Source organism: Pleuronectes platessa, chromosome 12 (genome assembly GCF_947347685.1).
Source record: "Pleuronectes platessa chromosome 12, fPlePla1.1, whole genome shotgun sequence".
Classification (NCBI taxonomy): domain Eukaryota; kingdom Metazoa; phylum Chordata; class Actinopteri; order Pleuronectiformes; family Pleuronectidae; genus Pleuronectes; species Pleuronectes platessa.
In genome coordinates this window covers 18,730,022-18,848,146 of record NC_070637.1, presented here as the reverse complement: position 1 = coordinate 18,848,146, position 118,125 = coordinate 18,730,022, and the positions used below count along the sequence as shown (strand labels likewise).

Genomic DNA, 118,125 nt, shown 5'->3' with positions numbered 1-118,125 from the left:
GAAAACTAATATGTACGTTCGCTCACAGCATTAAAGTGATATTTGAAAAGTAGGCTTGTGGATATATAAACCATCTATTTGATTGGTTTAATGTTTCTTCACTGAACACTTGGCACACAATGGGACAACAGTGGTTTATAATATACTGTATCATAAAGTGAGCTGGGAACAGATCTCACATTTGACTCTGAGCAGGTGCTAACAGCGAGTTAGCTCCGTACCTGAGAATAAACCGACACGTGGTAAAGAACTATCTGAACAATCAATTAGTCCATCAACTGAAAAGAAATCGGCTGCTAGTCTGACAATGGATTAATTGTTTTAGTCGTTTGTTTTTTCAAGTTTCTTTGGTTTGAACTTTCTCCTCTTGGCCATTGGTGATTTTCTCTGGACATGCCTCCCTCCTCCTCCAGGCCAAAGACCTGCAGTTATAATTTCAATAACCATGTAATTGCTCATAAGAGTGAGAGTGAATGCTTGTTTGTCTCAGTACATCAGCCATGATGTGATAAAACCTGTCCGGGGTGAGCTCTGGTTCCAACTCCCCCACAGTAATGGATACACTAATGTAAAAAGTCTTCACATTCTCAGATCCCAGTTTCTCAATTCGTAAACCAGTTAACTCAGTGTCTTTGGTTTTGGACCTTTGAAGACACCAGGTGAATTCTGGGAAGTTGAAATTTACATATTTTGATACTTCAGACACTGGATGATTAAATGTAAACATGACAAAAAAGTCAGTTATCCATCCAAAAATAAATGTTATATAAAAAAATACATTTTTATTTTCTCAGTGTTGGTTGCGCTGATCCAGGGTGTAAATATGACTCTATTGCAAACAGCCATGCAGTTTAGTTTAATACTCACAGAGCTGAGAGTGGATCTTCTAACAACAAGCTAGAAATATAATACAAAATACAATGTTTTCTTTTTGCTTAACTTAATTTCTCTACGGTTGTATGTGTGTGTCCTCTTCGTGTTTTAAGGTCAGAGGTGTTTCCTGTGGCTTCACTCCTCCTCAGTCAGAGTCTAAATTGGTGGAGCTGATCCCTAATCAGGACTAGAGGACAACTTGACCTGGTGCTTTGATTGAGGACATTACTGCAACGTAACAAGATCAAAGCAGGGAGGTGGATGAGCTTCAGCTTTTGTAATGACCACTGTTGTTCGACAGGGGGCAGTGTTCAACAACCAGCCTGCTCTGGCCAGAGGAGACCTGAGGGATGAAGTCACAGGACACCACAGTAAATCATACACTAAGTCATTAAGATGCTTTCCTTGAGTTTTCATAAACTAAGAATCATTGTTTATGAGTTGCTGCTTATTTAGAATCAGGCCGCTCAGTTTTATTGTTGTTTTCTCATTTGTCTTCATACGTTATTTGTTGGATTTATGCTCGATTGTGATTTATGTTCATAATTTTCAATATAAGAATCCTGCAGATGATCAGGATCCTTGTATCTCTTTCAAGCTGCCCCAAAATTGCACAACTCATCAGTGGCCTAACAGATGTCAGATTTCTTTCATTCAACAAGACCTCATCACAGATTCTGGACGTGAATGTGCAGAATCTGTAGGTGCAGATTTTGGGGCCTTCTGGTTTCCGTGTCTAGTTTGACCAACCAGGTTTGAGCAGGCTTTGTTTGGTTGCCCACAGGTAAACAGGTGGAGAGAAAAGGAAGCAAATATCTATCGCCTTTCAGCTTTTTAATTTATCTGCATTCAGATGTAGAGAGCTGTTCATAGAGATTAAACAACATCGTAGCCAGGATCTAAAACACCCCAAAAAGTATTACTATGTGATTTGTGATAAAAGAAACTTGTCAGTTTGTCGATTGGCTCAGAAATGTTTCCCTGGGTAAAAAGTGAAATTGTCAAATATCGCCCTGTTTCGCAATAAATCTGGGATTCGCTCCATAATTGAAAAGGTTCTTTAAACCTTCAAATCTCCATATCGCATCCTTCTACTGAGTTTCGTGGAAATCTGTTGAGTAGTTTTTGCGTAATCCTGCTAACATACAAACAAACAAACAACACACCAACTGCAAAGGGGAAAAACATAGCAAACAAACACCTCATTATTTATCAAACACTGACTAACACTTTTATCCTTATGAGCCCTTGTTTATCACAACATGCTTAGTTTTAAGAAGTTTCTCTCAAAGCAAAGTGAGAATGAAATGAAAACCACTTGTTATAAACAGTCATAAAGGCAGTTTTTATTTGGATCTGACTCAATCGATCAAATCTCTCAGTTTAAATGATTTTCCTCAAACATCCCCCCCCCCCCTCCCCTCCCCGCTCCCCCCGTGAACGAGGGAACGGCCTCAAAGTCCTTCTTCTATCGCTGTGCTTGTAAAAAGAACATAAAAAAGAAATGAGGACTGACTTACAGTATTTACACTTTACAATGGCTTTTAAACATGTTACACTTATGCAAATGAACACAGTACAGATTTACAAATGGCATAAACATTTAACGACCAACTGACACGGCACTCACAAATAGTTTTTCCAACAGAGAGCAGTTCCTCCGACCGTTCGAGACACATACACGTCCAAAACAAGAGAAAAAAAGCATTTACACTTTTAATAGACAAATGGAAGGCAGGTATGCATTATCCAAAGTGAACACTGACACAGTGGGGGGGGGGATCTTTAACAGCCGACATCTCTCCTTGGTAAAACAGGAAGTCAACAACAGACAAAAACAAAAGAAATCAAGGAAAGTGCCAAAACTCAAAAGTGCAACGGCGACCTCTGAATCTTAAGAGCGATGCTGCGGACGCATGAATCATCAAAGATCAGGACTAACGCAGCCGTACAGAATTCAAACGGAGTGTTGGGAAGGCAAAAGAAAGAGAGAGAGAGAGAGAGAGCCGGGACGGACGTTAAGCTTCTCGTTGGACTCGGTCGAGGGAAGTTCTTGGAGAGCTTGCGGCGCTGAAGTCATCCAACTTGGCTCGCAGGTAAAAACAAACTGAACACGGAGTTAACGTTGAATGATTTGGTGTTGGTGTAATTCTCTGGAACACAATCAGTCAGTGGAATGTGTTGAGGCTCTGCAGCGTGTGCCAGGATCAGGAGAACGTGTCCAGCGTCCAACACGTGCAGAGCGTCGCATGCGTGTGAAGAGCTTTTCCCGCAAGACTGAACTTATAAGGAAATAAAGGAGAATGAGCGTGAGGCGGTAAAATGAGCTGATCCTAATATAAAAAATAAAGTCCAAGGCTTTAGATGATGATGATAAAGTTGCTCCTAGAAAACTGTTTGTTATATTTAATGCAAGGGGATAAAAAAAAGAAAAAGAGACGATTAAAATCTATTCTTTAGCACCACGGTGGCATGGATATAAAAGATGGTTTTAAAAGAGTGAATAAATGACACTGCTCCACGGGCCACAAGCGACACTAACTACTTGCTGAGTTGTGCTCCATGTCCCTTTATCCTCATTGAAATCCAACACCGACACTTCTTTCTATTATTCAAGCAATTTCACTGGTTATAAAAAACATCATATATTTCAGCATTTCATTCGAGTAAAACAAAAAGTATAAAAATCACCAATGAATCCAAAAGAAATATCCTAAACCACACCATGTTTTCTCACCTTTTCCTCGGGGGGTGAGGAGAGAGAGAGTCGCTCTTTGTGCACAAAATGGTGATTCTGAAGTTAAATAGTTAAATAGATAAATAGTTCATTGGTACCTGAGCGAGGACAACAAAGCACCTGTTAGAGGCGTAGCACCGAGGTGGGACGTTCGGCCCATTTTCCTTAGAGACTCCGGGACACGTCCGAATGTCCAAAACGTCCAAACAGAGTCTCAGTGATTAGTGCAAATCGAGAAAAGTCTCCACGTGAGGAGAGTTGATCCACTCGTCCCCGGGACGTCCGGAGCTCAGCAGTCCCTCTGGGTCTTTGGTGGTCTGTAGGGCAACAGCGGCAACGGTCTGCAACACAAACACATCATGAACAACTGGTTCCCCATCACCGACAGAATCACATGCTCCATTTTGAATTGGGTTTGAATTTCCCATCACTCGACTAAACTTTAAGTACCTGGACTACATCTATGTTTTTAGTGGGTTAACATTAGTGTTATTTAGGGCTAGGCTAAATCAGGCCTAGTTTAAGTTAGAGTAAGTTAGGTTAAAGGTTAGTTAGGTTCAGAGAAGGTTATTTTGTTGGGTGTGAAACCTGCTGCAGATGAATTTGGGGCAATAAAGAAAACCTTGAACCTTCGAGGTGTCTGAAATAAAACATTCACAGTGCTTGATGCAAAATGTATTTTTCCCTAATCTGATTTTAATATTTTGATTTCATCTTTGCTTTAAAAGTCACAATCTAGCGTTTTTGTAACACTTCCAACACACAACTCTGATTGATAACAAGAGGCTGCAGCAGAACAAGGTTAAATACGGAGAGATATTAAATTCAGGTCTTGTTCCCGTTATGAAGAGCAGTGTGATAAATACAACTTTATTATCATCCTTAAACACGAGTGGATTATTACAGAGGGAATCACTGCACATGAGCCAATATTCAGATGTCGAGGAGGTTTTTATTCGGAACGTTTAAACTCGAATTACTGCAACACCAACCAGTCAAGTCTCCCAGTTGAGTTAAAGTGTTGAATCATGGCCATAGAAATGTTTTGTTGTAGAAAATAAGGACTCCACAGTAAAGTTGACATTTAACCTTTTAGAGGAAATGAAGCTGCACCTAACATTTATGTAATGGCCACAAAAGTCTGGATGACAAAACGCCATCACTTTAACCAGCAGAGGAAGAGTAATGATGTGTAGCTGTTGTGCGTTTCCCCACTGTCATGGTGCACTGACCTGCTGGGTAAAGGGATGGTCGGTGGAGGCCTGGGCACGGTGGGGATTGGTATGGGGCGGGGTCCGGTGCGCGGGATGTGCACCCCCACACTGTGACCCAGCCGGGAGCTCCTCCCCAGTGGGTCTGCAGGGAGAGGTTTCTGAGGTGGGCGGGGCTTCTCGTAGTCCTGCAGAAGAGGAAAGAACACAAACCTCAGAAGCACATTCATCTTATCTCCAGACACATGAACAGAAACCTGAGTCACCTCCCGTCTCCCTTTGAATATGGATTGGCTGTATAGACTTTATCAGGAGACATGAGCAGACACGTTTCACTAGAGGGCACTGTGTTATCAGCAGCTTCTCTGAAGTCCCACTGCTAAGATGAGACGAAGCCCAAACCTCCTCCTCCTCCTCCTCCTCCTCCTCCTCCTCCTCCTCCTCCTCCTCCTCCTCCTCCTCTTAACCATGTCTGTGGCGCCGCTGTGTGAGTGCAGGAGGTTATCTGGACGTGGTGCCATCATGTGTTACTAATCTACAGCGAGGAGGCAAGGCAGTGATAAACATCTGCTACCAGGAGGCTGGCTACTGTCACAGACACACACACACACACACACATACATGAATTATCTACCCACACCCACCCTGACCGCACACAGGGGAATACATGGACAAACTGAAAGTCGTATTCACACAGAGGGAAAATAAAGTTTCCCACATCATGGTTGGGTAAAACTTGAAGGTTTAAAGATTAGTGGTCGTAGCCAAGTTGGGACTTCACCTCCAAAAGGTTCGGTTGTCCTCACTCTAGTCGAGGTTTAGGGACAGAGGATCCCATACCTTGTATTAATTGCCCTAAAGGCTGATCGTGGATGGAATACAGGCTATAATATGATTGAAATTCGATTTGAGTGATTGATTGATTATATTACAGCATTAATGTTCTTTAAACATGTTTTCAGTATGTGTAAAAACATGATTCAGGTCCCCTAGTTCTGCACTCACATTCTGAATCCCCAGAAAAAACCTTCTTGTGTATTCCAACCCGAGCTGAGCCCTATGATTTCCTCGATTACCGGCACATGCAGTGTAAAACCAAAATGACTGAACCAGACCTGAACCCAAATATCTCAGACCTGGGTTTCCTCACTCAAATGTGAAACACATCCAAATGGATACAACCTGAGACGTAACATATTTCATCATCATATCACACCACACTATAGTTCATGCCTCCGGTAAAACAACAATTCATTAGTGTCACATCATATTTTTCCTCTGCAGAGACAAAATATTAGTTTTTTTAGGGACACAACATTTGCAGAACTCCGTGAATACAACAGCCTGGAGCTTTTCCGACCCAGTGAGAAACACGAGAGGCCCCACGGAGGTTAAAACGCTTTATTAAGAGCGAGCGCAGCAGGTTTGTCTCGGTTCAAATCTGCATCACAGTCCCGCGAGGAAACTGCTCGAACTTGTTGGGTAATAAAACGTACACAGTGGGAGATTCCTATGATCCCATTAGAGGAATGTGTGTGAATAATAAACTATATCACAGACACTTCCACATACAGTTTGTCACCCACTGCGATATTCAAGCAGACATTCACCCCCTGATAAACTCCTAAGTGTGGAAGCCGGTTCAGTTTCAGCCAGTTGCTCCTTCTCCAGGAAACAGACAAAATCGGGCTGATTGGAGGGAGTGGAAATGAAGACGCAAACTGGCAGATGCAGCCACTCGAGTGCAGGAATATTCGGGGACCCATGTGCATTCTAATGCCGCTCTGGGCAGAAAACCTCACAGTGTAACTGGAGTCATGGTGGTGCTCACGTCTTAATTCAAAATGAAGGATTGTGGCGTCCTCGGCGGCTTGAGAAAGATCTATGAGCTGTGGGCGAACGCGAGCACCTTCAGAACCCACCGGGGGGGGGGGGAGCTGAAAAATGCGCTGACGTCTGGCCGAAAAAACAAAGCTATTTTTTTTCTGAGTTCCTGAAGATATTACATTTTCGTTGAGGCATGGTTTTCACTCTGCAGCGACGCCCCAGTCGGCTGTGGTGTCGCACCTGACCCGGGTTACAGCTTGTTTGCATCACACTGGTTTGACTCCACTGGTATTTGATCCGCGTGTTGTTCCTGCAGCCGAGCGAAAAATAATAACAAGCAGATGTGTTGGTGAAAATTCACAGCTCGCAAACACTGTTTTCTTGTCATGCACGGCCCATTTGTAATAAAAGCATGGAGAGGCTTTTTTCTCCTGCAAACCCCTTGACATTAATGGGGTGCCGTCTGCATGCCAGTGGAAACATGGCTTGTATAATGGGATGTATGGGTACAGACAGCAGGGGATTGTGTCAAGTATTACAATGAGGCTGTAATACGCTCTCTCTTTAAGGGATGATGTCCTCTGCGTCCTTGCCGGCTGTTATCAAATCTCAACAGAATCCTCTCGTCTGTTTCTGACATAGATGAGACGTCTCTACCTGCTCCATCTGTTTCATTACAGCCAAATGAGCTGGTGAATATCAGCAGGTTTCATTGTTGTGACAGGTGAGGGAGAGAGCAGCGTTTACACAAGGCAGGCAGTGGCCTTTCAGCTGAAGAGCATCGGAGGCCGGCGATGTGGTGGACGCCACAAAACCGGACATGATGCCAGTTGTTTCTGCTGAAGAAGAATTCATATTGTTTATCTATAGCAACACAACGTAACGCTTACTGAGCAACAGCGCCCTCTGCAGCCACACGAGGGGAATGATTCTGTTCGGCTCTGTCCGAGAAACTGAACGGCAACACAACCGAATGGCTTCCTGAACCACAGGAGCTGCTGCTGTATAAAAACACATCAAAATCAGTATATGAAGAATTCGGAATAAATATATATATATATATTTTAAGTTTCCTGGCTGAATATTCTTTTTGCAGAGCTTTTTTACTGATCTACAGCTGGGCATTGCTCTGCTGGGCCTGATCTGACAATTGAAGCTGCGGCTATAAGTCAGTTCCACACTTTTCCCAGGAGATCTTATCACCAGAGTCAGATCGAGAACAGACGTTCAGGCTGAGGAGAGGGAATGAAAGAGGAAACATCCTCTACTCCGAGTCAATGAACCTTCAAACTGATTTTTAAGGCATATTGTTGTTTCAGGTAAATCAAAATTTTGTAATGTTAAAATACTATAATACATGAGGAAGTTATGCATTTCAAATTCAACTGAAGTACAACACATGATTGATATGATTATTGAGGAAAAGAAAAAAAGGAAAAAGTTGGCAAGCATACTTTTAGTAACTTAGCTTTTTGTGAAATACTGAATTATTTGACTTTAACTTCTGATCATGTATTCAAATTAACCTATTTTAGAATTTTAAAGGTCTCATTAACATCTCAAATGTGACATGGATGGTCCAACTAATCACAAGTTTCTAAGCAATAAGCAATAACTGCTGGGAACGCCCGGTTTAATCTTTGACTATGTATTTTATAAGCTTAAGTAAATGTAGGTGAATGAAAAGTAATGAGATGTAAAGTAGTATAAAGTTACAGGAAATGGAAATAATCAAGTAAATTTTTGAATACCTCAAAGTGACTGAGTACTTTAATTCCCACCACCACTGCTGCTGCTGTTCACCTAATTGACGAAACGTATAAAAACTGTATCTCAACATGATTCCCTCTCCCTCACGCTCTGGCATCACATCTGGGATAACGTTCTTCCGTTTATCCAGCAAAGTGTCATTTCATAAAGCTTTTTTTTTATCCAAAAGCAGAAAACATTTGCCAATTACCGAGAGTGAACGACCAGCAGAGCTCCGCTTGCCGTGCTGGTACGTGAACGGATCAGGATTTGGATCGGCCACCGGAGCCGACAGATGGATTTACTATCTCCACTGCATCCAACGCTGCTGGCTCAGCACAGAGCGGCTCCTTACTCAGGAGTTAAGTCACGGGACGGGGAGGGGGATTCAACTTTACTGTCGATATGTGGGCAAGCGAGCCGACCGCAGTGCAGAGAGGCAGCGAGTTCTGGTATCCAGCACTTTGCTACAAGCATACAGGTGCCTGCACAGGTTTTAGACCATTAACTACAATTTGCATATATTCTACATTACTGTGCAACCTTTTTAAAAGTGCCTGGATTCTCTGATTGATTCCCCAACCTCTATTCCATCTCATTGGTTTTTGTTAATTTCATTACGGTCCAAAAAGTCTTAACTTTTACTGAGTTTGTTCGGAGATGATCCATCACAGTGAGCTCTTTCTTTTTATTGTTAAAGGTTCTTAAGTCTCAGGTGGAAGAGGAACAGGGACTTATTTTAAAACTCTTCATCTGTGTTTCAAACCAAATTCTGACATCTGGGAAAGTACTGAGTCCACTTTATTATCTTGCAACATTCTTATTTGTGTATTGTTTATCTCGTCTGTCTGATTCTCTCCTCGACCTTGGAAAACAGCAGTTGATAAAATCAGAACTTGTTTTGACAGCGACTGTTTCCAAGGTCATGAGTGAAGTTTTACTCTTAAAACCAACATGGAGGAAGAGTCGTTAATTACGGAGAAAACTTCCTCTGCTGACAAGTAAAGTAGCCCAGGATTCCAAAGCTTTTTTCACAGTGTCCTTGAATGCATCACCAATGATCTATATAACTTACAAAATGTTCACTGTGGCCTGTTCTGTGCAGGTTCAAGATAAATTCCTGACCAAGTAAAAGCAACAAACATTATGAATTATTGAGTCAACATGTCTTGATATTGATATGAGATATTGTGGCTGCAGGATTATTTCCCCTCCAAGCATCTGTCAACGTTTTCCCAAACAAACCTGGTCGGCTCTGTAGGACGGCTGCTGGCGAGGCAGGCTGAGGAACGGCGGCACCCGAGGTGGCGAGAGGGCCGTGTGGGGGGGCAGGACCCGGTGGAGGACCGGCAGAGGGGGCAGGGTGGGCTGGCCCACGCTCAGGGACACCGGCATGGGCTGGCTGATGTGCAGCGGCTGGTAGAGGGGCAGCCTGCGCAGGCTGTGGGAGTGGAAGTTGTGCGGAGGGAGAAGCGGCTCCGAGCTCAGGAGAGACGCCTGGAGGAAGGAGGAGAGGATTTTCAGTGATTCTGCGAGTGACGTGTCGTCTGTTCTGTCAGTGCTGCGTTTAGTGAGGAGGTTTCGACTTGTCACAGCAGGAGAAGCTCAGGTATCAAGAAGAACATTAGTGATGGCTGTGATCTATGGAAGCGTCCCAGGAAGTCAATAAAGGCAGTAAACTGTAGCAGCCAAATGGAATTCAGCCGTCATTCATTTCATTATTTACACCCGAGCGTTTTCCTGCTGCGACATGTGGAAATGTCCTGTGTGACTTTTCAAACTCTCTTCTCCTCCTCTCTCAACAGGATGATCCTGTTTCCCCTCGAATGAAGTCGAGAGTCACAGGAGAGGAACGGAAACAAAAATGAAGATTTTCACTGTAACTTTAGTTCAGATACAACAGCTACTGGTGGTCTTAAACCCCGTCTCCTCCATGTTAGTGGATGGGATATGGATAGGCCTCAAAAGTATTTTCCAGAACGTTTTGTTAATTATTATTTCTTGTGTCTGTCAGCAGGATTACTGTAAGAACATAGAACCGATTTCCAGGACATTTTTAGGAGGGGTGGGATTTGACCATTGGAGGAACCCGATACATTTTGGAGAAGATCCCGAAAAACGGGCAGATCCAGGAATCCATTTTGACTCTCTGTACTGTAATGTTGCAAGTCAGGGAGTGAACCTTGGCTGAGATATGCATTCTCTGAGGTCTAGTTTAAATTTACAGATGTTCTGCTCAGGTCCAGATCAACATTTAACGAGTAAATGGCTCTATAAATCTCTTGATAAAACAATAAACAATAATAAACAAAAAACATGATCTTGAAAATAATAACTACTTGAGGCTATAGGATCACTGAAAAGCTGGAACCTGAGATATTGCAAGAAAAACTCAAATTCCACTTCACACACAAAGCTCTGCCTAGTGTGAGACAGCTGATGTCAGACTCAGTCATAAAACTGGAAAACAGCATAATGAGAAATGACGTTATGAAAATGTGAGGAGCCAGATTCTGACCACATGTCCTGAGCAGCTGTTCACTCTCCACCCCAGAACAAACCAATAACACCTAAAATGGCCACAAACGGTTTGGCTGCCATATTACACAGACACACACAGACACACACAGACACACACACATGCACAGGACACTACTTAAGAAACTAATTTGTGACATTTAATATTACCTTTGTACACAGTTTCTGCAGTTACAGGCCAGTAAAACACAAATTAAGACACAGACACACACAGACACACACTTGTGCATGTAAACGCTTGTGGCTTTAGTTTGTCACACACATGCACATTACGGTTAATCTCCCTCTGTGCTTATCATTTCCAACAAACAAATCAAAACCCATTTTCCTCCTGTGACTGAATCAATCAACTCCGCTCCGTCCTCGTGAAAAAAGAAATCGCTTTATCTCAAACAAATATCAAACTGGCTCAAATAACAACATCACGCTTCTCATTCATCCGAGCAATCTCCCAATTACGATTTTCTCTGCGGCTCCTGTCGACAATAGAACGGTAATTAATATTTTCTTTCTTCTGGAGATAAAGTCGGGCTGAATCAATCTCCTGCTGCGCCGTCATCTGGCTTTGTCAACCCTAAACCCGGGCTTGACTGCAGGTGAGTGAGAGTATTATTAAAAAAGAAATCAAATCACGGCCTGTGACAGAGGAGAGCTCGCACACACACACACACACACACACACACACACACACACACACACACACACACACACACACACACACACACACAAACACACACACACACACACACACACACACTTATAGTAAATCTACAGTGGGTGTTTATGTATATATATAATGTACAGTATAAGCCACACACAGTCGTATATGTCAGGTTGTTTGATGGGTGCAGTGACAGACGGGCTGTGGAGAGCGACTCACTTTATAAACGCTGGCTCCACAGGGCTTGGCTGGAGGTTTGCGTTGAGGCGTGGGTCGGTACACGGACTGAGTCCTGATGGGGCTGGTCGGCCTGGTGGACTCCACGGATCTGGGAGAACAGCAGAAGAACTTAAAGGCCCTGAAAACAAAGTTATTCTGAAAAAATACGACTAAACGGATTTCCACGAAACTTGATCCAACGGGACCTGAGCCAAGACAGAACCCATTAAACGTTGGCGTGGATCCGGACAAAGTGACAGATCCAAGATTCTTTTTCGATTTAATTGAAAATAGCAAGATAGGGCGTTTTTTTTCTGGGACGTTTTCTACTTATTTCCATAATGCAATGAAAATGAATGGATCCACAGAGTGCCATTAGGAATGTGCGGTTAAATGTGAACACACTTTTGGATGGTTTGACCTCGGCTCACTTCACTTCACATTATTCTGACTATCTGACTGTTACACTCATCATAAATGTATTTCTTCACTTATGAAATCCGACCTTGAACCTGTGTCTAAATCAATTTGGGTGAGGGAGGGAGTGGGATCAGGTTCCACAACGTTTTTTTTATTAAGTACTTGTCTGTAATTTCCTATTAATTTCTGTAATTTAGTATAATTATGAGGAAATATGGGGAAACATTAATTTCCTTGAAAGTAAAAATCGTCTTTAACGTGAGCAAATCTTAAATCTTGGGCTGAATTATAAGTTCTCCTGTGTCACAGTGACCCACTGTGCACTAATTAAAAATCTCACTGGTTACAGGAACAGTTCATTTATTATTAATGAACTGAAAGTGTATCAGTAGAACAGTCTCCATGTTCCAGATAATTACTGCCACATCATATAGTTCTTTCCTGGGATTGTCCTGGAAATGATTAAAAGAATATGAGGAAACTAAGCATCTGGATTTATTTGCACCTGGATCAGAAAGTGCACTTTAATTCATAAGCTGCATTTTTGGCCGATGAGAAATTGTTGCAGTTTATCTAATTTTCGAGGAAATCAAAATCAGTTTTCTACCCAGAGAAGCTTTTCCTTTTCAGGCCAAACGTTCTGAACAGCGAACCAGGTGCATCCAAGGTGAAAGCTGATAAAAACATTTACTACCTGACTCATGTCTGTAAAAATATTAAACTGGAGGGAAACCAGGAAGTGTTGTCATCAAAATGAATGAGTCACATCTTTAAAATGAAGCCAGGATTTCACAGGATGAGAAATCTCATGAAAGCCAAAAATCAGACCCGACTGCTCCTCTGCTGTGTTTCACCTGAGTTTCTCCAAGGTGCTCTTCTTGTTGGCGAAGAGGAGTCGCAGCAGAGTCTTCCTCTTCACGAAGATGATGGCGGTGGCGACCAGGAGGCTGACCAGGGTGACCAGGATTGCCACGGTCACGACCACGCTGTCGGCTGATGCCATATATGACAACACGCACATTAATACACACACACGCACATCTACAGAACGATGACAGGACACAATGCAGAGGGCGTTACAGCGACGCCACGTCACACAGTTCGTTATCCACATTTTCATTTGACACATTCCTCTTCTTCACTCTAACGACTAAAACCATCACCTCCACCAAGGATCTAATGTTGTCACCTCTGTGTGTTTGTTGGTTTGACAGTAAGATAACACAAAAACTGCTGCACTGGATTTCCATGAAACTGGTGAAGGGATGGGAATAGAGCAATAATAAATCCCAGGAATAGTTTTTGGATCTCGATGAATAAAATCCGGCCTATTCAGTGGAAGGATATCTATCACCGTGTGTAATTTGGTGGAGCTTAAATTAATTAAAGGGGACTATTGAGCCTTGGTGGAGGTTTACACTCGACTGAGCGTCGCTCTAGTTTATGGTACTCCAGACTCTGCAGTGTAATGTTTTACTGTTGTAAGCAGTTTCTCTCAGACTCTACGTGTGACAGTAGAAGTGAAATCGACCTCAGTACCTGCCACTCTCATCGGGCCGCTGTCCATGCTGCCGCCGAAACCGCCTTTCTCACAGAGCGGAGGAGCCCAGTGAGCCTCACAGTGGCAGTTCTTCTTGTTGTTGCACACCTGCACACAAGTTTGTTGTACAGTTCATCACATGCTGCACAGCAAACACAGATAAACACCTTCCTCTGCATTAAACAGGATCAGAAGGCATTTGATTTACTGACAGAAAGAAAACAGAATTAAATGCTGCACTGCACGCTACTGGCAGGTTTTATATGGAAGAGTATCAGGATCAGGCATAAGGATAAAATGACAAGGGAGTTTCTTTTGCATTTCTTTTTCATTAATTTATATGACTTGCAAAACCTGTGCATGCGTTTGTGCACACTAGTGCAAATGTGTGTGATAATAGATGGGAGCGTCCAGCCCGATAGAGCCTGCGGTTCCCAGTGAAGACGTTTGGATCCAGGAGGATTCCCTGGCGAGGCAACGTGCTCCAGCTGTCAGTCAAAGGGGAGGACGGGGGAAGCAGTGAGGTGCAGAGGGAGTTGTGAGGCTGCGGGGGGGATTTTCATTGAGCACAGATGTACAGTCAAGTGTCCTCCCCGCCTCCAGGCCATGGACATGTCTTCTCAGCGGGTGACGGGGTTAAGTGGCACTCAGCGGCTCAGGGGGAGGTTTGATTTTGGGGAGTTTGATGTGTGTATGAAGTGAAATGTGGTCCTCTGATACGAGACGGACAAACCATGGTGCAAATATAATCTGTTAATTAAAAATGTTATCTTCTGTAGATTTAACGCTCAAGATAAAGAAATTGAATCTAATATCGTTCTCATATTTATGAAATTATGTTAAATTGATGCACAATGATCCGGTTCCACCCTCTAACAAAAGATCACACTTCACATTCTGCTCTGATTATTTCTTGAAGAGGTTTTAGTTTGTATGTGTGAATACGTATTGAAAAGCTAAAGCCTTGTAAACACCTTCTTAATAAGCAACCAATGTGGATACCGATGTACCAGAGCACAGTCAATAGCTGCCCAGCAAGATAAACTCCCACAGTGAAATCAGTACCTTCCTCTTCTCCAGTCTGGTCTCGTAGCGCGCGTGGTGTTGGAGAAAATGTCAGACTAATCGATTTGGCAGATATTTCTGCAGGAGGGAAGATGCAGCTCAAGTCCACTCGCTTCCCAGGAAACTGTTTCTCTTTAACTCAAATCCTCTCACACACTTACATGATTTTTCTCTACTGTAAGCAGCTACAACCCTTTGTACAAGGTTGAGGATCATGCCTTTGTTTTCTTGCTGTACATATTCTCTACACGTTAAATGGGTGTAATTGACGGTGGAGATCAGAGGTTGCTGCAAACTGAAGTAGCCTCTGGCGAGTGTTTGATTCTCCAAACTAAACAACAAAGTAAATAAAACATAAAAGTAGCGCGTGCTGAATTATTGAGGATAGAGAAAGGTAAACCTTTCATGGTGGGAAGTGTTATATTCTTTTACTGTTATAGAAGCACGATTGGGGTTTCCCCCCCTGCAGTGCTGCTCTGTATCTCTCTCTCTCTGTACTGTGAAAAGATGTCAGTCAACTCTTCAGTTGACCCTGAATGATGATGTGAAACGGGATTGATTTAACATCAGCAGGATGATGAGGAGTGATGGTACAGAGCAGGGGCAGCTGCCACCACTCACACGGCCGCGCTGTAAATTTCCCACTTACTCTGCGACTGGTCTCAATTAAAGGGCAGTAAAATTAAGAGAAGGTCTTTACTGTGCTCAGCTGGTCAAAGTGACTTCACAGATAAAAACACAGTTTCCCCGGCTGTGGGGCGTAAATCACCAGTGAACAGGGAGCCGCTGGGCGCTCTGCACTCACCCCACGTCCGTTGCACTTGCCCGAGCACTCGTGCACGCCGAAGACGCTGACGTTCTGACACTGCCGGTTCAGGCACACCTGTGAGAGGAATCAACAGTCATCATTCAACAGGTGAACACAAACAGGAAGTGGTACAGTTCTATGGCACAGCTGGAGGTTAGCTGTCTGGCATGTGCACTGTTTCAGTGTCTGTGCCACTGCACCATTCCACGTGCACAGTTGATGTCTGCTTCACATTATCTCAACGTTGCAATTTGCTTGTATATTACATTCATTGCCTGGTTGATATGAACCTAACAAATAACTTTGATTTTACAGAATAAAGGTAGAAAAGATTTATGTTAACATTTAATTTATCTATTTTTATATACAAATTTGAAAGTTCCATTTATATATATATAGCCCCAAGTGGATTTCTTAATCATAAAGGTTTGATAATAACATCTTAGGAATCATTGCAAATAAAAATTAAAAAACATAATAATATATATTAAAATATATACATGTACATAAATATACAGACGTATATCAGCCAATATATCAGTATCTTTACAGTATCAGTACTTTTTGTACTCCATAAAATCGCAATCAGCATCTCCAAAATATCAGGATCAGTCAGGCTCAATTTTAATAGAAAATACATAGATTCATGAGCAATAAACAAGTAAATTTGATAAGTAAAGTACGACGTACATGACTTCAGACTGAAACAACTGCAGTGATGTTTGATGGACGTGTACATCAAACTGTTTCTGCTGCAGCAGAACTGAGCACAGACCTTGTGACCTCAGCCAGAGCTCACTTAAAAGAAAAGGTCCTGATGTGTGCTGGGTGGCATATGGAAGGAGAGAAGCTGAGAGGGACCTAATGAAATAACCAGTCGCCATAAGGGTCTTTCCGGCATTAAGAAAGATTTGCAGCGCACGTATGGATCACTGGATTCACTCAGGAGGTAATTTCATTAGGCTTCTCTGTAGGAACGGCTTGTGTCCTGGCTCTGTGCTGCACCAGTCTGCTGCTCAGTGTCTGACGGAAGATTATTAAAGGTTCATATGGTTGTCAGTGTTTTGGGATGTTTAAAGAACAAATAACGTGTCTGCATCCTATGGTTACAGAGCAGTAAACAACAAACTCACCTCTAAAATCTGAAAATGTTAATATTTCCTTGACAGATAAAACGCCAATATTTATTTTTAAATAACTAAATAGCAATGATTTTTAAGATGTTGTTCTCAAACTCTATATAGGCTTGATATTAACAGTTAATTGTATTATAAATAAAACCTCTAATACAGCCAAATATATAAAACTTGAATAAAATATATATTTTAACGTATTCACGTCATTAAACATAAACGTAGATACGTACATACCCGTATTTCTGTGATAAGCATATAACATGATATACAGATTACTCACCATGCCGTCTCCACACTTTGTCCCAGCCAGGACCAGTCCAGGGTCCGGCATGTCGTCCCCCAGGTACACGTGAGTCCCTCGACACAGGATCCGTCCTCCTTCTTGCAGCGGGATGTTGGTCTCGATGGAAACCGCGTTGGTTCCGATCACCGGCCGATTGGCTCCTCCCTGACACTGGATCTTACCGCACTTTGCATCCCTGCATTCAACACACAAGAAAACATTGAAAAACACACAGTAGAGCACTTTATGCAAAATGCCTAAATGAAAAACGACCGATAAATGACAAAGATAAGTAACTGTAGGGAAAGATGAAGAGTACGGCAGCGTTTCAATCCTCCGGTCATTAAAGCAATTACATCAATTAACAAAGAGCTTGATTACAGAATTCACCCATAGGGAGAAAATCCTTAGAACAATTAGCCGACAAGAATAGCACGAAATGATCCATGAATAGTTTCTTACGCTCTAATTAGCTACTATCTCGCTCAAATTACATTTTCCACCCGTGTAAACTTTTGTTTGAAGACCACATGTGAGATTCCACCACGTAATGATGATTGCTAATGACGCCACTTCAGCTAATCAGTTGTGTTTTGCTCAGTAATTTCTCTGAACCTCCAACTGCATCGGTGCAGCTGCAGTGTCGCACCTCGCGTCACATTTGGCGAAGGAGCCCTTGGAGTCCTTCCCGCAGTTCCCGTAAGGATCCCCCGCCGAGTTGACTCGCTGGAAGCAGATCCCAGGGGCCGGCTTAGCACCTGCACACGAACACAAACAAGGAAACACACAACCATCAAGCAAAGGATACAATAAATAACAGTGACGACAATTTACACGGTCCCACTTATGAGTAGCTGTGGATGTACCTGGTCCCCACAGGGTGATGCACTGCTGCTCATGAGTCTGGCAGATACCATTGTAGCAGTAGCCCTCTACGTTGTGGCAGGCGTGTCCGTCGTGCAGGTACACGTTGGCCGGGCAGTGAGGGTTGGCTCCGGTGCAGAACTCAGGCAGGTCACAGGAGTTGCTGGAGTCTCGACACTGGGTGCCAGCCTGCTTGAGCTGGACACACACACACAGTTCAGCGGCGTTGAGCGACAAAGGAGTTAAAGTAATTTTAAAAAAGACTTTAGGGGAAGATAGATATCAGTTGACTGGCTTTTAATTTGTGTTTACTCAAATCCTTGATGTTAAATGTTTTGCTGGATGTTCCTCCTTAAATCACTTTTATCACTTTGCAAAGAAGAATTTTCAAATGTGGATTTTCCTTGTTAAACAAAAGTGGTAGGATAAAATAATTTCCTCATATTTGCTAAAACTGTCACAGTAATCTGACAGTGGAACATGAGGAAGATAACCTTGGAGAAAAGTCTGGCTCCTCTGGCTCCCCCTACAGGTCATAGTGTCATTCGGAAGAATCCAATGCTACCATTACTAACGTAACCTTGTTTTCAATTAGAACCTTTACTGGTGGTAAATGTCATTTTATTGGATTTGCAAAGTTGCTGAAAATGTAGCTGTGAAATGCGCAGCCTGCTCCAGGGGGAGGGGCTAAGGAGATAGTTTTGGAGAATGAAATGGAGACATCCAGGCAAATTTTCAGTAATTATACACATACAGCAAAGAAACATTTACAGCATGAGGTTCTAGCTTCAGTGGAATATATTCTCTCACGCTGCAAAGTCAAACATGTCTGCCCTGAACATTAGAGCTGAAACATTTTAAGGACGCGAGTGAACTCAATGTGTTTAATCATCTTCAACAGAAAAGACATCTGAGTAGATAAAGGATTTCCACATCAGAGCTAAAACTGCTGATAACTCGATAAAAAACTTAAGGCAATCCAACTTTCCCTCAATTGAAACCTGGCTTTTGAGATAATACATAAAAAGTTTGAATGGACGGACCTGAAAAAGTAAATGAGACACGAGGACACACTATTATGAGTTTCTTAATGAATCAGAAAGTTTCAGGCCTTGTACGTGAGTTTAATGCTGAAAAACCTCCATCGCTCAAGAAAAAAGGTTTAAAGATACAATTTATTGGATGGAATTATTTTCCAGTTATCAAAGGTATGTAAGTGCATTCAAATTGGGAAAAAGAAGATCCAAAAGCTGAAGGACAATGTACGAGTCAGACCTGCATGAAAAGTCTTACCTGGCAGTCGTCGCAGCATTGTCCGTGGGCGCACACGGCGTCTCCCTTCAGGGTGCACGTGGTGGCGTTGCAGCATGGGTTCATGCATTCCTGGGACAAGGGAAGGAAAACAAATCAGTGAACAACATGTGGTCCTGATCAGCGCTCAGAAGATTCTCTGCCAGTTGGTCCCGGTCAGATCGAGACCTCCGGGTCGAGGGGGGGGCACACTTCCTGTCCGAGGCTTCCCGACGTACTTCCCGCTGACCTGAAGACCTCTGAGCGGAGACAAGTCAACTGAAGCTCATGTGTTCTGGATTTAGGAGTTCTCCAGACCTCTGCACTTCTGACCCCAGCAGGGTCAAGGAAGTGGCAGCCGGGAGGCAGACGGAGCGGATGCAGGAGCATTTCAAGGGACTTCCCCAACAGAAGGGACCCGGGGGCCAACATGAGTCCAAACCACATCATTCAACAATTATTTCACTTTCAAAAATATAAACAGAGTGCATACTCATAATTAACAGTTAAGTAGTAAACTTTAAGTGCAAAGTTTTACCACCATCACAGGCACCACACATATTTAAGGTATTTTAGACTTTAGCCAAAAGCTTTTTGCAGAAAGATAGCAGCCTGGGGCATCGTTAGGGGTTTTCAGACTGACTGTTCTCCATCAGAGAATTTAAGGGGGTCCTCATAAACTTGTCACTGCTATGACTAATGTAATGAACTGTTCTCAGGGGCCCCCTCTCACCTCAAATTGCTTCCTTTGCCTACCCTGTGAGGACAGACCTGAGCGAACGATAAGAATCAAGGGTGACAGGTGGAAGTGTGTGTGTGTGTGTGTGAAAGTTAAAATCTCTGATATGATGTGGAGAGATTTGGCAGCGAATATTAGAGAATAAGGGAGCAGGTCTGAAAGGCCTTAAGAGGAGAAGATTGGAGCCACTTCACCACAACGACAAGATCATCTGGCTGCTGGCACGAATCGACAGGAGCCCGGAGGACACGTAAAGAGACGACACAATGGGAATGAGGCTGTAAAAGACTTCTGAGAGGTGTTGAGATGTTTTTAATTTGAAGCCAAAACCACATCGGCTTTGTTTCCCAGGGAAGTGTCACACATTGCATCATGGAAAAAAAATTAACTCCCAGCTTCATTTATCTTGCTCTCGCCCGCGTGGCTCTAAGGTGAAGACAGAACGTGTTCAAGTGTGGGAACTGGAGGACGCAGGATAGCTGGATTGTCTAATTCTCAGTTGACGTGTGGTTTTATGAGTCTGGCTGTTTACCTCTCGGCCCTGACGTAAGCGTATTGTTTGGAGAGGAGAGAAAAGGTTGCTTTCATCTCTCTGTCTAAGTGGGCCGGCAGATCAAAGGAGCAAACCCTCTGTGGTGACGCTACAGAGGTTATGGGGGGGCAGGCTGGCAGGGATGGACCTGGCAGATGTAATTTATGCAGCCTGCTCGTTTGTGTTCAAAAACACAATAAATGCACTAAAAACTACCTTGATTTGCCTCTAAAATTATGGAGCTGGTGGCCATGATAGTTTTAAATAATCAAACATATTGTTGAGTGAGTCACGTTTAAAGAGTTTGTTAATTACACCTTAATTACAAAGATATAAGAGTAGAAAATAAACAGAAACAAGGCTCCAGGTAATCGGTCGTGAGGTCTGACTCAGATCACTGGTTTCTATCAGGATCTGGTTTCCTGCTGGTGAACACAACTTTTATCAAACCTTTTCTCTGACTTGTTCATTCAGTTGGTTGAGGCTAATTAAGGATGATGCTGAACCTCGTTGTCAAACATTCAAATAACAATCCTCATCCATGTCAGGTCACATCTATAACGGCTAAAATGTAACTTTCCGTTGTCGTGATTTAAGGACTCATTATGATCCAGTATATTTCCTAGTCAAGGATTATTTGTCAGGGAAAAGAAAAATCTAGAACTGAGAGAAGACATCACATCGCTTTTTAGAAGAAAAAATAATAACTGCCTCGTGGTTGTCACTGCTAAGTTGCTGGAAATATGCTCAGGATCTCTCCTTGTGTTTCTGAGTTACTGGTGTCACGTCATCATTTTATAAAGTTTGTTTGCTAATGAATCATAATAAACACTTTTCCCGAGTTATGTCCAGAAGCGTGTTTTGTGATGTCACGGTGACATTTGACCTTTGACCAGTCTAATCAGTCTAATCAGATTATAGCAAATTCCTTCAAAGCATTCCGGACACATCAGGGTCATGAAAAGGATGAATGGACGTTTAAACAAATGTGTGTTCAACTTAAACAATGAAGCCTCAGACCACACATGTCCATAGCTTTAAACTAATCGCATTAATAACTTAAATTTATAGATGTCATGTTCTACTATAAGATAGCTTGTCAAAAATAAGGTGCAATATTCACTTTGTTCGACCAGCTCTTGTGTTTTCACTTTTTGTATTATTTGATATATTAAGCATTGGCTTTACCTCTGGCTCCCCGCAGTCACACTCCTCTCCCTCCTCCACGTAGCCGTTGCCACACTTCTGTCCGCCGTAGAGAACCTTGACCTCCGGCATGTTGTACAAACACATCCCCACGCCCTTCTCCAGACTGGCAGCGAGGTCCTTCTTACTGCATGTGCTGAACACGGTGGGGAAGGGATACCTGCAAAGTGCATGGGAGAACAAGGTTTACTCAAATGAAAACATGAGTGAGACATAATGTTAAAGATTAAAAAAATTTGCCCAAGACACCAAAAACTTACAAATACTACGTTGGGGTTGTGGGCCTCCTGCAACCAGTGCAGTTTCAGTCTAGATACATATTTTTGCACTTATATGAGGTCACAATCAATTCATCTTTGGACTACAGGTCAAATTTCAAGTATTTACCTGAAGGCAGACTTTAGGAATTCTGTTCAAGAGGCAAAAACAAAACATGTGAGCTGTGATCATGACCTATGACCTTGACCTTTGACCCCCCACATTTAATCACTCGATCTACAGGTCTATCGAATGATTATTTGTGCTTTGTGGGGTCCCCTCAAGGTTGAACTTTGACCGTTGACAACCAAAAATGTAATCTTTTCATCCATGAGTCCAACTTAGTGTTTGCATTACATTTGAAAAAAGCCGTCAAGGTGTTCTTGAGATAATGTGTCGACAAGAATGAGACAGACGGACAGAAAACCCCAAATCATGATGCCTCCTGTTGCTGCTGTCGCTGGTGAGGAGATGTAAAAACCCTCCTGTGTGATTTAAGTGTTCAGAAACCTACATGATGTGAGAATGAGTGGCTTCAATCATTCTGCTGCCCCACAACACAGACTCATACAAGAGGCTTTTCACACAGACCCAATAGTCTTACAACATTCTATGAGCTCCAGTTCAAGAGACTTTCAATCCTACTCAAAACATAAAGTAACCATTTGTACAAAGAAACATTTTCTCTCATTTTCAAAAGGCATATTCTGCTTATAGAGCAACTTATAGAAGGAAAGAGTGTGTGAAGAGGGGTATGATGGATGTGGATGACTCGTGTGTGTGTGTGTGTGTGTGTGTGTCTACTTGAAACCAGGATAAAATAGCAAGCCCGAAACCACATAATTTATACTGCATTAATTTAACTGTGTGGTATCTCTTACCTGAAGTGCTGACTAATGTCTAATTTAGTGAGGAGGGAAATTGGATTTCGTATTGAAAACGAGAAAAATGTTGAGGATGAAACTGTGATGTGCCAATAACAGCTGTGAAGCCCGGGGGAACGTCCTCCCGCTAGAGTGAGTCACTGTGAGACGCAGAACCAAGGACCAGAAATAAATATGAAGAGAGAGAGAGATGCAGAGCGAAAATAAAAATAACAGGGGGACGTGTAGGAGATATATACACTGTAGTGACAGAAACAGACAATGAGACAAAAGGGATGGAACAACATCCAAGAAATGTGATCATGGAATGTATAAAAAAATGGAAGCTTGCAGAAGGGTGGCCCCCGGCGCCAAAATGACCACGTAGAAGCAAAAAAGAGACATACAAATTACCACAATGAGACGCAAACAGACTAAAGAGATAAAAAGACAAATGGCAGAAACCTGGCTGTTTAACCAGTGTTAAGGTCAGAGGGGAGGATCACGGCCCCAATCAGTGACATATGTGATCAATCTTGTTCCTTTATCAGAGGGTTTGTCTGTGTTGTCTCATAATCTGTCCATGACTTTATATTTGTAGTTTCAAATAGCCGCTATTTACTGATAAAAGGTAATATTAGAACAGCTAAAGCTGCTTATTTGGCCTTCATTTATTACTGGATAAACAAATGTAGTGTAGTTTATGAATAAATCTAGATCCATGACTTTAAAAGTGAGTCTATAAGCATTTTTTGGAAAATAAACCTTTTCTTTAAATGTTCTGCAGTCAGGCTTTGCTGTTTGAGAAGTTTCTACACCTGCCTCTGTTCTTACCCTCCTGTTAAGCCCGTGTCTGCTTCAACCTCTCCAAACACACTGATACAAACACAAACCACGGGTCATACAGTACTTAACTACACAGGATGGCAACGAAACCGACCCTCGACCTCGTGCTCTGTGGCAGCTAAGAAACAGAATCACTCAGGGACTCAACATAGCCAGGCTTCGTGGTGTAACGTGAGTCTCTCACAGAGACATGTAGGGACACAATGGAGCTTCAAACGAGGAAGTGGGGTAAACGGGGAGCAGCGGCTGGCAGAGAGCAGCGGCAGACATGGCACAGAGACAGGCAGCTGGCATCAGATGCTTGAAGAGCTCGACTTCAGACAGAAACATGTTGCACACATACTTCTGCAGCGATAGACCGACTGGGGTCTTCAAATGCAACAGGGCGTGGAGACTTTCTGCAGCGCCTGGGGCTTGACAAGGCAGATCTGTGAAAATTCAGCATGACACAGAATATGTTTGTGGAGGCTGGCTTTGGACAGAGGTGTGTGTGAGTCTGTGTGTGTGTTTGTGTGTGTGTGTGTCGATGGCTTCAGGGGGATTTGGCTGCTGCATCTGCATGGACATTTCACTGCAGTTAGTTGACTATAGTGAAGCTCCTCCTGAGGGGACTTGAGATAAATAATGGCGGAGGCACTCAATGGGAAAGAAATCAGATTTTTTGTCCAAAAAATAAAAGGAACACAGCTTTCCCAAGGAGACAGAGAAAAACATCCCTTTATGATTGTCGCCCTTGGGTGAAACAGCCTCGTCCACTTCACTCACGACTGTCCACTTTTGAGTGCTGGCTGCTTTTGTCTCTCACGAACCAAAAGGCAATCTGTCTGACCCTGTCTGTCCCATAATCCACTTGTTTGCCCCCCCCACATCATAACTCACAAATACACAGTCAGAGGAAATGGCTTTGCAGCCCCATGCTTGTGGATCTTGCAACAAATCAAAGATCGAAAGTCAGTACAGATCAGACAATGACGCAGAGCAGACCAAGCCCCTTGTAAATAACATGGACTGCTACTGACAACAGAGTACAGGCCTGCGTCAGGATCTGCACGAGAGGGAGGAGCGTGCACGAGGCATCAATAAAGTCTGTTCTCAACAAAACATGTCATTATTGGTAAAAGATTGGGCAGTTGTCTGTTTAAATAACTGAGTTGCTAAGTAGCAGCCAACATCTCTCCAGGTCACAGGTGCTCTCTACACTGACTTATCTCACATTTAAGTTTGATCCATGTCCCATCCACTAACATGGAGGAGGCCGGGTTTATGACCTATACCGCGAACGGCCACCAGTTGGCGATTGAAATGCTTTGTCTTTACATTTGTAAGAAATTTAATGGATTAAAGTCGAACAACCGTGTTCACAGCAGCAGGAGAAGAAGCAGGTTTTTACAATTCACCTATAAAAACACACAAATCTGCATTGAATAATGTAGGAAAAGTTCCAACGTGCCGATCCCAGTCAGCAACGGATCCACGTCTGAGGTGTGTATTATCACAGCTGAGACCATGCGGCGCCTCTGCTGTCCAGGAAATTAGTTGAGTGGAGCATGTAAGTTTCCCTAGATAATATTAGCTTAAAGCCCTGCACCCTCTCCAGTAGGGCTGAACGATTTGAGAAAATAATCTAATTGCGATTTTTTTCCCAAATATTGCGATTGCGATTTTTTTATTTTATCTTTTCCCCCCAAAAAAACCCATAATGAATGATTTAAATATGACCAACACAATATTAGATACATTTACTGTACAATATTCTTTCCCACATTTAACTTACAGAAACAAGAACAACAAATCAGTGTGCATTTAAGTAATTTAATCAAAGTCATTGTAAGTATAAACACAAGGCATGCACTTTTTATAACCTGTGTGCAAAATTTACCGTCTTGAGAAAAACATTTTTTAAATTATAGTCTTACTGCTCCCAAGTCAGTAACATTTCCAGTGTTGGGAAGGATACTATATTCTATATACGTATTCTGAATACTTGGATTACTTATACATTGAATTGTATTTTATAAGTGTTGGAATGCAGCGTTGTTATAGTCAGTGGAGCAGCAGCAGTTTAAGCTCTGTGTCCGCGGATGCGGCGGGCCAGCTGGATGCGCTGGAAGGGCAGCTTGCGGATCAGCAGCTCCGTAGATTCCCGTTCATGTCCGGGTGGTTGTGCAGCGGTATGGAGGCGCCGGGCCTCAGCAGGAACATCCCCATGCTGAACACCAGCGTCTCGCAGATGTGCATGTAGGTGACCGGGGGGCTCTGGAGCCCCGCCGCCCCGGAGCACGGCTTGCTTTTCCGGGGAGCGATTTTCAGGTCCGCCGCCCGCACCGCGGTCAGCAGCAGGATGAGCTCGCTCTGTGAGTCCGCCATGTCGGCCGAAGACTTTAGGACCCTGTAGGTGATGCAGGCTTGCTTTGCTATCTTCTTGATCAGAGGAGTTTTGTGGTCCCGCGGCATTCTTGCGTCGGGTGAGGAGAGCATCCCAGTGGCCTACTCTCTTTCGCACGTTTTAATCGCTCACGTTGCGATTAGAAAATCGCGTTTTATCATATCGCGATTTTATCGCAAATGCAATTAATCGTTCAGCCCTAATTACCGCCATCTACTGGATCTCAATCTTTCTGCATTGAGGTTCTTTGATCTTTATAAAAAAGTGCAGGCAAGGTTTAGGAAATTATGACGGATCATTTTCTGTCCTTTAGAGCTCTTTGATCTGTTTGTCGTCTTTGTATGCTTTGATCTTTGTTGCTGCTGAATTCTTTGAAATATTACTTTATAAAGGCTTGGGAGAGGAAGTAGATACACTTTGGTGTTGTTTGCAAGCCGAAAACTTGGTACCAGTCTATTATCACCAGGAACTAACCGACATCCGATGCCAGTCCATCATAACATGGATCTACGCTCCAACCTGGGACCAGTCTATTATTACCAGGATCAAGCCGACAACCAGGGACCAGTCTATTATCACCAGGATCAAGCCGACAACCAGGTACCAATCCATCATAACATGGATCACCTCGATCAAGGCGGTGGTCACCAGCGACCAGTCTATTATCACCAGGATCAAGCCGACAACCTGGGACCAGTCTATTATCAGCAGGATCAAGCCGACAACCTGGGACTAGTCTATTATCAGCAGGATCAAACCGACAACCTGGGACCGGTCTCTTATCACCTGGATCAAGGCGGTGGTCACCTGGGACCAGTCTATTATCACCAATATCAAGCCGACAACCTGGGACCAGTCTATTATCACCAGGATCAAGCCGACAACCTGGGACCAGTCTATTATCACTCGGATCAAGCCGACAACCTGGGACCAGTCTATTATTACCAGGATCAAGCCGACAACCAGGGACCAGTCTATTATCAGCAGGATCAAGCCGACAACCTGGGACCAGTCTATTATTACCTGGATCAAGCCAACAACCTGGGACCGGTCTATTATCATCCGGATCAAGCCGACAACCTGGGACCAGTCTATTATCACCCGGATCAAGCCGACAACCAGGGATCAGTCTATTATCACCCGGATCAAGCCGGCAACCAGGGATCAGTCTATTATCACCTGGATCAAGCCGACAACCTGGGACCAGTCTATCAACAGCAGGATCAAGCCGACAACCAGGGATCAGTCTATTATCACCTGGATCAAGCCGACAACCTGGGACCAGTCTATCAACAGCAGGATCAAGCCGACAACCTGGGACCAGTCTATCAACAGCAGGATCAAGCCGACAACCTGGGACCAGTCTATTATCACCCGGATCAAGCCGACAACCTGGGACCAGTCTCTTATCACCTGGATCAAGGCGGTGGTCACCAGGGACCAGTCTATTATCACCAGGATCAAGCCGACAACCTGGGACCAGTCTATTATCACCCGGATCAAGCCGACAACCTGGGACCAGTCTCTTATCACCTGGATCAAGGCGGTGGTCACCAGGGACCAGTCTATTATCACCCGGATGAAGCCGACAACACGGGACCAGTCTATTATAACCCAGATCAAGCCGACAACCCGGGACCAGTCTATTATCACCCGGATCAAGCAGACAACCTGGGACCAGTCTATTATAACCTGGATCAAACAGACAACCCGGGACCAATCTATTATCACCCGGATCAAGCAGACAACCTGGGACCAGTCTATTATAACCTGTATCAAACAGACAACCCGGGACGAATCTATTATCACCCGGATCAAGCAGACAACCTGGGACCAGTCTATTATAACCTGGATCCAACAGACAACCCGGGACCAATCTATTATCACCCGGATCAAGCAGACAACCTGGGACCAGTCTATTATAACCTGGATCAAACAGACAACCCGGGACCAATCTATTATCACCTGGATCAAGCCGACAACCTGGGACCAGTCTATCAACAGCAGGATCAAGCCGACAACCTGGGACCAGTATATCATCAGCAGAATCAAGCCGACAACCTGGGACCAGTCTGTTATCACCTGGATCAAGCCGACAACCCGGGACCAGTCCATTATAACCCCGGAGCCAACGTCCATTGCCACAGTTTCTCTTAGATTACTGTTTCAATTTATATTTTTGTAAAGATTATATATAATAAAATGTTTAATAATGTTATTATGTACATTTGTCTGTCTTATTAACATATTGTAATGGTACAAAGTCTAGAAATGATCTTGGCTCAGCAATATTTTTTCAATTTTTCCCACAATAGAGATTTTATCAAGTAGAGGAGAGCGGAGTAATGTGAGACATTTTTTACATTTGCTCCCCTCTAGGCGAGCTAAAATGACATATCGGTAAAATTTACACATTTCCCATTAATTCAGGATGTTTCCTAACAATGGAAATGATCAGGATGTCTTCAGCAGAAAGGGCAGTGAAGATATGATTGTTTTTAAAAAAAGTGGTCTTGTGTCTCACTTTACCCCAGCATAGGGGTAAAGTGAGAAAGACCAGAAAAATCAAGGGGGTAAAGTGATCCACTTACTTTTTCCACTTTCAAACTATCATAACAACACATGTTATAATAGTTCAAATCCTGACAGCTAGATTGACAACCACACATTCCAAAACTAATATCGGACTAGTAACAGAATCATGGGGATTGGTCAATTAAGCACATTTATAATTATTATGATTAATGTGATCTCTTGCACACCCTAGCTTACCTGCACATTGTTTCTCTGTCCAATTGCCAGGAACAGGGATATTGTTTTTCCCTGCGTATTAAAATGCCAGTTCACGGCACTTAACTGGAGCAAGGCCATGGAACTGGTCAGCTAGTTGTTTCGAGTGTTTGGCAAGCTCCTCCTCCATCTCATCTGTGAATATTCACTATACCTCAGCTACTGCACCCCAGGCTACTGATTTTACTTTCCCTCTCTCTTTCTTTTTATGAATCTTTTGAGGGTTGTCTTATCAATATTTCTATCCCTTACAGCTTTTCTTAAGGATTTCTTTCCTTGCATGACCTCAGCGGCTGCACTCTCCATCTCTGCGAGGGATGTTTGGCCCCAGGTTGTATTCCTGGTAGGGCTGAACGATTTGAGAAAACAATCTAATTGCGATTTTTTTCCCAAATATTGCGATTGCGATTTAATATGCGATTTTTTTATTTTATCTTTTTCCCCCCAAAAAAACCATAATGAACGATTTAAATATGACCAACACAATATTAGATACATTTACTGTACAATATTCTTTCCCACATTTAACTTACAGAAACAAGAACAACAAATCAGTGTGCATTTAAGTAATTTAATCAAAGTCATTGTAAGTATAAACACAAGGCATGCACTTTTTATAACCTGTATGCAAAATTTACCGTCTTGAGAAAAACATTTTTTAAATTATAGTCTTACTGCTCCCAAGTCAGTAACATTTCCAGTGTTGGGAAGGATACTATATTCTATATACGTATTCTGAATACTTGGATTACTTCCACATTGAATTGTATTTTATAAGTGTTGGAATGCAGCGTTGTTATAGTCAGTGGAGCAGCAGCAGTTTAAGCTCTGTGTCCGCGGATGCGGCGGGCCAGCTGGATGCGCTGGAAGGGCAGCTTGCGGATCAGCAGCTCCGTAGATTCCCGTTCATGTCCGGGTGGTCGTGCAGGAGGCGCCGGGCCTCAGCAGGAACATCCCCATGCTGAACACCTCCGTCTCGCAGATGTGCATGTAGGTGACCGGGGGGCTCTGGAGCCCCGCCGCACGGCTTGCTTTTCCGGGGAGCGATTTTCAGGTCCGCCGCCCGCACCGCGGTCAGCAGCAGGATGAGCTCGCTCTGTGAGTCCGCCACGTCGGCCGAAGACTTTAGGACCCTGTAGGTGATGCAGGCTTGCTTTGCTATCTTCTTGATCAGAGGAGTTTTGTGGTCCCAGTGCCCTACTCTCTTTCGCACGTTTTAATCGCGCACGTTGCGATTAGAAAATCACGTTTTATCATATCGGGATTTTATCGCGAATGCAATTAATCGTTCAGCCCTACTCTCCAGGTGTACTCGGGAAATGATTCAGTGCAACAGTTACATAAAATCGAATTAGGCAGCCCCCGTTTTTGGCTATTGCTGCCATTTAAAGGCTAATGTGTCTTTCACATTCGGAGAAAAACAGTGTTAAAGATCGAAATCGAATCAGTGTCACTCGGTCGCGTTCATTTGTGACACACTGACAGGGGCTCACTGACAGGGATTCATTGACAGGGGCTCACTGACAGCAGACTCACTTAGCTAAAAAAAATAACAGATATCTATAATTGGCCACATCAGATCTAAACAAAATCCAGAAGAACATTTTTCATTCATTGAATATTTGAGGGACAGGATAAACAGATATTCACTCATCCCTTGTTTCCTGTCTGTTGACTTTCAGAGAGGTGGTGCATGCTTCACTAGGTTTCACCATCTGCTCTCTCAGCCAACTGTTTCCATGCGTTCTCACAGCAAATGTAGTTGAGGATAGGAAAACTTTTTCAGGGGGTGTTGAATAAAGCAGAAGTCCATGAAGAGTAAAAAAGTTAAAGAAAAGAACAACTCACGGCATCACAGGAAACATTTGCCATCTCCTCTACTACATTTGACCTTCTCTGTTGGAACCATGGACTGTATTTAAAGATGGACGACATGACAGCTTCCTTTAAGTGAAGCCAAATTGTCTCAATCGCCGCCTCATGGCTGGCTGCAGTAAAGGTCATAAACCTTGCCTCCTCCATGTTAGTGGATAGGACATAAACCAAACTACAAAGTCAAAGTCAAATAGGTTTTTCTCTCTTTCTGTCATTTTGGGTCATTGTTATCACAGTGTTCATGTTTCTGATAAGCTTGGTTTTTAATTAGTTAATTGATGCTCTAAACGAGGTAAAACGTCAAGATTGACAACTGAGATTGACTCGCAATTGGCGTGTACTGGTTAGCGTGGCTCAATCCCCCGATCGATACTGCACAGACTCTGGCTCCAAATGCACAAGATGGCAGCTTTCGTATCTCATATATTTTAGCTTCATTTCTGCAATAGTGAGAGGATGTGGAGACGCGTCGCCATTCTTTATATACATCTATGGTTGGAACATACCACGTGGTCAGGTATAAAGAGATTGACCTGTTCTTTCTAGTCTAAACTGAGCAGATGAAATACAACACAACATGACAAACAGATACAAATCTGATCATACAACTACACAGCTACACAAACTAGACAAGGCCTTACATTAACGTTTTAAAGGTTTTAGTGTTGTGTCTCCACAAAACTGAGGGACACACAAGAGATAAGAAAAATTGGAAAAGGTTGAAATATCCTTGAGTTTGTCTCGAGTTAAAGTGAAGCTCCAGACACTGAAACACTGAATTCTACCTTTCTCCAAACAGCACTCAGAACTAATTATTGATTCTTTTAATAATCCGTTTTACATGTGCGCACTTCAGGCAATGCATGTAAGTGGACTGTATATACTTCACATTATGCAAATGCCCTATACGACCCACCTACCTCATGTATAGGAGCAACCTGTACATTAATAATCTATATTTGTTCCAGCATCTTTGCACTCTGCACCAGTGTCCTCTGATCACTATTCCATCCTTTCTGCATAGCAGGTAAATGTTTATCTTCCACCCTCGCTCAGGTAATTGCACATAGAAGTTATGTTTATTTTGTTTGCTTATTTTGTATACTGCTTTTTGCTGTATGTCTATTTGTGTAAGCACAAAGGAGAATAACGCAGATTCTGATTCTGAACTGCTGAAAACATCATACAACTTTACATTTTTATTTTCCCCGGCAGGGTTGTGCTCTTACTGTTGAATAAAATGGGGTTTTTGGGTAAAATCAGTGGAGTGCACTTTTTTACTTTAACTAATGTTGGAGAGCAGGGTCTTGGCAGCTTTTAGTCACTCATAAAATGATCTTGTTTTGTTCAGCCCTCAGCTCTCACTGACAGAGATACAGTCTGCTGTGCACCGGGCAGCTTTTCCTGGATCTGAAGTCATATCTGCAGCGCAGATGATTCCTGTCAGTTCAATCATCTCAGCATGTGAGGCCGGTGGGCTCGGGGGGAGGAAGCGTCACTCTGGATGGAGACTTAGTCAGCGGAGACACTGGCCACATGAGGGCTAAGATGGTCTCTCTCTCTCTACACCGGGACTCAGACCGACGTCAGACTGTCTGTGCTGCTCTCCGAGCCGCCCCGTGGACTGACGTGCATTTAGTTTGAGCTGAGCCGGAGCGACACGTCTGACCTTTCAGTAAATGTTATGCTGCAACACTGGCAGGATCCTATGGTGATTAAATATCGGGAAGGAAAAAGCAAAACACTAAATTTACAGAAAAAACATTTACCCAATAGCGACCCGACTATCTCTCTTCCCCGCATTATGATATTTTGCAGCGACTCACCTAACTTGCACTGTCATATAGCAAGAAAATAACGAGAGCCACAGGCTGGTCGCACTTTCTGGAGCATTCACCTCTTGGCCTCGATGTCCTGCCACAGCTTCCCGGTTTCTCAAACAGACACAGGAAAGCACTTTTGAGCTTTCTCCCCACGTTCATGTGATGCAACTCTTGGCTCAACTTCTACAAGACGACCCCACTTTAAAATGTCCACCGTCTCTCTCCTTCCCCTCATTGTTGTGGCACAAATCTCCGTCTTATGGCTCATAACATGTCCATGAATAATTATGTCTTTGTCATCCTTCCCTTGTTTGTCTCTCACTCTCACCTCTACCTCTCTTTGTGTTACAAACGAGAGGGGATAAGACCACGGCTCCCTCAGTCCGCATGTCTGTCTATCCAGGCATAGAGCTCCCTCTCTGCGGATTCCTCTTTGTGCCCTGGCCCTGATTGCAGCTGGCAGCGTCACTGATAATCACGTCATTTAGATGCAGCCTGTCCTCTCCTCCATTAGCAAGTCAGGCTAAGAGGATCCAAAACACAGAGTAAAACGAGCCAGGCTGCTTCACAACGATGTGTTTAATATTCTGAAGGCAACTGGGCTGAGGGTCAAAGGAGGTTTGCTAATATGAATAAAAAGAGAATAACCTTGTGTATATTCATAATTTTCACCTTTCAAGCTGGATCAGAAACTCTGGCAGGTTATTTACCATGACAGACTTTACGCTACGAGCTAAACAACACTGTCTAGAGGAAAACATGAGCACAGACATCAGTGTGATATCAACTACCGAAAATGGAAGAAACGATCTTTGAGAAAAATGTATCTGACTATTTAGTTCGGCCCACAACCAGATTTTATGATCTACATTGCAGCCACTTTTTTGGGAGCTGTTGTGTCGTCCATCTTTGTTTTCAGTCTATGGTCTAGACCTGTGATTCCCGACCGCAAGGTCATGGGTGGGGATCGCCACAATGTGATATCATGATTTATTAATATATTGACGGGTTGCAACTCAAAAAAGAGTAGAGCCTCACTTGTCTAGAACACAATATTAATCTCTCACCTCTGGCATCAAACAGGAAATCCATTTACAAGAACATTATTACAACTTTAAATTAGATTTTGGATTTTTTAAGCCTCTCAAATGCAGTTGTGAATAAGCTGTAAACACATGATGGGGAACGCCTTAGCAACAAACAAAAACAGCTCATTTACACATCAAGCAGCTAAATTAGCATTTCGTCAATTTTGTGGCCACCTGATGAACGTTATCCAATATTCTCTCACACATCTCCTGAGGGAAATATCTGGCTCTTTAACAGCTAAATGTTCACCAGCAGTAGGTAGTGAACAGCGGGTTTATCAGAGATGAAAACAGCTGCTTGTTGCATCTGGAAAAACAAACAGGATGAGAACCACGCTGTAAAGCTGCTGGACGTAAAACCAAAACAATGAGCTGGAAGACACTAAAGCCCAATGCCTGATAATTCAGTAGGACCAGACTGTTATTTTAATTAAGCTTGACTTTTACCTTCATGCAATTAATCCTTTAATACGAAACATAGTGATAGAGGCAGCTTTAAATGTAAAGTAGTTTAATAAAAGCCGTTGTTGTAAGTGCAGTTGGATTGTTGCACAGCGGCTGACTTTTCCTAACGCCTTATGGATTTTCCTTTACACTTTTCCTGACATGACATTTTCCACCGGGATCCAAGAATAGGGTTTCTGAAATTGTTTCTGATTCAACATCAATTAGAAATAAACCCCAATGACCTGCAATGCTGTTGTATTGGACTGTACTGGACTGTTCTATGTATTATTTGTTAACATGTTATCTTATTGTCTTTCTTTGTTGTTTGTTTCAGGAACATTTCAACCAATCATTTAACTTCATTAAAATTCTACCTTCGTCTTCACTGGGTTCAAAGTTGCAGACAATGATTAATGCCCAATTAAAAATATTAATAGTTAAATTGAAAAATATTGATATTCAGAGTCTTTGTATCAACAGAACAATTGCAAGACAAAATGTCACGGCACCGCAGTGTATGGATTTATCCTGCAACCTTTACTGAGCAAACACAGGAGCCAGTTTCACGACGAAAGGTCAGCGATGACCTCACGCAACTGTTAATCTGACTAATCTCATAATTATGCAGCAGACGGAGCCGGAGAGAGGGATCTAATAATGCTGCGACTCATTCAGGTCCGTTCTGATCAGATCAGTCATTCGTCCTCACTCTCTGCCTGACATCAGCACCTTTATCTCTGGCCACTGGCGTCACATTAGTTCACTGGCTGCATGTTTAAAAGCACCACTGAATAAATCCAGTGGTGCTCTGCTCCGCATGCATTATGGATTTCTTTTATTTCTTTGAAATAAATGATGTGGTATGAGAACAGCAGGATGAGCTCACTGTTGCCAATGGCTGTGCAAACAAACACAGTTTACGACCCTCCCACCCCTGTGACCTCATCTTATTTATTTCTACACTAAAAAGGGTATTTAAGTTTTGCTGGAACACGACCGGAACAGGTTACAAGTGTTTTTCGCAGATTTTATTATTATATTAGCACAGATCATATACTGTGTAGCTTTTATCAGTTGACCCCTTAGACTGTTTATAAAGATGGACGACATAACTTCCAAACAGCTTCCAAAACGAAAGTCAGAATTGTGACTACCCCTGGTGGCTGGCTGCAGTACGTGTCATAAACTCTGCCTCCTCCATGTTGGCAGATGGGACATGGACCAATATAAATATATGTCAATATATCATTTCCATCTATTTCAGTTGTCTAATTTTACTCTTTCAACTAAATTTCTTTTTTTATACAGATCCTTTTTGATTCTTATACCTTTTTGACTCACTTGACCTCTTTTATTTGGTTCTTTTTAATCTTTTATTTGAAAACTAAATTGTTTTGAGTTGTGCCTTTTGACGGAGAACTGAAGGATTTTAATTGTGTCTCTGTGTGGCAGCACCTTGAATCTACCTCTGTGTATAAAAGGGGCTTTATAAATAAAACTGCCTTGCCTTGATGTTCGGGGGTTGGAATCCTACAACTATCCAGTTTATCCAGTGATTGTAGTGTTCAACACAAACATCCATAAACAATCGTAACATGAATTACATTTTTCATTTTGCTGTCACTTGAGTTGCTTAAGATGTGGCCACCAACAGTCACATGCTCTGTCTCTGTGTGCGGCTGTGGGGTTTTGTTGAACAGGTGTTTTTAATACACACGTGGGAGAGTTTCTGATTCCCACCTCCTGACAGCCATGATCACAGCAGAACCCCGCTGACGTTGTGGGTTTGCTCAACGACTGATTCCCTCCAAATGGAAAAAGCCTCCACCACCATCTCATAAACACTGGCTGGAGGCTGTGATGACACATTTCAAACTCAAACATGTTCTACGAGCATAGAGCAAGTTTTATGAGCTGTGGCGACCTTTTCTTTTCTCAAAATTGGACAAATCCCCATTAACATGCATGGTTAAGCCCTCATTGATGTGATTATGTGTGTGGGAAAGATGTCGACCGGGGTTGATGTGTGGTGGTGCTGATGTGTGTGTGTGTGGTGGGTGTGTCTGTGTGAGCTGTTTCCTTTTCGATTGTTTGCATTTTGAAAACCCAATAAATGATTTCTAAAACCATCACGACTGTGTCTTTCAACCTTTTTCCTCTCTCTTCTTCCTCTCGCTCTTCTTCAGAGCGTTGTGGAATTTACCCCGAACACATTCATCTGCGGCTTGAGGGACTCACCATCAGACAAACCCGACTGGCACCGGACCAAGGGTGAAATCTGGTATTGCGCTCTGGGTTCGCCTTATCTGCTCGCTGTTTACCAACAGTCACAGAGTCCATCACACGCAGCAGCACCGTTATCTCAGCGACCCAGGCAACACGAGCAGAATACCAGAGCAGATGCTTTAGTCGCAGGCCAATGTCTGTGTGTGTGTGTGTGTGTGTGTGTGTGTGTGTGTGTGTGTGTGTGTGTGTGTGTGTGTGTGTGTGTTTCTTCTTTTAAACAATAACAAGTAAACAATGGAGCAACGTGTAACAGATGAAAATGATCAGAACTGTGCAGCTGGTTGCACTTGATTAATCTTTCTTTTGGCTGTTCAGGCACAGAAGAAGTCAAACATTTATTCCTAAACAATTTAATCCTGTAGCTGCGTGAAACAAGACTTTTAAAGGGTAATTGTTTAGTGGCTGTAAATTAAGGTGCACACAAGATATAACAATCATTAAAATGTCTAAAAGCAACTAATCCTATGATGATGACTTGTGTACTTACATTGTCCAAAATGTAACAATGATATAATCCAGAGAAATCCACAATTGTAATTAAGGTAACGGGACATTTCATTTGATCGCATTTTTTATTGTAAATAATTATAATTATAACTTCCTGTGCGAACCAAGTATGACAAAGGATATAAAACCAAGTTAGCCAGTTGGCTGTTCTTCTTTCCACAGTTTGTGTTGTTCACTTGTAATGGATCATGACTGTTCATCACCGTTATCTGCGTAATGTGACCTGACTCGTGGGCAACGCTGGTGAAGACCACATTCTTTATTGTGCTTTAACCATGAAGCTTGAAAGTTTAAGAAAAAGAAATAAATTGGATCCTCACCCTGTGGAGGGAGTCATGATGCAGCCTCCTCGATCCATAGTCATCCTGCAGCCACAGCCGCGCTCCGGGGTGTCGTGGTTCATGCCAAAATTATGTCCCAGCTCGTGTGCCAAAGTCACGGCTGCACCCAGTGGGTTCTCAGAGTGATCCTGCAGGGGGGGGGAAAGGGCACCATAGAACTTGAGAGAACGCCAGCTATGTATAATCTTGTATATTGCAATTTAGAAACTGCAGATCCCCAGGACAGACCTGTGACTGTCTGAACCCCCCTCCTCATCCCTCCCTCCATTTCTCATTCTCCTCATGGACGCCTGGATTCATCTGACCTTCTATTTCCTCTGCAGACCCACTCGTACAAAGCAGACACTGCAGACAGTTCCATAAACCCACCAGTGTGTGACTCGCTACAGCTTTGACTGGAAACACAACTGGCCCCAACGAGACAGAGACTGAAAATTACGAGAGGTGGAAGTTTCAGTGTCACCTTGTTTTGTGCAGACATGTTGAGCAGGAGACAAAGACGTCTCAGACATGAAGTCAGTGTTGTACGTATGAATACCAAGTGAAACTGGACAAGAGATGACGAGATGGACGTCACAATATCATTTTATGTGTGATTTCATTTGGAGCCTTTGAGAGACGTATCTGTTCCTGTTTTCAGACAAAATTAGGTGCCTGAAATGGAAATGTTTATTTAGCAGAATCAACAGAAAACATGTGTGTATATGTTTTTATTACTTAACATGAACAAAAACGATTATTTTCTAAATTCATGTTCTCTCTCTATATATATACTTTATTGTATGATCCCTTTTATTACTCATTTATTAACTGTAGGACAAGGACTATTTTTGATATTTGGGGAACGTGTTTATTTGTTCTCTGAGAGATACCAAACTCATGCGTGTGAATTGAGCTTGTGACTAATTCCATCTGACTAAGCTTAGCATAAAGAATAGAAACATCAGTCTAGTTCAGCATAAAGGTTATAAAATCCACCTACTGGCAACTCTTCCAGTGTTAATTCTAAAATGTCAAACTATTCCTGATATCAGACATTTTTGCCGAGCTGTGAATCTGAGAATAGACTCAGCAAACGTCTGTCTGAATGTATTACTTTTGCTGGAATTATAATTCAATGAAGATAAAAGTAAATGTCAACGTCTCTACAAGTCCACACAAAGAAGCCTGGTTTCATGTAACTCTGCTGTAGGTTGCAGAGGAACAGAGAGAAGCCTGAAATCACACAGAACAAACCAGTCGTGTAATAAAGCGCGGTCGAGAAAGAGAAACGCAAAAAAGCTAATGGCATGAAAGTAACTTATGGAGTTAAACTTATTGATACAGAATGACCCCCATTAACAAAATAAAACAAATCAAATGAGCTTATAAGTAACGATGTGCATATTTCAGCGTTTTAAAGCTCCCGTCTCCAGTGAAAGAGGCCCCCTACATGGGGACTGTACATGTCTGACATGTGACCTTTAACTGTTCTCTGCCATGTACATGAGAAAATCACATGCTTCTTTTGAAGGGCGAGGTCATATGTCAGAGTTGAGGGCAAGCTGAGCTATTTTCCGCTCTGATTACAGGGCAGCGTCGTAACAGAGGGGATGAGAAAACCTTCATCTGGCTCCGTCACATATCTCAGCGGGCGTCTCTGCGTGTGCCAGTGTGTGTGTCTGTACGTGTGTGTGTGTGTGTGCGTGTGTGTGTGCGAGTGCGTTTAATTCACAGTTAAGAGCTTCCTCACAAAAGAAGTGTAATGCAGCGGTCAGCAGAAATGGATGAGGCTCTTATGGAGGCCACAGTAATTACTTTGAAGCAGATATGAGCCGTTGTTGTGATGGGGAGAATTTGATGGTGTTGGTTAACAACCAAGCAATGCCCTGATAATCTTTTTGTGATTCCATTTCTAGGATATAAACAGTTTGCGGTCATAGCTTGAACCTAAGAATCCCCATATAAACACCCATGTGATTTTACTTATAATAAACAACATAATGACGCATGAGCTGCGAGAACATGTGGCTCGGATAAAGATCTCGTGGCTGATTAGCGCACGGTGGTGAAAGGTTTGAGAAATGGCTCATCTCATCTGGCCGCCCTCTGACTGGTTACACGGGCTCTTTAATCTCGGGCCAAATCATCTGCCATCTGTTAAGTAACGGGGACAACAAACATCTGGAGAAGCCCCCTTCCACGGCCAGCAGCAAAACATATCAATTAATGTGGGGGGGCTGTACACATCTGGGTCGGGACCTAATGGCACAGGGCAGATAACCGCTTTGTGATTTGGCATAGATGTCAAGTGCCACAGCAGGGAGGGGAGCCAGACTGGCAGGTAATTCACTATGTGGAATCATTCAATGTACAGAGACAGGAGGGGGGGGATGCACAGCTGTGTGTAAAAAAATCATTTTGATTCCAGAGATTCCAGACATCATATATTATGAGACTTCAAATGACCCTACAAGGGCCTGTGTGTGTATCTGCACTACAAAGCCTTCTGACAGAATATCTCTGCATATTCCTTTGAGTGCTCAGGTGTTTGATGAGGTCACAGATGTGGAGGGAGATCCAGTACAAACATCATTACGTTTAAAAACACGACTTCCTGCCAGACCTGTCTGTAACGGCCCCTTTTCAGCAAACAACACACACCTCCTCTGTGTAAATCACGTCTGGATTGTGTTAGCATGCTGAATCTGAACAATGCGCACGCTGATACAATCAGGCAGCACAGAGGAAGAGGAGGGTGGAGGCAGGGTGGAGGCAGCGAGCGGGTTTAATACTCACCATGACAATGCCTCCAGACTGCTCGGCCGTGCACATGCTCATAATGGGGGCCATGCCGATGGTGGTGCCCTGGAAGTAAACGCCGCTGCCGGGGACAGAGGACACATGTTACAAGAGGAATCTTCAATTTCATACTGTGTTTCTTCAGTCTAAAAAAAATAAGATAAAATTAAACTATCAATTTAGAAATAGTATTTTCTGGAATTATCCACTAATTATAAACAAGGAGGGATCCAATAATTCCAAAACAAATAAATCCCTGTTTATTTAGAATTTAGATTTTATTTTGAAATACTGTTTGAATATTTTCAAAAATGTATTTGTTTATATCTTTATATTGTTTCAATACAATGGAGCTATGGCGATATTGCCACTGCTATATTTGCTGTGTGTGGTGTAAACATGTGATTGTCCATTTTTTTAACATGGACCCCAGGAAGAGCAGCCCTGTCCATGGTGACAATTACATGGGATCCATATAAACAATAAGTTGACATCAGCCATGCAGTGAAAATGTATTTACAGAAACAAGACGTTCAAATCTCCGTGCGCTGATTTACACACAGCAGTAAAATTAATGGGAGACAATGGCTGAGTGGGTAGGAAATCAATGTATGAAAAATCCATGTCGTCCTCTGGAAAACGGTTTCGCACTAATGCAAATTATAAGGGACTTTGGAGCTGATGTGCTGAGACGTGTACAAGTGCCTGGGAGGCCCTTGAAGGATTTGTGTTCATTTAACAATACAAACAGCTGCTGGTTCCTGCTCCCAAGCATTCTGTTAAAGTAAATGTCCACCTTATGAGCTGAGCGTTGTCGTGTGGCTTCTGGGGCAGCAGCTTGACTTTCCTCCAGTCGAGGAACTCGTGCAGGGTGTTGAAGGGGTCCTGGGTGACGGGGCATTTATCAGAGTCACTCCACACCTCCAGGCCCACCAGGGCCACCCGGATGTTCAGGGCTCTGTAGAACTGAAGGGGAGCATATTGGTTGAAATCAAATCTCTTTTCCTAACCACTATTCCTTGACCTCGATGTTAAACATCATGAGGTCAGAGGAAGATGATAAGGTCAATCCTGCTGGCTTCTTTTAAGGACACATAAGCCTTTTCAATTTTGCCAATTTTGTGGATGTAAAATTTAAAGAGACTGTGGTTAAAGGGATGAGATGTGAGGGTTTCCATCAGGTTTGTCACAAGAATCAAACAGGTGCATGATGGTTTCTATATTTATGCCAGTCTGCACTGCTTCAAGTGTTGCTGCCGTGTTGAAGTTCTTTTCTTCAGCATTTAGAGAATTCAAACAGCTCATTTCTTGCTGCTGAGACACTTCCAGGTAATTTCCCTGCATTAGGAATCCTCCTGAGGGAAAAATGACAATTTGACCACAGCCTCAGGGAGAATAAAAAGGTCAGGGGATTTATGGAGCTTAGATTACATGAATGATCAAAAGACTTTCAAACACTCGGAGAAACTGTCGCAACCTTTTACCTTTGGCTGCTCATTTCACTGAATTACATTACATTTCATTATGGAAATTTCAAATTCCCCCCAGTGTGCATCAGTGAGATCTGTCTCTTTTCATGTGTTTCACATAATGGGAGCATGTCTTTTCCATGTCTCTGACCATGCTTCCCTCAAATAAATCCATCTGTTCCTACTGGATCTCCCCGCGATAGATCTCTGGCAGAGGTTTTAGACAGACTCAAAGCAGCTGCTTTAGTAGGACGTTAATATATCAGTCATCCCATTAATCTCTGCTGCCAGCAATATTTCTATTTTTAAAAGAAGTGATTTATTCCCCGCCGTGCACTGGGGAGAGGATGTTTTACCTTGTCCACGTAATTGGCAATCTCTGCCAGTCTCTGTTTCACCTTGTCCACGTCCTTCCCCTGTTTCTGAAACTGCAAACAAAATGACATGGAATCAGAGGGAGAAAGAGGAACATTCTCACCTACAGTCGTTTTGCATGAATACAGAAATGATTACAGCCATTTTCAGAACTAAAGGAAAACCCACTAAACCAGACGTAAAGGCAGTGTTTTGTATGAATGACACGCTCAGAATGTGCACAGGCAAAATGCTTTAGTGTGTGGTAGGCAGGTTGTCATGCTGTGACCATCTGGATCTGGGAAAAAATCTCCTCGTGTTGGAGCGACGAATGGCACGGCCCCAGGGAGCAGGTATATTGGCAGATCTGAGAGCTGTGGATCAAAACTGCCATCCATTTGGCCAACCATTTCCACCCCACTGTGCATGCACCTGCGAGGGTTCTGGACCTGAAGCCTGAGCCTGACATCATGTTTGAGCCCCAATTCTCTGTCATTTCCTCTCCTTTCTATACAGGTCGGTGGCCGGAGGAAACCCTACCATGAGAATCGTCAGCGCTTACAGGAGACTCCTCTGCATCCACGCGGCATCTTCCTGTTTCCTGTCTGCTCCGCTGGGGAATCGCTCAGCTCTTCCTGTCGAGTCGGAGCCGCTGCCACCAGACCACACCACTCGCTGCACACTGACCTAATTCTGCAGCCCCAGTGGGACCTGCTCTACTGCTACTACAGCTTACCCTCCTCTTTTTTCTCCTGCTGTATGAAGGGTTGCTAAGGTTTTCAGTGTGTTGCTGCTGTGGGACAAACAGTTTTTCATGAATGGAAGGAAGGCAGGTACATTACCTCTCTGTTGTCTGCAACAATGATCAGCTCCACGTACTTTGTTGTCTTCTGAGCGTGTCTTTTATGCTGAAGTGAAACACAGATGCTGGAGTTAGAACTGTGCTGCTGTTTGTACTTTTTTCCACTTGATATTCCCACATGTCAATCTACACAAATAAATATCATAGACACACAACTGACATACAAATATAAACCTTAAGATTAACCATAAATGGTATATACACACACAGGGCCTTGTAAGGTCAAAAAAATATCCACCTTTTGGGAAGTTGTCTTATTCGCCATTTTTTTATTTATAAAATCTTATATCTGTACGGTAAATATAGTAATAGTGATAATATTGTTATTTTTTATCATTATTACATTTTAATTTATTTGTATCACAATTTTCAAAATAAAGTTAGAAAGTGCTTTACAAGATTGAACAGGATAACATAAATTTATTGCAATTACAATTTAAGAAATTATCAAATTAACGATGAGATAATTATTGACACTTGAAAAAATCCCCAAATCCCAGACAGGGGTCATTAAGTACAGGAACCTTCACATCCTAACGCAAATGGAGTTTTTAATGCCTGGACATAGGGGCAGATGGATCCTGCACCTGCTCAACGCAATCTCGGCCAAACCTCCTGCACGGCCCCTCAACGTCGGGCTCTGAGTGCAGAGAGAGCGAGAGTCAAGCTCGAGGCAACACCCTGAGGGACCGGGGCCAAACGGCTCTGCTCGCCAGGTTGTGGATCTTTGGTCAACAGCCCATTCATCTTTTCAGAATCGTTTGACAAATAAATACCACAAAAATACGCTCATGTTGATAGAAATAATACCCAATGACTCTGATGCAAGACGTGTCATAAAGACAACGTGGATCCTGTCTCACCCTCGTGTGGAAGGACTGGAAGGGGCTCTTGATGTGGTTTTCAGGAGCCACAGACGACATGTTGAAGCCGTGGCCGCAGGCTCCCGGGGTGAGTCGGAGTTCTTCCACTCGGTAGATGAAGTGGGATCCGTCACTTTGGCCAGACGCCGGCTCAATGATGAATGTCTTGTTTTCAAGTGCGATGAAGCCTCTGCAGACACAGCAGCGAAGGTTTTAAAACAAAGCGAATCCAATCTCTCAGATGCAGAATTTGATTGACTACATCTCTCTCTAATGGAATATGTGACAGCTGAGATGGCCCTGAACGCACTCTGACTGAGGCCAGGTGAAACTTTCAACATTTTTCTTCAATTTGGCTTCAACAGCTTCTATACGCTGCAAAAACTCAACTCTAAGTTAAATAATAAAGATTATCGATTGTTTCTGTAATTTGAAGAAATACCCAAACTGAAAACATAATTATAATTATGACAAAGAATTAAAAAAAAGCTGAGTTAGGATAAGCTAAGAAAAACTGCGCTAAGCTAAGCTAAAATATGACAAGATAGTGGTATGAAGATATGAAGATGGTAAAAATAGAATATGTCAACATGCAATATATTTTATTGTGTTTATATATATAAACACAATAAAATATCAAAAATTTAATTGACATTGACAACAGAATGGTATAGTGTAAACGGGGGGGCACATTCGAAGAGTGAAAATAAGTATTACAGAGTTTAAGTCAAGTCTAACCTAAGTTTTTGTGGCTTACTGGGAGAAGCAATGGTTTATACAATTTGATAAGCAGATAAAAAATACCTTGTCAGTGGCAAAGTAAGCAAATTGCCTCACTGTCAGTTATTTCATCTATCTTGAGTTTCACTTTTTGCAGTGTAAACACCCGCCTCCTCACAAGTAGTCACAAATACGTTCAGCATTATTACACACATCATCTTCCCTTATGTGTACTTGCGAAATTACCACATCTCCAATTTCAGAGTCAATGACTTGAATCTTCTTTGTCATTAACAGTCGTTGCATCGATGAGAGATCATCATGAAGAACTAAACGTCTTCATTTTTATGAAAATAATCCCTCACTGTTTAATGAAGCAGAAGACAACTCTGTGTACATCGAGTCTTGGCTGATGCCCAATTCTAAACCCTCTCAGCTGTGCTTGGTCATTAGCACCAGTGAGATGCCTATTACTGTCAAAACGGGAGCGGATATTTACTGGATGCCTCTGTGGACAGAAGACAATGAGGTGTGACATTTTCTATTCTGTAGTCACACAATAACTTACTGACAGCGCGCTTAAGGGGTCTGGAGAGTTATTTGCTCCTGTGTAGAGCGACTTAAGCAAATATAAACATCGCTGTGGCAAATAGCACCTAAAGGTCAGCGATGAGATGCTGCTTGAATACAAAACACTGGCGATGTTTCTTACCGAAGGCCCGAGCAGGTGCTGAGGGTGACGTCGGAGTTCGGGTGGGCCTGCACCTCCCCGTGGTAGTAGCAGTTATTCTGGAAATGGAAATGTTTCATGCAAAGAAAAAGATTGAGCCACTGCATGATTTCATTTCAAACTTATTTTTAAAGACGTTTGTCCCGTTTGCTGAGGCTGTAGTTTTATCTATGATTAAATAAATAAATACTTAAACTGCAGTTTGCAAAGAAAAAGGCTATTTCTGTACCCATTTATTTCTACATGTATTAATATTTCATTAATCAATCTCTACATGTTATTATTTTTTGGTTTTAAAGTAAACAATAACACAATAACTTCCCAAATTTGGGATCAATAAAGTACATCTATCTTTCTGTCTATCTGAAATGCATCAAACCTACAGACACCCCTGTCTCCTGTTTACGTTTTATTTAAGACTTGACGGACAGATTGAGGTATTTTAGGTCACAAAGTATCCTTCACTGATTCGTCAGGCTTCTACCTCCTGACCCCCGTCCGGAAGACAACTACCAGTGTCATGGATAATCAATTACAAACACTAGTGACCCTGTTGACTTTGCTAACAACTGTTGTTGATACAATGATACAACTGCTGACAAGCTTTTACTCAAGCAAACTGTCATGTGATGTATGGACAGAGATTGTTTGAGTTTGGAAATGCTGTTTTCAAACGAGAACGTAAAGATGAAGCCTGAAGCCAAACCGGTTTTATCGATGTGATCATTGGATCTGCAACTTTTTCTTGGGTTTTCCGCTTAACGGGAGGTTAACAGCATTTTTCATTGAAAAGTTTCTGTACTTTTTTCTTTAATGTAGGCATTTAATGAATTATTTATGTACTTATTTATACAGGACCTGATAAAAGAGCAAAAACAGGTCAAGATACAGTAGCAGTGAGCTGATGTAGATTGACGCTCCTTTAAATCAGCATGCTCTGTAGAGCAGAGTTCTCTCTTCTTCCCCCAATGAACAAACAGGACTTTTAAAATGAATGCAGCCGACACAGTTTAGGGGAGAAGCAGGGAAACCGAAACTGATGAGAGGTGACAGTAATATGGTAATTGTTTTTCCTTCACCATTAAAGGGAACAGGGTAAAGTCAGACTTCTGAAACACAGAGGGAAGCCCTGAAACGACTCCTGTCGGAAATACAGAGCTGCATTTACTGTCGGGCAGCACTCAGTCCTCCTAAATCAACCGTCATTAGTCCGATATTTCTCATTCCTGATATTTAACCGAGGGAGGAAATACTTCTCTATTTAAAGCTAATTCTGTGGCGAGAACAGAACGAGGTACTGAGCCAGGTGGCGATGGAATTAAGATTCATAACATTATGGGTATAAATAGCGCGGCTGTGAAAGGCTCTGTTCTTAGGCTACGGTTGACCTAGATTAGTTCACCTTTCATAAAAAGAAAACAGCAGGCAGTGAAAGTGATTGGTTTTCTCAGTTACACTCAGTGTGGCCGACACTTTTATAGAAGTCAAATGGTTTAAAAAGAGAAATAGAAAGATTAGCTGAAGCTGCAATCAGCAGAACAAGGAATAACTCTTGGTTTATGACCATGAACATGTAGTTCTCCCTTTTTATTTTCATCGTCAAGGTTAGAAATACAATAATGTTCAACATTATCAGATTTTTTTATTTCAAAAGTATTGCATGGTTGTGTATCAACTGTTCCAACTCTTCAGTTAAGCTATATCATTTCTACTTTTACTTAAATTTCGCTAAACTCATTTTTTCGAGACTCATCAGAAAGAACCATTCAGTTTTCGCTTCAACTTTCTTTAACATTGTGAGAATTGCAAGCTTTTTTTTATTTTACAATTTCCCATGCATGGATAATCTAATTTGCATGTTTAAAGATATTTATTTGATTGTTCTGAATGTGTGAGGTTCATTGTGATTGGAGGTGTGTGCTCTTAATCTCAAAATCATTTCATCAACACTGATTGTTTTGTCTTATCAGATAATTCATCAAGTTTATTTACAGTACCGGTCTGTCGCACATGACTGTTTGCTGATTTCACATGTACTGAAAGTGAGCAGCTGTGTGAAGCTTATCTAAGACGATACAGTTGATCTACATGACAGCATAATGCAGTGCTTGTAACAGACTCCCACTTAACGGGAGAGAGAGAAACACTGTTCCCATATACTGTAGTTTTGCAGGAAACAGACAAAACCAAGCTTTTCTCCTTCCGAGCTGTAAGAGTTACCTGACAAACTGTAGCTGCTCAGTTTAACAGTGATTGTTAACAGGAGACTGTGAGCCATGATATAAACCAGTGATAGCTTTTTCAAAGTCACACATCCCAGGTTTGTGTATCCACACGGTATTGTTATCCCTGGGGCTACTGAAGTGTCTACCTGACACTAAACCCTGTGTCTACCTGAGTTCAACTAAAGACACCTCCATCGTAGGAGGAAAAATCGATTTGTGTTTATGACTTCTGATTTCTGCAATCGAGCCTTGATGAGTAATAGAAATTCAAAATGAACATTAGTCTTCATTTTGATTTTTGTGGGAGCAGGTTCGTTGGTTGAAAAGGGACATATAGATTAACAAAAGAATAGATAAGCCATCTAGGGGATTCCATTATAAAATCCTAATGGAACTATTGGCTTAAAAACAGCAGCCGTAGAACACAGCTTATCAACAAATAGGCCACAGGATAGCTGTCCCGCTCAGCGACAGCCAGAGGCTTTCAAATATACACTGGGTCAAACAAAGAATAAAAACTATATGAAAGCACTCAGAAGAGCACATTTTTATTTGGATCTGCACCAAATTGAACAAACTCATAAACATCAATCCCCTGAACAGATAACATTTTTTTTTTAAACGCTATATTTCCACAGGGTCGAGAAAGTGAAAAAAGAAACATCCTTAAAATGGCCCCGATCCAGGTCTACACAATGGGTCATGACCCACCCCTCAACAATATATCATGGAAATTGATTGAGTAGTTTTGCATTATAATATTTTATAGGTAAAAAACCGACAAACATAACTTCAGAGGCAAAGATTTTAAATTTAAAACAACAACCCACTAGCTCATTTTACATACTTACCCTTTTTTTATGAATTCATTAGATTCAGTGTAGATTAGCATATATAACACTGAACCCTACATAAGTAAATAAACAGAGATGAAATAATTAAAAAGGGTCCATTATGCAGGGCAACCTGCAGACAATCACTGCACGTCAACCTCACCATAAATATCAAAAGCACTCCCGTGCCACCGTACCGTGAAGTTGTGAGCACCAGTGACTGCACTTCCATCGTCTCGGTAATGTGTCTCCGTGTAATGGCTCGCAAAAAGACCCCTGAGAGGAGAACAAAAAAAAGACAGAAGAAGAAGAAGACACATGAAACACTCAGGTACTTTTATCACAGCTGTGATTCCAACAAAAAAGAAAACTTGAACCTTAGTTGACTTTTCACATTCATCCTGTGTTGATGATAATAAAAAACGCTTCAGTATTTTGGGGCTTATTTTTATTTCATAAATGTATTAGGTAATTTGTACGTGTCCTTGAATTCCCTGGCATTGAGCACGACTAGAATCCCTGCTGAGGTAATTATTTTGTGCATTGGTGTCTGCGCATATGTGTGTGTGTATTTTTGCACACATATTAAACTGCATGTTAGTGTTTTGTGTGTCTGTGTGCGTGTGACTGTATTCCTCCTCGAGCCACTAACAGATGGACACAGTGAGTCCCACCCCAAGCATTGGTAAATGAGCAGTAGGAACACCCATCTTTTTGCAGATGCATAATCACACTGACATCAGACGGGATGATCTCAGGATGTGTGCGAATGTGTGTGAATGCATGCGTGTGTGTGTGTGTGTGTGTGTGTGTGTGTGCATGCGTGTGAATGCATGCGTGTGAAAAAGAGGGCCACAGAGAGTGCAAGAGAGAGGGAGGAGGCTTAGCGAGAAGGTAACACAGAGTGCAAGAAGAAGAAAAGTGACAGTTTACTTCAACAGCTCCGTCTGTGACAAGTCTCAAGTTTTTTGTCCCAAATACGTCGACTCACAGCACCGTGGACAAAGCAAACTGATCACCTCGGGCTATATTGTTGAGCTGACTTCTTTTTGTGTTCACAAGAGGAGATTGACAGCGATTTAAAAAAAACTGGAACACGATGTCAGTCCAAAATGCGAAGGGAATCCTTCATATCTCACAATGCTGCAGTGTCCCACACAGCATAGACAGACCAATAAAACAGAATCTGAGTCTTTAGCATGAAGCCAATATGGTGCATTTTTTATATACGTTATATATCTCATCTTTTATGTCTTAAGTGGACATTAATTTTTTATGATGTGTTAAAAAAAAAGAGGCATCAATCCTCTGTAGCCCGGGCCTGAGCACGTTTAACTTCATTAAATACTTATTATCTCTTTAACGTGCCTTAGCATGCCATTAGCACGCTCTAAACCCAAATCTGATAATCCAGCAGCCTGTAATCACTTTAAAGAGGCCGGTGTGTCTCATTAAAAATGGATGACACATCAGAGGAGAGTGTGCGCCTGATAAAAAATAAAAAGAATCTCAATCTTTACGTCTTCAAACTTAACAGATGCAGCGTTTAAAAGGTGATAAACAGCCACTACAGATACAGATGTTTTTGGCGAAAAATAAAAAACCAAAAGGCTCCAATAAAAAAAGATGCATTTGTAGTAAAGATGGGATTTATGTCGTGTGAGTGGTAATTCCCTGCGAAAGCCCCCGTGCTACACTTTAGTGGCACGTTTGGGAAAGCCAGCTTAGGGCGGCGAGCGCGGCCCCTGATGCCGCGACGCTGCCGTGGTAAAGCCGTGGGTTTTACACGCTGGAATCTGCCGGTAATCAACTCCTTGGCAAGAGCACACAGAGTTTATTTAGGCCACGGATGTTCACTGTGTGTCTGAGGAGAGTCTCGTCCGCCCTCGCCGGTTGCCTTTCAGCTCTGTGCTGCGGGGTTGTGTATCTCATGCATCTGAAAATGACCCCGATGATGATCAGCAGCGCAGAACGGGAAAAATAAATCGAAGCTGTCGGAGCCGCAACAACCTTTTCAATGTCCTCGGCGTGTGCGTACTCGCAATGAAAGTTACGAATTTGACTATTTTTGCTGCCAGGATGTGGTCGGGCTCCTTTTGAGTGACACTAATGAAGGAGAGCGACAAAGCGGTTTCCTTCTGAATACCCTCATTTCTTTCAAGTGATTACAAACTCTTTTCTTAACTAAATCCACTACCTCCATCCCCCATTTCTGTCAAGAGGAACAAAACGAAATGAACTGCAATTTAGATGGAAATTGGGCGGATGAGAATTAGTGTGAAAACGGCTGCGGTTCAGTGTGAATTGTTCAAGTGGTGCATTGAATTTTCCTCAGCTACGTTATAAAAGGCAGGTGGGTGGTAATTTTCCAATGGAGCAGAAACGCGGAGCTTCTGACGGGTGTTTTTTTTTAACAAAGGCCTCAACTCAACAAGTGGAACATGATGGCGACGGCCTGAAACCGTCAATTACAACTCCAACCGTAGAATAAGCTGATTATCCTTCTTTTTGCATTTTTCTTTATCAAACATGCATGAATCTCCTTTAATTGCTCGAGTAAATACCAATTGATTCAGTGCTCCTATGTGTGTTACGCTTCATTACACACAGTCCAACGTCTAACTGATGATTCACAAAGCTAATCGTCGCACAGGTTAATGGTGATGAACGAGGTGTTCTACGATAGCACCTGGTTGAGCCATAAAATTTGTCCCAAAAATGAATCTAACCATCATTTTTTATTCACCATTATACAATCTGCTTTTCAGTTAATGAGATTTTTCTGACTATTAATTTGCGGAATTAATTACTGTTGAACCCAAAAGCCAGAAGAAGAGTTTTCACACTATAGAGGCGAGTGTGTTGTCCATGCTTTACACTCCTGATAAGTAGGAGTAAATGGTAAATGGTAAATGGTTTTGTATTTATATAGAGCTTTCCTAGTCTTGATTACCACTCCAAGCGCTTTACAGTACAGTGTTACATTCACCCATTCACACACACATTCATACAGTGCATCTATTCGCAGCATTTTGATATTCTAGGGGGGGCCATTCAGGGTTCAGCATCTAGCCCAGGGACACTTCGGCATGCAGATGGGTCAGACTGGGGATCGAACTGCAGACCTTCAGGTTGGAGGACGACCACTCTACCCCTCAGCCACAGTAAGAGTTACAAGTGGGTAAAGACGTTCAAGTGCTTCGAAATCAAAGACGCTCACATATTATTTTTTTCTCGGAACATTCATCATATTATTGCATTGACATTTTTTTTTCATTTCTTAAATTGATTACTGACATATACCTCATCCTCTACAACAATAAATGAATGTCAGGCAGGGATATGACTGGGACGCAGGGACAATACAGACAAGGACACGGCAGAGAAACTCGTAACATCGGACCCCACAAAAATCCTACCTCTTCTTTTTCTTTACCCGGTATACGACTCTCTGTCATATCTGAAATTATGGCCGAGAGAACGATTCCCGCTTTTGCACCGCGCTCACGTTTTTTTATGAGTTTTGTTTGAAATAGAACAAATCAAACCTGGCAGCCACAGACTCGCTGCACGACAGCATAATCAATGTAGCCGAAGCTCGACGTGTCACAGGCTGTTTACATGAATCGCTGTTTTTAATATCGTCTTTTTCTCATGCATCCGGAGAGTGCGATGTTCTGTGCAAATTTAAAGCGCCAGGCCTCATTTACATATACGCGGCTCCATGCCTCATGTAATAATTTGCCATTATACAAAGCCCCTTGAGCAGGAAACCGTTTGAGAGAAATGTGGCTCCTCTCCGAGTCTTTCTGCTTCCTTTGAAGACTGCTAACTTCAGTGATTTCTTTTAATCCCCTCTGCCCCACAAGCCTAACCCTAAGCCTTCCTATAGCTGCTGCTTATATACTACTGTACGCCCGAGTCGGAAGAGAGCGGACGACTACAGAACAAGGAAGAGAGACGAAGAAGAGAAGAGGAACTAAAGAGGTGTGGTTAACAAGTCTAATTCTATTTCCACATACGGCTGCGTCCCAAATTGATTTACATAGAGCTCAGTGTCCCTTCAGCTTAGGCTTGGCTGTGGCGAGTGCACTGGAGCGTACAACAACCAGGGAGAGACGCAGACGAGGGAAATGAAAAAATCCCCTCAACTGCAAAAATAAAGGAGTGTTCTCCTTCACTTCTCTGGCTTCATAAAAGATGAATCATGTGCATTAAAACTTCTCTAGACAACAAGCACAACACTGAAGCTCGCCGACGTGAATTTGTTCTTTACAGGAGTCAACTTAACGCCACTAAACATATATCAGCGTGGCCTGTTTCGAGTTTTATCCGTAACAAATGTTCAGCTGAGTTGTCTTACTGAAATGCTGGCATGCTAGAAGTGGAGCTAGCAGCTTTGAAAGACTGTTGCCGTGTTCAATTCGGGGGCTGCCTACTTTATGATCCAATGGGGACAGCCAACAGCAGTGTGACTAGGCTGTCTCCATTGGATCCTTCCCCAAACACATGAAACGCTATGACTATAGATTAAGATACATTTATTTATCCCAAACACATGCACAGACATACTCATGCAATTGTAGGGAAATTTAACCTCTGCTTTTAACCCATCTGGTGCAGGACACACAGAGCAGTGAGCGACCATGTACAGCGCCCAGGGAGCAGATGATGGGGGAGTAAGGTGCCTTGCTCAGGGGCACTAGACAGGGTAGGGAGAATCCTCTTGGATTTTTGGACAGTTTGTCTTTTTGTTTTTTCTCCGTGGAGTCGAACCAGAGACGAACCAGAGACCTTTTCTGCCCACTAGTCCACCGCCTCTCCGTATCTATAGTGGCACTTGATGTCAGGGGATCATCAAACTCATCAAATCCTCTGGAGGCATGAATGTTTTGTGCTAATCCACGTGTAAAGATTCTTCAGTTTGGAGTGGATCGACCGATTGACCAAGCGTCCAAGTCTCAAAAGTCCCATTATCGAAAGAGCAGAGTTTCCCAACATAAACGCCCCAGCAGGCAGCAGACCGATATCAAACAAGCAGCCTGATGGGCCAAAGCCTATTTAAATATTGGCTGACAAAAGTAAAGATGAAGCCCCTTAATGAGTTTGAATTGCTCTTTGCTTAGTTTGAAGTCACAGAGACAGCAGCTTGTTTCTTTTTTTTTAATCATTCTGCAGTGAGTTCACAAAGGATGCAAATCTTAAGACAGAGTTCTGGTCAAGTGTGTGGAAAACCAATAAAGACGACTGATTTCTACAGATTGAAGACGCAGAGAGCGATGAGTGTACTTGTGCGCCAATGACTCAGACCAACGAGAATTCAAAACCCAGAGCGAACTAGCTACAGTGATGAGTAAGTAGTGCTACAACTTGGGCCCACTTCATTCTAGATATTCAGTTCAGATACAAATGATAAAAAACCTTTTGCCAAGCAATCACCAAGAGAGTACACTCAATCAAACAACATCCTCTGTGTGATGTGGAGCCGGAGGCGGCTGAAGTCATCACATCAGTAAAAAAATAAAAAAAATAAAAAATGCAAAGGGAAACAAGGCTCGCTACACGGGAAAGCGAAGATGAATGATGCATGATGGGATAGTGACACAGTGCTCTTCATTCATGGTGAAATACAAACGCCTTATAATATATTCAAAGGACATTTTCCCTGTTTGATCTACATCACTGGCCATAAGATTTCTTTCATGCCTGCTTGACTTGTTGAAGAATGTGAGCTCCGTGGAGCACAAGTGAGAGAAAGTAATAAGTTGAGATGATAGCAAGTGACAGTGAGGTCAAGTGATTCTTCTCCTGGGGGGGGGGGGGGGGGGGGGGGGGGGGGCAGGACGCTGGTGATGAACAGATTCTGTTGTCACATAGAAAGCACATATATATTACAGGAGACATTGTGATGATGCTGATGCACAGCAGGTACCTGCTGTATATTGGAGTGAACCACTCTCCTGATCACGTTGCAGCACTGCAGTGAAAGGTGACTGTATTACTGTGTATGATAAATGCTCTGAGATAAGTGTAAGGTATCTGTAGCCTTACAGTCTGCATCGTCACTCTCTCTCCTCTCGATGTTCCGTCTCTTTCTGCCAAATATTCTCACAAAACATCTCCAAAGGGCTCTATTTTCTTGGATAGCATGGCAACAGTAATCATATCTTTTATGCTTCTAGATATTTCTTCTTTTGCCCATCCACTGCTTTTTATTGCCACCGCCTTTTTAACAGCAAAGAGTCTTACAAAGTCTTGAGAGGCCGCAGGTGCAAATCAAATTAAAAATGCTGTTAATGTCATGCCCAGAAACCTTTTTTATGATTTTAATGAGAGCACATGTACACCAGGTTGGATGTGAAACATTGCAACCTGCACTGTGGCTTTTTTTTTTTTCAGTTGTGAACTAACACAGCCAGCAGCAGTAAAGTAATGCAGCGTAGCTAAAGAAAGAACTGCTTCATAGCTGCTGGCCTCAACGTCCGGAATATTTAACTCCCCGAAACGATTCTGACACTCAACATATTTTTCCTCATAACTGTACAAAGAGCGTGATGTCATATTCCCTGCGCACCCTTTAAAGGGAATAGTTTGTCAAATCCGTGGGAGAGAAAAATGCGCTCATACACGGCAGAATAAGAGAAAAGGGAGCAGTGTGTGTGTGTGTGTGTGTGTGTGTGTGTGTGTGTTTGTGTGTGTGTGTGTGTGTGTGTGTGTGTGTGTGTGTGTGTGTCTACAGACAAATCGTACGATTTCTCTGTGGGCACAGTGAGCTGCTACACTGCAGACTTTACCTAGTCCATCTTACACAGAATTAGCTGCTGGTGCTAGTAACCCCACACATATTGCACTACAGAGGCTGTTTGCTGTAATTAACGCTGTAAGCTCTTACAACTAAACATTAGCCTTTGTGAAATATGTGGGTGAAGGGAGTGTTTGAATTCATTACTACCCCAGAGAAAGGAGAGCACAATGTTTCTGGGCACCAAATTATGTTAAAAACTGAAAATACCTGAAGGCAACGGCACCACCGCTGACAAACAGTGACATCTAAACTCTTTAGGTTATTCGAAAAATAGGCTCTCGATAAAAGAGCGCTGAATAGATGCCTGATTAATTTATTGTTGTAACTGATGCAAACAGTTATGAACTGTACAATAAGAAAAACTGGTTTCAAGCATATCACTGCAGTTCATAGCTGATTATCAATGCTATCCCATAAATATGGACACTTTCCTGCTAGATCCAAACCAAAAAGACACATTTAAATATCCCATAAATAAGGAAATAAATGAGTTTGTAACATAAATGTTATGAAGCCACTAGAAAGTAAAATATAATCAAAAAAAATTATAAATCTTCTAAAATCAATCACTTCAGACAAAATACTTGACAATATCATTCAGTCAATTGTATCTTTGATCGTATTTTCGCGAAGGTTGATTATCTGAGAGCGTAGAATAAAAATATCCTTATGTAATCCTGATAAGAATATATGGAAAACAAGTGGGTGCTATACCTTCACATCTCATCATTAAAAGTTTGTGAGAAAGAAGTATTCAAAACAACCTCTGGAAAAAGTTTCTGCCGGCCCAGCACCGAGATGAGCGAATTTTTTTTCCTTATTCTTTTGCTGCTCCTATATTCCCATCCATGACAAGCTGCACCGGAACTAATGAGTGACTAGGGATCTTCAAGGGAGGTGGTGTATTATTATTCATTGAAAGAGAGTAAACAAATGCATAAATGTTAATGTCAGAGGGTTCCTATCTGTCCAATTAATCTATGGTGGCTCCCCTGGGCAGCCTCATTGTTCAGCTATACTTTCTTTGTCTTGAGGGGAAATATGCAATTAAGAGCTGAGCAGAAACAAATATTAAAGTTTTTTTTTTTTTCATAATTTTCCTCCCTTTTATGTCCTCATCTTTCCCCGCTACTTTCTTATACTAAAAAAATATGAAATAACTGGTGCGTATCAATATGAATCATCCCCTTCTCCCCCACACTCGCGCCCTATCCCTGCCATCAGCGCAGTCGTTCCTTTTTCTGAAATCCTAAAAGTCAACAGACTCACAGTTTAACTTGGAAAAACTTCAAGCAGCGCGGCGCACTTGTGCTGCATAAGACAGCTGCTTTAATAAAACACTTCGTCTCTCCACTGACTGCACACGTCCCCGACCATCAGCTGTCGACAGTCCCTGGACCCGTGAAGCATCCCTCCCTTCCTCCTAAAAAAAGCCTCACATCATTAAACCCACTCTTAACACTTTCATGGATGCTGCGCTGATTTCCCAATGAGATAATAGCATATAATCTGTCATTCTCCGCCCCATTACCCTGCGAACATGGCGGAGACGGAAACTTTCACTTGGCACTGATGTATCATTTTAACATAAGGATCGGGGTGAACAATCTGTCACTGGTTGTGATGCTATGTCACATGAATCATTATGGCTTGTGGGTATTGAGCAGGAGACGTCAATTATTGGACAGGCTACGGGTGGTAAACCAGCAAAGGGCCTTAAAGTTGAACAGAGCAGACTGAAATGACCCTTCAGACTCAGTTTAACCATATGAAGACACATTTGTTGATAAAAAATATGTCCGATGAATGTAATTCTTGTAAATTTCCTGTTTCTGTAACATATTTATCATTTTCAGTACACATTCATCTGCTTCCCTGCAAATTTGTTTCTCAAACAAATCTGAGACGGAAAGTGTTGCCGTATTTTCTGTGTACAGTCTCCTCTGACTTCTGTGTTTATACAACCAGCCTGTGGATGAATGGTGCTGTTGTCCCCGTGTTGTCAAGTTCAACGCAGCAAAAACTTCCCCTCTTCCCTTATCGGTGATGTCAAGCGACGCACTTCCTCTCTACCTTGTTTTCTGCGGCACATCTGGATTTATGTGAACAAACACTTCCTTCCTCTTTCTGGTGTGTGCATACTCGTTATTTTAGTTTTTCTAAACAAAACCTTGTCCTAATGACTTGTCCAAAGCTTAACAATAGGTTAAAATTAGGGTAAGGCATGAATTAGTTATGGATAAGTTTAGGGATAAGGATTTTGATAGGCTGAAAGTCAAATCTATTGTCCTAGCAACAGTGCAAACAGACAAGAGGTCCTCATTGGGACGAAAACCTGGTCCTACTGAATGTGGTAAAAGATAGGGTTAGGCATGAATCGGTCACGATTACGGTTGGGTTTGAGGTTTTGGTTAGGCTGTCAACAATGAATGGAAGTCAATGCAAAGTCCTGATAAGGATGGGATAGGACCTTTGTGTATGTGTGTGTCCTCCTTGCAGAACTGTGAAGGGCAGCTTTGTAGGCACCGTTATGCAAGCAAGTTGACCTTTTAATTATGTCAAGTTGAAACACATATGTTATTTCAGTGAGACAAGCTGTCATCTTACTGGATCTGAAACATACACGATAACGTCAATATAAAAATTCTGCCGAACCAGTGGTTTTACTTCAAGAGCATCAGCAGCAATTTTAATAATCCCCATAATCTGGATCTTCCATCCCGGGCAGATGGCATGGTGAGTGATATTGCCGGCAGTAACCATATCAGATAAACCAAACAGCTGCGGAGCTGCAGTGTCTCAGGTAGAATCGCCCTTATTCCTCATGGGCCCCATACAAAAGACCCATTCTGTGCGCTATGCTGAGATACTGAGGAGAATGTGAATCACACACAAAGCAATTTCTAGTTTGACAAGGATTTCTCATTAAAGCTTTTATATCAAGCTTTTATGGCCAAGGGTTTTGAGAGCAGCAAAGAGGTTCTGTCTGAAACATAATTATAACACAGTGTTCTGCAGGGCTGATTCCATGGCCAGGGAACTGTAATTTGGTGACAAATCGTACACTAATGGCCATTTCCTATCATAGACAAATGCATGGAAGTGCATTATATTGCACACAGGCATTATATTTTCTTGAGTAATCTATTTGCGTGCAGCAAAGTAATGTCATCACTCATGCATGACAATCGACACAGGATGTGTTTTCTGCTGATGCAGACAAATGATGCCCAGGATAAATATGGATATTATGGCTAATCAACATCTGTAGGCCCATTACACGCTATCAAGAACTCCAACGCAGGTAATAAATTTCCCTTTCACCTACACTGAGGTAATAGTTCACTCCAGCTGACACCGTACTGAGTACATCACAGATTGTAATTTATAATAGTATAACGGTTTTTGAACGAGGCTGCAGATGCATCGCCTCTGCGCTCCTCCCCTCCGTGCATCTGGAGGCTCTCACTCTCTGTAAGGTGCTCAGAAAAATTAAACACAAACTGCTCACAGGCTCTTAATAGTTCTTCTTGCCTGCACCGTGACAGGTGACTCACCCTACAAACAATATACTGTATGTAACTGTGAAAGCAGCAGAAAATGGGAGATTTTCCCCTTTGTTCCTTTGCATGAATGAGAAATGAACACCTACCGAGAGAGAGAGAGAGAGAGAGAGAGAGAGAGAGAGAGAGAGAGAGAGAGAGAGGTGCGCACAGCAACACAAAACACAACCTGACCACATCGGTTAGGTGCTGCGACAACACCCTCCCCAACCTCTCTATCGCTGCAGGCCCCTGAAAATAGGTCTGTAGTGGGGAACAAAACAGATGATGCCATATGCTGACATCCGGCATTAACTGGAACGCATCTAATTCTGGAAAGCTATTCCTCAAAATCCTTGCGTTTATCTGTTGTGAACCAAATTCACCTTTGGTTGGCTTTGTTGTTATAAACATATCATAATAAAAAAGGTTGTTACAGCTACATAAATATCTGAAACAACAGACTTACCCTGACAAAGCAGTGGTCTTTATCCAGATCAAACTGAACGCTGCAGACTAATTTTCATTTACAATAGTATAATATTTGTCGACAAACACATGAACCTTGGTTCAGACCACTGTTCTTATATCAGGTGTGAAAACCCAGTAAACAAAAAAAAACCTGGCTTTGCACTGATCTTTCCAAGAGATCTTTAATTCTGAAAATATCTATCACACTTTTATTATAATGATGGAGGAAGAACATTAATGGACCTAAGATATTGGGGCAATTGAAGAGGAAAAAAACAAAGGTTACAAGACTAAAGAGCAAGCTTGGTTCTGATGCTTGGCACGTTTCCCACCGGTCAAAAAACTACCACTCTAATCTTTTCCCATAGCAACACCTAAGACTGCCCTCTCTTTCTCTTTTCATTCTAAGTGTCCTTCAAGATCAGGCCAACTTTCCCAAGGGTGCCCAGCATTACCCACAAACTCTTTGGCCGACTAATTAAGATAGCAGGGGGCGAAATGTGATTAGTCTGTGCTCTTTGCTCAAGAAAACCGCAACTACAATGTCATGAGTGAAAATAGGTAAAATTCACGGCCTGATCAATACTCAAACAGACAAAATGTGTGTTTTGGGAGAGTTAGAACTGCACATGCATGAAAAGGACACTAAAAGCAGATCTGGCTGCTAAAGTATTTTGTGTCTCAACTTGAAATGGCCAAAATCTACAGCAGCAGGTAAAGGACTTGAAGTCGCTGCAGTTAACCTCTATGAAAATCTAGGTTTATGGTGGTGGGAGGATTTATGTCAGATACCACTGAGACGATAAAATATGATCCATGGACGATTTGAGCGATAGGTCCATGTGTTTGAAGGATTATCAGACACCAGAGTCCTGCACAATGGTTTAGAAAACTATGAAGTACTTTACAATACCGGAAAATTGTCACAGCATTTTATCCTTGGCTGCGAAAATTGCTGAGTAAAGGATGAAAATGCAGAGCTCAGGTTACAAATGACTCTGTGTTGAACTTTGGCCAAGGCAGTGCCAAGAATTGCATTGTAGCGAAAGGTGAGTGAGGTAAATTGTATTTGCTGGATGGACTTTTTTATTCTTGTCTTTTTTTGTAGCAGACAGATAGATGAAAAATACTCTTAACACGGGAAAGATAGAGCTTAGCACAAAGTCTGCAAATAAGGAAACGCAATCCTGGTACTGTCTAATGGGATTCACAGGAATCAATACACACAATAGATGCCAACTAGTTCTGATTTAATCTACATAAAAAAAAATGTTTAGATGCACAGTGACCTTGACCTTTGACAGATGAAATCAAACCAGTTAATGTGTGAGTCCAACTGAAAGGAGAAATTCCCTAAAGGCAGACTTGAAATATCAAGTTCAAACGGCCCAGAATCATTTTGTGTGAGGCCAAAGTGTCGGGACCTTTGACCACACGAATCGAATCAAGTCGAGTCAAAGTGAACGTGCGTCTTAAAAACGAAGAAATTCCATTCCAACATATTCTGGTGCAGCCTTCAAGGACAATTTAGGATTCAATATCTTCCCCAAGGACACTTCAGCATGATGACAGGAGGAGCCAAAGACTGACCCAATGACCTTCTGATTAGTGGTTGACCCGCTCTACCTCCTGTGCCACAGTTACCTGAACCCATTTCTTCTGTCTGAACACAACCTGAGTTACATAATCTTCCTGGGCTGGACATCAGTTTTCTCTGCTACACTGCATCAAATCAAGAGAATAATCGGCATACGTGATAAAGTGCAGTGAAACACCTAATTGAAACCCTTTGCTTGAACAGGACTGTGGTTTAACCTTTTAATAAAGCAAGGATTTATTGTGACAACAAATGTAGAGCGTTAAGAAGGAAGGAAGAAACAGCAATGATATGAGGGGGGGAAGAAACATGCAGACAGAGAAGAAGCGACAGCGAGAGAGAATGACAACAAATTGATCACAGACGTGGGAAGAGGAAGTGGGACTGGTGGTACAGCTGGTGTTAGATGCCGTAAGAGTATAAGTGTCAAAAGTGCCTAGCCACGGAGTTTGCTGCAGCATTCATTGAGTTCATGACCTCCTGCAGTTCATCTGGTCAGCACAGCTTTATTTAGACAGCATGAAAACCCATCATTACTGACTGGTTACTCATAAAAGTTTGTTTCCCAACACGGATTAGGCATCTTCAGTTGACAGCCAAACAAGCTGTAGCAGCTCAATTCTTTCCCACGTAAATATGCTGCTGAAAAACAGAGCCACATACAGTCCAACTTATCTCAAACACTTGACAGATCCAATTAAAATCTAAAGGAAACCTGGGATCTCTCTTTGTCTGGTCGGAAACGCTGCTGACTGAACGGACTTGGTGATATTACACCTCCTCTGTGGAGCCACACACTGAGCATTGTCAGCTGTGTTATTGAAATAAGGTGCATCTTCTTCCCTATAGAAAGCACACTGTGTTGTGTTTTCTTGTTTCTTTGGGGATTTCTATTATGAAAAAAACCTAACGCTGTTGTTTAGAGGCGGCCATGTGTTTCACAGTGGCTCTTTCCTCTTTTCTTTCCTGTCACAGAAGAATGAAAGGAAATCTTCTCCCAGGGAAACGCACCGTCTTGCTCAGAGAGCTTGTTACAGTACGAGCACATCCAGCTCTTTTGTGTTTCAAGGAGAAAAGCTGCAAAAATGAAATTTTAATCAAAGCAGAATACTTGAATAGGACTGAAGTGGCTCATGATGACAATATATGTAAGCCTTAAATAAATCTATATTCTGACCCTTAGCACAGGTCACCCTGGACACACTGCCTGCACTCTGTATATGTGGTGGTCACAAACCATCTGGTAAGACCTATTATAGGCCATTTTGTGATTGTATTGTAATCAAACAGCCCTTGACTGCTGGGACGTACAGGTTTTAAATGCACCAAAGAGGTGTTGAGGACTGATTGAGATCCAATCAAACCAACCACCTGCAGAGGTGACTGCATTGAACACACAACACGTGTATCAAATGTCAACGAGTGTAAGGCAATTGCACAGATAATGCAACACTTTGTGGAAATAACAAAATCACACAGCAGCTTGCAGCCAGTAACCGGTCCACACACCAGGTAGTCCTTTCCTCTGTCCTCATTGCGGCTTTTACTTTCTCCTGTTCTTCTTTTCTGTATTATTTTAGTTGTTGGTTATTTTCATAGACCCATGCAAACAAGGGGAGGATGTACTGTGAGCTTGATAGAACAATCAGATCTTCACCAGGTGTAAATGTTATCAGGTTAAAATCATATCATGGATACCGATAGCTTTAAATGCCAGATGCACATGGGGTCTTGGTTTTCATTTCAGTGGATATATCACCAGGTTAGAGTGGCCACACAGCCTACGTGAGAGGCCTCATGTTCATTCCTCCTCGCTGCACTACATAAAACTAATGCTTTTCACCACAGCTTCAAGGTGACATGTTTCATATAAGTACTTTGATTTGTTCAAGCAGAACTGCATTTCTTTTGACAGAAAAACTAACAGATTCATCATGAAGGCAAACTTTAGAATAATCCCAAATTTTTCACAACTAAAAGACCTGACTCCTTTTAAACTGAACTACACACCATTATTATATTCTAGTATTTCTAGTATAAGTAGGGCCCGAGCACTGACAGGCACTGACAGACAGTGAGGCCCTATTGTAATTGTAGTTTATAGTTGGTACTTTCAAGGGTTGAGCAATCCTGGTTATTATTATATTTTTTTTTTCAGGCAAATTAATTAGCTTTTTGTAATTATACATTTTTGGGGGTTTTTAATTTCTTTTTATCTATTTTTATTTACCTCGTTTTATTTTATTTTATTTACCATGTTATATCAAATCATACATAAATAATAGATATTAGCCAGTGTGACCAAAGTGTTCATTAAAAGGTATTTACAGTATGAATTTAAACGGCATTGGGCTTTAAAAATCTGATATACAGAAAACTGGGTCGAGCTGCACAGTCACCTCCTCCTCACACACACACACGCACACACAGTCACACAGTCACATACGTAAAAGTGTGCACCCTGGTCCCCCAGACAGTGCTATTGAAGTCTTTAATCAAGACTAATGTGGAATGTCCTATACGCCCACTATTAATCATTTGAAGCTTTAGCCTACTGTGCCATTGATCAATGCTATACATCAAAACATTCACTGCTAGCACACGTCTGCACGTCTGCCCAGCTCTGTTTGCACAGTACAACCAGTAAAGACTTAAATATTGCATGTGACAAGGCCATACCACTGGTAAAAAGAAAACATATAGTCCTTAAAAAATATTTTTTCTCATTTCAACAATGTCACACCTGGAATGATGTAAAAAGAGGCTGTTCTAAGTAACTTTCCATTGAGCTGCTTGAACGTGTGGTGAAACCCACAAGTGACAAAATGTCATTGTAATAGAGAAGCCCTTCACTCACTGTGTACACTAGATCATTTTCATTCAGACAGTTTGATCACATTGGATTGAAAGGACAGAGAAGAAGTGGCCTCTACCAGCCAGGGAAATCAAATTCAGCCCAAGCAAACAGACTCTCTTACATGGACACATTATTCAAACTGGGAATATGCTCACATTTGTGTACTGTATGTTACCTATGGGATCATTCCCCCTCACACATACACACGCCGACAGTGGACCCCTGCTGATTTCTCTCCTCTGGCTGATCTGCACTTGTCCTGCTGGAGCCAAGTTTTTTCCTGGGACAGGGCCAAGCAGCTAACAGAGAGCAGCTTATTAATTGGATCTGGAAGCGTATTTATAGGTGAGGACCAAGATCATTTCACATTGGAACAGGTGTGTTCTGCCAAATGTGCCATCTACACCAGGTCAGCAGATTTAAGCAAAAAAAAAAATGCCCTAACTCATCACAAAGAGGCACCGGTGACTGAGCGCTTGAATTCAGATCTATTCACTTTCACAACCACAACATTTAATCGTTAATTCAGCATTGTTTCACTTTTACACTTCGATGTAATCACCACATTTCTCTCTAAGACAATTAAATAACTTCCAAACTGTGTATGTTGACTAATATGGTCAAACATTAGATGCTATTTTGAAAATTACATGTGTTTGGGACAGAATTAATTGAATGTTAAGAAACTTCAAGATCTGGACGATATTGAAGGACTTCGAGGAGCTGAACACTGGTTGACTCCTTGAAACATAACAATGACTGAAGATATTTCTGAAGCTGAAGAGGAGCTGCACAGGAATCAGTGTGAACATCCCCACAGAGTTCCATTAAGACAAAGACTTATTCCTAATATGCAGCCCTGCGGCATTAAACATGGAGAGTGGCATGAAAAATAAGATGCCTCTATGAGGAATATTCAATGAAGTGAGTGTAGACAGGTTAAAATAAAACAACAATTGCATTTGCGTCCCACACCCAGAAGTGTCGCCGGATATAAAGTATTACTGTAAAATATTCAGAGAAATCTCGACGTCTTTCCGAATGGATGCAGTCTCGACAGAACCAGCACACACACACAAAGGTCAGAGACCACCTGTTCCGAGCTGCCTCAACTGGTGGAGCAATATCAGAGGACACATCTGGCCTGACAGGGAACAGGCCGGATGGGAATGGCAGCATGCTCCTGCGCCTCCAGCTGGTGACGGATGACTCACAGCTGATGCTGAGGGTCATTAGAGGTCACACAGAGAATGGCGAATGGAGTGGTCAGTGTTTAGCGAGGTTATTTGTCCCTCATAAAAAGATAGTTTGTCGAAATAGCCCCGTTAAATTGTTCTAATAGTGGTTTCAGATTTGTAATATTCCAGAGTTGGTTTTTAGGTGTAAAATGCAAAGAGAGAATTTAAATGAATCCACTCGTCCTTCCCTCCGTCCCCTATACCAGTTGTCCTTTAAGGGCGATGGGGAGCTGGAGCAAATCCCAGCCATCATTGAGCAAGAGGCACTGTACAACTTTGACAGGCTATGTCCAGTTTCAACACACAAAGGAAAACAGCCATGCTCACCTAAGGACAATTTAAAGTGTCCTGCTCACCTAACCTGCATGTCTGTGGACTGTGGGAGGAAGCTGGAGTATCCACAGGAAACCCACACAGACACTGGCAGCTGATGCGAGGATGAACATATGAATCATTATAGTTTCATCCCTGACAGTAGTTTGTGTTTCTTCAAACTCCCTCTGAGCGTCTGCAGTTTGAACATCTCAGCAGCCTGATGAGTGTATGTTAAGAGTTATCAGTGATGGAGGTCTATATCCCAAAGTGTCCACATTGTCTTCATGCTGCATAAGAACAACTTATGAAGTGAGTCGGTGATACCAAGCTGTAGATTTATTCCCACAGGGAAACATACACCTGACATTTTACAGGAAAAAGACACGTGTCAGCTCAATATGTGTCGAGTTATTACTTTTATGCCTAACATTAGATTTTGCTGCGGGCAGCCTCAAACTTATGGCGCACTTGAATTCAAAGTCTTTCCTCAAGATGCTGCCATCTTCATCGGACATAGTTTGCATGTAGCTTCATTAATATCATCAGGTTCCCTTTTAGCAGCGAGGTTAATCCAAAACATCCCCCATCCAACTCTCCTCTCTACTATTATGTGATACTTTTAGTTTACAAGTCATCATCCCAAAAGTATTTTATAAATTGGGAGTCATTTGATGACCATGGGCACCGACGTTGATACTTGACAAGGGGGTTTACTCCCATGCCATCCCTGGTCAGCAACACCATCATTCTTGTGATTGTATATTTCCCCTCATGTAACCCAGCCTTTACACCGGCTTTCCTCTGGCTTTACAGCGATCTTCACCAAACAGTTTGTGCATTTGCATGTTTATGAACTCCACATGACACCCACCCCTCGTTTCACAGTTCACTGTGTTATTTTCCGCAGTCTGGAGGGGGAGAGGAGTGATGAGAGGAGAGAGAGTATGAGGAGGGGAGGACAAGCATGTCCTCAGAGCTCTCTTCTGCCTTATTCTTTATCAGCTTTCATCTCTCGGCCCTTCAGAGAGACTGAACCATAAAACAGTCCAATCACTAGGGGACATATTATTTTCTCCCTCCTTGAATACACTATATCATCGCCCATACCCATACGACTTCTCCTCCTCTTTCATATACTGTATAACTCCATCCAGCCATAGCTGAGAGCTTGGGTTTTATCTGTTGGCTGCGTGTGATTACCATATTAAATATCTAGTTTCCTCCGTCATGGTGCAAGTGATGAGTGTGAGGAGAGAATGCAAAATGGATCCGGGGAGAACTCACTCATTTTTCTCCAGGAACAGGATCAGCTGTTCACCCTCCGCACGTACCAGTACCTGTAGTGACGCAGGAAAACTCTGAAACACAGAAATATGAGAGGAGCGTTGAGGTTGTGCCCGGATTTCACCCTTCCTGCCTGTATGGATCAGCATGTGTGTCATGCTTCACCAAACACACACACAAACACACACACTGGCTGTGCACAAGGCAGGATGCGGCAAGGCACAATGGTGTTAGAGGAACAGGAAGAAAGCTTCCACATCCTGCACTTCCCAAGTCTGCATGACGCAAAAGTAGGAACATTGAACTAGTTTCAAAACTTCACCAGCCAGCCACTCAAGAGATTTTCATGAAACTTCATTAAAATTTTATATTATATAGAGAATTTTTAGTTTCTTATCCTTTATGTGATACCATAAAAGAGATATCTGATTGACATCTGCATTGTGAACAGATTCATTAGCTGCTACACAAGTTGTTACTGTAGTGTTAAACCTCAAATGCTTCTTGACGTCATCACAAAAAACATGGGTGTTTAAATATCACTTTTTGCTACAAGGAATTGTTACAATGCACAAACTTTTCATTGAAAATAAAGGAAATCTGGATTTTGTTTGATAGAAAAATCACATTCGAGTGCAGGAACAATAGTGACACTGTGTCACTGATTCATGGCCTCTAGAGGGTTATGAAGGTGATGCAGCAGACTTTTGTTGTCATGTTTTGAGACATTCCATAGATTTAAACCTAAATCAAATCTCTAAAGGGCCATCCCCTTGGAATTGCTTTAAGATGACTTTTCAGAAAAGGAGTCACCCGAGTGAAGCGGCGCCTTTCAGCGGATTCATGCCTCGTAGCCAGCAGACCGGAAGAATTGGTCAGAGGTGCACAGTGAGGAATTTATATATCATCACATGATATTTTAGACATACTGTGTTCTTCTCCCTCTGACATTTTCTTATGTGTGCCGACCGATGCCCTCAGGCCAACGCTTCTTCATTGCAAACGGCCTGCGGCTTCACCGGAGAGTCTGCCTTTGTGGCTGCGTATACGTGTGTGTGTGTGTGTGTGTGTGTGGAGAGCTGATGTCATATCACAGGTCCAGCAAAGACCGTAAGTAATGACTCTGCAGGGCTTTATGACTCCTTGATAACCTTCCATTGGCTCGAGCAGCAGCTAAATAAATCTGTTATCCAGGGGAGGTTTAAGTCAATGCAATCTCTGATAAGACAATCACCGGCTGCCCTGGCGGTCAGTTTAATTTGGGAGGGGTCGTTTTTATAGATAGCCCACCGTAAAACCTCTCTATCCCCTCGGCTAGAAGGCCTTGTGTCAGCAGTGTATGATGGATAAACATGTCCGATGCACGTGAAATAATGAGCTGCATAATTAACTCCATAAAAACTACAACTTTAATTTCCCTCAAGCATATGTGACATGTTTGTGATCGACACTTAATGTAATTAACATCACTGCCCTTCCCTTACTGGCCGAATGACTTTGAGAAAGGAGCTTACGGCTGAAAAAAAAAAAGAAAAAAGAAAAAACCCTCTCAGTTGGTGTTTTCCCTGCATGAGGAAAAAAACTGGTGGATTTCTCATGAGGTTTTACAACACCTACACATTTCCCTTCTCTGGAAAAGCTTCCTTAAGTTGTGGTGGGGGATGCCAACTTTCAAACATGCTCTTTTCCAGCTGTGGTTGCTGGGAGAGTCTGGATTTCCCCGGCTGAGAACACAAGTAGGAAGTCCAGGGAAGGGCGGATTTGACTGTACATGCTGCATAAACATAATATTAAATTGACTATATATCTATTAGTGATATATGATATATCTTATGGTTCCTAAACTTTCCAGCCCACAACCTTCCGAATAGCCGTGGCAAAGACCTGCAGCCCACATTTTCCCAAAGAATATTGATTTGAACATGTTGACAAAACAAAGCATTTGTTTTTTAGTGGTGCTGTGAATTGGATTGCTGCAAAAACACCTCAGGAGTCACAAGGAAAAAAAGACAATCAGAAGACTGATGATTATTTGCATAGTTCTATTCTAAATTAAATAGTATGATTTAGCTTCAGGTCCAGGGGCAGGGCAAGGGGTCACTGGCCGGAGCTGAAATTTGATTGGCTTCTAAAGTGCCCCTCTTCTATCAGTAGTCTTAAAAACAAGTCACTTAACTAGGGGATGTGACCCCGCGAGTCACACCCCCTAGTTTCGAGAATCACTGTCTTATAGCACAGGAAAGACACGACAGAATCTAAATGCTCCTGACTCTTTCACTATCACGTTCTGACTTGTGTATCTGTTGAGAAGGCTGCAGAGTTTTCAGGAATAATTTCACATTATGCATCACCCACGGGGCAGAATCTCATTCAACACACAACAGCGGACAGGCTCAGAACAAAGGAGAGGGAGCGAGACCACAACAGAGAGGATAAATAGAGCTGAGGAGTGGAAAGTCCCGACTAAAGGAAAATCCAGCAATGGGAGGAGCAGGCAACATGGGAGGAAATCCTACACTGTGGTTATGTCAAACTGAGAGTCCGACATCTGTATTTGGCTGAGGCTGCAGTTGCCAATAAGCTGGTGGTGCTGCTGAGTGACCTTGTGAGTATTTACCCCGGGTGTAAGCAGGCTGAGAGGTCTGCGCTCCTTCCCCTTCAGCAGCAGCGGTACGGTGGTCCCACGGCGTTCCTGTTTGTTTGCCTCCCCTCCCTGTTCGGCCTGGTCTGGACTACCTGTCAGAGGATCATCAGCACAGATTCATTTGAACGAACGACTAAATCCAACAACACACACACACACAATTCACAGATTCAGTGGATTTGGTCAAAATAGCCTGAAAAACAATGACAAAACAGTCCTGTAATGTCCTCAATAATTCAAGCGCTACAATAATGTTTCATACAGAGAAGAAACCGTGCAACAAAGACAGGGGAGCTTCAGAAACACGACAGAGCACTATTAAAGATTGTGCACTGTGCTGCTGAGGAAGGGTAAAAGCTCACTCTGGTTCCTGTGAGGAGACGTGCTATCCCCCAAAGGGCTGCTGCAATAGGACCACAGCCACAGACAGAGCATCCATAATAGATGCTCTCTCCAAGTTCATAAGGAACTTTATGATATGTCCAGACAGGAACAGAGTTTAAAAAAACAACCTGCGCTATGAAAATGTCTTTTCCATTCCTGCATTTTTGCTTCTGCCTCTTTTGTTTAGTGTGTTGGAGGTCAGACGCGACCATCGCAGTCTGCTGCTTCCCTCTGTTTCCTTCTCCTTTCCACTTTTAACCACTGATCATTTTACTAAACTCTTGATCTCTTACTGAAGTCAAATTTAAATCTATTAGCATGCAGGCTGCACTAACATCAAACACAGAGGAGAGAGCTGACATTTGAGCCTTTGAAATAAGGCTCATATTTCTTGTAATTTTGTCAATTGGCAAATCTGGCAAATTGTCAGTCCAGTGTCAGTGCTGCTAAAGTGACTGTGTCATGTCACAAAGATTAAACGTCCTCGACTAAGAATAATTAATAGAAGTTAACATTGATGTATAATCAGCTAGAATGGAACTCAGTAGGCTCTTAATAAAAAACCTTTCAGTCAAACTGCACCAAATTGCCATCACTCATATATATGAGTCCCCTTAATATACCAGATTATCAAGAGGCAAGATTTTTCCCTGTGAAATCTGAGATTCAGTTTTTTCTTTATGGGTTCTTTCTTGGCCTATGTCGGAAACAAGTTTCATGAAAATCAGATCAACATAACATAATCCTCTTTTGTGGAGTTGATAACTGCAAATTGAATACCAGGGATAACAAATAAAGAAATAGCTCATAGCTAAATTGGGTAAAATGCATCTTTTCTTTTAAAAATGTATTTATGTACGATTACGAAATTATTCCAAGCATCTGTTTTTACATAATGATCTGTAACAGCAAAGAAAAACAAAAAAGTTTTCATATTATTGCATATCAAACCACATATAGAGGGAAACAGTTGTATCTTCGGTCTCTAGCTTCAAGCTGAATGTGGGAATTGCAGCCACAACTCCCTCTGCGCCCTCAGCGTCTCTCTCTCTGCTTCTCCCAACACACAGCTGAGGCTGTCCCCACTCCCACGGTCCTACTCAGCATGTCTGTACTGTAGCATGCCCAGCAGGCATCCTGTGAAGCCCAATAACTGTTACACACGGAGAGGAGCAGTGGAGCTGGAGCGCACGGGAAGTGGAAGAGGGGAGAGGTGGTTTGAGGTTTCCACACTCCTACTATCACCAGAGAACAACACAGAGCGGTCGAGCCGCTGTTTGCTGTGCATCTCCAGACGGAGCCTGTTCCCTAATCCCCCAGATGCACGGAGAGCATCAGTGTCTGCATGTGCATGTGTGTCATCACACAGGGGAGAATGAGAGTTCAGTGGTACACTGAGACGCAGCACCACACTGATACTACACGTTTTGTTTACCCTTCTCTCTGGCTGGAGATGCCTTCATTTTTTAAGCACTCTGATGTTTCCTTTCTTTGAAGATGAGATCCAGCCACGACTCCAGCGCCGCCACCACAACCACTGCCTTTCTAACAACTTCAAACAGCCTGTAAAGGCAGTTTGTCCAGTCCTCTCAGCGTGGCCCTGACTCTCCATTTATCCACAGTGCATGATAAACTAACAAGGGCATAAAAGGGACCTCCTACATTTAATGGGGTATTTGAACATGTGCCGTCGGTGGTTTGTTGGTTTTAGTGGTGCATGAAAACCGCGTTAGGCAGACTGAGCAGCATGACTGAGACCACAGGCTGAGGCTAAAGTGCCATTAAATAGGGGCCGTAAAAAGAAAAGTGAGGCAGACATCTTGTTAATAAAAGACTTCTGCACTTCCAGTGGTGTCCTTCGCACTTCATTTAGATCTCCCAGATACTGAATGAGCTTGGGCTAATTAAACGAAACCGATTCAGGGAGGAGACTGTGCCTGACAAACAAACTCGCTCAAAAGACATGTCCTCCGAACCACATCTGAGGGAAAACGCTGCTTAGAGCTGTTCTGAAAAGCCACAGTTGTTTGTTCACATGGGAAGCAATGAAAAAAAGTGTGACGGTAAAGAAATTGCAGAGCAAAGTTCAAATTCTGCATAATTTCTCATCTCTGGCATGAAGTGGGTAAACAAGTCTGGACGTTTTCCTTAAATTTTCCATACAGGCTGTAAATGAGAACACAAATGTCTGGGTCAGTTACGCCGAACACTTTCCTGAACTGAATGTCCAACACGTTAAGCACCCCATGAAAAAGTGTAAACCCCCCAAAAAGAATACACATATCTCAGGATGAACAAGAGATGTCATGCACATAGATAGAAGATGCAGACAAAGATGTCAACTAAGAAAGATCAAGATTCCGGAGCTTTTTGAGAATTGATTGGTGTGGATGTGTTGCATCATGTCCCGCACCCCCGCTCACCTGAATGCTACAGACATGTTTCCTGTATTCTTGAATGTGTCTAACTCTGTGACTCTACTGCTGCATTCTTCCTATTTGAAAGCCCAACAAATGTCTAGTGCGTATTTGGATTGAGTCTGAAAGGTTCCACTATATATTGTTCGAGTAGCGCCCTCCCAGCCTCAATCATTTAAAAATACGACAAGCATTTTGGTTTGAAGCACACTGACCCCTTTAGTGTGTAAATCAAATATGTTTTTGCCTCAGTATAACTTGTACAGAAGGTTTTTGAGCTACATCTGTCATTGCTCCCCTCAAAACCCAGTCATTGCTGTACCCTGAAAAGAGGCATCGCCTTCAAACAGCAAAGACGTATGACGTTCAGGATCATTCTCGTGGGCTTCCTCCTCTTTGGGAGTCTTTGAAATTCAAACTAAAACTGGGTTAATGCCATTTGTTTTCTGGAGAGTATCTTGATTGCTAAGCCAACCACAGTTGTATATCCCCATATTGGACACAAGGGAGCCTCGGCTGCGGGTCGTAAAAAAAAAAAAAGTTCTACTTGGCAGCTGACGACATCTTTCCCCACAGTCTCTCTTAAAATAGCCTCACAAACCCGATCACTTTTAAATCCTTCTCAAATTTTGAAGATCTGACATCGACGTTTTTTTTCTTCCTGCCATTTTTGCATTCCATCCCTAGCGTGAGCTCCACTGCTAATTATCCGGTTGGTAATGTGAATTCAAACAGGACCTAAGGTTCACTTTGCTCAGCAGGGAAATGTTTGACACAACACTATAAACAAACACAATGAGCTGCAATTACTTCTGTCAAACGGAGGGCACTGTTGAGCTCAGGTCAAATATCGACCTCGTTATGTATACAGCACGTTACCTGCTGCACTGCAGTGATTTCCTGAGGACTTTAACATTTATTTGCAATTTTTTTTGATAGGAAAAGGTGAACATGTCTTGATTAAAGCGCGGGAACTGTGTGCATGTTGAAAGATGCATTTGTGCAGCGTCATTTGCATTTCTCTTAGCCTGTAGTAGAAACAGAATATGCTGCTTTGCATTCCCACATTATACGGTGTCTGTTCAATCAGCGACGCAACCACTGAGTCCCTCTCTTAAGATGCAACAGAGAGTAAAGGATGTAAGCAAGGTTAAAGCAGGCGGAGGAAGGACGTGCTAATCCATAGGCGAGGTGTTCAGAGACAGCAAGACGGTTAACCTGAAGGTAATGAAACATCCTGCAAACTGAATAGAATTAAATAACATTTGCATATAAACGAACATAATGTGTAGTTGATGGAAAAGAAAAAGGGTTGTTGATGTCGATATGTTAATGCTGACAGCTGTGTCTAACTTATTCAGTGTTTACCTAACCTTTACTCAGAGTCGGCTCAAAACTAATTGACCCCATATCAGAGCAGTCATCAGTGTTTTACCCCACCACCATTCAAATGGTAGAAGAGTAGGTACAATTTCAGATGTCAAAGATTTTCTTTGGAGAAAAATAAAAACATTTACTTCAATTTAGTATAAAAGTTCCCTCCTGACATTAGAAATAAGTAAATAATCTAATCACAAAATGCTACTTAATGTCATATTTCTTATTATAGGCTGTTTCAGAGATCAAGAATAAACTTTATAACTCAACTTTTAGAGCAATATTAATGAAAAGTCCAGAAAGTGCTCGCAAAATATTTAACTCTTGTTCCATGACATCTTGGAAAACTCTGTCTTCTTGTGAATTTATAGGATTTGATCGAGAGCTCCAGAAAAGCCGCTAAATAGATCAAATGGTCAGATTACTTTGTCAATATTAGTTTCACTTTCAAATTAGTTTGGTAAAGTGCTATTAACTGAAGTCGATGATGATTCGGCCTATTAAATCATTGGCCTATAAAAAGAAAGAAGCAGAAGTTTCCTGAAGAAGTAGACGATGCCTTTAAAATACACATTTTTGTAATTGTATTGACTTTTCACACACCGATCAGTTAAACAAAAACAGAAATATTCACATTTGAGAAGCAGGAGCAGCAGAGTTTTTGACATTTTGGCAAAAAAATGTATAAATAAACAGACTAAAAGAGTTTTCTATTATCAAGATTGGAGCAAAATCAATTTCTGAAAAGCAGCCAAAGGAAGGAGACAACAGGTGAATTGGTTGAAGATTGGTTTTATGGAGTTGATGCTTTCTGAATATTAAATTCTAACACTGTCCGATGCCTGTATCAAACATTATCAAAGTCAGATGTTTCATGCTGCAAACAGCCAGAGGACCTCTTAGACCAGACTCGCTCTGAACCACACAGGTCTGGTCTCAACAGCTTTCAACTGAGGTCAAATGTAAATACAGGGAAACACAACGGGGCTCTGGAGACGTGACTTTTCAGATTCTCATAACAGAGAACCGACCTTTATTAACAGCGGATCAGACAATAAAATCCTGATTATGGATTCGGTAATGGTGGAGATTGATATTCAATACCTGCACTGCATACGTATATCCCAGCCCCCCCAGCCTCTAATCAAATCCCTGAGATGTATCTGCGGATGCCCTCAAAAGATAAATCTCTGCCAATAGTGATTTACTGAAGAAGCAAAGAAACCTCAAGATGAAGGACGAATGTCTTTTAAAAAATGCTGACAAGGATCACACAGCGGAGGGGAGTCCAGCTGTTGCAGCTGGATTTGATTTGAAATCTGGATATAACCCAAAACCATTTGTGGGAGTGCCCATTATACTGATCGTACATATTGATCCCAAAAAGACAAGGTATTGATCCGAGCTCTAGGTGTATGACACCACTGCATAGATGAGAAATAGGTGTTGTTATCATTGTGGACAGGTTTGATCTTTCATGTAAATGCTTGTTAGATTTTCTGAACCTATCAAAGACACAAGATATACACAATAAGGGAAACTTCTGTGTTTTTTTCTACTTGTGTAAAATCTTTACTGAAATGTCTGTTGAGAAAGGCTTCAAAAGAGGTTTGATTCACCTAGTACACATTTAAATTAACAAAAATTGCACATTACAAATACAAAACTCTTGGTTATTGTCGGGTTATTGATTGTTTAACATTCTAAAATGTTCATATATTTATGGCAAGCCTTTAAACTTACGGAAAATTCAATATTTTGTTAGATAAACTTCCTTAGACTTGGAATAGAAGGTTGAAACCACTGTCAATGCCTGTCTGTAAAATATAAAGTGTCAGCCTACAGCCAGTTAGTTTAGCATAAAAACCAATAAACAAAAAAAATATTTGTGGACACAGATTGTTAAACAAGATGTTAAACATAATGTGTTGGGAAATTTTTGGCCAAAGCACAATGACCTCTTTTAGCATTATCGTCACTTGAAGGTAAATTCTGTGCTTTTATATTCATTCTTTTGTATGTGTAAGAACAAAAGCTAATGTTTGGCTGATTTGAGCTTTCGAAATGAAATTGTAACCCCCTTACCATCTGAGAAAAGGGGTCTTTGGTACTTTGATAGAGCAGTGGATGAACCATTCAGAAACACACCCTGATCCTGAACATTTGAAAAAGACAGTGGAAAAATCAACCACATACACTAAGAGGTCATTAGAACATGGTGGCCTCCGCTGAGGAGGTGATCTTCTCAGCTCTGTCCCTTTGTCTTTGTTTGTAAGCAAGATCACGCAAAAACTACTGGACCTATTTCAACCAAACTTCCATGAATGCATTACATTTTTGCAGATCCAAATCAGGGAGTTTGTGTATTCTTTTTTTCATTTCTATTTTCACTGATTTTCCAAAGAATAATGCATGGGTTTCGATGGAAGAAACTTAATTATATTCAGAAAACTGATATGAATGTGTGCAGTTCTACTGAGTTTTATAGTTAAAGGTATGGAATAGTTTCCTCACTGCAAGGAGACAATAATAGCCACTTATAGCTTGAGATATTTCATGCCCTTCTTTAATTCACTAGCCTATTGGGCTCTGTATTTCTCTTCAGTACAGCAGAACAGTGGAATAATCTGCCCACAAATTGGAAATTGAGTGTGACACAGAGCATATTTTAAGTACCCTTAAGGAAAAGTACCACTGGGACCAAGAAAAGACTGAATGTTGACACCGCTACCCATAGACGGATTACCGCATGGGCAAAGTGGGCGTGTGCCCAGGGCCCCAGAGCCAATAGGGGCCCTTGGCCTTCAGAGTTTTTTTTTTTTTTAGTGAAAAAAATAAAAGAAAAGAATAAAAAAATATATATTGGAATGGATATGGTTTTGAAAATGTAGTATGATAATAAAATAATTAGAATTTTTGAGAAATTATAAGATTAAATGTGTGATGACACAATGACGTACGCACGCTGGAGGTCAAACGTACAATGCGTTTTCAAAATGGAGAATCGAGCGCTGAGTGGAGCAGCTAAAAGAAAGCAAAGGAAAGAAAAAGAAGCCAAAGATGTCTCTTTGTTGCAGCAAATTCCGTCCATCTCCTCATTTTTCACCAGAAAAGTGAGGCAAGGTGATGGTACTGACAGCAGCGGTGTCAGTACCACAACTGCAGCGGACAATGCTAGCACTAGCATTACTACGGCGGACAGCAGCCTGGCGGTGGCGGCCGAGACAGGTCAGACCGAGCTAAGTCCTGTCACATCGCCAGTGGATGAGATATTGGCGGCCGGGAACGAACCTGAGAGTGCGGTACAGCAGAGGGATGATGATGAAGACTCCTGGTGTGAAACTGTTACTGATCCTGCGCTGTGGGGAAATATATTCAGTGGCAAAGTAAAGAGTGTTCTTATTGAAAGAGGGCCCTCTTCATTTCACAACAGACGAAGGAAATATCCTGCATCGACGAGAGACTGTGGACTAGGTGGTCGGGTTCGTTCATTAACTAATGACATGATGTGCAGTCGCCTGCCAAATGGTCAACTAGCACCACGTGAATGGTTGGTGTATTCACCATCAACTGGACATGTCTTTTGCTTTGCCTGCAAAATTTTTGGGGCAACAAAAAATGCATTTGTGGACGGTTTTTGCGACTGGAAACATCCACATCGCATTTCAGAACATGAGAGGAGCCCAGTCCATATGTCCAACATGCTGACACTGATGCAGAGGATGAGTGGATCTGGCGCAATCGACTCAGCGCTGATAAAACAAACTTCGGATGCGAGGGAATATTGGAAGGATGTTCTCCGACGTGTGGTGGCAGTGATCAAGTTTTTAGGAGAAAGAGGACTGGCATTCAGAGGGAATGACGAGCTCATTGGATCGCCAAATAACGGCAACTATTTGGGAATATGAGGGTTAATATCCCAATTTGACCCATTTCTGGCAGAGCATATAAAAACATATGGCCAGAAGGGCAGAGGGAGCGTCTCATATTTGTCGTCAACAATATGTGAAGAGTTTATTGACATGATGGGAGAAAAAACCAGGCAAGTAATTGCAGAAGAGCTCCGTGATGCAAAGTATTTCTCTGTCATTGTAGATTCCACTCCCGACCTCTCTCATGTTGATCAGTTAACATTTATCTTCAGATTTGTTAGCAAGCAAGGTAACATAGTGGAGCGTTTCCTGGCATTTGAGCCAATTCAGAGCCATACAGGCCAAAGTCTAGCAGATTGTGTGACTGCCATGGTGGAGAATCTTGGGCTGGATTTATCTAACTGTAGAGGCCAATCATTCGATAATGCCAGCAACATGTCGGGCCGGTACAATGGACTGCAGGCACATTTGAAGCAAAAAAACCCATTAATCCACTATGTGCCTTGTGCTGCGCATTCTCTAAATTTAGTGGGTGTGAACAGCATAGAGGGAAGCAGTCTAGAAGTGGGACAGTATTTTGATTTATTACAATCCTTGTACACATTTTGCGCAGGATCCACTCACAGGTGGGAGCGAGTTTTTCGGAACTCTGATATTCACATAGACTTAACATTAAAATCACTGTCAAACACTCGGTGGAGCTGCCGAGCTGACTCGACTAAAGCTCTTTGGCAAAACTATGTTAAAATAAGGGAGGCATTGGAGAGCATAGCTGAAGATGAAACTGAGAAAAGAGACACCCGAAGTGAGGCCAGGACACTTGCTGTAAAATTAAATAAACTGGAAACTGCGTTCATGGCTAATTTCTGGAATACAATTCTGGCTCGTTTCCAACTGACAAGTTTACAGCTCCAAAAAGCCGACATAGACCTCATGACAGCTGTGCGCCTTCTTAAATCTCTGCGTGATTTTGTATTAGCAAAGAGAGGTCTTTTCACAGACTTTGAAAGGGAAGCCTTAGCTGTGCCAGGCGTGTGCCAGACGTACAAATATGACCTCCAGCGCACCAGAAAGCGCAAACGGTTTGAGGATGACAGCGCAGAAAAAGATGCGGTATTTGATGGGAAAAGCAAATTCCAAATAGAAACATTCAATGTGGCTATCGATAAGTTAGTCAGCTGTCTCAGTCACAGAATTGATGCATACAAGCACCTGTGTGATCTGTTTGGTGTTCTTTTCATGCTGGAAAACACACCTGACTGTGAGTTAATAAACAAAGCGAACTCACTTGCCTCTGCCTATCCCGCTGACCTGGACAGCAATCTTGGAAATGAACTGATTCACTTCAGAGCTTTCATCAGATCAGACGGACAGAATGTGCCTCCACCGAAATGTCTGAAAACAATACTTGATTGTGGATTACAGTCAACATTTCCTAATGTGTACATTGCCATAAGACTGTATCTGACGCTTCCTGTGACAAACTGCGAGGGAGAACGGTCATTCTCTCAAATGGCCAGAATAAAAAATGAACTAAGGACAAAAATGACCCAGAGACGCCTGAACAGTTTATCACTCATGGCTATAGAGTCCGAACTCGTTCGAGACATGAACTTTGATGATCTGATAAAGGACTTCTCATCAAAGAAAAAGCCTACGTTTTAGGTGAGTCTCACTGTGGTTTTGTGTGGTCCTAGCTGTGGCTCTTTACTGATGTTGATTCATGTTGCCTTTATTACTTTAACGATTTGTGTCATATGGTTGCCTATATTTTAATTAAGGTGTGTTTTACTCTATAATACTGCGAGGACTGGCTGTGCGCTTGCTGTCTCTCCCATAATATGTTTATTGTGCTGTACGTGGCACGTGCCAAATAAAACAGACCTAAAATTAGTTATTTTTGTGTGGTTGTGTGTTGCCCGGTGTTATGTGCGTAATGGGAAGCCGCCGTTCCGCGCGCACTGTTTGCGTGTGTAGACAGGGGCCCGTGGCGAGTTTGTGTCCAGGGCCCATGGTCATGATAATCCGTCTATGCCGCTACCCGACGAGCGGCTCTCCATTAGCCACTTAAATGCTGCTGGTATTGTCTTGGCTTGCTCTCTTCTTATTGTTCAGTTCTTTATCCTGTGTTACAGGATTATGACAATAAGACATAATTTTGTTTAATGTCTGCGATTTTTAATACAGTACTGTATGGGCTTTTAATTATCTAAAACATGCACTCACTCATTCAGTCATGCTTCACCTACATTGTTCCCTTAGTAACAAAGAGCCTGATATAGAGAATGAGGCGGCTCTGAATTCCAGTACAGCTCATCTCAACAGAGCCGTTCCTGGAAGTCAGAATGGCATCGAACTTCTCCTGCAACATCAAATCAACAGCAGGAAGTGGAAGAATGGTAATTCTTCGAGGCTGTGCTGACATTTATCTCATTAGTAAGAAGTGTGAGTCACCCAGACAAAGAGAAAGACATCACAATTATCTTTAAGAGTTTATAAAGTGTAACCGTAAGACTGGGTCTGAGCCTGGGGTTCCCTTTCATAACGAGCGCGATCCTCCAGAAACATCAAACACACTGGTTTACAATTACTCACGTTCAAAGTCTCCTGATGAATCCTTTGATTCATTCATTCTGCTGCTGACATTGTGTAGTTCAACCTCGACTACGATGTTCTTGCAAAAGTGAAGATATTAAAAGCAAGTTTAAAGGAGAGGCTCCTTCAACTGATAAAATATTTCAAATAATAAATCATCATTTAAGCATTTCATCTTGAGCGGCATAATGAACTGGCTCGCATGGCAGCACGGTCTCATGTTGTTCGTGTTCATTCTGCGGCAATGAGATGGAAATTACAGAATGTTCACTGACAAGACACAACGGCCAGGGCTGTAATTTTCAGGCACTTCAATGTTCAAAGGCAAAGTTTGAAAGGCCTCTTCACTAATGATATCACATTTTATGGAGACTGATTAAGACACAGAACCAGAAGGGATTCTATGAAATGATTCTTCTCCTCGACTCAATGAATAGCCTTTTTTTCGGCTTTCTTTTTTCTCATGTTTTTTTTGATTTTTTCTATTCTTTTCAGTAAAAACTATCACCGCAAGAGGTGTAACAGTGCAGGTCTCGAGTAGCAAGATTTGAGTAGTAAATGTAGAGTTTTAATGCACAGAAGAAAAATGGGGCATAGCTGTGCCGACAATAAATCATGTTGTTATCAAGATTGTAAGTCTACAACCATGGAAGCAGCTATGTACCGTATTTCAAGTTATTTAAGAAAAGTCACAAGATCACTAATTTAATTAGACTACTTTATCTTCTGGGCACCACAGATATCTATACCTTTATGGGACGCAAAATAAATACAAAATAAAACAAAACTAGAACGGCACTCAGTAGAAAGCTTAATCCACTGAAATTTCCTCGAGCCACACACTTAGATATCAGAACCCTAACTATGCCTTATTTTTTCCATCAAGATCCATTACGTATTCACTGGGAAAATGTCCAAAACAAATCCCTAACTTGCCATTTTTAAGAAAGTTTCATGGAAATTTGTTGTGTAGTTTTTGCATAATCCTGATGACGAGTGTTAACCCCTTGGTGGAGGTTAGAAACGGTAAGAATTCATCCTCCAGTGACCAGGACAATGTTATTTTTGCAAATATTCCAAATATTAAAGTTGTTGACCAGCAAACAGAACAACACACTTCAATGAGGAAAACAAATTTTACACTCTTGTAACTTTTATAAACCATTTTACTATGATAACATTAGTGTAACATTCCTCAAAGTATACAGCAACATTTCAACAACGAACATCTACATTCAGCGTCTTTATTCTGCTCAAGTTAAACAATGATGGAGTATTTTTTACAGCCCTGCACTCTGGTAAAAACGTGTCCAAATCTAGAGACAGCTGATATTCACAGTGGGTGAGACTAGAGTGAGAAACGGAGAGAAAATGGGGCTGAGGAGCACACTGAGAAACTCCTAGACCCTTTCGCAGGAGTTCAGAATTTAAGTGCCCTCATTGCCTCATTTCAACAATCCATCCTCTATCAACTCCCTCATCACTGTTTTTCCCCTGTGATGACACACAGGACTAATTAGAGCTTAAATTGAGAAGGTGTTAATCCTGGATGTGGGAACCCCTAAATCCATTCCTGACAGAGCTGCCCGTTATTGGCCTTAAAGAGTAAGCTCTAAGGTCAACGGCTCCCAGTGGAAGAACGGTAATAGGAGTCTTCTCGGGATGGGGTGGTGAGATTTGCTTGAGTCCCGTTTCCATCCTGTGGGAGCAACAGTGGAAAAGCCAATTCCCATCTTGTCCGGTGCAGATTTGGGCATTATGTTTCAGAGCTATGGGGATTTGGTCTTGTAGGATTTGGGGATTTACAGGAATTTATCACACATGCTTGGTCACCTAACGGCCGATAGTTAGAGACACAGGGTTCAACGAATATGGATTTATAACCAAGCTAATAGCAGAGTACTGTGGACGGCAATGTCAGTCTGTCCTGACCCAACAAGTACTGGTTGTGTTACCAGAAAGTTTTGTACAGACATTCACTCGCTCTCCAGAATGTGAATCCAGCGAGGACCCCCTGCTTGGATCACACATCAAATTCTCCTGAATTCGACGGGGTCTATACTATGAGGCCAGGCTGAGAAAGTTGGCAGAAACTGCGGAGCTTCCTCCATAGAAAATACAAAGGAACTGCAGAGTCCAGTGCATTTCCGAAAGCAGCTTTACACACACCCCCACACACACATTTAAAGATCAAGAGGTCCCAAATTGCTGCAGGTACAGCACAAGCAACCTCTGCCTCACGGGTCTTCCTTCACAAAAGGTGCTCACTTGATATAATATTCTCTGAAAACAGCTTCTATTCCCTCAATCAAAAGCTCCCATAAACCATAAAGGCTGACGGATTAAGAGCACGCCTGGACTGCAGTCAACAATGTCTCGCAGTAAATACTCCGACACAGAGGTGTGACGACCTTTCTGTTGTGAAATCATCGAGGTAGGACGACCCGGTGCTTCAGCCTGCTGTGCAGCTGTGTGTGTCAAACCCAAATCATGTTGTTGCATCCCTCCACTTTCTTGTTCTCTCCTCACTCGAATCTAAGTGAATCCTAACAATTCTTAAAGAATGGGGCTCTGTCAAAAAACAACAACGAGCAATCAGCTTTCTCCAGAATCTCTTCTCTCCTCTGGAAGCCAAAATATGCCCAGTTTATTCTGCAACACCTGAAGGCTCTCATTCATTTTAAATGTGAAAGCTGTGTGGACCCCTCGCAAATCAAATATCTGCCTGCATCCTGCACTGTAGCATAAATATCAACAGCTTGCTGTTCGCAGATAAGATGTGACAGCAGAGACTCCCTGTTCCCTTCCTACTCTACATCTATTCATTATTCCTTTCTTGGGCAATATTTTTTCCCTTCATCTCAGAGAAAAATTGTCTGTCCCCCAAAAATGTCTGCGCTTCACAGGAAGTATGACACATTCAATCACTGGTGGTAAATGGATGAGCGGTGGGTGACTGCCTTCGCACCTGTCTCTGTTTCTCTTTGTTCCATGAAGGATGATGCAGATTGGGGGGGGGGGGAGCAACCACCTATTGCACCAATGACTGACCACTGTCTGAATGCGAGTGGTCAGACATCAAGATCTCTTTTCTCACAGTTTTACAATACATCCATCACAAAACCCATTTTCTGACATTTTCCGGAGTATGCCTTTAAGCATTTAAAGAACGCAGCCGGACATTATCCAGGTCACACTCGCTCACAACAGGACAATGTCCAGAGCATTTAGGCGAGGGGTGGCGTCTGTCTAGAGCCTGAAGGAGGCAGCACATGATTGATGAATCGGCCTTTTTCGAAAAAAAATCTGATCGTCTTTCCTTGGTGAAATCTTCATTTGTGTCTTTTACATGTGTGGTTCCTCTTATACAACCAGAGACAGTGTTTTCTTATTGTTAGATAGTGTTTTTAATTTCTTCAGTCTTGTTGTGTGTTCGAAACGTGAACTTCAGGAACATGCCAGAGCTTCAGCACATGTCTGAAAGAAGCTACAGTGTCTTTCCTTGTCTCACTCATGATTATCTGGAATACCAGCGGTATTCCATGTGACAGGTTCTCAGATTATCACACAGCAGTGTGGACCTCTCATGCCATCTCATAACATCGGCTTATCTATTATATCCGCGATCCTGACATCCTCGGGCAGAGGGGCACGTTGTGAGCAAGAGGAGGCTAAATCACACTGAAGCTATAATGACCAGTGGTGCTTAACAGGGTGAGACGTTTCTAACCGTGTCTGTTGTTCCCTCGTTGCAAACAAATCTATGCAAGTCTGTCCTCAAAATGTCAAAGCGACAGTCACCCCGGGGGGGGGGGGGGGGGGGGGGGGTTTGAAAGACAGACCAGAGTGAGGTTCTTTTCTAAATGGCTTTTTTTTGGGAGAGAGGAGTTGTTTTACTCAGCGATGCAACAGACAGGAGGAAGAGTATGACTTACATCCTAGAAAACTTTGCTGAGAGGTGGGTGATGCTCCTCCGAGACCCACACAAGTGTATGTGTGTGCATTTCTTTGTGTTTCAGGGCACCCGGGGCAGGTTTTATTCTCCTCTCCGCCAGTTTGTTTAGACAACACCGAGACGTTCTAATCTTTCTAATTAATTCTGTCTGATACTGCGGTCTGACCAGATGATATCCTCAAATCGAATCCAGGTCGTTTGCCTCTGTCTGTAATTATTTATTGAGTTTCCTCTGCCCTGAAAAAATAAAGATCAGATTCCCAGAAAAACATTTGATATGCAGAAGAGAGACAAAGGCTACAATCACACTGATGCATTTTAAACTTAAATGCAGCATCTCAGCTACATTTATGGCAGTTTTTAAGCTCCTAAAACTGAGAACTTTTTAAATACTGCAGGCCATCTCTTGATTGTTTGCATTTTAGTCTGCATGGGCAGAAACAGCCAGAGAAGCAGTCACCGGCACTCGCATCCTGATTTGGTCTTATCAACGATGACTCTTCTACCATTGGTGAGTGGAAAGCCTTCAGTGACAGCTCCAACCCATTGTCGATCCAGCAAAATAAATGTTAGCTCTTTCTGCAGTCAGTCTTCTTCCTGTTTACACATGTATGCCCAGGGTACATTAATGGTCATGCGATTGTTGTTCTTATAGGACGTCTCTCATTTTTACTGTAATATTTCAGAAAACAATTGAGTCCTGAAGGTTGATAACTCTTCAGTTGAGATTTCACAGTTGATTGGCCGGATGCACTCAATAGTCCAGTCTTGGCCGATGTTCTCTATAGTCGGATAATCCTATGTCACCCTGATTAACTGCCAATAGATGATGCGATGGGGGGGGGGGGGTTAGACTACATGCTGAGTCAAATTTTCGTCCGTCTAACTCTTTCTGGGGAGTCGTGTGGAAACAGCTGTTTATGGCTGGCGGCGTTCTCTCACCATCTCTTCTTGACTGTCCATTAATTTTGAATTAAGGCCTGAAGTTTTATTCACAGCCACAAAAATGAAAAGGAAGAAGATGCGTTTAAAGTTGTGAAACTTTATTGGGGCAAATTAAATAAGTGAATACATAATAAAAGACAACGAGGAATATGTCATCTTGACATTGAGCTTTCGGGCAATCGCTCTGACCAACGATGATCATAAAGATAATGTACGATTACCACAAGTCTAGTCATAAATTTCATTTTTGGAAACATAAATATGCCAATCTAACTACTAACTACTGTTCTTTAACTTGATCAATTATATTTATACAAATTGATAGTGCACAAACATTTTTACATTGAACAAGAATTTTGTTTCTTTTTCAGGAATCACTCAATAAGCTCAACCTTTAGAAAACTGGATGGATTCTTTTGGTATTTTCTGAATAGCATTTATCAGGGACTAAACAACATTTACCAAGGGTAAGACAATATGATAAGGAGTAAATGATCATAAGGCACAGATGGATGTCACAATGTTGTAAAGTCTATGAGAACAATTTCATTTTCATCTGAAACCAACCCAACTGAATTCTTGAAGATATAATGAGTAGTGCAGAATTACTGGCTTCAGGACCAGGATATACTCATTGTGATACTTTTAAAATCCTTCCAGACGAAGTTCCTTTAATCCGCCACATCACTTACTTCAGAAACTGCTAACACAACCCAGTTTTAGAATTTTATCCAGGTACCCAATTGCAACTGAGTGCTGGCACACTCAAAAGTCTGGTGGAATCAGAGCACTGAAAGTCAGTTGGCTCTTGTCCATAGATGGCTGCTAGATTTGGAGTTTCTGAGTGTGCAAACTTGGGCAGATTCGCGCTGAGAAGGAGTTTCAGTTAGCAGCACTCATGCTAACTTTGGGCAGCCATCAGATCAAGGCAGTGGCCCAAGTACGGCTGATTCTGGCACTGCTTTCCCCACAAATCTGGCTAAAGTCAGGCGACCAGTTGTACCGGATTTAGGCCACTATTCATCCAAGCTATACTTGGCTTTGCACCCAGCATATACCCTGGGCTGCCTGTTACATGGTATTCTGTCCTATCTGTTAATCCATCTTTCTGCTATATTTCAACCTATTTATTTATTACTTTAAAAATAGGCAACAGACCCTTTAATATTTCAGGGCATGTTTTCTGATCTGATGCCCCTGACTGCAGGATGAAGCCTTTTAACAGTTCCTTCCAAAACTGTAACAAATCAATGTTTTGATATCTTGTTAGGTTGTGGTTGGGGTTTGGTTAGGTTCTGCCACAAAAACAGTTTGACTGGGATAATGCAAAGATCATGATTTGGGTTTATAACAACTCATTGGTTAAAAATGGTGAGTGATCTGTCATGGTTAAGATAAATCATAAACTGTCATTAGTAAATGTGAAAAATAGAGCGATTTATTAACCCAATCAGCATCCAGACTTTTCTAACCAGCCCTATGTAGTGTCACAATACTTTCCACAGTGCCACCCCTTGAACAAGAGGCATAATTCCTACAGCCGCCACAGGAATCTATTACTTAAATGTAAACATGCGATGCTTACGGACGTTTTCTGACATGACTGACACTGTTATTTTTCTGGTGAGGACACATTCAAGTTAGGATCTCTGGTAATGTAATCAATTAAAGGTACTGTATGTGCATATAGTGTTTTTTTATTTTTGGCCGTACTGCTTGGCTTCATTACGCTTGTCTTTGAATGACATGTTATACAAACCCACCATGCTAGGTATAAATTAAGCTCAACTACAAAAAAGTCAATATGCTTCGCTGGGACAAGGTTTTTCTTTTTATCTACAGCTCATTAAAAAATAACAACAGAATTTTGGAAGTAAAAGAAGTTTTCCTTTTATTTCTATATCTATTTATACATAAACAGATACAAACAACATGTTAGGAGAACTCTGGGAGATGCTGTAGTGCGTTCTCAAACCAAGGTGGATGGAGGCTATGACAAACATTTCAGAGAGAGGCTGAAGTCAATATCCTGCTGACATCAAAGAGCTGGTACATACTGCCCTATTTCAATATTCACACTACCCCATAAAACTATTTATACTCCCTGCGTTCATATATCAGCGAAGGCTCTGAGTGAGAGCTTTAATGACCCCTCACTGAGATGATGTGAGTGGTAAACATCTCCCGAACTGCATCTTTCTACCTGTCATGGAGTGTTTCAAGGAAGCTTTGCTATAATTTGTGTAAAACTATTTACGATGCACCCTCAGGTCGACATGTTTGTTAGATCCAAATCTGAAACAATAAACGTTAAGTGCACCTTTAAGAAAAAGATACAATTCATTTCCAGTCATGATGTTAACAACTTTTTCTAACTTAATGTGACATTTTTCTTCTTCTCGTGTGGTGCACTCCTGGTGCCCTCTAACTGTGGCGATGTTTTTATGAGATTAAAAGAAGATTTTTAATATATTTGATACTTATAGCTTGCTGGATCTACAACTTGGCAATTTTGGTGGATCTGTAAAGACAGATTTTTGTTTTCCTTCCTCATCATTGCCTCTTTCTCTTGCTACTACATATACAGACACACAATGACACAAATAAATACAAACATTTGTATCCTGGCACATGTTGTGTCTCCAACACACAATACTCTGTTATCAGTGGCTTATTCTGCAGATTAAATTTAGTAACTGAACAAAAATAACATCCGGTTTACGTTAACAATCTAAAGATAAAGCTGTATCCTCCTCCTTGTTAAACATATCTGTCCATCCCAACAGCAGCCTGACTTCCTTTTATTGTTCTGTTAAGAGCAGACAGATGGATGTACAAAAAAAACAAGCAACTCTTCTTCCCCTCTGTCAAGTTTGAAATGCACAGAAGGACAATGTGTCAGACAAGAGAAATCACAGGCAGATCTTTTGGGGGTGGCTTGGGGTGAAAACACATTTCCCTTGCCATCCCAGTTTTGTCGTGGCTAGTGGGGAAATCTGATGTCCGATTGCTAGTGAATGCAGAAAGAGATAATACTCCCACAGGTTCCTTCATGTCCTACCAGCAGGAGCTGCTCCTGTGACGTAAAGTTAATTTAACAGCAGTTGCCTGACCACATGGTGAAAGACTGACGTGATATACTTCCTTAACAACTGTGATGAAAATCTCTCCACCTTCCTCACTAGATGAGAAGTAAGATAGACCCCCATATAACAGGAAAATGACGAGCCTGGTTACAGTGTGATGCCGGGAACTGTGAGAGGACACAGGGTTGCTCACAGTCCGATTTCACCCAGCAGCCACCACAGCCTCTGCAGCCAGCGGCAGCTCCCTCCGGCCCTGGCAGCTTACTCTGCAGCCTCTCCCATTTCGAACCACAAACAATGACGGCTGACGACTTTTGTTCGGGTTAAATCCGTGGGTCGGGTTCCCAGCGTCCCCCAGTACAAATACAGTCCAGCCGCAGATGAATAGCCGCTAGGATGTTCTAGTAGATATTGCTGTTTAATAGTGACTCATATTTGATTGTGTTAGGGCCAAACTGCACCTGGCTAAACTCAAAATTGCCTGCAGCTACCGACATCTCTGAAACTGCTCGTTCTGCAGACAAATGTCCAAATTTCAGATCAATCATGTGAGTGCTCCATACAAAAGCACCCAGTTTAAAAAGCACTAAAAGCAGCTGTTGCAGGCCCCGAACAAAAAGTCACATTCAAAGCTCAGAACCTGATATTATGTACTTCAGTCATATTTTCAAATGGAAGCTTAGAAAAAAGGACTTTGGTTGTTTGATCCACATAAATGGACAAACACTGGACACCTTGATTGATAGGTGGACACCGTCTAGATATGTGGGATCTAATGCAAATCATTCTATAATATATAAAGTTTATAAGTGTGATGCAGTGCAAAAATCGATGACCAATATTTACGATAAATTTACGTTTATTTATTTTTCCAAGCAAATATTGAGAACCTATTATTAGTGATTCAATCAGCATATACATATTTTAGCGAATTTATGGCTCATTTCTGCTGCATTAACATACGCAGAGAGAAATGTCAGTGTCAAACAATGTGATCGTCACTGCCCACATACTTTCACGTTTACATTTGTGTTTTATGTTAGCATTTGTTACACAATACAGCCACTAGAGGGCAGCACAGATGTGAAAGTTTGTGAAAACAATAGGTGGCCCTCGCGATGTCAACAATGGCTGTTTGTCCCTGTGCCAGACGACAAAGTAACATCTTTTAACTGCCTGTAGTTTCCTACCAACTCGCAAAGTCTCTCCTCAGAAAGTTATGCCATTTTTTAAACAATCGTCTCACTTGAACTATTGGCTACACTGCCCCCTCATGGTTTCCAGTGGTACTGCTCCATTGTCTGTTTCGTTAATAGCCATAATCTTTCTGAGAAGGTGCAAAAATACGAATAAAACGAAATCAGAGTACAGACTTAGAAGGCTCTGTTGGTTTCTGTATAAGTAACTAACCCTGAGCATAGATGACCCTCTATGAAGTCCATGAACGTTTCTCTAGATCCGCTTCTGAGGGCAATGTCAAAAATGGTGCATAATCTTTTGCATCAAGTAAATCTATGAAAACGAGTGAGATTAGTGTCTCACTGAAATATCTCTAAATACAAGGTAACCCTATTTAGGGCTCAGCGATAAAACCATGTAAATAATGTATCGCAACATAATTTTCATCAACAGCTATACAAGAAATGTTCAAAATATATCGATATGTTGCTCAAGCGTTGATGATTGATCGACGATAAATAATAATCGTGATATTTATCGATTATCGACTGATCTTTACTTTCTTCCAGTAATTGAACCAAAACAAAAAGGCATAAAATACAAAGTCATCTCTAACCCTTTAAAACACCAGGTTCCATTGACCCAATGCTGGCTCCACGTCTGCAGCATCACATGCAACGAATCAGTGACAGTAGATAATCATACAGTTGTGTTGCGCTTCACTCACCTTCCTGTGAGCTGTCAGCAGTCCCCGTGGCCATGGACAGGCACCAGAGGCGGAGGGCGAGGACCACAAAGGCAAAGTTCCTCCGCCGCCCCCAGCCTCTCATGATGGAGCTCGGTTGGGGTGAGACCGCGATGCTTAAAGCCCCCTGGGACCGGACTCTTCTCACGGGATGGAGACCGGGACAACTTCACGGTGGTGGACACACACACGGGGAGGTACTCAACAACCCCCTGAAAACCAGGCTCCTCCGCAGGACTCCGGAGGGATGCGACGCGCTGTCACTCCGAGGACGAAGATGTCAGAAAGTTTTTCCACCACCACGCCGGGGGACGCGTGACCGGGGCCGGCCGCAGGGGAGCCGCGGACAAACGCATGTGTCGGATGGGTGTCGGTGTGCGGAGGTGTCGCTCATGTGATGGTGTGAGCGTGAAGGAGCGGTGGAGCAGACAGGGAGGAGGAGGAGGAGGAGGAGGAGAGGAAGAGGACTCGTACCAGAGCAGACACACTGTGCCATGTGCGCTCCACACCACGCTGGGTCCTAGAGCCGGATCCGTTCATGTACTTCTGTTGTCTTTTAGATTAATCTATAATAAATAAGTGTACAACTTTAAATACAAGCCAGGAAGCTTTTATGATGTTTAAAGATCACACAGTTACACATGACAGGTAAAACATAAAAAATAAGGTATACACAAATCCATATACGTATATAGATACAACACACAAACATGCATACCTACGAGAATAGAATTTATAGATAATTCATAAAAAGGCTAACCTACAGGAAATTAAACGCTCCTTCACCTTGAATTGCACCTCACTTTCAAAACTTCCAGGTTATATAGGGGGCGCTCATGAGTCTGTCCAGAATGAATGGGATCCACTCAAAGCTGTAGCCATAAAACCTGTTTTGACCTTTGAAAGGGATCATACAGGTGAATATTTGTACTTTCATCTCCATTTGGTAGAATATTTTTAGCAATATGATGCCTTTAATGACCAAGAGACATTGATTTTAGCATTTGAATTAAACTGAGGGTAAACCATAACAACCCATCTCTTTTCCAACCACAGAGGATGGAGGCGTATTAATGAAGGTTAGAATTATGTCAATAGTAAAATAACCTGTTGAATGTATCTAACAGTAAATAAGTACTTTGATGTATCTCATCTTGTTCCTGCCCCGGTTGTCTCACTGCCTCAGTCTCAACTGATCTGGTTGATCCACAGTGGATTAAGACGATTGACTCTTCCTCTAACCCCCTCCTCCTGAACTGTGGTGGATGAAACTTCGGAAAAACATCCACACTAGATGAAAGCAAAGCTCTGAAAAGGTCAGGGCCCTGAATGTGTTTAATTTGGACTATGGTATTGTTTGGGATTGAGACTCTAAGATTAGATGTGTATAATGAAACTCCTGTAAAAGGTTATTTTATCTAAAATGAATTTTTTTACAATATTAAACAAAACTTTGGTGTGAGTCATGTTGAGGTTAAATAGAAGCTCTTCATTACCCAATTTCAACATCAATACTGTATATTTAAATCTATATTCAACAATCAGAATTGTGCATCATGGTTCATCGTCATGGTCTCCTCTTTTTCTCTCTGAGTCGCCACCCAGGATACCTGGTCTGGTTTAGTCGTAATCTTTCTCAGTGTGTGTTCGCTGCAGGCAAAAGACTCACAGACGTCTGTGCAGGTGTCAGTTCACTCCACATCTCCACTGAGGCTACAAACTGAGCTGACTACGATAGAGTAACTTCCTTAAAATCCCACAGTGTCATAGTGTCGCCCACCTGACTATTTTCATTTTCTGTCTGAAGAGTTTCATTAAAATATTACACCCTCAAAACTATTTTATGTTCCGTCTCTGGCTTTTATCTCCTGTTGCCATGAGACGAGATGTTCAGATAGAACGAGTGCCAGGGTAAAGACTTAATGATTAAACATTTACAACCGGCGGCTCTGCTTGGACTCGGTACAGTGAGACCCTGAGCTCAGCTCCTGTTCTCCTCTCTGACGCAGACGTATCAGCCTCAACCCTCAGGTCGTCTGAGTCAGTCGTGGCCGTCAGGGAACCGGCCGAGGGGCTTCACAGCAGGCAGCACACATTATGAAGAGATAGCGATGTGACACACACCATGCCTATCAGAGAGAGAGAGGCTGATTGACAGGACTCGCTCTCCTTTTGTACGACTGCCTGTCAGACTGCGCTCATCATCTGGAAGCTATTTGGCGGGGGTGTGTGGGGGGGGGGGGGACGACTCTCCCTTGTGGATCCCCCTTTAGAATGGCCTCGCTGTTCACATAGATGTCAGTGTTTACATATAGATGGACGACATGATTGCTCACCCGAAGTGAAGCCAAAGCATCTTGCTCGCCACCTGGTGGTTTGCTGCAGTATAGGTCATGAATCCACCTCCTCCATGTTAGTGGATGTGACATGGACCAAGTTAAATCTCTAAGATGTCTTCTGTCATTTTACATAGTTCTTATCACACTGATGTAAATTTGGTTTGAATCAGTTAGTTGATGCTGTAAAAATGGGGTGACATGTCATGATTGACAGCTGAGACTGACTCGTGATTGGTCGAGCAGGTGTAGCGAAAGGACTTTGCAATCGTGGCTCCGTTCCTCGATCGCTTCTCAGATGGTGACCTTTACATCCTGGATATTTTGCTGTCATTTCTGTATAGTGAGAGGAGTATGGAGCCGTGACGTCCATCTTCATATACAGTCTGTAGTTGTTACAGTGCGTTTGGTTGCTTTGAACCATAACTGATCGTAGAGGAAGATGTCAGGTCACTCTCTTTCAGTCTGGAATAGAATAAGAGCCCGGATTTAGAGGTTTTAAACACTCAGTATTTTACTCCAGATTGATCCATCACTAAAAGTCTGCCACAACAGACTGTGTTTATTCAGCGAGACTGTCTGAGACCTGCGGCACGTGCCCTTCCCCTGCTCCCTTCTCCTCCTCATCCTCCTCCTCCTCCCAGCATACTCCGCTTAAGATGTCAGTCACCTTTTGCACGCTCTATATGTGGACTGTGGTCCCAAGCTGTGCTCACAAGTCTCCTCTCTTATTACAATGTCATCTCCAGTTTGGAGCGCTGTGACAAAGGCCCCTTTCACAGGCGCTGCGTGTCTCCTGAGTTCGATTAGCTTGGAATTCCACTGTTCCGGATGGGAGGTTCCAGAGGCCTCGAGGCAGATGTGAGGCCGGGCGATGAAAAAATTGCTCTCCCCTCGCGTCTCTCTCTCCTTTATACAGCCTCTGCACCAATGACAGTGTCAAGGTGCTCTGCACAAAAGCAGAGATTCAATTTCCTGGAATATGACAGCGCGTCAACACCCAACGTCATTGGAATTCTTCTATTTCATCTCCAGATACTTGAGATGCATTGGAGGAGAATTATACTATAGATAAGGAATCAAATCATTAGGAAAGAAATGAGTAGAATTAAATGATGAATCTGCTCTGCATTTAATCTCCGTGTGTATTAATTTGAGCAGGGAAGACAGATTAGAGTGCATTAATATTTCAAGACCCTTCACGTTCTTTAATTACCACTGTGTCGTTGGTAGGTGAGGGCGCCGGGCTTTGTCAGTGAATACAATTCAATTACCTTAATAACATGCACCTTAAAGATCATAGCACGTTTTATCTACAGAATCATTTCACATCATACTTTTTGGTTGAATTTTTTTTTATTTTGTAAAAATCTGCCACAGTGGAATAATCAGACAAATCCATCTGTGTCTTTGTCTCACATCAAATCAAACAATGTACACTTATATACAGGTTCTTAAAAAACTGGGCTTTTTCATTTGACTCATTATAAATGGCCAATAAATTGAAACTTTATGTTCATAAATCATTCACTAATGCTTTAGGGATTATTCCTAAACCAACACTTATTTATTATAGCCTCTAGTTGCAACTCAGTATGTATAAAGACTAATCAGAAAGTTTTATCACTGCTATGATGCTTTGTTGTTTGTCAGTAAAATCTCATTTCAGTTTTAATAACTTTTTTCATCTATTGCAATGTGAAGCGACCAGGCAGCAAAGATGAAAGAGGTAATTTAGCAGATAAAAAGTGTTATTACAATTGATATAAATATACAAGCATTTATGTGCATTGACTATTACAATAACAACATTCAAAGTCTCCTATACTGTACTGAACATGGAGGAAAGAGGGAGGAGATGTAGTGAATTATCTCCATTTGCCTCATTTATCTTTGCAGGACTTGCTCCAGAAGTCTCTGCAAAACAAGAAAAACAATGATGTCGATAACTTGCTCCCAAGGAAAACTGAACAAAAACAGATCCATCTGCACTCAGACCTCCCATCGCTCCATCTTAAGAGCAGCTCTGCACCACACGGGAGCGACGGCAGCTGCTAAATTGGCTTTCACTTTCATCAGCCTCGCAACAGAGGTGGCAAAGCCCAGTTAGAGGGGGGAATAATTCTGACTCCCTATCTGACCAAACACCCTGCCATGCAATCAGCCTCCTCTTACAGTACCGCCCAACAGCTGGAGTCTCAGTTCAGCCAGCGTTCAAAAACCGCCACCCCCTCCCTATCAGACCCTATATGAATCTTTTCTGTGTGTCAGAGACTTTCTGTAAAATGAGAGCTCTAAAGCCCTCACAAGTCGGTGTTTATCAGGGAGCAGCCCCCCCCCCCCCCCCCCTCCCCTTTCCCCTCCCAATCTCACTGCGGCTGAGCCTGGGTAATAGCTTCATTTGAGAGGTGTCAAGGTCACACTGGCTTCTTAACCATCCTGCCTGCTCCGTTTATCCAAGAAATAAAATATTTTCTCTATAACCGACATAAACGTTAGGCTTCACGGTTCCGGTCAGTAAAGAAAGCAAAGTTAATTTACTGTAGAGTCAGTGTTTCCTTGTAAATTAAGATAGTTGGAGGAAGAGAAGATGAATTTATCTTGATGTCTCAGTTCATCTAAACACTAGCAGGGCCAGTCGTCTTTAGATTACCCTGAAAAACCTTCTGGTGACACACACAAACACACACACACACACACACACACACAACCTGAAGGTTCTATTTTGGTGTAATTACCTTTGAGAGATTGGAAACATGTCTTCACATTTGTTACATCTCACCTGACAGAGAATTAATTGTAGTGTTTAGGTTACAATGGGGGAGTGAGGCTGACAGGATGTGTCTGACACCGCCCATCCCAAATATATCATTAATTTGCCTGCGGCGGTGGCGCCTAAAATAAGCAAATTATTAAGTAATTACTGTGAGAGCCAAAATTACACTGAGGCATCAAGAGTGAGATGAGCTTAGATGTGATGCAGTAAATGATTAGTTCAGGTATGAATCATAAGATGCTTCTTTAGTGTCACCTGAAAAATAACTGATTTCAGGAAAGAGATCAGACATTTAACTGGGCCACAGTCCAGAGTTATAAATGACTGAGGAGGCAGCTTTGACAGTCAAACAGTGACCTCTGCTGGACGATGATCAAACCAGGTTTCATTTTATCCACAGGCAAAGCGGGTTTGTTTCTATGATGGTCCATCAGCTGATATAATTTAAACACATCCCTACACAAGTATAGGAGAAGATCAGTAACGTCAAAATTATAAAAAATATGCAGTATAATTTTGTTATTATGAAGAAACATTATTTATTTTTTTATGTGGATAGGTTTTTGGTCCAACTAAATACAATCTGATGTTATTTTTTTTTTTCTGACTCAATATGTTTTATTTTAACTCTGAATTTTGGGTTTCCTATTTGAATGATTCTGTTGTTGTTTTCTTTTCCAGTCTTACATTCTATTGTTTTTCTACATTTGCGTGTTTTATGTTTGTCTATAAACTTAATGGAATCATGTTGAAAATACATAACCACAGATTTAATGAGTGGCCGTTGTCATAATAATCGTTTATGCTCAAACACAATCAGGCCATAAGACGACTGTGTTCAAACTAGGTTAGTTAAAAGTATATAGTCCTGCTGTTTGTGAGAAGAAATTAAAATCCTGGTTGGCAAATGACTGTGACGAATCCACAGTCACGAATGTCTTTATCTCCAATACTGTTCTCATTAACACTATTTGTTGCAACTATCCAGATTTGAAAATGAATCCCTGGTGGTAAAACAACAGGAAGTTGTGTGCAGGAATTTTCTTTTCTTTTAGTGCGAGGTTGTTTGTCTTTTACATTCTGCTGAATCGGCTTTTGACAGTTTTCATGGACAATAATCAATGTTTTGAACCAACTTTTGTTAAAGTCAAATTTCTACCTTTTTGAAAACCTCTGCTCGCAACCTGTTGGTTTGTGATATGGCCCTCCTCTTCTCCTCCTCCTTTTTCTGTGTCACCTCTGGCAGCTTGTTGTAAATCCTACAGACACAGAAATAAAAGGCAAATTCACACAGGTCAGGGGAATAAGGTCTGGGAAGTGTGAGGGTGGCTGCAGCTAGGCCAACCGATTGGCACACGAGAGACAAGGCATTATCTGGTGAGACCACAGCCGGCAAAGACCTGGATCCACTGATAAACAAGTCTCACACAGACTCCTTTTTCAGTCCTGCCGACCGCAGCCAATTTGTCAAGAGATCCTCCGAGTCAGATAGTGTCGCTTTTGAAAAAAAGAGAAAAAAATGACAATGGGCAGCCATCGTCTGATCAGGTGTGCCTTTCCAGATAAGCGAGGGAAAAGAAGAAGAAGAAAAGAGAGCGAGAGAGATAAGGTACACAGAGGGTGGCTCATATCTCTCCGCAGGACTTGCAGGGATCAAACTTGTATTGTGTCCATACAGTACGCGGCTGTGTGCATGTTGGTTTTTTGGTGTTTGTGCACATAGCTTCATGCTCGGCAGATGTGACAAACAAGCTTGATTGATCGTGCTAAATAGAGACAAACAACAAAGAGCGAGGAGAGACAGAGTGATCTGATCTCGGTCTGGAGAACTCACCGTCTGGACCTCAGCTGCATCTCTCTGCCCGATATAGACCTCTCTCTGGGCCTGAAAAGGTTATCTAGGACACACACACACACACACACACAAACACACAGGGGGACACACACACACGTTGGAATAACAAATTAGAATTAATATGTAAATTAATCTGAATATGTAAATGAACGCTGGGCGATGTGTCATCTCTCCTTTTCACAGATACACATCCACACCTGAGTATTCACACACACGGACACACACGCTCATATCCAGTCCTGATGGTTGTGACTATTCGGTCTCTCAGTGACAGCAGTGAGTTGTGTGACTGCTTCTGCTCCTCAGGTCAACAACCCGGAGACTCTTTGTTCCTCATTAGACTTCAGACACATGACCTGTGTGAACTTGTCAAGGTTCCTAACTCCACAACTTCTCCACGACCTTCCAAAGTGTATTTGCCGTGCTCTGGTCACTTTTATGCCTCTGTTCTTTACCTCCACCAAGGAGGTCATGTTTTCCTCCCTGTCTGTTTTTGTGTTGGCAGTTTGTCTTTAGGCAGGATTGTGCCAAAACTACTGGAAGGCTGTGGTGTGGGTCAGGGAAGATATTTTGACAGATTTACCTTGGAATAATTCATGTATCTTGAAAAATCCGTTATATTTAGGGAACTGATATCTACGAATGTGTGCAATGAATGTGTAAAACAAAAATGATGGTATATATATGTGCTGATCTATCATTTCCTGATTCCCTATAAAGGAATAATTTTATTTAGCGCATCGGCAGAGAAAGTAAGATTTAAGTCAAAGAAGCTGAGAGTTTAAGAGTCTGAAAGCTTCAATAATGAGAAGATAAACAAAACTTATCATCAATCAATGAGTATCAAAGTACATTACTGCAAAATTAAAAAATACTAAGATAACGGAAATTCAGAAGGACAGATGTATATACATGCTATTATTACATAAATGTTGTTATTTTCAATGAATGACTTACGACATATATTGTAACAGCACTAGAATTACAGGCTTGTTTGTTTCTTGCTGGATAAACATTTTAACACTGATTTGTAAAAGCATTTTGCATAATGTGGCATCTTCTGACTTTGCATGGATGAAATATATAAGTAAACATTTTTAAAGATCATTAATAGAGGCTGTAGGTCCCCTGGATTCTGAACATAAAAGAAAAATACAACCAACTAATCTGCAATACTAGATAATGGCCAGCAGAGAGCAAAGTTGGATAAACACCCACCACACTATAAAGGGAACGATATCTAAAGTCACCTTCCTCCCTTACAGACCTTCTGAGGTCGCTGAGGTTAGAATGAATAGTTTGAGACGCAGCCTCAAGATCATAACACAAGTACAACCATTTCCACATATATATATATATATATGGGGCTCAGTTCTACCTCAGTGGCTCTTTGTATCTCCTATCCAAGAGGATGGCTGGTATCAGCTATGTAGGTAACTTTTATTTTTTCTACATGTTTTTCATATATTTCTGACATTAGACATTTTTTTAAAATACTGTTTTATTTCTACTATTTTATAAGTTGGCCCAACCAAGGAGTGACGTAAACTTATATATATATATATATATATATATATATATATATATAAATAAATATATATATGTATGTATATATATGTGGAAATAACACAAATTCACTAGTAAACTAGATGTACAGAGTGAGTTTTCACAACGATTTATCTATTCGAATAATGTGTTGATTCCACAGATGTGACATTAAAACCGATGAGGAACCTGATTAAGGATCTGATCTGATCTGGATTAGGAGACGATCCTGCATGCTGTCGTCTTTAGGTCTGATCTTTCATATTCACTTCCACAACTTGCAGCAGTTTCATTTCAAGCCGTTGTCGTGCTGCTGTTGTTTCAGTTGCGTTTCGACAACAGACCCGAAACCTCTTGATTAAAGGGTGCCTGCTCCTTTAACGGCTCACTTATGCTTCTCTACGGCTGAACTCACTGCTAAGTGGATCTGGGGTGGTGCAGTTCTTCTTCTGCCGGCCTCCATCCTCCCCGAGGTCCTGCACCAGGTCTGGATTGGAGTCCTGCAGCGCCCGCCTCCTCCTGGACCTCTGCTCCAGCCTCCTCACCCGACCCTGAGATCGGCTGATGAAGTCTGGCCTGAAGAGCTGCAGAGCCTCCTGGGGTGAGGGGCAGAGGGATAAATACAGTAAGCTCCTTGTTGGGGAGAAGAATACACTGTAACTCACAGAGACTAATCCTGAAGAAGGAGAAAAAAAGAAAATCTTCACCGGGTTAGAATCTGTTCTGAAAATATCCTTAATCTATTCTTTAACCTTGGAGAATCCTCCTCGCAGCCTTGTAATAGCTCGGAGGTGTAGGCAACATGGTAATACTATGCTCATCCTTTGTGGGGATAAAGGTAAGAGAGCTTTACTCACAGGGGGAATCTGAATCCTTTTAGAAAGCCTAAAAAAACTCACCGGATCATTGCCCCTCACAACTTGTTAAATTAACCAAAAAACAGAGGGAGACTGGAATCAATCAGAAGAGGAAGAAAGAATGGAATAAAAAAGGGAATAATATATTTTTTGGACAAATTCCCCTCGATTTGGCAGAGGCTGTGTCACAAATAAAATCCCTCCCAGAAAAATCACCCACTGCCGCTGTGATAATGTTTATTCCAACAGTAAACACATTAAGAACGTGTTGTAAACCTTCTAACACATCATCACTGAGGTTTAAAAGGTTCAATATGGCAAATACACAACTTTTCTACATATGATCGTAAACATTGTCGACTATACTTTGTATAATATATTTGAAAAAAACAACATTTCCTTTGCTGTGTAGAACCAATACTTGTCTTTGCATCCCCATTGGCTCCACTGATGATTTGATGTTTCTTAACCTTCATCAAAAGCAACAGAACAAGCAGAAACCTTGAAATCAATAACCCGAGATTTGCATTGACTGTGTGATTGCTACACAAATGTTTGTCATAAAGAACTACAAGGACTCAAGAGAGCAGCTACCTCGGCCAAAGGTGATTGGCCACTTCATCACCATATTACAAATTGATATCTGATGCATATACAATGTGCACAGTGTTTTTCTGATTATGGCTCAGATTAGACACAGGAAAAAAACATAACATTCTCTGAAATATCAGAAAAAAATGTTTGTTACCTTACATACACTGAATAAAGATAACCCCCCTCATAATAAAAATACATATTTCAATTCACAAAATATGAATCATTATCTGGAACGACAGCAATATTTAACCTGTAAGTAGATATTAGCCCTTTATACATGAGTTGATCTGCATCAGCACCAACATTTGATTTGTTCCTCCCTGACTCTTACCACTTCTAAGTTTCATGGTAGTTTTTGGAAGACCCTGTGCAGCCAAACAAAAATGAAAACATAACCTCCTGGCTTGTTACGAATGGCACTTGACAGGAAACCTTCCTCTGCCAAGGCCCTCAAATATGCCTGATCATATTCAAATTAGTTGTGAATAAACGCAATGTTAAAGAAAATTCAAAATACATTCTGGATTCTTTCACAAAACATTACATGGGCTCTTCCTCTGCCCATGTCCCATCCTTCCCAAAGTTTCAATAAAATCGGTTCAGTGGTTTTTGCATAGACCTCCTACCATCCAGACTAACAGCAATTGAAACATTACCTCCGTTGCGGAAGATAAAATAAATGAGGCCTTCTTCCTTCTGTCTTTTTTCTATTTCAGGGTTGTGTGCAGAACACAAATAAATAATACAAAACTGAAAAAGTGTTTTAAAGTAAAAGCATTAAGTACACCATCCACCAGCCTTCAGCAGCGAATGGAGTCGTGCTAATGGTTCAGTTAATATTGTGTCACCTGAGCGTCGATCCTAGTGATCATGCTTGTGATCCAATTTCCATGCAGGCAAACCAACCATCTGAGCCTTCTCCATGTCAACTGAGACTCCATCCATGGATAAGGACCTTGAGAGGAGCCTAGAAGCTCCGTAAGATGTCAAGCAGGTGAAAACTTGTGCTTTGTCAAACTGCTATAGGTAAAACAACAACCCTCAAGCTCAGAGTCAGGTTTGTGTTCCCTATATTTATTGAAAGACTAGCAATTGTTTTGAAAATCGTGCAGAGAAGTGGCTCCTACTTTGAGGCTGAGAGCCTGTGGTGACGAGTCCTCCACAGAGTCCGGCTCCTGAGGGGAACGATAAAAACAGGTCTTGTCCAGAGCGGAGACTTTTCCGGGTTGTGCGTGGCGGCTGTGTTTCTCTGTGATGTCCGTCACTGTCTGTTTGCTCCATGAGTCCACTGCAGAGACACAGAGAGAAGGGACATGAGCGTCTGGTGAGGAATTCAAACTGTCAAGTCCCATCATTCCCAAACAACAACAACGCATTATTCAACAAAGTCAAAGTCGATGTGTGTTTTTCTCACTGTTTTCCATTGTGTAGAAGGTGCAACACTTAAAATAAGTATCTGGCAGAGCTATCATTTTCAAGAAACGGTTGATGGGGAGGAAACAGGGAAATGGAGCTGACCCTACCGGACCCCCACGCCTCTCGTATACACGTACCCGGCAGCTCATAGCGTGGAAAAAACCTCGAGGGAACATGAGTGTGGCCTATGAATAATGTAAAAGATGACAGTGCATCCATCCTGCACCTCTGACTGCATCCCTCTGCCTTTGTGGAATATATGCACCTCATCTCTGTTCAGTACTCTGCCAGGACCGTGTAGTGGGCACGGATAGATAGAGCATCATCACGTGCAGGAAATTAAAGCTGGTCCAGCTATTTGTCTGTTGCCCATTAGGTATCAGAACAAATGAATTGAGCTTGTAATAAGAACGAAGATTAACACAGAAACAAGCTGTGGGACTAGGCAAGCAATACATTTTATTATGAGTAGAGAGAGTTGTTTAATAATTAAAAGGGTTTTTGCTGGTCTTGTGACAGCTCGTGTAACACAGGCAGGATAAGACTCTTGCTTCGGGCGGTGACATTTTACATCACAGTTCTGAGTCCTTTAGGTAGAGGTATCCACTGACAGCAGTGTATGTGCCTCCTCGCTGCATGTAAAGGACTGTATGTGCTTTATGTTCCATATGAAGTGTTGGCTCGCTGCAGTATCAATAAACTCAACCACCTTGGCCACCACACTCCTCTACTGGTATTAATCGAACCCCTTAAGTATCTTCTCTGTTCTTCAAGGGTTCAATGAGTGGATCCCTCACGGGCCGACCTATCCTAGCATTCATTACACTTCAGTGACAAACGTTTTTTTCAAAAAGATAATAATCAAAGCGACAAGACGTCCGATGATTATCACATCGGCTGCGTTAGTGTGCAACAGAGATCATCGCTTTTCAATTAGGCCACCGGGTGTTAATGTAAGTATCAGGCTTCAACTCACCTCCCATCAAACTGTCACCTACACATCTTTAAGACACTTCTAGCCTCTACTAGCTTATGTTAGCATAAAACGGATTAAGGGGAAACGGCTAAAACAATGATGGTGAAATAACAATAACAAACAAACAAAAACAATTTTGGGGAACATTTTGGGTGGTATAAGTGGATTTTGCAGCCTTTGCACAAATCCACGCTAGGTTTTTCCCACTTCTCGTTTTCGGTGCTAATCGAAGATAAACTGAAGTGGTTACTGGTTGTATCATGTTCATATTCAGGTCAGAGTTGTATCTAACTCTCTGCACTGTTTTTTGGTCTTCTAGCTATAATAGTTTCATATTTTGGGGAGTTTGTTTTTTGCACAACTTCATGCTAGCTTTTTCCCAATTACTAGTTCTTAGTCTCAATGCTAAGTTAGGTTAGGCTAGCTAACTGGCGGCTGATTGTAGCTTCATACTGAGACGCGAGTTGTGTCAAACTCTTTGCAAGGGAGCAAATTTCCCAAAATATGAACTATTCTTTGGAGAATACACATCTTAATTCAGGAGCTTCGGGACATGCACATTGTGTTGATTATCATAAATTATCATATAAAACATCACAAAGACTCCGTCACCAAAAATTCAAAAGGATCTTCCTCTGTTGTATGAACCGCATTGTGTTTCTAAACACAGCTCTCATAAAACATTGATCTTATTCTAACTTATGCACCAGGAGATTCTCAGGAAGATTCTTCAAAATCATGCAAATACAGTCTATCTTTAGCTTTGCAGCCCGCAGTGGCAGCTTCTAACTCAAGATTCTTTTTAGAAGTGTAGGTAGTCAGTGGATAAATTAAAGCGATGTTATTTATTTAAATATACAGATGAACAGAGTGTGTGAGTGTACCAGCTGGGATTTAATCTATATATTGTTGTGTTGTGTGGGTGGATGTGGCTCTATTAACAATGCATGAAGCATTAATCGAAAGTTGAGTGGAAAAAATTCAAGAGTGCAAAAGTCTTTGCACTCTTTCTCTAAGAGATCACTCCAGCACCACATCTGGCTTGGTGCTTTACGCCTGGAAGATCTCAGCCTATCCACGGTAACCTTAGAATAAATGAGTCACCGAAAGGAGCAAACAGATCGATTGGCATTGGTAAATTAGACTTTCACTTCTAGAACATGGTGATGAATTCATACCTGGGCTGATATTGAAAGTCGGCTGCCTGGGCCTGAGATTGCTCCGGGAAGGTGAGGCTGCCTCATCTGCATTCTCCTTCTGCCGGCCAGCCTTTGTGTTCCAGGGTCTTGGCCCTCCGAATGACAATAATCCCAAAGTCGAGCCGTGGCGCTGTGTGTCTGGATCGCCCGCCTTGTTATTACCATCGGCATGTGCTGTTTGCTCAACCTTGCGGCCCTGCTGCTTCGATACGGGGCCACTGCAGTGACCCGAGCCCATCTCCTGGCCATTGTGTTTGTTACCCCTCGTCGTGGTGGCTCTGGGTCTCCTGTAAACCCCATTTGTTTTGGCTGGTTTGGATCCGCAGCAGGACGTGACACCGAGGCGAACAGACAAGGTGCTTCTGTACAGAGCGGGCTGACCTGCTCCTCGTCCCTCTAGTTCCACCAGGGAAATGGAAAGTGACTTGTCTAAAAACACCACGGAGCTAGTGGACCTCAGAGGCACTTCACGGTGGATGCACGACCGGTAGGAAGGTTGTGTGGACAGGTTCATTAATGAGCCACCTAATACGTCTCGCTTCAAGTTACCCTCTGCGCAGCCCAGTCTGTGTTGTACAAGTTGTACCTTCCTCATCCCTGCATCTCTCACTACCGATCTATCAGCCGGTGAGGAGGCCTGTCTGAAGCCATTAGGCGCCACAATGGTAGGTTTCTGTTTGCCCACGTCCGGTTGAGAGTTCGTGACTCTCATTGTGCTCCTGGGGATCAATGATGCTCCTCTCTTAAAAGTTTCTGGAAGGTTTCAATGAAGCTAAACCCTTCACAGGTGCTGCAGCTTCAGGATACACAGGGTCCTCGGAGGTGGAAATGCCGTCTCGGGACTCCCTCCCACCTCATCTGTAACACATGCAGTCGTTGGAACGGGTTGGAAAGTTTCCTGCAAGATCCACTATCTGCAGTCAGGGAGGAGTCGCACTGCTCAAAAGAGTCACACTCTCCTTCTCCTGTTGCCCCCGCCACACACTCCATGACAGGACATTCCTGTGCAGTGAAGCAGTGATAGGCTCACTTGAGGCCTATGAAAAGACAGAGAAAAGAAAGTAAAAAAGAGAAATCATATCAGCGTGCGACAGACTCCTCTGCAAAGTGAAAGATTCTATAACTCAAACAGAACCGAGGGAGACTGCAAATACAGATATATTAACCCGGGACTTTTCATCTGCTCCGTTGCTTGACTTGTTTCGTGATCTGCTGCTGTTGCCATGACAGTGTTTAACTTGTTGGGCAGCACTCAGGGACAAATTAGCCGTGACATTTAAAATGAACAATCCACATTTGTCTCCTGAAAGACAAACACACTAACCGTCTCCGGTCTATTCCATTTTTAAATTGAAAGTTGAGTGGATATTGGAGTTTCACTGTCCTGCTGCTATTAAACAACTTTTTTTTAATTGAGGGTCAAACTTTTTTGAACAGGTTGGCTCACGATAAATTCATCCAGATATATAGAGGATTTGAAATGATGAAATTAGGCTTAATGACTAATTGTGCCTGGAAATGTTAATGAAAGCCTGAATAATGGACGTCTGCAGGCGTTTCCTAATGAGACCAGAGATCAACTATCATTAAGATATAGAGGCAATAGCATTTTGTTACATATTCAGACGCATAATATGTATGTATTAGAATTTGTATTTTTGAATTTCTCAATATACATAAGTTCAAATCCCAGCATTGCCAGGGTCTGTGTGGAGGATGTTCTTTCCATGTTTGAATGGGTTATTTTGGGGAACTGCGACTTCCTGCCTCAGTCCAAAGACATGCAGATTTGCTGTTTGGTTAATTGCAGGCTCTAAATTGTTAACAGTTGTTTATCTCTATTAGACCTGCTATAAACTGGTGACCTGTAGAGTGCCCACCGCCTCTGCCCCTTTCAGATTATACCCCTATTATCAAACTTACCTTCTCACAAAACTACAGCGACCTTGTGAGTGACATTTTTTATCTATCACTTCCTTTTATCATTCTATCCTTAACTATTCGCTTGGAGCCATGTTTCTTCCCACCTATCAACAACCCAAAAGAACCCTCCCTCCCTCTGTCTTTGTGTTTCTCTGCTCCTCAGTTCAGCTGATGACGACTCTCCAGAGGCAGTTATCTTCTTTGCTTGCCTGGCACATCCTGGATGGTTCCTTAGCACTGAACGATAGCTTTAACGTTTATGCCCATTGTTTCATAAGGCACAGGAAGGGGCTTATCAATTCATCATATTCCCCACTCAGTATAATTCTGTTCTTTAATCATGATACACCGAGTGCACGGCTCTGAATTCAGCCGAAAGCCCCATGTTGCTATTACTGTCAATAAAACTGAGATTATAACAAATGCTGGCATAATTTGCTCTTTAACTGAGCTCGTCATGCATGCAGAGCACTCACTCTGCGTTAGCACGGTGTCACAGTGAGACCTCGCAAATTGAAGTCGTGTCGTTGGCCTGTTAAGATGCTCGCATGAACGGCACAGTGCATATTATACAAGAAAAGCAATTATGTTTACCCCCTGTGTTCCACTTTGAGGTGGGTCACATGGGACAGCAGGAATGCCGGCTTGAATAACAACACTGAAATAGAAATTTATACATTCACAGTTTCACCCCACTTCTTCTTTGATTTATTTTTGTCCAGCCAGCAAAGTATAATTAGAGGAACAACACAATTTTGATATGTTGCACACGAGAAGGGGAGCCTGTTGGAAGTTTGTGTGAAAGAGAAACAGACTGTGAACACAGTCATTCTTCACGGGTTAAAATGGGAAAACAAACACTCTAACTAGATGGAATTGTGAAACAGTGGAAACAGAACGTGAAAGAGGCTTTTAAAGTATACAATATAGAATGTACAGTATTTTACTGAAGTATATAGTTTATATACTGCAGAGTAAACAGTAGAAATGGATAAATGAGCAAGCAGAGTACAGGTTTTTCTATCCATCCATTATCTTATCCTCTGAGGACAGTGGGGAGCTGACACCCTGACCTGGTCGCCAGTGCCTTGCAGAACATATAGAGACAAACACTTTTTGGACTGTGGGAGGAAGGAGGAGCACACAGAGAAAACATACAAACTCACACAGAAGGGCCACGGCCAGGATTCGGGGGCTGGGACCCTTCTTTCGGTGTGGGGGCAGTTCTAACAACCACAACACTGAGCAGCCTTATCTATGTTATTGCATATAATAGAGTTAAAGGCAAATAGATGAGCTCATCAAATTTGGACTAAAATGCTGGGCCTGGATACACCAGAGCCTCTGAACTTGTTTCAGTGCAAACCCGACTGTTCGTGGTGCTGCAGGATTGGAACTCATAACAACATGATCAAACAGGAAACTTAAAAGAACAAAAATAAAAGTAATGTGATGACTGGTATTAGACCAGCATTAAAGATCATTGAGAGGCTGAACAAAACATCAATAAGGATGCTTAAGAGAGATTGAATACAAATAAAGCAGGTTATAGGTAATCAATCAGAGAAAACAACTCTGTCAAGGTTGGACGGTGGCTCTGAGTGCCTGTATTTGTTGTGACATTACCAAATTATACTTCGGTTGCATCCTGATGGCTTGATTCAATGAAGAGTTTATAGATCCCGGCCAACTTTTGTAGATATTAAATTAGTAATGCCGTGAGTTAAATATGAAAGAGTGCACATTAACAATAAGAACTTTAACGGTTAATTGACAAGTTTGTGGATATTATAACAACACTAAGCTGAACTTCTAACAAGTATGTTCTGTGCATAACATTATATAAAGTATCCCCGTATCATAGACCTCCATTGTTGTCTAAAAACTAAGTTTTACCCTAAAGCCTCAAACATTTGCTGGCCTATTTATGCACCTACTAGCAGAGAAAAACAAATGCTGCTAAAAACAAGGATACCCTTCACACCTGTTGGAGCAAAATTTGCTCAAATCTTCAGTCTTCCGTTTAAAAACAAATTAAATTTCAGAGATGAACGTGTGAATTTGTGGCTTTTGTCTGTTTAAACATTTATGCCACCGTTAGAAACCAATGGGTTTGGGGCTCAATGAGTAACAGACAGACTGCTGAAATATTAAAAGACCTAAATATTGTTAGTTTACTGTGTTTGTGTGACTGGATCAGTTTGACATGAAATGATTAACCATAAGCAGCCTTATGCTTTAAAATTTTAAATATTATACACCTCCGACCAACAGGTGCCTGAGATACAGAGAAAAATAAAAGCAAAATGAGTTTGTGAGCGGCAGATGTCGGCACACAGGCAGTGAACGGGTTACTAGGCTGCTGCGACTGTATGCCTATTGTTGCAAAGCATGGTAACCAGTCCTTGAATAAAACCTTTGTGGGCCCCGTCTGTGCCAGGAACAGAGGGAGCGAGGCCATGGGACCTACATCTGGTTAGCAAGCAGACGAGCCGAGCAGGGTGCAGGAGAGATAAACCCATCAGCACAGCCAGGGCTGGAAATGAGGCTTAGTGAGGGAGCTCGCGAGACAAAATGCTGTTATTCGGATGTGTCATACGTGCTGTTGTTAGCCGAGGTTATCATTATCGTGGTCGTGTCTTATTATCCTGGACCTTTGCTTTGTGCACACAGGGTCTGTCATTTCTCTGTTGCCAATTTTACGGAGAACAAAAAGGCCACGAACGAGCTTGAAATTACCTTTCGAGTGAGAAGAGTATTTTCCTCCATGTTTCATTTTCAATTACTTTCTGAAGACACATGTATTATAACAAAATGAATTGTGTCAGTTTTTTCCCCCTGTCTTTATTCAAGAATGTGTCTTTTCAGTTTGAGAGCAGGACTTACTGATTTCACACTTTTGATGCTTTCATTAATATACCCTTCACCCATACTCTAATAACCCCTGCTTGTGCTTACTACTGCACTCCTCTTGCACCCAGATTTCCCTGCACTCCAGCTAATCTTGCGTTCAGGCTACTTCTATGTATGTATGAAAAGTCTGCTCTCGGATGTTTTGTTAAAACCTCAAAATTACCCAATCAATAGAATACCAGCTGTTGTCACAACGAATGAAATAGTCCTGCCCTGTTTGTGTGTTAGCTTTACTTCCGGCCCTCCAAGTATTACACCGGCTTCCATTCTGAAGAAAAGATAACACACATTTAATTTGTCAACGCTACACCCGGCAAGGACAAGTCTGGCAGACTTGTTGTTCAAAAGACCCCCAAAATCCCAAAGCAGATGTGCACAGAAGGAGTGAGAGGAGAAGAACTGAAGCTGGAGAAGAGGAAATCTGTCCAAACACCAAAATATGTGAGTTCAACCACACAGTTTGAGCACAGAAGCAGAATCACGATGATGTTCATATACATGCTCCTTGTTATTGAGCAGCTACACAAAGGCTTCTTTCTGAATTAGAGCAATTTGTCAGTAACGGTCCTGACTGTGGGTCTCAGGAATGTGGTTACATGTGACATAATCGGTTTAAATTCCCAGTAGGAAAATATACCACTAGCTTCAATACTTAATTAGTCTTAAACAGCAAAAAAATCGATACATTTTCTATCTATTCACAACTATGTATCTATTAGTGCCACATCTACATGCACTATGAAAATAATATCTATAATAGCAAGTAAATTGTACTTATTTGGCTTATGTGTAGCATTTTACATCCCTCTACTTTCTTATTTGTGCTGTATTCACCCTCTTTCCATTGAAGAATGTAACATTTGAAACAGTGATTCTGCTAAACCTGAAGTAGAGAAGAGGGATGCATTATTCTGAAATCTGATTGCACATATTGTGAAGGTTTACCTCATACAGCAGAGTGTCCAGGCCAACACATCAACTGTTGCACCTCTCTTCAAAACAGATGCGTGCACTTCTTCCAGCGGAGACCTGGACGGGAGCTCTCTGGCGCTGTGTCAGGAGCTTTGCAGATCCGTGCAATCATCTCATATCCAACAGGGATTGGGGTCTTTTACTCAAGCCCCATGGGAGACCGCCCTCAGCTGACAGGGGTCAAGGAGCGAGCTGCATCGTCTGAGCCCTTGTGTTTATACAAATGACCCACTGTGATCCACGCCTGAGAGCTAAGAGCTAAATATGCTCTGCAGATGAAGAGAGGGCGAGTTGTGTCCTTGGTAGAACTTTAACAGCGATCGCTCTTGTGAACACACTCCAATGGATCTAGATGTTTTTCCCATTTAATTCGTTCTGTATTCGCACAGGTCTGGTTTAGTTATGCTGGTTAAAAATAAAATAAAAAAACCGAAATCACCCACCAGGGACGTCTACAGCTTCCAGCAGTACGCGAGGCCTTGTGCATATGAGTTGAACCCCCCCCTGACGAGACAGCTCAGTGAGGCTGTCTACCTTTGTTCTCTGCCTCCTCCGTCCCCGGGGCCCGGGCTCAGGTAGCAGAACAGGTGAGTGGGCTCTCAGGTTTCTGGACTTACATAATAGGTCCCCAGTGCACTTGTTATTAATGGAGTCAGAGGCTCACAGCAGCGCCGACTGTTGCCTCACTGATCCAGCAGAGGAAAGACAAAATACATTTTCTCCGGGTGAAATAAAATATGGTGCTTTGCAGCCACTTTTACTCTTTCAGGTCTCAAACCGATCCTTTACAGGGACATGCTCTCGGGGAGGACGCGTGCATCTGCGCCCTGTTTGTGGACGGAGAGAGAAAACGCAAAACTATAAATAATTGACGATAACTGCTGAATATTCAACTTACTCTATTGTTTTCTGCCCTGTGTGGAGCCCACGCAAAGTAAGGTGTATTAAAGAATCCCAGTAGAGTAGAGTGAGGTTTCACTTTCTCTATGATGAATAACGCTGTCATTTGACTAAGACCAAGTGCTCATACTGATGTGAATGTTGAGGAGCTTTTCCCAGCTGCTGAGCCCCGCCCACAAGTTCCCTGGACTGTTTTTTATCACAAACCCTGAGTGCTTTTAAAAGTCAATTTTTTCAGACAGGCCTTTGTTTACCTCAGCGTTGAGGTGGAAATACTGAGCCATCTGCGGAACAAGGGGGACATGTTAACTAGATTTTTAGCTGGAGGGAGACATTAATATTGCAAGATAGAGTTCTCCGTTTTGGGGGATTTATACTTTATAATATTTACTAAACAATGGATCCGTTTGTCAAATCTTAATGGATTCTGTTATGTTACTGATTCTACCTCAAGAGCTTCAAGAATGTAATTAAGAAAAAGAGTGGAATGGTGTTTTCTCACATGGATCTTTTATTGTTGCAAATCTGGATCGTAAAGGTAAAAAAACTCCATACGTGGAACATTTATATGATGACATTATTTAGCTTGATACAGAGTTAAAAATGTGCTTCTTTGTATGACCCCAACATCAAGGAGTTCGGAGAAACAGATTTACAGTCACCATCGTCTTTCGGTTTGAACGAGGGATTGTTTTAGCCACGATTCTTCAGCTGGAGCAGACCGTCTCTGGTGGAGTCTCTGTAATGTGGCGAGGCAGTGAGGCCATGGACCAGGGGGCTGAGCGGGGCAGGTGATAAGGCGAGGAGCCAATCCGGAAATGGGGAGCAAAGGATAACAGCGGCAAACTGGTTTGCACGCCGGCAGCACATTAGGGAAACTCAGGATTAGACACATGCAAAAATCTCACGAGGGGATAAGAGACTAGACCGCGGCCGTGACATTTGTTCCACACAGGAAGCTGAACGATGTGGAGGAGGCTGGAGGTGATGAGCCAGAATATAAATAGTGCTGCAGATATTCATTTTCTGAAGACTTACCCTAATACAACTTGCCTCATCCCAACGTTACCACTCAATGTGTTAGATTATGTGACCGATGGTAATTTAGTGGTTTAAATGCATCACATTCATATCATAATTGAACTCTACATATATGAAAATAATGAAGCCAGACAATGATGCTAAATAACTGGAAAAGCTATTTACTAATATTTCCACTAGACAGGCTCCCATTCATCTGCTTAGTTATCCTGGATTAATTTTACCAAGGCGGCACATTAAAAAGATTCTGTGCCAAATCGTCTATTCTTAAATCTTGTGTGAAGTTGTTGATAAACACCAGAAAGCAAACAGGACGACAAAGTCTCTTGTCTCAACGACGACACTCGTGTTGATTCTCTGAGGTGGAGGAGGCAGCTGGGTTTTAAAAAAAGTTGATTTCACAATAGCTCGGCTGATTTTGCAATTATGCAGGAAAAAATGACAGAAGCAGCAGAGTGGCATCAAGACTGTGTGTCATGTGGAGGGGCCGGGATTAAGGAGAAGTCAGAAAGCACCTGCTCCACTGGCAGGGATGAGGACGCTCGACGCCTGCCATCATAAAAAGTTTGCCAATTTGTTGTGCTACATTTCTCTGAGTTCCAAGTGTTGAAAAGAGGTGATTTCATATAACCCCACACTTCACTTGTTTCCGCTGAACCGTCACTCAGAGCACATATTTCCTCCTTCCAGTTCCCTAATGAAACAACATTTAAACTCACTAGATCGTGATATTTACTTGGATCTGCACCAATTCTATCTATCTATGAAAATGTCGACTGGTCGCAATGTTAACTTTTAATTTAAAATCCTGAAACCGTTCCCTGATCCACACTACATCCTCTCACCAGGTTTTATGATAATCCATCCAGTTTGTGCATAATCCTGCAAACTAACAGATTAACATGCAGTTGACAAGTAAAGAACAACACACCAATTAAACTGCTAATTAAAGACAGTAAACAACATCAGCACTTCACTGCAAAGTCTTTAAGAGTGCAGTAATAGCAACACATTAAACTTCTAAGTACAACACAACAACACAGGGTTTGCCTCTCGCATGTCTTCTGACAAACATTCCACTAACATCCCACTGTGCACCTCACACTGGAGACTGCTGCTATTCCCCCGGAGTCACTTCAGGCTCATCACAGAGCTAAAGAGAATAGAGGAAATGGTTCACTCCATGACACCATCAGTATAACACCTAATATCATAACTGCTCAGTGGCCGTAGATCAGATAATCGAACTCTGAAGATGGTTTGGCCCGCAGGGTGTTTCTCTGTATAAATATCTTTTTTTGTTCTAGTGAGGATCTTTCTGAGAACTCGACAATAAAAACCAGTTTATGTATCGAGTTTTTTTTTTTTGCAAGTTGAAAAGAGTTGAATCATCATGAGCTCGGACGGGAGCAGCACAGTCATGAAGCAGCAGAGTCATCCCTACTCATTAAAGAGGCAGGCCCCTTGTTTTTTCATCATAAAGAGAATGAAGGTGGAAGTAGCAGCTACTCACCTCATGAAATCATTTTGATGGTTAACAAAAACCACCACAAAAATATTAACGACAGAACCAATGTCGTCTTTTCTGCGAATAAACATGATTACCTGTTCTCAGGGGTCCAAGGAACGTCCTTTGCCTGCACTGTTACAGCGCCCTCGATGGTCAGTAGTGGCAACTACAAGCAACTGAATCAAACCTCGAGTTTTACGGCAGTTCTTTGATTCCTTTCACCACCTCCCCTTTCTGCAGCGTCTCATATCCAGATTTTTACTTTGAATGACAGTTCCATTAACAAATCAAGACCAGCAAACGAGGAATTATGAGTCTGGGCAAACAGACGTCAGGGAGAATATTCATCGTGCTGCTTTCACTCTGTGGATCTTTGACAAACACCTCACACTCTGTGGTTACAGGGCTGGACAAGTGGCAAACTGGATGAAACGGCGACAAATGAGGCCACAGACATGAAATCCAAACTGGGAACTCATCACAGACAGTCAGAGGGAGGACGTGGAGAGTCATGCCGTATAGAGTTTGGCCAAATCAGTTTTTCTATGAAAATTGCGATAAAACTATAATGGTAGGTAAGAGCCACAGTCACACACTTCAGTTGGTTCATCGTAATAAAGGATGAGGATGAATAAATGGCTTGAAAAAAGGTAGAGTTCTGCAGATGTGAATCTATGACTCCTTGAACCATATTATCACTTTTTTTACTGATGATTAAAAAGGACTTTTAAATTGGCCTTATCAGTCGCAAGCCCAAAAGAGAATCCGTTACAGACGCATAATCCCACATATTGTACCACAGGGGTGAGGACAGGGATGGGATAACTTTCTTTCTTTTTCATGTGAGCGATGACACTCAAGATGAAATTAATTTGATGAATCCGGAAACTTCTCACGTCAGAAGCCAGGTGCTTGTGAAATTGACTTGGAAGCCTGAGCACCATATAAGAGCCTCCTGCTGTATTTTACCCACTTTAAACCTTGACATTTCGTCGGCGGTAAATTTCCAATTTATACGACGACATTTCCGCTGAGGTGTGAATCCTGTTGGTGCCATTTTCAAGGGACAGGAGACGTGTCTCTGAATTAACTCATCTTAGACTCTACTGGAATAAGACTTTGTAACCCGAGCTCCTTCACTGCCCAGGAGTCAGGCCGCCGAAGTTTAACACTTTGTTTTGAGGAAAAACCGCCACAGGTCAACTGATCTGTTTGGATTCATGGTCCCTGTGAAATGGTACTTTTAATATTTTCAGTACTCATGAATTATTTCAAATTAGCTTAAGGTGCAAAGTAAAAGCAGGAAAAACTCTCATGAATAAATATGAATTTCTTCACCAACCACCTTCTTACATTATATTCTTATATTCTATATACAGCACATTGTGATTGTGGTCATATTGCCGGGATCCTGCACCACTTGCACAGCTTGCGAGGCCATCTGTGTACGGATTGATTGTTTTAGCCCAGGAGATAATGACAGTCAATTGGGAACCTTATGGCGACACAGTTGCTCTACTGAGATCAACGTTCCGTTTGGCTCTCTGTCTCCCTCTAGCAACATATTGATTAAAGCAACTGAGCAGTTTGTACCCCCACAAACTCCCAGTTCCCTCCTTATGCTGCCATCTCCCAACAGCCAGGTATCTCTGTGGGTTTCTGCATATTTGTGAGCATATGTGCGTAAAGATGGTCGACACACATTTACATGAAAGATCAATTCCCCTTACAATGTTTGCTTTGTGATGCACCAGTGCAGCCACTGTACGGCTGCTGCAGAGACTGGTTTACTGCTCGCTGCACTGCTGCAGTGGTTTGGCTGAATGCATCTCAACACTTCATTCAGAATCTCAGTGCATACGATGTGACAAATTCATTTTGAAAGCACGATAATTAGACCTGCAAACCCAAAAGGGATGAAAGAGGTGACAATTCAGAAACGGTCTCTGGACTGTGTCCGTGATGCATTTTCAAATGAGAATGTTTAGCTGCTTTTCTTTGTGTAACTGAATATTTTCATTTAAGCTGAAAGACAAAACACACAGCCAAAGAAAACTATTTAGCTTCAGCTTAATTAGGCAAATCAATTTCCATTAGTATAAGAAATGGTTAAAATGAGAACTATAACATTTTCAACTGATTACAGTCAGAATAGAGATCAGTCATAACACTGTTAATTATTTCTAAATGCTACAGTTAGCACATCTGTGAAATTCGTCTAGAAAAACCATAAAAGTGTCTCTGCAGTAAAGTTAAGCTTTTTTTCTCTTTAAGTGCTTCAGTTAGTTTCTACCCCTGCTCCATGTAGATCAAAGATACAATTCTGACACAAGGAGATCATAAATCCAAATTAAATCTCAACATTCCAATTCAAATAAAAGTTGGCTCCAGAACAGTCTTTTCAAAAGAAAGACACAGAGGAAGAATCAAGACTTTTATTCTGATGATATTTGTTGAGCTAAACATTCAATACGTGAAATATGTCTACAACAAACATGCAGTCAGGCATTAACAGCTGCAGGTGGCTCATTTTGAATATGGGAATGTTCTCAGTTAGAAAATACAAAATAACAATGACTGAAGCCAGCTGAGGTGGACCTTCATTTTCATTAAATAAGGAGCATTTCACCAAGAGGTGACACGTTTGCAGCCGTACACCAGTTCTAGCGATCAATATTTAAATAAGCTTTAAACTCTGCAGGCTCATGCAAAGCGTGGAGCAGCTTTTTACATTAGCTCTGGCAGAAGCAGCTGCTGAAAGAGAAGGGAGAAAAAAAGAAACTACATCTCTCCTGCAGTGAGTCTGCAGGAGAAATGGAAGATCAATACTGGGATAAGTGTCTGAGGAAGATATGCTTAGCAAGTTGTTTGCATTGTTTCTCTTTTTCCAGCTTTAATATGAAACTAAACGTTAATGGGAAAATGGTGTAAATGTCCTTTATTTGCTCTTTGATGCACAGCTTTTGATGAAACAGCAGCATAGCAGAGCAAGGGGGAGTTAATTTCCTTATTTCACTGTCCTGATGAGTGATGACTAATGACCTCAATGAGCAAACATGGAGGAACATACACACAATAACAAAACTGCCCTTTTTTGTTTTAACAATAATTGCTTTCATTTGTATTTGCAAGTTACAAAGACAACAATAAACCTCCATAAAAATAAAATAAGAAATTCCAAGTACAATATGTAATTTTGCCTGCTACTCAAAAGACCTAGTTTGATCACATCATGACGCAGCAGGGGATCATGGGAGTTGTTGTCTTCACCATTGCTGATTCAAATCTATCCGACAAATCATGTTCACGGATGAGATAATGTGTTAAAGTTGTATTCACGTTACTCACAAACGACAATGATTATAGTTGTGATTCGTCACTAGTGACCAATACAAACAGTGGAAGGAAACATTTTTTTTCTCTGGGTTTGAAAATTGTTAGAAACATTTTGGATAATGTAAATTCACAAATCCCCAAAATATATAACATAGGTCTAATTGTTTTAAATAATGAAGATTTGATGAATTCCTGTATTTGGAAAATGTATATTATAAACTGGCCTTTTAAATCTCAGAAGAGCCAAAAGTGATGTGACCTCTCAGAATGAAGAATCAACACAGCCATGATTTCAGAAAGTATCGATTAATAACTGTAACTCAGTTGAAGTTAATGACGTTTTTTCGTTGTTAGCACAATTTCATATCAATAAAGATGTTTGACCTTTTATTATGATATGCTGTGTTTCAATTGTATTCGATTCAAGTCAATCCAAACAGCTCAATATCTGTAATGCTACAGGACTAACCCTAACCCTAACCCTTTCACTAAGCAGATTAGCCGCGGTGCACCTCCTCGTGTCCGACTGACGGCGAGTGGCTGTTGTTAACGCAGATAAGAAGCATGACCGGGGGGGCGCGACTGACAGGGCTGGCTGTCATGCCAAAATCAAATGATAGCGGCATATAAGTGTGTTTGAATTGGCTCCACGGTGACTCCTTGTTACACTCCTCACTTGTGACACTCTGACACACACACACATACACACACAAACAAACACACACACACACACACACACACACACACACCTCAGCCCTGCCAGGTCTCTGGTTTCTCATTAGTTGAAAATGAATCTTTAAAACTTCGTCCTAGTTTAATTTCAGTGTTTTGATTTCTTACACTTTTGCAGTGATACAGTGATGCACCACTTTTGCCAATAGTGGTTTTCAGTAAGGACCTGTTTTGCATTGCTATGCATTTTTCATGAGAACAACATTTTAGAAGCGCCATCTGTTCGTTTCCTTCGCCTTTTTGTTGTGTTCTTACGCTGAATGTATTATTTGCATTATCCCCCCCCCCCAGTGACAGTAATTGCTGGTGTCATACATGGAGAGCTGCTTTTTATTTCAAACAACACACTGGGATCAGTCGTGAAATGTGAAATAAATGAAATGTTGGAAGTACAGTGACTTTTACATTATGTTCCATTGTCATTGCCAGGACAGCAGCTCTTCCAAATCCATCTCAAGCAAGTTAACGAGTGGGTCCCCCTGCCAAGGCTGTGTGATCCTTCAGATTTGAAAATGTACACCTAGTCCAATGTGAGAGGAAAGTAGAATTCTTGCATCATGAAGAAATAATGAAAAAACATTGTGTATCCTCTCTCGTATCATTTAAATTCGACTGAGCTTTCCACCTACTATCGTTTCAAATCTGTTCCAACATCTCTGAGATGCCCTGCTAACTCGCAGAGATGACAAACAGTCATAACCTCAGTGGTAGAGGTAATTACACTGCAGGTATGAGGGAGGCAGGAGAGGGCATAATCAGTTTGTCAGCCTCAATAAGATCTCGCTCCCGCTGAGCAGAAGTAATCTACTGGAAGCTGATCTGACTGATGAACCTCCAAATAAGCCACAGAGCCAGTGAATCCATCACATTATCCCGAGCGTTATTACTGTGAACACAGAGGGTACAGTACAGCACCTGTCTGTCAGGATGCTGCATGTCTGATGATGGTATTTCACCGGTCATATGTCACCAGGTTGTGGTGGAATTAAGGACGTTACAATACAGAAACTTCTTTGCTCGACCTAAAAACCAGGCAGCGCTTTCGTCCTTCCTGTGAAGGTCATTCTGAAGTGAAGCTGCTCGTATAATTTTTTCTGGAAAAGTTAAAACCAAAAACCAATTTGTGTTGTGTCTGTGTTTCGAGGCTGAAAAGCATCTGCATTCACACAACGAGGACTGAAAGAGCCTTGACCTTAATGAGATACATTACAGATTTAAAGGAGAATTGTTGTGCTCTTATTCAGCTGCATCATTTTAATTTGTGTTATTGCTTGAAAAGGTTTACATGACCTAATGTTCGTAAGAAACAAATCACTCTCCTCTCACAGTCTTCAATATAATACATAAATGTCATATCCCCTAATTGTGGAATGGACAAGAGATTATAAGTTTATTAACTTTAGAAATACGTAAAAAGATCAAAAAGTGGCCATGATAAGTAACTAGACAGTCATTCTTTTTTTATTATTATTATTTCTACTTCCTGTAAATGTATGGTGGTTAAATGTTTCCTCTACATAAACTGAAAACATAAATTCAGTGGAGGTTGTTCTTCAGGCATGAATTACAGGGACACAGCATTGAGTTTGTCACTGTAAGTAGCTTCTGTTACAAATAAACAGCTTATTCCTCATCTAGTCCATTGCTGCTGCTCCTCTCTTCAGCCTCTGTCTGAAACACTTGATTTTAGCTCCTGTTTCTTTAAAACCCCCTCCAGATAAAGCCCACTCTGATTTTTCAGGTGGCTTAATCCTGTTATGATTGGGCTAATGCTTACATTGGCTTTGTGCAGCAGGGCTTGTCCGACTTACCACTAGGGGCATCATCATCCTGTCACATCACAAAGATGCAATACTGGCGAGGTGTTTTCTATCAGACTCTTTTTCAT

At 42.0% G+C, this 118,125-nt stretch overlaps 1 protein-coding gene across 1 annotated transcript; it reads right to left on the bottom strand.

The window, feature by feature from the left end:
* Window positions 1-2,302: 2,302 nt before the first annotated feature.
* Window positions 2,303-89,733, bottom strand: adam12b (ADAM metallopeptidase domain 12b). Its single transcript, XM_053437023.1, has 24 exons — window positions 89,336-89,733; window positions 72,940-72,947; window positions 68,772-68,867; window positions 66,155-66,228; window positions 48,243-48,321; window positions 44,970-45,046; window positions 43,538-43,727; window positions 42,655-42,720; window positions 41,815-41,886; window positions 40,786-40,955; window positions 39,987-40,071; window positions 37,188-37,336; window positions 21,681-21,858; window positions 19,225-19,314; window positions 17,934-18,129; window positions 17,717-17,825; window positions 17,065-17,263; window positions 15,646-15,723; window positions 13,775-13,883; window positions 13,090-13,276; window positions 11,816-11,924; window positions 9,643-9,894; window positions 4,816-5,009; window positions 2,303-3,951 (listed from the first exon to the last, which is right to left on the bottom strand). Exons 1-24 carry the CDS (start codon window positions 89,436-89,438, stop codon window positions 3,900-3,902), a joined length of 2,922 nt encoding a protein of 973 aa, XP_053292998.1. The 5' UTR covers window positions 89,439-89,733; the 3' UTR covers window positions 2,303-3,899.
* Window positions 89,734-118,125: the final 28,392 nt, after the last annotated feature.

Excerpts from the sequence above, each read along its gene's own strand:
- adam12b (XM_053437023.1), bottom strand. The coding sequence starts at position 89,438 with ATGAGAGGCTGGGGGCGGCGGAGGAACTTTGCCTTTGTGGTCCTCGCC. Across the intron at positions 42,721-43,537 it reads TCCAGTCCTTCCACACGAGG|CATAAAAGACACGCTCAGAA; the intron begins GTGAGACAGGAT and ends GTTTCACTTCAG. Across the intron at positions 13,884-15,645 it reads GCAAGTGCAACGGACGTGGG|GTGTGCAACAACAAGAAGAA; the intron begins GTGAGTGCAGAG and ends ACTTGTGTGCAG.